Raw genomic sequence first — 105,899 nt, 5'->3', positions numbered from 1 at the left:
TAAGAATTTTCCAATGCTTTATGGAGCCCCTGATTCCTACAATTGTAGGAGTGTTAGCCATGTTTCACCGAGTTCCCAGATAATCAATCAATAAATAAGTCTACTGATTACTAAGTGCCTAATATCCCAGGCCAATATTATAAATGGTTTACACAGATTATACTCTTTAATCCTCATAACCCTATCATGTAAATAGGTTTTACCTATGCAGTAGTCTGACTTCAAAACCTGCACTCTTAACCACCTTGCTATACTATAAGGTTCAGGTTTCATAGTCTAGTTTTCACATCAACACTGTGTAGTTTTGTTAAAAATATACTCTCATTTTATTTGTTGTTTATTGGTATCTTTTAAGGACTTAGTACAAGCACAGCATTAACAAATAGGAATAATGGGGCACCTGGGTGGCTCAGTTAAATGTCCAACTTCAGCTCAGGTTATGATCTCGTGGTTCGTGCATTCAAGCCCCACATCTGGCTGTCTGCTGTCAGTGCGGAGCCTGCTTCAGATCCTCCGTCCCCTTCTGTCTCTGCCCCTCACCCCATCTCAAAAATAAACGTTAAAAAAAAATAGGAATAAGACCTAGTCTTGACTATCCATAAAGTCAGTAGAAGAAGGACAAGTAAACACGAGGCACAACACCAGTATAACAAGTCCACAAGAAAGGGGAACCTCATAGGCTGGGAAAGTATCAGGGTCTCTTTTCTGATCCAGCAGGAGGCCTGTGGTCTATGCTTCAAGGACTCAAGTGAGGGAGGAGACTGATCAGGGCTGAATTGTATGGTGCCAATTTAGACAGGTAAGAGGTAAAATGGAGGTGAACGTAGACACTAGGTCATAAGGAGCATTACAGACCATGTTAAAGTGTTTTAATTTCATCGTGAAGGCTATCTTGGTCAAAGCAGCTTTGTTTGGGCATAACAAAATCCCACTTAAAGTAGCTCAAGAAGGGGCACCTGGGTGGCTCAGTCAGTTGAGCTTCTGACTTTGGCTCGGGTCACCATCTCATGCTCTGTGAGTTCAAGCCCCGCTTCGGGCTCTGTGCTGACAGCTCAGAGCCTGGAGCTGCTTCAGATTCTGTGTCTCCCTCTCTCTCTGCCCCTCCCCGACTCATGCTCTGTCCCTCTGTCTGTCAAAAATAAATAAATATCAAAAAAAAATTTTTAAGTAGCTCAAGAAAAAATAAAATAAGGGTGGGGGGTAGAAGATTTATCATATGGATGCAGGAAAATTACCTAGAATCCAAGAACAAGAACATAGCGGGGCTTCAAAGGGGCCTGGACCAAGAACAAAAAAGCCATCCAGAACATGGATATCTTACCTTTCCTACTCTCATCTCTGCCTATTGAACACTCCTGGCTTCCGTGTTCCAGCTATACATTGCCTCAGTTCCAGCAACCAGCCTAGGGCTAGCATGTCTCCATCTCAACTCCAGATGGGTGGAATTGTGTCAGGTGTCCACCTCTGCCCAGGCAAGTAAGGTCAGCCAACTAATACAAACATGTCTGCTGTGGCCCATTCTTGTGGAGCAGCATGCTTTAGAGCAAGAGTCGGGATGGGAAGATATCCCCAGAATGCTCTTCTATTAGTATTAACATGATTTTAAGAAGGGGCTATTTGTTTTCAAAATGAAAACTGGTGACATTATAGAGACTAGAATAGAGACAGGAAATCATAGAATGCTGCTTCAGTTATCCACTGAATTGGTACCAATGAGGCAGCTGCACCAATTCTTGGGAGCTCTTCTATTGTTCCATATGTTGGATATCAAAGTGAAAGAAGAAATGTGGAATCAGAGTTTCCACAATCAGACACTCAGGCTAACCCATTAATATTTTAACAGAGATCCTCTCTGGTGTACTTCCATTCGAATGTTAAGTATTGACTTCTGCAACCACATTCACAGATTATCAAGAGTATAAACTATTTCTTGCCCAAAATGTATCACTGAGTCAGAGCACTGTCAACCAGAAGGTCATGGATGGTAGTGAGGTTCTTTGCTTATTACATTAGCACACCATGTTCTACAAAACACGACTGGGCACAGATTGATGGAGCAACCCCTTATATTATGCCTTACGCTGGGCACTACTCCACTGTGATGGCTGCAAGGCATTACAGTTTGTATTATCCAAAGGTGCAAGTCACTTATTAAAACATTAATTGTGTCTCCATGAAGATAGCCCTGAAGTTCTGTCCTGAAGGCTCAGTACTAATAACAGTTGCCATTGATGGGGTGTCCACTAGGTGCCAGTCATTTTATATAACACTTTCATCCTCAAAACAATAATTATATAAAAATAGTACTAAATCGCTTATCAAATAAGAAAATTAAGACAAAAAGAGGTTAATGCATCAAAGATATAGTACATAACTGAGCTGGAATTCAAAAGAGATCTCTCGGATCTCCAAACCCACTTTCTTTTTTTTTTTTAATTAAATTTTAATTATACAAGTAATACATGGCTACATTTCCTCCAAATTTTTAAAGCATGATGGGTAAGAGTAACACCTTGGTGACCACCTTCTAGATTCCTGTGAGAGTATGGTGTATATTCTTCTGGCCTTTTTTCATACTGCACACACTATCTGCACATATTAACTACTTACAATCGTTCTTTGGTTTTAATTTTACATAAATGGCATCATGCTTTACGCATTATTCTTAAATTTGGCTTTTTCCCTCAACAAGTATCTCTGAGATTTGGCCTACTCTGCCACTCACTGCTATTCCCCTTCCTAGGCTCCCTGCTTCTCTAAAAACCTGGCAGAAAAGAGCTCGTGCCGAACACCTCAGCACCAGACACCCTTACTGGAATTTGTCTTTTTTCCAACATTTCATTACCAAACGTTTCCTTTTTTCTTTTTAATTTTATTTATTTGAGAGCTCTAGAGACAGTAGGCACACATGCGAGGGATGGGCAGAGGGAGAGGGAGACAAAGAGAATCCCAAGCAGGGTCCCCAGTGCCAGCGCAGAATCCAACATGGGGCTCAATCCCATGAACCGCAAGATCAGGACCGGAACCGAAATCAAGAGTCAGACGCTTAACCAACTGAGCCACCCAGGCACCCCTCATTACAAAAATTTCCTTAAAAATGCAGTTTAAAATATTATACATCTACAGATACTCACCACCTAGATTCTACTATCAACCCTTTACCCGCTTTATTATATATCCATCTATCCAGGAATGTTAGTGTTAGAAGAGCTCCCTGAAGCACCTCACTAAGTCATCCACTCTGCTTAGGTTGTCGAATGACCAATATTATGCCTAGTTGGGAGCAGTAGTAAAACATGTGTCATGTGTTAGCAGAGGTCGCTAACCTGGAAAGGATGTGTTTTAATGGAAAATGACCTATCATTCAGAATATCCAAGACCATTTGACTGAAGAAATCACTCAGAATGGTCTAGAATTGTACCTCGGGTTGTAAAGATCGTAAGATGGACTACATGTTAGACTGCCAAAGCAAACTGTCCTGAATCCCTGCTTTTCTAGAGGGAGGCACCAAAAGAGCTCCATCAGGAATCCGGATTGACTTCAAGGAAGCCATCAGGGTGTATAGCTTCCCCAAGTAAATCAATGTCTTTTCCTATTCAACTCAAACTTCTGGAGTAACAGCACTGAGGCAGCTGTTTGCAGCACCAAGATGGCAGTGACCGCCTTATAAAACAGTATGTCTATCTTTATTTCCTTTGACCTGGAGGAATTTGACCTGGTCAGGATCCTTATTGTGACTAAATCTGTAGTTGAACAGGCTGAAAAGACAGTACAGATCTCTAGGTACAAGGTTGCCAGGTTTTCTATCTCTCCTTGTCTGATTTTTTTTTTTAATGTAACGTGACGGGAAATGAATGAATAAAACAATGTTTTAAAAAGAGGATTCTCTCAAAGCTGGTGTTGACAACTTGCAGCAAAACTTAAGCATGTATCATTCTGTTTGCAGTTTTGTCTGTAGGGATTCTTCAGTTATGTTCATTCCAAGAACATGTTCCCACTCCAATGATTCGTGTTGTTGGACCCGTGATACGTAATAGCAGACAGGCCAATGTCTGCATTCCCCACACACATCTGGGGCAGAAATCTTCTGCAAAGAAAGCAAGAGGTGACATAGTATTAGGAGAAGAGAGCTTTCTGGCACAGGGAAAGAAAATGATGGAGGACGTGCCAGCGGGGACCAGGGGTAGATTTAGTGGGGCTGGGAGGGCAGAAGGGAGAACCCCAACACTGCTTGAAGGATATACTTTGAAATAATATGTTCCACGTGTATTAGCTGAGGACGTACCATGTGCCAGGCACTGCCAGGAAGTTCAGGTTTTCGGGGAAGGACTCCAAAGGAGGGGGAAGAGAAACTGGGGCTGAGCCAGCCTACACACTGTGTTCCCTTCATATAGAAATGACTGTGTATTTATAACACAATGCTCCTACCTCATTCAGCATCCTAAAAAGCAATTTTCTTTCTTTCTTCTTTAATCAGAACATTAAAAAGTAAGCTGGCATGATTTCCAGACAAAGAGGAACTTTTGTTAGGGAATTTTGCTCTTTTACTTTGCCGCAAAACAATATATTTTCTCTTCTGGGGAAGGAGCACACAGTCCATGGTTAAGAATGGTAGATGTTAGTCACAGCTCATTATCTTTATCTAGTCCTCTCTGCAAAAGAAAAATCATTACGGGGTGCTATCAGAGAGTCCTCATAAGGGGACGTGACAGAGAATAGGATGCAGAGTCCGAATTAGCAGTATCAGACAGATGCTCGTGTCCATAGCAAGGAGCCCAGGAACTGAAACCCCAGGATATGTATACACTGCAGCACCAGCTATGGGACAAACATTAACACAGTTTTTGTGACCTTTTCTTTCTTTTTTTTTTTTTTTACTGGAGTCCATCACTGCTAAATAATAAATCTTTTCTGATTCAGCACACACAAACCACTTTCCCCACTTCACCTTAATCAAACACCAGCAGAGCCTTAACTAGTATCTCTGGGGTAATCGGGTGATGCTTTCCCAATGATACTTCCTTAGGGCCACTAAGTGAAGAAGGAAATCATTATTTTTGTATGTTTGCTATAATGTCATCATGTGGTATTTCTACACTTATTACTAGCAAAGAATATAGATCACAAACATGAGGCGTGTTTGATTCCTCCCCCGCCACACCCAGTTGGTTCTCAAGTCCTAGTGGAATGTCATCCCCCGTATCTGCCACCGTCCTCATGACTACTGCCTTAATGCAACTCCACTTCCTCTCATACTTGGCCTCTTGCAACGGTCCCTTATTTTCCCTGCTTCCAGTCTTGGACCACTCCAGGCTCTTAAAAAAAAGTGGGGGCGGGATGCCTGCATGGCTCAGTCAGTATCCAAGTCTTGATTTCCACTCAGGTCATGACCTCACAGTTCATGAGTTCGAATACTTCAAAATACTGAGAGGAAATAATTTCTTTTTTTTTTTTTAATGTTTATTTATTTTTGAGAGAGAGAGACAGACAGAGAGTGAGTGGAGGAGGGGCAAAGAGGGAGGGAAACTCAGAAACTGAAGCAGGCTCTAGTCTCTGAGCTGTCAGCACAGAGCCCGATGTGGGGTTCGAACTCGTGGACCACGAGATCATGACCTGAGCCGAAATCAGACACTTAACCGACTGAACCACCCAGGCGCCCTGGAAATAATTTCTAACATAGAATTCTATACCTAGCCAAATAGCAATAAAATGTTAGGATAAAATAAAGACATTTTCTTTTTTTTTTCTTTAAAAAAATGTTTTTTGATGTTTATTTATTTTTGAGAGAGACAGAGAGACAGAGCATGAGTCGGGGAGAGGGAGGGGTGGAGAAAGGGAGACACAGAACCCCAAGCAGGCTGCAGGCTGTGAGCATAGAGCCCAATGCCCAGCACAAGGCTCAAACCCACAAACTGTGAGATCATGACCTGAGCCGAAGTCAAAAGCTCAACTGACTGAGCCAACCAGGCCCCCAAGACATTTTCTAATATAAAAGTCTCAAATAGGGGCGCCTGGGTGGCTCAGTTAGTTAAGCATTCAACTCTTAATTTTTGCTTAGGTCATGTTCACACGGTTCTGGGATCCAGCCCCATGTCCGGCTACATGCTGAGTATGAAGCCTGCTTAGGATTCTCTCTCTCTCTCCCTTGGCTCCTTTCCCCTGTTCGTGCTCTCTTTCTCTCTCTAAAAATAAAAAGTCTCAAATAATTTACCTTGTAAGTATCCCTTCTCAGGAAACTACTAGATGACATGCACTAATAGAGTGGGAATGTAAGCCAAGACTGAAGATTTAAACCAAATGGAAAGAGGTTACTATTCACATGCGAAGATAATTTCCATAATGATACAAAGGCAGATCCCCATATGAAAGCTGTCCATTAGGCCTAGAGGCTGACCAGCACAAACTAGAAAAAGTTAGAGAGCTCCAGAAAAGAATGTCTTTAAAAGCATGAATTTTGAGAGGGGTGTCCGGGTGGCTCAGTCAGTTAAGTGTCTGGCTCTTGATCTTGGCTCAGGTCACGATTGCACGGTTCATGAGTTCAAACCCCGTGTGGGGCTCTGTGCTGACAGTGTGGAGCCTGCCTGGATTTCTCTCTCCCTGACCGCCCCCCTCCTTTCAATAAATAAACTAAAAAAAAAAAAAAAAAATGGATTTTGAGAAAATTTCTGATGTTTCTGAACATTTTCAGAGATTTAGAAAAGCATAAAAGGTATTCGGGTTGAATTAATAAGTTCAATAAGAAAGATCAGATCACATATTAATTCCAGAGAAAATAGAAAAGTTATACAGACAAGGAAAATAATCATACCATGTCCAGCAAAAAAAAATAGATGGCATAATTCAGGAGATTTTAATAAAGAGACTAATAATTTTTGGGTACAGGCAGATTTGCCCAAACTTTAAAAAGACTAATAACAACATAGGAACTATTGCCAGTCCAGGCCTGAAGAGGCAAGAAGAACATGGCATTGCTTGGCCCAAAGAGGCCATTATATAGAGTGTTGCCTGACAAGAACTGAGGCCTTTTACAGAACAAAGCAATTAACTCATGGCAACCTCGTAGGGAGGAAAGCTGGGGAACAAATACTAGGACCTCATTTTGTCTTCCCTTCAATGTTCTGCTCGTGCCCTTTATTGATCAAACCCAACTGGGTAACCATGGTATAAGGGACACCTGTGATGGAGTCCATGCATATCAGCCTCCCAAGACACCGTGCAGAATGAAGGGGTGGAGAGGGAATCTGGATGGGCAAACGGAAGATACACAGTATAGTATTGATACATTAGGCCACTGTGGATTTTTAAATGGTTATGATAATGGAAACACCAGACAGTGATCCAAACAAAATCATGTTATAACTGTGTTAGGAAGATGGAAAGGATGCAGATAGGCGGTGGTGGGTGGAAATGTGTGTGTACTTTTCCACGGTGAAAATCAATAGATCGTGCCCAAAACTGGAAGGGAAAAAAAATGTATGTTACCTACGGAAAGAAATACAAAAAGATTTAATGCGACTGTCTAAAATAAAAGGAAATAAAACAATAAAGCAATTGGAGAAGGTCTCTCACTTTCTTCTCAGTCCTACCCTATTATCTCATGGTCCTTGGGCGGAAAATGGTACTTTTGACTCGTGAAACCTCTACCTCCAGAACAATTCAGAAATCCAAAATCTGTAAATCAGGTGTTCTCACAGTCTCAAGATATTTCTCTGTGGGTGACTTAAGTACAAAGGAGAGAGCACACCTTCACAGCGTGACATCTGGTGGTCACTGTCCTGGGCGAGCGGTCAAGCCTGGCACACGGGCATCCCTCTTTTTGAAAGTCCCATCCTGCCACTTTGTTTTCATGAAAGACCTAATTAGTATCTGCTTTTGCTAACTAAAAGAAATCCAAAGAGCTTGTTCCCTTTTACTAAGAAAGGCTAAAAGCACAAATGACATTCAGGCTTGCGTTGCAGCCAGCCCAGCCGTGGTAGAGGCAGCGCGCAGGGAGGAGCAAGAGGGGCCGCGCCCAGCTCCTTCCTGGGGCGGATACTCAGCATCTCAGCATCAAGCCGCCTCAGCTTTGAACTCTGTCTGTGAGCATCCGTGTTTATCTCCATTTGTTTTGTGCATCTGTCAGCAAGCTGTGTCCTAAGGTATCACAAAAGCCTAAGGGAGGTTATTTTTGGGGTCTGGGGATGTGCAAAACTTTTTCCACATAGTTAATGGTAATTGCTTCTTCACTTTCTGCCATTTCAGCTTACAAAAGTTTTCACACACATGGTGTTTGGATCGCGGGGGAACCTGTAGTTGCCAAGAGTAGTAGGGGACTGATGATATTCTCTGGTTCTTGCTGTGATGCAAGGGGAAAGACACAACAGCTACAATGTGGTGTTCTTGCCAAAAATGTCTGTCCTGACTCTAATGAACAGAAACGGTCAAAAAATATGGGATTTATGGAACTGGAACAAATCCAGTCCAGGCAACTGGCCTGATCTCTTCCGAGGAAGATTGGGGACAGGAGCTGTTGGGAGAGATTCAAGAAACCTAACACTCAAAAACGATGTGTGAACTTTGGATCTAGGTTAGGAAAAAACAAAAACAAAAAACAACAAACAAACAAAAAAACTCATTGATAAGACATTTTGTGGAACAATGGGTATCTTTGAGTATGGGCAATATTATTGAATTATTGAGTTTTCTCAGGTATAGCAATGACAGAATTATGTAGGAGATATTCTTGATCTTGGAAGATGCACACTGACGTATTTAGGAGTGAAGTGTCATACATCTGTCTCCCACTTTCAGATGGTCTGGCATTAAGGAAACATAGAAAAAGATGGAAGCAGTGTTGTAAGAAGGCAACAACAGCCCTTCAGGTGAGAACAATTCAAGTATGAATATCTAAATACTTTCAACTCCTCGTGCAGTTTCAAAAAAATTTTTTTTTTTTTTAATTTTTTTTTCAACGTTTTTTATTTATTTTTGGGACAGAGAGAGACAGAGCATGAACGGGGGAGGGGCAGAGAGAGAGGGAGACACAGAATCGGAAACAGGCTCCAGGCTCCGAGCCATCAGCCCAGAGCCTGACGCGGGGCTCGAACTCACGGACCGCGAGATCGTGACCTGGCTGAAGTCGGACGCTTAACCGACTGCGCCACCCAGGCGCCCCCAAAAAAAATTTTTTTTAAGTGTTTCTGAGGACGGATAAATGTGGGGATGGGTGTGCTGCTGGGTTTTTTTTTCATAGTAAGCCTTGTTGAGTGTTTGATTCTATAAACTACATACATGTTTAACTTTGATAAGAGTAAAAATGAATACAATTAAATGTCAAGGCTAATTGGAGAAATGTTACAATATTGAGAAACGTGTAGTAAGGAAATCGGTAGCCGTAGGAGATCAGCACTTTCAAAACTTGGCCATTGAATCTTAGGGCTGGAATTTACCTTGAAGAACCTCTCAGCCTGCCTCCTCCATTGCAGTGATTAATAAAATGAAGTTCAGGGGAGTTAAGTGACTTGCCTGAGGTCAAGTACCTATTATGTAGCAGCAGAGCCAGATTTAGAGCCCAGATCTCCTCACTTTCATTCCAAAATCTTTTCTTTATAATGCCACGGATTGTTCATTTGCTATTGTGTAACACTATTGCATAGTGTATACATGGCTGGCTCTTTTCTTAAGAAATATCATGACAACAGTGGGTGAAAGGGTAGGAGTAAAGGAAAAACACAAGCCAAGAAGACCACAGTTGGATATCGGCTGGGAAGGGAAATTGAGACTGACATTGCAGAGTGGTTACTCTCAGGCAATAAAGAATTCATTCTCCTGAATTAGAGGGTTTCATCTGCTCACACTGTAATTGGCTATTAGAGCTTAGTAATTGATACTAAGAAGCTTGCAAGCCTTTGGCTCCCAACACTTGGCCCAGCTGTCAAAAGTCAGCACAGTCAAGATGGACAAAAAAGCTTTGTTGCTGTTCCTGGTGATCGCAGAGATTTTTAGACAAAGAAAAATTGTTTCTTAGAATTTGAGGTACGTGGCTTGTTTTAAAAAATATCTGTCCAATTTCCTTGAGAAGTTTTAAGACCACAAACAATAAGAAGGGTGGGTTTGGTGATGTATATTATTTATTATTTATTTTCTCCTATATTTTATTATAAAATTTTTTCAATACACATAAAAGGTGAAAAAAATTACTTGAGTTGCCATTCATATACACACCACCTAAATTCTACCATTAATATTTTATTTTTCTCACTCTATCAAATATCTAGCCATCTACCCATCTCTCTTTCCATTTAACAATCCGCCTTCCTTTTGTATGCATTTCAAAGTCAGTTGCAGACATCAGGGTACTTTCCCCCAAATATTTCAGCATTCAGCATGCATGTCATTATTTCAGTATTTTAGTGCTTATTTTTTGTTTCTTTTTTTTTTAAGATTAATTATTTATTTTGAGAGAGAGGGAGAGAGCGCGCACGCAGGAGGGGCAGAAAGAGAGGGAGAGAGAGAATCCCAAGCAGGCTTCTCACTGTCAGCTCAGAGCCCCTTGTGGGTCTCAAACTGACCAACCACGAGATCATGACCTGAGCCAAAACCAAGAGTCGGATGCTTAACTGACTGAGCCACCTAGGTGCCTCCTTTTCTGTTTCTTTAAAGGTAAAATTTACATAAAATGAAACGCACAGATCTTAGGTGTTCAGTTCCATAAGTTCCAGCAAATATATGCATGTGTGCAAACTAAATCATTACCAAGACACAGAACTTAAACATTACACACAGAAAAGTTCCTCATACCCTCTTCCAATAAATATCTACCCCCAAACACTCAGAGACAACCACTATTCTAAACTTGTTCACCAAAAATTAATTTGGCCATTTCTAGCACTTCGTATCCATGGGAAAATGCAGTTACGCACTCTTCATGCAAGGTTTCTTTTATTCAATACAGTGTTTTAGAATTCATTCATGCTGTGTGTATCAGTAGTTTGTTTCTCTTTATTTCTGAATAGCAGTCCATTGTGCGAAGGACAGCGTGTGATTTATTCCCCAGCTGATGAACAGCTGAGCTGTTTCCAGTTTGGGGCTCTTATGAATAATGCTGCTCTGGACGTTCTTATATAAGTCTGTTGGGGGACATTTGTTTTTCATTTATCTTGGGTAAATACCTAGGATTGGAATTTGTGGATCATAGGATATGCATATATTTAGTTTCATGTAGAAACCATTAGCCTTTTAGCCTTTTTTCAAAGTGGTTGTACTGTCTTATGTTCCACCACCAAAGTAGGATAATTTGTCCCGGTTGTCTTTAATGTTAGCCATTCTGTTAGTATGTAGAATATTTTTTTTTTTTGATAAACGCATTTAATACAATCAAAGTCAGTCTATTTTTAGAAAAAATAGGTTACCAATGCTTAGAGAAGTTGACAAGACTTTGTCATCTTGTACTCATAGGAAACCAGGATACTTTAAAACACATACGTGCAGTCTTTATTTTTAGACCTTGTCTTATCTTATTTTATTTTTTGCCTTGTAGCTTTGTTGTTATTATTTACTGTGGTAAAATACACATAGAAAAATTTACCGTCTTAGCAGCTTTATTGTGTACAACACAGTGGTACTAAGCACGTTCATGATGTTGTGTGACCATAACCACTAGCTAGTAGAAGAACTTTCTCATCACCCCAAATGGAAACTCCACTTGTCACTTCCCATTCTGCTTCCTCCTAGCCCTTGGCAACCACAAGTCTGATTTTTGTTTCTATGTATTTTCTTTTCTTTTCTTTTCTTTTCTTTTGATGTTTATTTATTTGAGAGAGAGAGCATGAGATGGGAGGAGCATAGACAGAGGGAGATAGAGAATCCCACATCTCGATCTCACATGACCTGAGCCGTAATCAAAGAGTCAGACGCTTAACTGACTGAGCCAGCCAGGCGCCCCTATGGATTTTCTTATTCTGGGTATTTCATATAAGTAGAATAACATGTTAGTTGTTTTATATTACATGATATTAGGTATAATTATAGATTCCTTGGATGACAGAACACACAAACTGGAGAGACGTGTTTGTTATTGATAGCTCCAAATGAAAGAAGGAAGCCTCACAGGGCCATACAGGGAGATGCACGTTGGAACAAGGTAACAATAAGCTGGAAGTCCAACTTGTTGGAGGCAGTTTATGAGTGACAAGCAGGGTGGGATTAGAGAGGTTTTGTGAGCTTCCTGAGAACCAAGTATTTTGAATAATTCTGTGGGTCCAAGCAAGAAGAAGCCACCCCTGGGTGTTAGTTACCTAGGGGCCTCTAGCAGCTGGAAATATGTGTCAAAACCCAGGAGTGTCAGAGCCCAAAAAGGAAGTAGTTAGGGTGGAATGTTCTTAGCAAACTACCCACAAAGGGGCAGGGGAAATGAAAATTTTAACCATGACTTCAAAACTGGCTCAAGACAGCACTTGTGAAATGTTGTGTTACAGCAGCTTTTTGGATCAGACTTCTGTCACTTGGCATAGTGCTTAAGTTTCATTCATGCTACAGCATGTATCACTTCAGTCCTTGTCATGGCTGACTATTATTCCCTTGTCAGGATGTGCCACATTTTGTTTATTCATTCATCCATTTGATGGGCATTTGCATTGTTTCCACCTTTTGGCTGTTACTAATAGTGCTGCCATAAACATTCAGGCACAAGTTTTTATTCCCACACTTGTTTTCACTTCTTTAGAACATTTACCTAGGAGAGGAATTGCTGGCTGATATTTAGTGTCCTGAAGAATCACCAAACTGTTTTCCACAATGGCTGTCCCATCTTACAAATGTAAGATGCAATGGATGAAGGTTCCAATTTCTTTACATCTTCACAAACAGTTGTTATTTTCCATTTAAAAAAAAATTATGACCAGGGCACCTGGGTAGTTCAGTTGGTTAAGGTCCAACTTCGGCTAAGGTCATGATCTCATGGTTTGTGGGTTCGAGACTCGTGTCGGGCTCTGTTGACAGTTCAGAGCCTGGAGCCTGCTTTGGATTCTGTGTCTCCCTCTCTCTGTGCCCCTCCCTGCTCATGCTCTGTCTCTCTCTTTCTCTCAAAAATAAACAAACATTAAACAAGAATTATGACCACCATTTCATTTGATTTGCATTTCCCTAATGACTTAATGACGTTGAGCAACTTTTAACCTATGGCCTTTTATAATATAACTTTATGGCGTTTTATGGCAACCTTAGGGCCATTTATAATATATCTCCTTTTGAGAGATGTCTATTCGTCAAGTCCTTTGCCTATTCTTTTTGTTTACTTTTTTTTTTTTTTTTTTTAAGAGAGAGAGAGTAGGGGAGGGGGAGAGGGAGAGAGAAAATCTTAAGCAGGTTTCATGCCTAGCACAAGCCCAACTAGGGGCTCAATCTCACAAGCCCGACTTGGGGCTCGACCGTGACCTGAGCCAAAATCAAGATTCAGACACTCAACCAACTGAGCCACCCAGGTGCCCCAAGTCCTTTGCCTGTTCTGAAATTGGGTTGTGTGTCTTTTTTTGCATGAAGTCTATTTTAATTCCAGAAAGAAGCCTTCTTTTTCCAAATAATTTCCTCTTATTTTCAATATTGTAATTTTAATTTAATAGATTAAGGTTTGTTTATTCCAACAGGTGACATTTTTAAAAACATGATTAAACAAAATGTGTGCATTGTTTACGTGAAAGGATCAACTTTCCACATGACTCTATTCCAGTTTTCAGAAAAGAATTGAATATCCTGATTAAGAGGCATTAGGTTAAACTGAAATTCAAGTCTCAAAATCCTATTATTGGAAAAGGTGGCAAAAACCCTGTTCTGTAACCAGAGACATTAAATAGAATGGAAAAATGATGAATCTCACTAACCCTCCAAAATAATATTTTAATTGTGGGCAAAAGTTCGTCAAGCTATAGTAAGAAAAACTAAATTTTAATACTATTAAAAATAAGAAGAGGTCTTGGCCTTTGTAGTTCTAGGCAGTTTTTTTGGCCTACATTAGGCAAACTGTATCATGACCAGGAAAATCATAGCCAACATGACCAATTGAGGGATTTCACCTTTCATGTGTATATCGGAATATATATATACATATGAAGAAAGGTATATATACCAAAATGTAAACACACAAGAGTCATGGGACAAACAAAAACTAATTCTTATTAAGTATTATTTGATTTTGGGGGGTTTATTTTTTAAGTTTATTTATTTGTGAGAGAGAGAAAGACTGTATGCGAGCGGAGGAGGGGCAGAGAGAGGGAGAGAGAGGATCCCAAGCAGGCTCTGCGTTGTCATTGCAGAGCCCAAATGTGGGGCGCCATCTCAAGAACTGTGAGATCTTGACCTGAGCTGAAATCAAGAGTCAGACGGCTAGCCAACAGCGACCCAAGCACCCCTTAATAAGTACTATTTGAATTCAACCCAGTTAGTAACTATAATTTCTCTAAATGGAAAAACAGGCCAACGCGTCCCACTAAACTTTTTTTTCAAGTGCTAAATAAGTGGACAGAAAACACATGAACAAAGATAAAATTTATTTAGTCTAACAAAGAGAGTGTGACCAGGCTTTACACTAAAATCTCTTTTTTTAAAAAGGGTCCTTGGCTTTAGGGAAAATTTATCGGGAGAACTGCCTTACAGATAAGAAACAGGACCAGAATAAACACACTCCTCTCATACTGAAGATTTTGATCTCAGGAATCAGAGTGAACCCTTGTTTCATTTAACATTTTGGTACTCAATCTGGGTGAGGAAGTTCACAGTGACATACTTAAGTTGTTTGATGAACAAACTGTCGTGTTATAAAAATGTCAATCACAGGAGCAGCTCGTGGTAGGAAGTCAATGCCAGGAGCTCACTGGCAAGGTCTGAAAATGGGAATGGTTTCCAAAAGGGCTTAGCTAAATTCCGAGATTGTTGCTTCCTTCTTTGGTCTATTCGACAAGCATTTATTTCACCTCTGCTATACAGTTGGTGGTGGTACTACAAAGATGAAAGAAACTGAGTCCCTGCCCTCAGGAGGGTCTCTATCCAGGGAAAGGAGTGTGGGATCCAAGGTATTTAACAAAAATTCCCTACCCCTGGACAAGCAGAGCAAGACTAACTCCATTTTGTGCTACACCCACCATCTCATGTATAACCCCCACATGATCTACTTATTGCTTTAAGACACTCGCCCACCCTAGTCAAGCCGCTGAGCACACCCTTACTGGAAACCGGCTCATATACGAATGCGGAACCCCTAACCGCCAAAGAATGTAAACCCCGCCTTTTGCCCGCCAAACTTGTGCGCCAATTCTGACCAGAGTGATAAGCTAGTTCAAACAGTTACTATAGGGTAAATTGTAATTCAATTGGCCACTGTGTGTGTGGACTGACATGACTATGCAACTTTCTGTGTGTGTTACAATCTCATTGGCCACTGGCCCCTATAAAAGTGCTACGCCTCTTAACCTAGGGGTCCAAGTCCCTGCTCCGCTTTGTCGGGTATACTTGGGCCCAAGCTCGAGCTTGCAAATAAACCCTTGTGCGTTTGCATCGGTATTGGCTCCTTGGTGGTCTCTTGGTCTTTGGGTTTTTCTCCACGGTAGCTGAATACATGGAAGTGTGGCAAGCTGACTTTGAGCTCTAGGAATCACTGCTGCTTGACTGCTTGACCCTATGCCACCCACCAGCAAGTGCTGGGTCTGATTCACAATACTCGCATTTGGTGGGAGCTCCAACCAGGTAAATTAACATAGAAACTCATCTGAGCGCTGCCTGGGTGGCTCAGTTGGTTGATTGTCCAATTCCTGGCTTTGGCTCAGGTCATGGTCTCATTGGCTCATGAGTTTGAGCCCTGTAATGGGTTCTGTTCTGGCAGTGTGGAGCCTGGTTGGGATTCTGTCTGTCTGTCTCTCTCTACCCCTCCCCTTCTTCCTCTCAATCTCTCTTTTAGGCCCTGGCCGAGGCAAACTTGAAAGTGCTTTATAAGAGTGCTTTCATAACCCACAACATAAAGAATTTCCATTGCAGAGAACCTCTCCATGTATTATCTCACAATTTAAGAGAGAACAGCTCCCCAGAAGAAACTGTACCACTGGAAATGTGGAGGAACATATGTAGCTACTGGGAGTATTTGTGCTCCAAGACGAATAGATAAGACAGCAGTCTGAAACAGACTTTCAGGAAGTATGTTTAAAATATACAAACAAATGGGAAGAAGGGAAAATTGCCCTGACCATAGAAAGGCAACTAATAAATGTAGAAAGAATGAGGGAATGAAAAAAAAATTGGCAACCACCTTAGTAATTTTTTAAAAACTGTTTTTTCTTTTTTTTTTGAGAGAGAGCACAAATTGGGGAGGGGAAAATAGATGAGGGGGAGAGAAGATCCGAAGCAGGTTCTGCACTGACAGGCTGACAGCAGTGAGCCTGATGTGGGGCTTGAACCCACAAACCGTGAGATCATGACCCACGTGCCAAAGTTGGATGCTCAGTCGACTGAGCAACCCAAGGGCCTCCACCTTAATAATTGCTTAGGGCAAGAGTCACCAACGGATGCTAAAATTACTGGGCAAAAATTTGAAAAGTGATAGGATATTTATATAATCTCGAAGTATCTCCTTATAACACATTTATTTTTTTTTTTAATGTTGATTTATTTTTGAGAGAGAGCATGAATAGGGGAAGGGCAGAGAGAGAGGGAGATAAAGGGTCCAAAGCAGGTCCCCACACTGACAGCAGCGAGGCCAATGTGGGGCTCAAACCCAAGAACCACGAGATCATGACCTGAGCAGAAGTCAGATGCTCAACTGACTGCGTCACCCTGGCGCCCCAAGACATTTCTTAATTACAAAAAAAAAAAAAAGGTTATAGTAACTGCGCAATGAAGTAAGCTGGCTGAATGTACTTTACTTAACATAGTGTCCAACAGATATCACATTGAACCAACAGTAACACATATCTCCTAATACCATGTATTGAGAAACAGGCCTGGGATTAGGGTGAGGCAAGCTAGGCACTTAGGGCTGATTCTGTACTTGAGAATGAACATCTCCGTAAATTCTGCATATTAAGTACCTACCCTCTGGCTTACTCTAGTCCCACCCCTGCTGAGAATAGCCCAACATCACATGGGTGCTACTCTGACCCAGGTACCTAACCTGAACCTAATCATGAGGAAACATCAGATGAACTCAAAATGAAAGACATTCTACAAAATAACTGGCCGATACTCTTCAAAAATGTCAATGTCACAAAAGACAAAGAAAGATTGAGCAATGGTCCCAAATAGAAGGAGACTTAAAAAAAAAAAAAAAAAAACAAGACAACTGATTACAACACATGATCTGGGATTTTCTTTTTCTGTATGTGGCATTATTGTGGCAGTTGGTGAAATCTGAATAAGCTCTCTAGATTAGCTAATAGTATTGTGTATGATGATTATGTAAGAGAATATATTTGTTTTTAGAAAACTCTGACTCAGGTACTTAGGAGTAAATGGGCGTTGTGCCTACAACTTACTTTCAAATGCTTCAAAAAAAAGGGCACATGGTTAAATAGAAAAAGATGAAATGTGGCAAAATATTAACATTTGGTAAATCTGGGTAGAAGGGATATGGGAGTTCTTTGTGATACCCTGCAACTTTTTTGTACATCTAAAATTGTGTCAGAATAAGTTTTTTCAAATCAAATATCTGATGAGAGCTCCCTAAGAAGACAATAGAGAGAATGGGAAGAGGCAATGTGCACAAAGCAAACCATTTTCCAGAACTGAAGACCTATGTCCTCCAACTGACAGGTCACAACAGGATGTTCCCAGTAGAATAAATCAAAAACTAAAATCGACAACACAAGGAACAACAAGCAGTGGTGAGGATGTGGAGAAAAGGGACCTTCCTGCACTGTCGGTAGGAATGCAAACTGGTGCAGCCACGGTGGAAAACAGTATGGAGTTTCCTCAAAAAGTTAAAAACACAACTATCCTACCATCCAGCAATCAAACTACTACGTTTTTACCCAAAGAACACAAAAACACTAATTCAAAGGGATACATGAACCCTATCTATTTATAGCAGCATTATTTACAATAGCCAAGATATGGAAGCAGTGCCCATCAATTGATGAATGGGTAAAGAAGATGTGGTAAATACACAGTGGAATATTATTCAGCCATAAAAAAGAATGAGGTCTTGCCATTTGCAACAACATGGATGGAGCTAGAGAGTATTCTGCTAAGTGAAATAAGTTAGTCAGAGAAAGACAAATACGATATAATTTCACTTACCTGTGGAATTTAAGAAACAAAACAAATGAGCACAGCAGAAAAAAAGAGAAAGAATAAATAAAAAATAAGTCCACCTCTAGGAAGATCAGAACATTAAATCTGAATAGAAAACTTTAAAGATACCAGAGAGAAAAGACAGAGTACACACAAAAGACAAAGAATCAGACCAGCAGCAAACTTACTTGAGATGATAATGCTAGAAGCCAATGCAACAGTATTTTCAAAGTGCAGAAAGAAAATAACCATTCAGCAGTGCCTGGATGGCTCAGTCCGTTAAGTGTCTGACTCTTGGTTTCAGCTCAGGCATGACCGCATGGTTTGTGAGTTCAAGCCCCACATTGAGCTCCATGCTGACAGTGTGGAGCCTGCTTGGGATTCTCTCTCTCCCTCTCTCTCTCTCTGCTCCTCCCCTGCTCTCTCTCTCTCTCAAAAATAAATAAATAAACTTAAAAGATATTTAAAATTTTTTAAAAAAGAGAATAACTGTCCAACTAACTTGAATTCTTTACCAAGCTGAACTGTCTTTTGAAAGCAAGGAAATACTATTTTCAGATATTCAGAAATAAAGGAAGTTTATTACTCAAAAATCCTCACTGAAAGAACTACTTCTTCAAATATAAGCTAAGAAAAAGAAATCGACCTAGAAAGATAGAAATTGAATGAGGTATGAAAAGCAATGCTGAGCAAATAGACCGATAAGCACATTGTTAAATCTATCTATACAACAGATTTAAAAGAGAGAGAGACAGGGACAGAGACAGATGTGCACACTCATCAAAGCAACATTCTGCTTTCTTGTTTCAGCTCTTATACTGTAAACAGATGTTCTTTGTAATATTTAGTGCCACTCTTTTCACATCTGTGCTTTTTATTGGTGATTTTGAGGTTAGAAGGGCTCCTAAGTGTGTAGTGAAATGCTGCGTAGTGTCCCTAAGCATAAGAAGGTTGTGATGTGCCCTACAGAGAGAATACATGTGTTAGATAAGCTTCATTCAGGCATAAATTATAGTACTTTGGTTGTGAGTTCAATGTTAATAAATCAACAATATATAATTAATAAATAAGATATCTTTAAAGAGAAACACACATAAAACAAGGTTATGTATTGAGTCATTGATGGAGGTGCCCATCCTGTATTGTTTCCAGGAGAAATAGTTCACTGTTTGCTAACTCAGTTTTGGTGATGTCTTTACAGAACATAACTGCTGTAAATAATGAGACTTGACTGTACTTTTTTTCAGTTAAAGTCTAGTTTATTATTATTGGTTCCTTATTTCTTTCTTTCCATTGTGTTCCGAATTAGATTTTATTCTAAGTTTCATCTGTTTTACAATACTAAAGCATGATATACTTCCAATTCCTCCCTCCCTCCCTTCCTCCCTTCTTTCTTTGTTTCTTTGTTTCTTTCTTTTGAGTGTGACTGATACATGATATTGCACTAGTTTCAGGTGTACAGTTTAATGAATCAGCAACTCCATATGTTACGCTAAGCTCACCACAAGTATAAATACCATCTGTCTTCATACAACGTTATTACAATATCAAGGACTATATTCATTATGTTGTATGTTGTATATTCATTATGTTTATTCCCATGACTTATTCATCCCATACACTGGAAGCCTGTATCTCCCATTTCTCTTCACCATTTTGCCCCCTCCACCGCAATTGCCTCCCCTCAGGCAAACACCAGTGTGTTCTCTGTAGTTATAGGTCTGATTCCGTTTTTTGTTTGCTTATTTGTTTTGTTACTTAGATTCCACATAAAAGTGAAATCATATGGTATTTGTCTTTCTCTGTCTGATTTATCTCACTTAGCCTAGGTGGTAGTAACTACATTGCAAAGCAGGGTTTTTCTTTCTTTGACAACATAAAATGTAAACATGCCTACTAAATTGTCCTCATTGCTAACAATAATATCAAATAGTTTGGATTTACTCAAGTCATACAAATGAACCCAGAATTGTAACTTACTATGCTTAGCTTTACACAAGTATGTTATTTGGTGAAAACCTCTAGGTCAACACATCTTGCCCATGCGTCATAGGATGGGCTCATTTAAAGTCAGTCTGGAAACTGTAACTTCTTGTAATGGGCTGAATCTAAAATGACTGAGATCAATCTGCTAAAGTCAAGAATTCTGAGCTATGTTTGCAGATGATATATCACCTTATGCTCATGGTAAATGATTCAGAGTGCTGTGTGCAAAGGGAGTTTTCACAGGTGATGGAAATATTTTCTATCTCAGTGGTGGTGGTGGTTACACAGATGTATACATCAAAATTCATGGAACTGTATATCTCAATAAACCTGGCTTTAAAAAATGAGAATCTTATGGTGTTAGGGAAGAAAATAGTGACAACAGTAGCTGAGCAATATGTGAAAAGAAATTTCCTTTTTTTATTTTGGCTTCTTAGCCAAAAAGCAGAGATAGAAATCTTTATTATTGAAAGCTTAGCAGTAATTTCCCACATTTTCTTATGCAGGACCACTCTTTACTTTGGATTTTTAATTGCCTTATACAGAACTTCTAAATTTTTCCTCAAAAAACAAAGTTTTATTTGTATCTATGAATTAAACAAAAATTTTTTAGCCATTATCTAATGTGGTTTTTATCTTAACTCACAGAACTCATTCATTGGAGATTTGATAATGTCCATAGTTGAATAAAAGGCTTCTGACCATGAGCGAAACAGGATGATTGAAATCAGAAGGGGAGGTAGAATACTCCTCTTAAGCAATGCCCTCTCTTTAGAACTTTCCAGACACTGGATGATCATAAACATAAAAGGCATGTTCCCAAACCTGTGCATTATAAAGCTCTTTCCCTTCCCACAACATACACAGATAAGTGAGTGAATGAAAAGATTTTCTGTCACTTAATACACTTCAGGTGGGGAGAATTTTAGAGAAGGAGGAATGAGCCTTCTCATGTTTCTGACACAGGATGCCTCTTAAGAGTGTGGAGATGGGCAGATACCTGGGCAGGTATGGCAGGTGTGACTGTGGTTTCCTTTATATTAGATGGTAACCCTTTCTGAGACTGTCAGCAGCTCAGCCGTGAAAAGAGGCCACTATTTCTGCAGGGTCCCCTCAAGGTTTGGACAGAAAATGTACCTATTCACTTCTCTCTCTCTGAAGGCTGGAAGAAGGCTTCCACACATCGTGGCAATGATGCTGTGGGGTTTGTACAGACATACCTATCAGGTGGAGGAGTAGTTCTCATTGCTGACCTCTGGAACAGTTGATGTTTCAGGTGCACTGAAGAATCACAGTACAGGGGGAGAATCCTGGGTTCATCATGGACTAACCATGCAAGTTCACACTGACCCTTACTGGGTTCTGGAGAGAATTAAGTGAGATAACACGCAGGACTGAACACACATGTATAAGTGCAGTAATCGGCACAGCAGTTACTCATGTGACTTCTCTTTCTGACAGATATAAAATTCACATTTTCCTTTATGCTTTGTTTGCTAGGATGCATGTGACTATGGACTTTTGTTTATTTATTTAGGTTCTGAAGTAACTTCCTCTAGTCTGGGGTTTCTTTTTTTGTTTTTTTTTTTTTTTAGTATAGTTATTCTTCCTTTCAATTTCCACTTCTCCCCTTGATTTTGGTGGGGCCCAAAGTCCTCTTTTATTTTCAGATCCTGATGGGCATCAGGCCTGAGAATTTGAAGTTCTTGGTTCTCATTCCTTCCAGTTTGACTGCTTCAGGGTGTGAGTGGGCTCAACAGCAAGGCAGGCAAGCACCTTGGTGGAACAATGGTGAGGTATGGGCAGGGTGGATTAATTTGGCCCCAAGAAGGGAAGCCAGTGCTTACCACCATGATGTCTCAGATTTGTGTACAGAGGACAGACTCGATCTCCGCTGTCAATATGCAAGGAGTTCAGAACAGTGAGTCGGAGTGGGTGCGTGGCAGTATTCTGCACCACCAACTGGGGTCCAGAAGAGTGAGTGCAGACACTGAGAAGCAGGGAATTTCTGAGGACTCACAAGCGTTGGAAGATTATGGTTTTGTGGGATCTGAAGCTTGTAAAATTTGGGGGCCTGCTTGAAGAGAAAAAAATACCAAAATAATTCACTTTTGCAAATGCTAAATACAGCATGGAACTCTGAAAAGTTAGCTAAGTTTCTTGTCAGGACCTTGGCAGGGGCCCCTTCAAGTAGGGGGCATGAAGCGTCAGCTTCATGCACTTCATGGTACATCTACCTCTGTCTCGTAGTGGTGTTCAGGCTAGGACTCCAGACACAGGAGTGAATACAGATCGGGAAACTGAGGCAGGAGTCCAATCCAAATCAGACTGGGTGCATAAAATAAAGGTTAAGAAAAAGGAGCTGACTTGTTATTTATGTGGGTATCCAGGGCTCAGTTCCAAATACAGGACTTAGGGCAGCCGGCACAACTCCACACCTTCCTTACACATTAGAAAGTCTGCATTGGCGGCCATATGATAACATGCCCAGATTCATGCAGGACTATGAAGGGCTCACTTCTCTGTCTTGTGGCCAAGTCACACGGATGAGTCAGACAGGGACTTGAACATACTAATTTATTTGTTTATTCATTCAGTCATTGAGCAGTTACTTTGTGTGTCTTGGAGGAAAAAAGAAGACTAAGCCCCCATCTCTGTCCTCAAGATGTCTAGAAAGCAGTGGTTGACATCTACACATGAGGTAGCCAGTGTCCCAAAGAAAATCACCGGTGGACCCCCAGAGCCTCTGAGTAGTGAGGAGGACTGTCCCGATTTTAGCATTTCAAATCCTATGTTTTAAGAAGTTCCCCAGTCCAGGGCACACTGGGACAGTTGGTCAGCCTAGCAGGTGACTGTGACTAGTTTCCTTGGAGGCAGGAAGGCATTGAGGTTTCTGGGTTCAGCCTTGAAGCACCATTCACTTCCCTTTAGGGTGTGGTGGTCCTTGTGTACTTTCTGATCTAGTCTTGAGGAAGTGAATCCAAGTTCTTGGGAGTGTACGAGACGATACAATGAGTGGTAATCCTGGTCTCTGGTGTAAGAGGAGAACGTGTAAGGAGTGACAGTGGTGGGAAAGAGCCAGGGAGAGCAGGGCCACTTCTGAGGCCAAGCCCAGAATGTGAGGACCCAGATAAAGACCAGGGCCGCCAGGTGGTGGAGCTCAGAGTAGCAGTGGCCTCTGAGTCAAGAACAGTGGACTGGCCCACTATCAAAGGGACCTTCAGAGTTTGTGAACCTTGTGCCCTATAGCCCACAGGCTCCTTGCCCTGAGAGCAGAGCAGGGTAAGAGATGCCAGCAGAGAACAATGAACATGGAAGAAACACAGTGTCCCTTTGCTACTCAGCCCTCTCCTAGGCAATTGTCCAGGTTTGGGAAATCAGAGGCCCGGGGGTATAGCTCAGGGGTAGAGCATTTGACTGCAGGTTTGGGAAATCAGCTCTGGATTTTTAACCTGAGAACTTCATGTTTAGTTTATCCCATACCCAACACCTGAAATTACATGCCAAATTTTGTGTATATAAGCATATTCTCAGAAGATAGCATCCATCAGGGTCTCAAAGGTGTTCAAGAGTGGAAACAGATTAAGAAACACTAGACTAACTGGTTGCTGAAGTCCTCGTTTTCACATTCTCTGATCCTTTGATAATAGGATAACTGATTTGAATTTATAAAAGGCGAAAGATTTATGCAATCTGAAGAGGAACCAGAATATATAATTCTGTAGTCTGTAGAATTCAGACTCAAGATTGTAACATCAACTCTTACCTAAATCTCTAGCCTTTCAGCCTGCCCTACAGATTTCTGGAACTTTGCACCCATAAAAACATGTGAGGCAATTTCTTAAAATCTCAATCTCCTTCTTTTCCTCTCTCTCTAATCTTCTGGGTCTGTTTCTCTGGGAAACTCTGATCAGTACACAACCCATTAGTCATTCATTTCAAGTTACAATACTAAGGATTAACACATATATGACTCGACAAAATTCTTAATTTCATCACTGGTGAAAGCAATCCTGAGGCCATTTGGAATAAATGAGTACTACTGGAAAGAAACAAGGTACAGAGACAAAAGACTATACTCTCATAGGTGTATGTTGTAAGCTTCAAGTAATATGGCCAAAGAGCCCAGTTTGGTAAAATTGGCTGAAAGCAAGTTGGTTAATGTGACAGTTTGGTCAAAAGGACAATTTGGTTCAAAATGAAGATCCTTTACTTTTTAATTGTACCGTTAAACATTTTCAAAAAAGCATGTATCCATATTACTTTCATAATTTTACAAAAAGAAGATAATGAATATTTTCAGGCACTGGTTTTTTGGTGCTGGTGGTAGCGGAGAGGCTGCTGAAGCAGGCATTAACACCTTCCTGCTCCCTACAGATCAGGACTGCACCTTTGGAGCTGGACCACCTTCTGCGAAGGCTGGTGAAAGGAAGCTACAGGAATCTCAAAATTTCCCTAGGCCTTTCTGCGACTTTCTGTCTTGTCTGAAAGACTGCTCGGGGGGGGGGGGGGGGGGGGGTAAATGTGGCCACCCTACGCTTTGTCCCTTCTTCCTTACCAGAGGGCTGGAGAAGGTCTTACTCCTCGTGTGTTATTTCATTTACAAGTATTTATCGATGTGTATTACACGCACAAACTTTACCAGGTTTTCTTGGGAGAGTGGTCTGCGGGAGGAGCTAGGCTCTGCTCATCAATATATACTTCAGAATGAATTTTTAACTTCTTTTCAGGTCACTTTATTTTTAAAAACTGTCATAAATTGTAACTTTGGTGAAAAGAAACGCGACGACCACCTCCCAAAACCCGCTCACCTCCGCGCAACCCTCAGGGCCTTCCCAGCACCCGCGCCGAAAGGATCTCTGCGCGGCAGTGATGTCACGGCGTCGGGGCGGGGCTGCGGTAGGGGCGGGACGCTTCCCGGATCTCGCGGAGGGGCGGGCCGGGGGCGGTGGCCCGGCTGCGCGCGCTCGGCCCCCGAGGTGCGGGCCTTTATAAATGCGCCCGCTCGGTAGGCGGTTGTTGCGGAGAGGTTTGCGGGGTCGGGATGGTCGGGGTGCGTGCGGTTTCAGAGCAGAGGCGCCCGGAGCAGAGCGCGCCAGGCCTGCCTCACGCAGGCTTCGTGCTGGGGCTGGACGTGGGCAGCTCGGTCATCCGCTGCCACGTCTATGACCACGCGGCGCTGATCCGCGGCTCCAGCGCGCAGAAGGTGACGGGGGAGCGGGCGTCGGGGCCATTGGTTACGGTCGCGCAGAGCATGCGGGATCGAGTAGCGGGAGGCGAGCGGGTGGGGCCGCCTCATCAAGCTGCATGCAGCCACCTGCAGCACCGGCGGGCCCTTGGCCCTGAGCCGCGGACCGGGAGCAGGCAGATACCCGAATTTCCTCCCCGGACAGGGCTAACACTTGTGCGCCCTTCCTGTTCTGGCTGAGGGCTGGAGGGGCCGGGTTTGTGACCAGGTCGTTCGCTTGCTTCTATCACCTGCGGATTCGCCTTTCCAGCCTTTCCTGCGTGGGACTGCAGAGACTCGTAGGGCAGGGCCGGGCAGGGCACTCCGCGCGTATTCAACCAAAAGGTGCTTTGTGACTTGCTAGGTTTTTCCCAGTTCCTTAGGAGACCTCCAGTCCCGTCTTTATTTACATTTACATTTTTCAGATCTTAACAGAATTTATTGTCCATTCTTCATTTGTCTTCATTAACTGCTGTCAGAGTGCTGGTTGCTCACCTGAGGTACTGATTTTCATGGATATGGGAGGTATTGGATAAGTTTTGAAGGCTGCTGTCATTACTTTTATCTTTTCCATCTTTGGATTTTGCTTTGTTTTGTTTTGTTTGTTTTAATATTTGAGAGAGAGAGAGAGAGAGAGAGAGAGATTGCACACACTAGGGAGGGACAGAGAGAGAGGAAGACACAGAATCCAGAGCAGGCGCCAGGCTCTGAGCCGTGAGCACCGAGCCCCACGCGGGGCTCGAACTCAGGAGCAGTGAGATCATGACCTGAGCCGAAGTCGGTCGCTTAACCGACTGAGCCACCCAGGGGCCCTATCTTTTCCATCTTTGAACATTGAGAAAAATAGCTTTTTCTGATTTGAGAAACCTCCCAACTCCTTGTTGTTATTAGTAAAGCGACCAACAGATTGGTGTTCTTCTGTTCTTATTTTAATGAAGTGTTAATTTCTACAAGTGCACCAAAAATAATGTTGATTGGATATGGTGTTTTTACCCTTCTTTCCAATATCAACATCTTTTTTGATTGCCGCGTTAGGAGCCATTAGTTACCTAAACCATTCTCATCAGCCCTTGGACTCTTGTTTTTGCTCAGTTCCCTCTCTTCTTCCCAACCCCTTAGCAGTGTTTTTCAACCATAGCACTTGCCAGGAGTATGTCTAGCCAAGTTACTGCTTTGAGAAAACGGGGGAATTTCATTCTGGTTTCAGGACCAGGACAGAGAGCTGGGAGCCCAGCCACTTGCTGGGCCCTTCTCTGGCTACCTGTGCAGAAACCTACACACACAACCCTCCTCCAACCTGAAAGAACACTGTCCTTCAGTGACTACATGCGTCTTATCTTTTTATGAGTCTTTATCACAACACAATGATACTTTTCACACAGTCTCCCTCATAATTCTAGACACATAGTACTTTTGTTTTAGGCAGTCGTGGGGTTTTTGTTGTTGTTTGTATGTGTGTTTGTTTAAGGAATTGAAGTATTTGGAACCAAAGGGAGACACAGATTGTCAGAAAATACAAAGTTTTGGTTGCTATTTTATTATGGGCAAATGATTAACTTTTGAGAAATGAGGTAGGAATCTCAAAGTTGAATCAAGATTGCTCTGAATAGCAGGAGCAAAGAATGTTTTGCTCACACTCTCTACTGTGATGTGTCTGGAAAGACATGTGAATTAATGAACATACAAAAAGTCCCTGCCCTAACGGATGAAGCACTTAGATTGAGGAGTTTTTAGCAATGCCTCTCCAAGTGTAGTAGGAGTTTATAGCACTGCTTCTCAAAGTGTAGTAGTCCCTGGGCATCTGGGGGTAGAGATAAAGAAACTAAGATTTAGAAACTTGTGTAGCAGTTTGGTAGAGTAATTTTATGTCTGTTGACCTTAATACTGAAACACTTGGGATTTTCTTTTGTATGTAATTTTTTCCGAGAAAATTGTTTTATTTTAATTTTTTTATTTATTTTTAAGAGAAAGAATGCAAGCGGGAGGTGGGGGGGGGCTGGGCAAAGAGAAGGGGATGCAGGATCCAAAGCGGGCTCTGTGCTGACAGCAGAGCCCAATGCCAGGCTCAAAGTCACAAACCGTGAGATCATGACCTGAGCTGAAGTCAGACACTTAACCGATTGAGCCACCCAGGAGCCCCTAGAAAATTGTTTTAATTGCGTCTTTTTGTTTTTTTTTAATGTTTATTTATTTTTGAGAGAGACGTTGCAAGCAGGGGAGGGGCAGAGGGAGAGGGAGACACAGAATCGGAAGCAGGCTCCAGGCTCTGAGCTGCCAGCACAGAGTCCGATGCGGGGCTTGAACTCAGAGTGTGAGATCATGACTTGAGGTGAAGTTGGAGGCTCAACTGACTGAGCCACGCAGGTGCCCCTAGAAAATTTTTTAATTGTGTCTTATTGTTGGTCCAGGGGCACCTGGGTGGCTCAGTCGGTTAGGCATCCCACTTTGGCTCAGGTCATGATCTTACCCTTCGTGCATTCAAGCCCCATCTCACACTCTGTGCTTACAGCGATGAGCCTAGAGCCTGATTGGGATTGTGTGTCTCCCTCTCTCTTTGCCCCTCCCCCTCTCGTGCTCTGTCTCTCAGAAATAAAAAAAATTAAAAAAAATTGTTGGTCCATGGGTCACCTGGATGGCTCAGTCACTTGAGTGTCAGACTCTTGATTTTGGGTCAGGTCATGATCTTGCAGTTTATGGGATTGGCCAGGGTCAGGCTCCAGGCTGTCAGCTTGGGATTCTCCCTTTCCCTCTCTCTTTGTCCCTCCCCCATGCATGCTTTCCCTCTCTCTCTCAAAATAAATAGTAAACATTAAAAAAAATTGTTGGTCCATAACAAATTAGAAAAGAACAATCAGCAATTGGTCGGTCACTTACTTCAGATAGCTGGAGTTCTTTGAGAAGAAGGATCTTTTTGGCCTACATTGCTACTTAGCACCTGGTTTATTACCTCATGGGTACAGAATAAATCACTGTATTGCATTTAATTAAAGTATTAAGAATTCAGTTTGCTTCATGAAACTTTGGTTTGGACACAGAACTTTTGTATATTTTCTCAGATGAAAATCACCTCTGCTAATATGATGGTAAGACTGCATAGTAGAAACCCAAAACCTCTTAGTATAGGATTCGATTGATGCTGCTGCATAAATAGCTTCAAAGAGAAAGAGAGAAAGAAAAAGTGAAGAGATCACCCTTTAGAGACAAGAACAAAATAGGCTGTGTTAGTTTTTTACATAAAATTGAAATCCCAAACATGAACCCTTATGTTAGGAGGCTAATACCAGGCCTCTCAGAAGACCAGTTTTATTTCTTGTGGCATTCATTTTTTAGCAGCAGAGATACGTTTTTAGGCTTTTAAAATAATTTGTACTTTTTATTTATCTTTATTTATGTATTTATTTATTTTAGAGAAAAGTACAAGCTGGGGAGAGGCAGGCATAGGGGGAGGCAGTGGGGAGAGAGAAAGAGAGAATCTTAAGCAGGCTCCCCACTGAGCACAGAGCCTGATTCAGCGCTCTATCTCACGACCCTGGGATCATGACCTGAGCTGAAATCAAGAGTTGGACACTCAACTGACTGAGCCACCCAAGCGCCCCTAATTTGTATTTTAAAAGCAAATCTTTCTATAGATTCTTGAATATTGGTGTTACAAACTAAATCCACGTGTCAATATTTGATGTTTCTAATTTTAAAAATGGAGAAATTTTATCATGTTCCCCATTGGAACATCATGCTATTGTGAGAAACCATGGAAAACAATAACATCTTGGTGGGAAGAACAGGATAGAAAGGCCACTTCAAAGAAAACAGTATGGCCTCTACTACCGTGTACCCTTCTGGACAGTCTTGAAAACTTCTGGTTGCTGTCTTTTGTTTTGTTTGTAATCCACAAAACAGATCTTGTTAGCTTTGGTTATACTTTTGTCTAATCGGTGTGGTCTTCCTTCAGTACAAGAGATTTCTCTGTTGTGACATGTTTGGGGATAGTGAGATGTCTGGGCTGGTGGAGTGGGGGGAGTGACTGTGGAGTGCCACCATCAAGTCTGAAGGTTTGTAGACTTGAGGCAGTGATGTCCACTTTGAGTTTTTTTGGATGAGGAAGTGTTTGTTGCAGCTGAGCCATTTGTCTATGGTCATGAAAGCCTTGCCTAGAAAAAAGCAAATATTAGATAGAAAGGGAGTAGATTTTGTTAAATATGTCTCAGAACTCAGTGGATTCTTTTTTCATATCAGACCTTGTCACCCTCATGCTCCCCACATAGTCACTGTCTCCTCAGCATTCCTTTTTTTTTTCTTTATTTTGGCCTTTTCTTACATGTTCGATCTTTGGTTGGCTATTTGTTCATATTTTCAGTACCACTCAGTAGTCTTACCCCACTCAGCTATATCTGGTATTTGCAGGGAAATAACTCTTCAGGATCAGCCCCTCTGGAGAGTAAACCTTTTACCATCTGCTTGGTTAGGTAGGGGCAGTGATGGGGCTGGAGGAGGGGATTGGGGATCCTTATAAAGACTTTGAACCGATCTTGTGTGTTCAGCCTCATTTGGCATCCTAACCTTTGGAGGTACCTCTAATTTACCATGGAATCTCTGCCGGGGTTGAATAAAGATGCGGTGCAATCTGAGTAGGGAGTGAAGTATCATCTTTCTGCTCTCTTTAGCCATGTGCCACCCACACACTCACTGTTATCATTAACAACATTTGATAAAACCTAGGTCTGAGCCTGTTTGCTCTCTTCTCATTGTCCTTCTGCATTAACCTTTTGTCTTTTAATTGTAGAGAGAGAGGGCATGCAGGCAGGGGAGAGAGACAGAGATAGAGAGAGAGAGAGAAAATGAGAGAGAGAGAGAGAGAGAGAGAGAGAAAGAGACAAAATCTTAAGCAGGCTCCATGCTCAGCACGGACCCTGACTCAGGGATTGATCCCACAACCCAGGGATCATGACCTGAGTCGAAATGAAGAGTTGGACGCTGAACCAACTGAGCCACCCAGGCACCCCCTGAATATATAGATTTTAAATCTTTCACTGAACTTAGGAAATTTTCAGCACTGTTACTTCCCTGGAGTAATTTTTTTTTTTTTTTTTTTTTTCACTGAACTCTTTCTTTTCTTCTCTGGGGAGTCTGATGACATAAATACTAGACCTTTTGCTCTTGTCTCATAGATCCCTGAGGCTTTATTTGATTTTTTCCCCAATATTTTTCCTTTCTTATATTTATGTCAGATAATTTCTATTGATCTATCTTGGTTTACTGCCATTCTTCTATTATCTTTATTTTACTATTGAGGCCATCCAGGATTTTTGTTTGTTTGTTTTTTGTTTTTTGTTTTTTAGAGAGAGCATGAGTGGCTGAGGGGCAGAGGGACAGAGAGAGAGAGAGAGAGAGAGAGAATCTTAAGCAGGCTTCGTGCTCAGTGCCGAGCCCAATGCGGTGCTCAATCCCAAGACCCTGGGATCATGACCTGAGCTGAAATTAAGAATTGGATGCTCAACTGAGTGAGCCACCCAGGCGCCCCTATTTTAATTATTATATTTTTCTTTTTTAAAATTGATTTTACCAGCTTTATTGAGGTATGATTGACAAGTAGAAGTTGTATATATATGTAAGGTGTACAACATGATGTTTTGGTATACATATACATTGTGAAATGATTACCACAATTAAGCTAATTAACATACCCAGTAACTCACATAATCACTATTTGTGCATGTGTGTGTGTGTTGAGAACACTTCACAACAGTTCTCTTAGCAATTTCAAGTGCACAATACATTATTATTAACCATAGTTACCATGCTGTATGTTAGGGCTCTAGAACTTATTCATCTTATATCTGAAAGTTTGTACCCTTTGACCAGCATCTTTCCTTTTCCCCCATTTTCCTAATTATTGTATTTTTCAGTTCTAATATTTTTTTTGTCTTAACATTTCTTGGCTGAGACTTTTTATCTTGGCATTTGTTTCAAAATAATTTGCCCTTCTTTCTTGGAACATTTTTATAATCGCTGCTTTGAAGTCTTGATCTGATATTTGTCATCTTGGCGTTAGTATCTATTACCTTTTCCCATGTGAGGGTAGATTTTTCTGGTTCTTCACATACCTTATAATTTTCAGATTGTATCAAGGAATTTTGAATATTGTGTTATAAGAGTCTGGGTCTTGTGTAAATCTTATGATGAATGTTGATATTTTTCTTTTACCAGGCAATGAATGCAGTTTGGTTCAGGCTACCCTTCTGTGGACTTTGGTTTCACTGTTGGTTATTTCCAAAATCTTGGTGGTACTATTTGCATCTGTCCTGTGCATTTGCCACCCAGTAGTCAGTCTGGCACCTGGGTAGTGGTCTCTCCCTTAGTTCTATTCTTAACATCTTTGCTATGCTGTTTAGGATTACATTCACACATGTGCAGCTTTGAGGTGAGCCTCGAGATTCATTCACAACTTTCTGGAGCAGCTTTCCCAAGCCCCTCCCTCTCTGAGATTTTCCTGGTACTTTTTGGTTCCCTGAGCCTCCCCTTGTGGCTACTCTTGCCAGAACGCTAGAGCTTTCATTACCCTACTCTGCTGGCACTTCCTATGCCCACAGCTGGGGCTACGCATCAGGAAGCACAGAGAGAGAAAAAAAGCCATGAGGGTCTTGGGCCACAGCTCCTCTGATTGGAGAGAAAGTTTTACCTCCTTCAGTATTTTAGGTGCTTGTGATTACTGATGCAACCACTACTACAAGATAGCTTAGGTACAAACGTATGTGGGCAAAGTGGGGGAAAAAAGAAATATGGAGGACTTCTCCCATTCTCTCTGTTAGCCAAAACATGAGAGCTTCTCTTGGAGTTTCCACTGCGCCCTGGTACTCACTTCTGATTTTGTGGACTGCCTTGAGTCCAGGCCAGGGAAGATCAGGAAATAAAACGGGAAACTTACCACCAGTTCAGTTGTGGAGTCCACAAATAGCTGCTCCATGCATTCAGTGGGAGAGACGGGGTGGAGTGTGCTTCCTTCATCATAGTCTGAACCAGAACCTGGTACTTGATTTGTTGATTTTTATATTTAAAAAGATATTTCTCTTGTTATAAAAATGGAACATCTCCATTCTGGAAAACTTGGAAAATAAAGATAAATTTGGAAAGTAAGGACAAAGAAAACTAAAATTTTCTATAAGTCATGAACAAAAGAAAACTTTTTATTTCCTATTTTGCATTTTAACAATAAAAATGAATTAGATAATAAAATCATGTTGTTAATCATTTTAACCAGTAATTTTAAGACCCAGATATTATTGACGTGCTCTAATGTTGTTTTTATTAAATTTCCTTTTTCTAAATAGGTACAAAGTCTTTATCCTCAAACTGGCTGGGTTGAAATTGATCCTGATGTTCTCTGGCTTCAGTTTCTTGCTGTAATAAAAGAGTCTGTTAAAGGTAATTAGATTTAGAAAAATAAAAATAATAAAGTATATTTTGTGTTAGTAAGAGTTTTCCTCAGTCTTTAGAATTTTGTGGGTTGCCTAAGCTATAATTATACAAATAGTATTTTACTGGGGTCACAATTTCCCAGTATTTTTCAGCTGACATTTGTGGTTTACCATTAACCACTTTGTCAAGGAAAGGTAATGGCAACTCTCTCCTCTGGCTTAAGTCTTTTTTCAACTGTAGTATAAAGGTTCACCTTCCTTCTTCATTCCTAGTTGTAGTTAGTGCTCATTTGATTTCGTGCTGTGTACAAAATACCAGAGGTTATTTATTAACAAAGTTATAACACACAGTTCCTGCTGTTAGAAATTTACACTTGAGATACCTTTATTGTTAGACAAGGGTTTTTTTTGTTTTTTAATTTTTTTTAAATGTTTACTTATTTTTGAGACAGAGAAAGACAGAGCATGAGCCGGAGAGGGGCAGAGAGAGAGAGGGAGACACAGAATCCAAAGCAGGCTCCAGGCTCTGAGCTGTTAGCACAGAGCCCAATGCCGGGCTTGAACTCACAAACTGTGAGATCATGACCTGAGCTGAAGTCAGACACTTAACCATCTGAGCCACCCACCTGCCCCTGTTTTTGTTTTTCTGTGTGGCCTCTTGATGCAAAGTGCTGTCCTGGCCATAGCGACAGTCTGAAATCTTAGCTCTTTAAGAACATTTTCAATGCAACTTTCTTTAAGAACATGGCAAAAGATGACTTATAAATGTGAATTCCAAAAGATCTTTTACTTCACTTTTGTGATTCAATTGCTTCTCCTTCTTACCTTTTTTGGTTTGAAATATGTCAAACTTATTTTAAAAAGTTCCAGTAGTACATGGAATACCTGTATACCTTTTTCCCAGATTCAAACATGTTTAGTAGTGTTTACCATCCTTTGCAAACTCTTTTATTTGACCCATTTGAACATTGGCTGTGACATAATAACCTGTTCTCCCTAAATACTTGAACATTATCTCCAAAGAAAGGGGAATTCTCGGGATGCCTGGGTGGCTCAGTCGGTTGAGCGTCTGACTTCAGCTCAGGTCATGATCTCATAGCTCATGAGTTCCAGCCCCGCGTCAGGCTCTGTGCAGACAGCTCAGAGCCTGGAGCCTGCTTTGGATTCTGTGTCTCCCTCTCTCTCTGCTCCTCCACTGCTTGTGTTCTGTCTCTCTCTCTCTTTCTCAAAACAATAAACAAATGTTAAAAAATATTTTTTAAAAAAGAAAGGGGAATTCTCTTATATAACTACAGTGCACTTATCTTAGAGGAAATTTAACATTAATACAGTAATATTTTCTAATGCTTCATCTTCAATAGTCCTCTCTTATCTCAGTCATTAATAGCTTTTTTCCCATCCAGAATCCGGCCAAAGATGAGGCATTGCATGTAGCAGTCAGTCTATCTAGTCTCTTTTAATCTAGAGCGTGTTCTTTATGACACTGACAATTTTCAAAAGTACAGACCAGTTTATTAGACAGTCCTACATTATGGGCTTGTCCTGATTTATTCCTCATGATTAGCCTCAGGTTAAATATTTTTGAGAGAAGTACTGTATGTGAGGTGATATGTCTTCCTCGGTACTCAAATTGAAGTTGTCCCTATTTTTCCTAGTGGAATAAATTGCTCTTTTAAAACAATATCATGAAAAATACTCAAGTAGCTGTATTTTAAGAAATATGAACCAAAAAAACCCATGTTTTATTTGCATTTAGCATTTGTTTGTATGGAAAATAAGATCTGAGCTTCAGTAATTATAATACTTTCCCTGGGGATTTTCCTTTACTGTCATCAACCAGCTTCTATTATGGTGTGTTGATCTTGAAAATAAGTTGTTTTACCGGCAAATAGGGGTTGATTCAGGAATAGCAGAATTGCAATTTGGGACAAGCAAGCTATGGCAAAAACCATAGGCTAGTCCAACAAACAAAAAAGAGGAATGTTATTTTGTTAAAAAGGAGAAAGAAGTTGGGAAGGTTTGTTTTGAACTGTGGTCCATTGGGAGACAAGCAAGAGTTTAGGGTGATGATGGTTTCTCATTGGCTTGGGTAGTAGATTTGTTATGGAAGATGCAGTGTACGTCTTTTCCTATCAGGACCTGTGATTGTCAATTCTTTTCTGCTGAGGATTCTTTTCGTGGGGTCTGTAACTGATAGGTCTTCCTGTAATTGACCCAGTGGTATGGCTGTGACTGCATTTTAGAGAGGTTTCCCTGTATTAATTTTCATAGGTTGATCATTGCTTGAATTAAGATCCATTCTTTTAGTATTACAAGAAGAAAATACAATCCAAGTAACCTTGAGTATTGTTTGTTTTTTTTCCTAACATTTAAAGCAAAAGCCCATTTTGCTATTATTCAAATATGACCTTTTTCCCTTTAAGTAAAAAATTACTACAAAATCATCTTAGTAATGCTTTCTTTATTAGCTCCAGTTATGTTACTAAATGCTAAACCCAGATGTTTTTTTTTCTTAAAGATTATATTGAATGATCTATTTCCCATACTATAATATTATAAAGAAAACTTCACTGGCTTTTACCCCCATGTGTTTTACCTATCTTTATTTTTAGCTGCAGAAATAGAGATGAATCAAATTGTTGGTCTTGGCATTTCAACACAGAGAGCAACTTTTATTACATGGAACAAGTAAGTACGTTGTTTGATAAACATTCTGTTGCTGGGTTCATACCATAGTGAGTGTGCTGCTGTAAGACCTTTTTGAGGAGTTTTAAATTTATGAATTAAGAGTTTTGCTTGGTTAAGAGGGATGAAAGTGGGCCTGCTTTCTGGCGTTTTAAGGTACACTCCCTGCATGTTGTTTGGGCTTGACTTCTATTAAATAATAACAATAAAAATATTATTACTGTCATTACAATTCTCCATTCCTTTCTTTTGAGGTGAGTTAGTTTTTCAAATAAGCATGGATTGAAATCTTAAAAATTAGCTTATATCTAAAAAGATTCAGGAGATTCTAACAAATTTCATAAACACAATTCTATAATTATGGTTTATATTTTCAGTCTGTTCCAAATTTGATGTTTAAGTACCTACAACATATGAGGTATGTATAAACGTAATTATAATATCATAATGGCTACCATATAGTGAATACCTATGATATTTCAGGTTCTATTATCCTAACAAACATACTTATTAATTAGGTATTATGTAATATGTCTTTTTACAGAGAAAGAAACTGAGGCTTAGCGAAATAAGTAAGTGGTTCAAGGCCACTCAGTTAATAAATAGAGCCAAGATTCCAAATTATCTTTTTTGACCCCAAAACATATGCCCTTCCCACTACCTCTATATTACCTTCAACATGAGTTTCTTTAAAAACATTAACAACGGACACCTGGGTGGCTCAGTCGGTTGAGTGTCCGACTCTTGATTTCAGCTCGGGTTATGATCCCAGGGTTGTGGGATCGAGCCCCATGTCTCAACTCCGTGCTGAGCGTGGGACCTGTTTGAAGTTCTCTCTCTCTCTCTCTCTCTCTCTCTCTCTCCCTCCCTCCCTCCCTTTGCCCCCTCTCCCACTCTCTCTGTCTCTCAAATAAAGAAAATTATAAAAAAAATAAAAATGATACCAGCAAAACTCTATAAAATGTTTCTTTGTTATAAAGCCCTAGACACCAAAGGGCATCTTGAGGGGCAGTGGGGAAGAAAAGTGGTAGATATAGGGGTAAGAATAAGTATAAGAAACATAATCAGGGTGAATTCACAAGGACTTGGCCTCTAATTCAGTACTGGGCAAGAGGAAGAAGTTTAAATTTACCAGTGATGTTTGGGAAGATAATGATTGAAATTATAGACAACATAAAAGGAGGAACCAGTTAGGTGGTGATGATGGTGGGTTGAAGGGAATGATAGATGATACTATCATCTTTAGATGATAAAGTGTTTGGTTTGGGACATGGGGATATGGAGATCCCCTAAAGGTGGTTAGAACATTTGTCTGGTTTATACTGAGGCATGGCTCATTTCCTCCAGATAGGTGCTCTTTCTTTGAGGGTATAATGCTTCTCAGATGGATGCCTGCGTCTACAGTCCCTCTGTGCCTTCCCCTAGCTCCCCACCCAGTGCATTGGGCACAGCAAGTCTTAAATAGGTAATACATGTGTCAGATAAAAGAGTAAAGGATTTAAAGTCATCTGTGTAGGTCAGGGTTTCTAAACAGTGGCACCGTTGACATTTTGGGCCAGATGATTCTTTGTTGTTGGGGCTATCCTGGGCATCGTAGGGTGTTTAGCAGCATCCCTGGCCTCTACTTTCCAGGTACCAATAGCACCCTCCCCCCCTGGTTTTGGCAGCCAAAAACATCACCATCCATTGGCCAGTGTCCCCTGGGCGGTAGAATCACTCCCAGTTGAGAACTGTTGACATAGATAAAGTCCAGAAGAGTAGGTGTGTTCTCTGGTAGAGATTATATGGATAAAAGAAAAGAAGACTGAGGATTTAGACAGTGAGTATCCACCCTGTCCCCCAACTAATTGGGAGTCAGAAAGCAAAAAGCTAGCATGACAGGACAAACACATATCTGGGAAGTGGGTGGTATGGAAGTTGAGGCAGGAGAGTGTTCCTAGGGAAACAACTGATTGGAAGTGTCATGTTTTGTTGGATTTGGAGATTAGATCATTGGCCACATTGATTGTTTTCATCAGAACCTAGATTCCAGGTCATTCATGACAGGAAGGTCAAAATACTAGGATGCAAAGTTTTTGTGTGGCAGTAGGACCATACCTCACTTTTAGGAGAAATAGAAGGGTCAGATTCCAAGACCATCCAAGACCATTCACTTCCCTTATTGGTGTTGTTGTCATTTTGGCAGGATAGGCTTTCTTCCTCAGACAATTAATTTTGAGTTTTCTTCTTGGCTGTCCTTTTTTGAGATGTTCATATTCTTTCATCATGAGTTTTGGAAACTTTGCTTGTAGGAAATACTAGATATTCAACACACACACACACACACACACACACACACGCACACGCACACACACAAAGCTTTGTGCTTCTTTTACCGTAAAATAATAGAGTCTTAAAATAGTGCTCCCTGGGCACCATGTGCCATGTAGCACATAATGCTGGCAGATCTACAAGCTCCCCAACAAAGAGCTGAGATACAGCACAGGAGTGAGTGGGCACAGCTCTGAGCTCATTTTCTAGAGAGAGATTGACAGGACCCTGGCACAATCTACTGTGCATTCCAGACCTGGCCAGCACCTCCTCCCAACTCACTGTTTCTTTCCCCTACGGTCACCGTCCATTTCTATCATCACGGCCATAGAAACATTGTTTTCCTGTTGTTGCTGTCAGTAAGCCTAAAACATTTAACTTTCTTTTTTTTTGTTTCCTCCTTTCCCCTCCTTGAGATGCTTGGTGTTTATTAACTTTTTACAGGCCTTGACTTTTCTTCATATTCTTCAGATTAAAGTATTTTTCAATGTATTTAGTCAGTGGTGTGTTTAGCCTGTATCTGACAATAGCTATAGTACATCTCCTCTATTTTGGTTGTTTGAAATTCGTTTGTTCTACAAAATCGGATCTGTTTTGTTCCTTCAATCCCTGTGTCTCTCAGGGAGGCTTCTGCCAGCTAACCTCAGATCAGGGTGTGTGCCAATTAGTAACACAAACTATGAGTCATGCAGGCAAACTGAGATTCACTCAGTAACTGTTTGAGGACTTACAGGGAGTAAGGCAGTGTGCTGGCTACAAAGCTGAATATGAAAATGAATAAGAAGACCAGCCCTCAAGAAATTGACAGTCTCATAATACAAGTATGTAAATGACTGTGTTCCCACAGCACCAAATATATCTTTTATTGTAGTACTTGATACTTGTGTTAATGGTTCTTTCCAATTACTTATGACAGAAATACATTAGGAACCATGGAATGGTACACTGTGTTAGAGAGGTTTAAGGCAACTCATTTACATATTGCTTGTCGTGTTTTTCCTCCATTTGTTTTTTTATTGTTGACATAGGTAAAACAAACCCACATAACTGCTAAGTGAATATTGGAATATGTGTTACTTCTTAAGATCAGTATTCTAGATTGTCTTCTACCATGCTATGAATTAATGATGCCTCGTTCTTCTTGTGGTCTTATCCCTTTGTTCTTCAGCTGTGCTAACATTTAACACACCATGCTTCATCCTGAGAACCTTCGAATGTGTAACACATTTTGTCAGCAATGTTCACTCTCCTCGTTTGTTCCTCCTCATCCTTCAGAGCTCAGTTCTGTTGTCATTTCTCAAAGAAGACTTTCCTGACCTTTACACTAGGCAAGGTCTCCTGTTAAGGATACTCATGGCCTTCTGTATTTCTCCTCCATAGGACTTCGTCCTGTAGTAAGTAAGTGAGTAATTGAGTATTTGGTTTCCCTGGTAGAAAATATATTCATGTTTGTTTGCTTGTTTGCTTGTTTATTTTGACAGAGAGAGAGAGAGAGAGAGAGAGAGAGAGAGAAATGGGAGTGGAGGAGGGGCAGAGAGAGAGGGAGACAGAATCAAAAGCAGGCTCCGGTCTGTCAATGTAAAGCCTGACTCAGGGCTCGAGCTCATGAAACATGAGATTATAACCTGAGCCGAAGTCAGATGCTTAACTGACTGAGCCACCCAGGCACCCCGTGAATAGATGCTTTCTAAGTAAAAAGAGCAAATCAAGGGCATAAACAGGAGGCACAAGAGTATGGAGTGTCTGAAGAATCAAAGGTACTTTGGAATTCAGAGGGTGAAATAGGGAAGGCACCATACCCAAGGGTTCTGACTTCTTCCTGACTCTGATCTTCTCTCTGACTACCCTCTTCCTAGTCTGTGCTCCAGTCACACTAGCCTGCTCTCTGTTTCTTGAACATTCCCACTGGTTCCTACTTTTATTAGGAGCAGCTTTGCACTTGTTGCTCCCTCTATCTGGAACACTCTTACCTGAGATCTTACCTCTTTCTCATCATTCCGACCTCACCACGGAGATCATTCTCCCAGGAGACCTTCCCTGACCATTTTGTTTGCCCATCAATTTACCATTTTATTTTCTTGATATCACTTATCATTATCCAAAATTCTTACTTATTTGAATATTTATTTATTACATATCTCCCATAGGTGTAAGAAGTTCCATGAGTGTTGGGATTTAAAAAAAATTTTTTTTTAATGTTTATTTATCTTAGAGAGAGACAGAGCACAAGCAGGGGAGGGGAGAGAGAGAGGGAGACACAGAATCCAAAGCAGGCTCCAGGCTCCAGGCTCCGAGCTGTCAGCACAGAGCCTGACGCGGGGCTTGAACTTACGAGCTATGAGATCATGACCTGAGCCGAAGTCGGACGCTCAACTGACAGAGCCACCCGGGTGCCCCCAGTGTTGGGATTTTTGTCTGCCCTATTCTCACTAGGTCCTTCACACTTAGAACAGTACCTTCACATAGTAGGCCTTCAAATGTTTGAGTGATTGAGTTGTACCTGGAGAGGAAGGCAAGGTCCCAGACCAGGAAAGGCCATTTGTTGTGGTAAAGGGTTTATCTCTTATAAGTAGTGGGAAATTATCAAAAGCTGTTAAGCAGAAGGGTAATATGACCAAATTTACATTTTAGAAAGAATATTCTTTAAGATTTTTTTCATGTTTATTTATTTATTTTTGAGAGAGACAGAGCACGAGCAGGGGAGGGGCAAACAGAGAGAGAGAGAGCATCCCAAGCAAGCTCCTCACTGTCAGCACAGAGCCCGATGTGAGGCTCAAACCCATAAACCATGAGGTCATGACCTGAGCTGAAACCAAGTCAGATGCTTAACCGACTGAGCCACCCAGGTGCCCCTGGAAAGAATATTCTTGAATCAGGGTAGACTGTGGATTTGAGAGGAATGAGAGGAAGACGGGGAAGTGTCTTTGAAGACAATTGCTTATTCAAGTCTCTGCTCTTATACCTAAAAACACTCCCCACCCCCAGTTGCTCTATTCTTTTACCATGCATTCTTTCATGGCATCATCCTTATATGAAATGATAGTTTTAATTACTCATTTGTTTCTCCCCTCCATTAAAATATAAACTCCAGGGATATAACAGAATCCCTGTGGACTTAGGATGATCTCCCCACTTCCCCCTAGTTTTTGGCTGAAGCAGCTAAAGGATACCATTAACCCAAGTGTGGCACACTAGAGAAAGAGGGACAGCAGGTTTGGGGTGGATGTGTTGCATTTGAGGTGCCATGGAGCAATTCTAGGAGATAAGTAGAAGGTAGCTATTTGTGAGGGGATGGAAATTATGTGAGAAGCTGGCCCTAGAGTTGTAGATGGGTGAGTAGTCCTGTACTGACAGCATTCATGAGTGTGGGTCAGATTTCTTTACAGACAACAGTTAGTTAAAAAGAGAAGGGGACCAAGCATATAACCCTCAGCAGATACCGCATTTAACTGGCAGTCAAAGGAAGAAAATATTTACAGAGGAAACCAGAGAACATATACTTAGAGAGGTAGGAGGAGAAACAGCACAGTGATATCATGGAAGCTTAAGAAAGTGACAGTTATTTTTTAAAATTTAAATGTTTGTTTATTTTTGAGAGAGAGCGAGTGCTACAGCAGGGGAGGGGCAGAGAGAGGGGGAGACAGGATCTGAAGTGCGTTCTGTGCTGACAGCAGAGAGCCCAAAGTGGGGTTCAGATTTGAACCATGAGATCATGACCTGAGCCAAAGTTGGACGCTTAAGCGACTGAGCCACCCTGGTACTCCAGGAAAGTGAGTTTTAGGTAGGATGAAGTGATGGTCCGGTATCAGTATTGCAGAATGGTCAAGTCAAATAGAAATGAGCCTGTAAATCTGGAAATAAGGAAGACAGTGGTTACCACAGTGAATATACTTTTCATGAATGATGAGAAATCTGAATTGTACTTGTATCACATTTGGTTGAGGTAATGAGAGGTTATGAGGAAACATTGAAGGCTTTGTTAGGCTGTATTCCGTACATACGGATCGGTACCAGTTCACAAGGTTCTGGCATTTAAAGCAGACACAGGAGGGTCACCTGGGTTACTTAGTTGGTTAAACCTCTGACTCCAGATTTCAGCTCAGGTCATGATCTCACGGTTTTCTGGGTTTGAGCCCTGCATCTGACTCTGAGCTGGCAGTGCAGAGCCTGCTTGGGATTCTCTCTTTCCCCCTCCCCCACTTGTGCGCGCTCTCTCTCTCTCTCTCTCTCTCTCTCTCTCTCTCTCTCTTTCTCTCTCAAAATAAATAAACTAAAAAAGAACTTAAAAAATTTTTAAAAAGAAAGAAAGCAGACACAGAAGAAGGCTGGAATGATCCCAGGTTAGGTATTGGGAAGATAGATGGTTAAGTTGAAAGGTAAGGGGTAAAAAGAACCTCATGAAGACTAATGGAGTAGGAACCTGTGAGGATTGGTCAAAGCAACCATTGAGCTGGAAAGAGAGGTTGTAGTAAACTGCTTCAAAACTCTAGAACCTAATTAGGCCTTCTAACAACTAGGGGAGTGCTGGATGAAAGTAGCGGCAACTACTCTCAGGTAAGAGGGTGTGTGCAAACTGACCACTGTCTTTTACTCCTCAGTGCTTCTGTGGGTATGGGAAAAGCAGCTCGCATTACTGGAGTGAGTGGCTGCTACTAGGACAAGCAGTAGGGACACTGTCCTACGAAAATTTGGATGTTTATGCTTTGGTTTATGCTTTGGTGGTGCCCCACGGGACTGGCACAGCTGCTTACCTAGGTTCCAGCCCTCTCAGCTGCAGTGGCTTTCTTAACCAGTGTCTGTTGGGAGATTTAATGGTTTTTTTCTGGAGCCAGACATTTAAGAAAATCTTTGTCAGCTCACTGACACAGAGAGAACAGAAGTCACAGAAACTTCAGTGACTACACACAACAAGGAATACACACTTTGCAATAATAGTTTGGAAAAGTCACACACTGACAACTCCAACCCTCAAGGAAGAAAAATCAGCAATCCCTGAGGAGGGGGTAAACCAGATTTCTAGAATTATCACATTTATTTTCAAAGGAATACGTTTTACGCATCTCACTGACTGAAGGAATTAGTCACACCCTAAGGAATGTTTGATGAATTAATCTGTTAAAGACTAAAGTTAAACATTAAGATATAAAATTACACATAATAAATAGTATAATTTAAAACTGTACAATTCAGGACTCATGACATTTCCTTATAACCACTTTCAACTCCATAATGACTCTGTCTTTCCTGTAAATAGCACCTCTCAGTACTCAGTCTTACAAGTTATTAAAGCAAGGCGCGTTTTTATATATTAAACTAACAAAATAACAGTCTGGGTGAGATTATGGCAGAAGTGTTTCACTCATACATTGCTCTCATATTTTTTAATATATTTATTTTCATATAAAATTAATGTCTCCAAATAGTTATCAAGTACAACCAATGCTCCAGACGCTCCCTGAAGCACCATCTGGTACAGGCACCCTAGCTGAGTAGGCATTGGAAGTGGTATTATAATCAATATGCAGTATTGACTATAACATCAACTGTTGCAGGTTTGGCCACATATGAGGAGTTGGAAAGTCTTCTTACCCTTGGACTCTCACACTTAGGAGTGAGGGAGATTTGGGGGAAATAACCCAACAGAAGCAACAACAGCTCATCAAAATTTGACCTCGGGAAATAGGGTCACTGCGAATGTAATTAGTTAAATTAGGATGAGACCATAATGCAGTAGGGTGGATTTCTAGTTCAGTGTGACTAGTGTCCTCATACAAAGACAGCCACATGAAGACAGACACATGGAGAATTTCATGTGAAGGAGAAGGGTTGGAGTGATGCAGCAATGAGCCAAGAAATGCCAGAGATTGCTACAGACTGCCAGCACAAGGCAAGGAAGGACTCCATTATAGATTTCAGAGGGAGTGTGGCCCTGGCAGCATTATGATTCTGGACGTCTAGCCTCCAAACTGAGACAATAAATTGCTTTTGTCTTAAGCTGTTATGGCAGCCTAAGGAATCAAGTACAATGGTCAACTGATTTTTGACGACACCAACCAGGCAATGTGGAAAAACGTGTCTTCAACAAAGTTGAGAAAACTGGGTTTTCATTTGCAAAAGTATGAATGTGGACCCTTACCACATACTATATATAAAAATTAACTCACAAAATGGATCAAAGACTCAATTTAAAGGATAAAACTTTGTAGTTTTAAAGAAAACATAGAGGAAGATTTTCATGACCATGAATCTAGCATCGACTTCTTAAATGGCACCAAAAGCACAGTTAATAAAACAAAAAAATAGATAAATTGGACTTCATCAATATCAAAAACTTTTATGCATCAGAGAACACTATTAAAATATTTTCATATTTTTGACAACTAATTTTTCTTTAATTTTCTTAACTGTTGGAAGTCTCTGAAGTATAAAAATTGCCCCAAATTTAATCATAAATAATAAAAAATAAAGCCATGTTGAAATTATTTTGACATAATGTACAATTTGCATTTTAAAAATATGTCTTTGGGGCACCTGGGTTAAGCATCTGACTTTTTTTTTTTAACTTTATTTTTTATTTTTTAAAATTTAATCCAAATTAGTTAGTATATAGTGAAGCAATGATTTCAGTACATTCCTTAATGCCCCTTACCCATTTAGCCCATCCCCCCTCCCACAACCCCTCCAGCAACCCTCAGTTTGTTCTCCATATTTATGAGTCTTTTGTTTTGCCCCCCTCCTTTATATTATTTTTGTTTCCCTTCCTTATGTTCATCTGTTTTGTCTCTTAAAGTCCTCATATGAGTGAAGTCATATGATTTTTGTCTTTCTCTGACTAATTTCACTTAGCATAATACCCTCCAGTTCCATCCACGTAGTTGTAAATGGCAAGATTTCATTCTTTTTGATTGCCGAGTAATACTCCGTTATGTGTGTGTGTGTGTGTGTGTGTGTGTATACACACACACACCACATTTTCTTTATCCATTCATCCACCGACGGACATTTGGGCTCTTTCCGTACTTTGGCTATTGTTGATAGTGCTGCTATAAACATGGGGGTGCATGTGTCCCTTTGAAACAGCACACCTGTATCCCTTGGATAAATGCCTAATAGTGCAATTGCTCGGTCGTAGGGTAGTTCTATTTTCAGTTTTTTGAGAAACCTCCATACTGTTTTCCAGAGTGGCTGCACCAGCTTGCATTCCCACCAACAATGCAAAAGAGATCCTCTTTCTCTGCATCCTCACCAACATCTGTTGTTGCCTGAGTTGTTAATGTTAGCCATTCTGACAGGTGTGAGGTGGTATCTCATTGTGGTTTTGATATGTATTTCCCTGATGATGAGTGATGTTGAGCATTTTTTCATGTGTCAGTTGGCCATCTGGATATTTTCTTTGGAGAAGTGTCTATTCATGTCTTTTGCCCCTTTCTTCACTGGATTATTTGTGTTTTGGGTGTTGAGTTTGATAAATTCTGTATAAATTTTGGATACTAACCCTTTATCTGATATGTCACTTGTAAATATCTTCTCCCATTCTGTCAGTTGCCTTTTAGTTTTTCTGATTGTTTCCTTTGCTGTGCAGAAGCTTTTTATTTTGATGAGGTCCCAGTAGTTCATTTTTGGTTTTGTTTCCCTTGCCTCTGGAGACGTGTTGAGTAAGAAGTTGCTGTGGCCAAGATCAAAGAGGTTTTTGCCTGCTTTCTCCTCAAGGATTTTGATGGCTTCCTGTCTTACATTGAGGTCTTTCATCCACTTTGAGTTTATTTTTGTGTATGGTGTAAGAAAGCGGTCCAGGTTCATTCTTCGGCATGTCACTGTCCAGTTTTCGCACCACTTGCTGAAGAGACTGTCTTTATTCCATTGGATATTCTTTCCTGCTTTGTCAAAGATTAGTTGGCCATACATTTGTGGGTCCATTTCTGGGTTCTCTATTCTATTCCATTGATCTGAGTGTCTGTTCTTGTGCCAGTACCATACTGTCTTGATGATTACAGCTTTGTAGTATAGCTTGAAGTCTGGGATTGTGAAGCATCTGACTCTTTTTTTTTTTTTTCAATATATGAAATTTATTGTCAAATTGGTTTCCATACAACACCCAGTGCTCATCCCAAAAGGTGCCCTCCTCAATACCCATCACCCACCCTCCCCTCCCTCCCACCCCCCATCAACCCTCAGTTTGTTCTCAATTTTTAAGAGTCTCTTATGCTTTGGCTCTCTCCCACTCTAACCTCTTTTTTTTTTTTTCCTTCCGCTCCTCCATGGGTTTCTGTTAAGTTTCTCAGGATCCACATAAGAGTGAAACCATATGGTATCTGTCTTTCTCTGTATGGCTTATTTCACTTAGCACCACACTCTCCAGTTCCATCCACGTTGCTACAAAGGGCCATATTTCGTTCTTTCTCATTGCCACGTAGTACTCCATTGTGTATATAAACCACAATTTCTTTATCCATTCATCAGTTGATGGACATTTAGGCTCTTTCCATATTTTGGCTATTGTTGAGAGTGCTGCTATAAACATTGGGGTACAAGTGCCCCTAGGCATCAGTACTCCTGTATCCCTTGGGTAAATTCCTAGCAGTGCTATTGCTGGGTCATAGGGTAGGTCTATTTTTAATTTTTTGAGGAACCTCCACACTGCTTTCCAGAGTGGCTGCACCAATTTGCATTCCCACCAACAGTGCAAGAGGGTTCCCGTTTCTCCATGCATCTGACTCTTGATCTCAGCTCAGGTCTTGATCTCAGGGTTGCGAGGCTGAGATAAAAAAATACATATGTATGTCTAGGAAAATTTAGTCATTGATATCTTAAATGTGCAGTTAGATTCCTGGAAACTGACTACAGCCTGTAATGTGGAAGGTGTGTGTCTTGGTGTGCATCTTGGTGTGTTTGCTTTGTAATTTCATCTAAGATAGAGGACTACAGTAGGAAAATCATGTCTCTGATTTGTGCTAATGATAATGGTGGCTGTTTGGATCACTGGAGGAAAAAGAAGTAACATGTTCATGAATGTAGGTGAATGCTATGATTCTCATTAGTAGAAGTGAAAAATGAGGGGCGCCTGGGTGGCTCAGTCAGTTGGGTGGCCGACTTAGGCTCAGGTCATGATCTCGTGGTCGGAGAGTTTGAGCCCCGCGTCGGGCTCTGTGCTGACAGCTCAGAGCCTGGAGCCTGTTTCAGATTCTGTGTCTCCCTCTCTCTGACCCTCCCCCGTTCATTCTCTGTCTCAAAAATAAACGTTAAAAAAAAAAAAGTGAAAAATGAAAGGGAAGGACACTATTAAGAGTGAAAAGAAAACTCACAAAATGGTAGAAAATATTTTTTTGCAAATCATGTACTTGATAAAGAATTAATATTTAGAATATATAAAGAACTATTACAACTCAACACCAAAAAAAACCCCAAATAAAGCAATTCATAAATGGACAAAGGACTTGAATAATATACAGATAGTCAATAAGCACATGAAAAGATGTACAATATCATTAGTCCTTGGGGAAACACGTATCAACTACAATGAGATACCACTTCACACCCATCAGGATGGCTATAATTAAAAAAATGGAAAACAACAAGTGTTGGTGAGGGTGTGGAAAACTGGAACTCTTGTATACTGGTGGCAGGGATGTAAATGGTGCAGCACTGTGGGAAAAAGTTTGGCAGTTCTTCAAAAACTAGACTTACCAGATGACCCAGCAATTCTGTTCGTAGGTATATGCCCAAAGGAATTGAAACAGGGACTCAAACAGGTACTTGCATAGCAGTGTTTATAGCAGCATTATTCACAAAGGCAAGGGGGTAGAAACAACCCAAATGTTGGGAAATAAGGGTGATGGTAATATATAACATTGTGAAATGTACTTGATGCCACTGAACCGCACATTTAAACATGCTTAAAGTGGCAAATTTATGTTATATATATCTTACCACAATTTTTAAAAAGAGAGAGAATCACGGGGTAGAGAGTATGCTAGATCATGGGATGCAGGAAAGGACGGAAGCCTGAGAGGTTGGTAGGAAGACACGTGTTTGAGGGATTAATGGTTACAGTGAGTTTGAAGGGAAGGTATTTTTTTTCTTAAGTTTGTTTATTTACTTTGAGAGAGACAGAAACAGTGGGAGTGGGGGAGGGAGAGAGAGAATCCCAAGCAGGCTCCGCACTGTCAGTGCAGAGCTGGGCGTGAACCCATGAAGCTGTGAGATCATGACCTGAGCTGAAACCAAGAGTTGGACGTTTAACTGACTGAGCCACCTGGCGCCCCTGAAGGGAAGGTATTTACAGAGTAAGATTGAGAGAACTGAAATAATAGCAAGATGTGTTGACTAATATATTGGAATGTTAAAATTTCGGGTGTAGAATGTTTCCAGGTAATAAAGTTGAGGATGTGTCCATGGGTGTGGACTGCTTAAGAAGTGCGGGAAATGACAGTCTAGGGAATTGAATGTGGTCAAACTCACACAGAGGGGCACCTGGAATAGGGTAGACAGCAAGCCTGAGTTGTATGTCAAAGATTAGTAGATGTCAGTGGTTGAATTTGCAGGAGCCAAAAAGGAAAATGACTTATTTCTATGATATTTCTTAGTTCTGTACTTTTATTGTAGTGTTGACCCAGAGTTTGTTGAACTTCTTCTAATTGGACAAATTTTGATAAGCTTAGTAGGTTGCAGAGGATAAGCCAGTCCCAAAGGTGAGAGGTATAGAAATAGGGTCAGGCAATATTTCAGCTCTTCTGTGTAGCCACAGATGTTTTTATCTGATTGTGTGTTTCAAGTAAAATGAAGGGAGGAAGCATTGGCTTCTTGCTTTTTAAAGTGTATAAGCACGTCTTTAAAGGCCTTCTTATTAGATGTGTTTTGTTTTAGACCTGTGCACGTTGTACTGCTTCAAAAAGAATATCTTTTTTCATAGAATTTGATCTAGAATTTCATTTTATTTATCACATTATAATTGTTACAAAATGTGTTCAGTTCATAAAATGAAAAAATCATTCGGCAAGCCCCATCTAATTATACTTTGATATTCCAGTGTTGCCTCTAATTTTGTTTTCTCTTGTGCCAGATCTTTTATTTACTATAGTCTCTGATTCATATTGAGTCTCAAAATACTGTTTTTATCATTCTTAGGAAAACAGGAAATCATTTTCACAACTTCATTAGTTGGCAAGATCTAAGAGCTATTGAGCTGGTAAAATCTTGGAATAATTCATTCCTAATGAAGGTAATCTTTTTCTTATCTTCTGTGGTTTAGATATTACTGTCTTCCCTGTAAATGTCCCTTACCTGTATAATCTCCTACCTGTGCTGTTTTAGAATGTTGAGAAGAGAATACACATATGCACACTCCTCACATCAGGGAAACTTCATAATTGTCACCCAAAAGCATATGTGGTAGACTAAAGTACTTAACAACTACACTTCAGGAAGCCCTGAGAAGGTTTAGGATGGACCTCAGCGTCTCATATGAGTGAGAATTCATGTTACCATTCTTGGAGAAGTGGACAAAATGCAGACCATGTCCAGAAAAAATAGAGAAATGTCCAAATTTCATAATCTTTTGTTAAAAGTGGAGAATGAATATCAAGACGCATAACTGGCTGACAGCCACAAGCTCTTCATCTGATGCCTACCACATCATGGTAGCAAATGACAATGGTTATGACTATGACAGTGACAATAGTGGTGGTGGCAGCATAAGTGTGGGGTTACTGAGTCAGAGTTTTCCAAATGTGGCCAGACCTGCAATATGTGATGTTATAATTAATATTGCATGATGCAATTTTAAATATTCTAATGCCACACAGCTAAATGCCTTTTCAACTCAGGTGCCTCTACAGAATGGTGCTTCAGAGAGTATCTGGAGCATTGATTTGACTCAATAACTATTTGGAGACACTAATTTTATATGGAAACAAACATGAATATATTATAGAATATGACAGCAATGCATGAGTGAAAGAAACACTTTTGCCATAATGTCACCCACATTGGTTTTTCTTTTGTTAGTTTAATATATGAGGATGCAAGGGCGCCTGGGTGGCTCAGTCGGTTGAGTGTCCGACTTCAGCTCAGGTCACGATCTCGCGGTCTGCGAGTTCGAGCCCCGCGTCGGGCTCTGTGCTGACAGCTCAGAGCCTGGAGCCTGTTTCAGATTCTGTGTCTCCCTCTCTCTCTGACCCTCCCCCGTTCATGCTCTGTCTCTCTCTGGCTCAAAAATAAATAAACGTTAAAAAAAAAAAATTTAATATATGAGGATGTACCTTGCTTTAATAACTTGTAAGGCTGAGTACTGAGAGATGCTGTGTACAGGAAAGAGTGATTAAGGAGTTGAAAATGATTATAAGAAAATGTCATGAACTTTGAATGGTATAATTTAAAATTATACAATTTATAGGGATGCCTGGGTGGCTCAGTCAGTTAAGCATCCGACTCTTGATTTCAGCTCAGGTCATGATCTCACAGTTTGTGAGTTCGAGCCCCACATGGGGCTCCATGCTGATAGTGCAGAGCCTGCTTGGGATTCTCTTTCTCCTTCTCTCTCTGCCCCTCCCTCACTCACTCTCTGTCTCTCTCAAAAATAAACAAACATTAAAAAATAATAATAAAAACAAAACTGACTTCATACACAAAACTCTGCATTTAAAGCACTTCATCTACTTGATATTGAACATGCACATGATGTAAGCTTGGTTTCTCTTAGGAAAAAATGTGCACGGATTCTTACAGTTTAGCACACATGATTCCAGGGCCTGTCCTGCCAGTGGAGGAACCCCACCCTGCACCCATCCTATCCCAGATCCTTATGGTTTATCGATTGAGGCTCCTGGAAATGTTTAGGGTGTATGTGCCAGAAATGGCACCAAAGTTGTCAGTTTAGCCAAGGCTAGCTCCGAGCAACTTGATGAAGTAATTAAAGTGTGTTGGCAATCTCCTGGCACCATTGTTTTCCTCCAGTCTTTCCAGCAGCCATGCTTCCTCTCACTGTTGTTCTGATTCTTGCTTAATGATTGCTAAGGCTTCTCTTTGCTTTTAGCACTAAATCTTAACTCCCTACCATGGATCAGCTCTGTCTACAACTCTGACCATTTCCCAGACCCCTTCCTCCCTGAAGCTGCTAAGGATCTGGCTCCAGCTTTGCCAGCCTGCTTTTGTTCTTGTAGCACCCAAGCAGCCTCTCACCTTAAGACCTTCAGACCTGCAAGGGGCTCTCCTGCCATCATGACTGGATTCTTCTCATCCTTCTGGGCCCAGCTCACCTGCCACCTCCTCTGTGTGAGGCCTTTCCTGCCATCTTATTTATATAGAGTAGCATGACCCCCTTCCCCGACTCCAGTCTGTTTCAAACCGCCCTTTCTTTCTTTCACAGCACTTATCATATTTCACAGATTTTGAGACGTATAATTTTTTCAACTGAAATTTTAATTGAGATAATTATAGATTCACATGCAGTTGTAAAAAATAATACAGGGATCCCTTATAGGCTTTGCAGGTTCTCTCAATGGTAACAGTTTACAAAACTGGAGTATAGCATCACAACCAGGATACTGACATTGATACAATCTGTAGATCATATTCAGATCTCCCTATTTTACTTGTATTCTTTTCTGTTTGTATGTGGGCGTGTTCTGACTTCTGTACAGTTCTTTTATATGTTCGTATGACCACCACTACAGTCGGGACGCTGAACTGTACCATCATTACAAAGGTCCCTCATGTTGCTCTTTTATTATTTAAAAAAAAAATTTTTTTTTTTTAATTTTTTTTTTTCAACATTTTTTATTTATTTTTGGGACAGAGAGAGACAGAGCATGAACGGGGAGGGGCAGAGAGAGAGGGAGGCACAGAATCAGAAACAGGCTCCAGGCTCCGAGCCATCAGCCCAGAGCCTGACGCAGGGCTCGAACTCACGGACCGCGAGATCGTGACCTGGCTGAAGTCGGACGCTTAACCGACTGCGCCACCCAGGCGCCCCTTAATGTTTATTTTTTGAGAGACAGAGCATGAGCATGAGTATGAGCAGGGGAGGGGCAGAGAGAGAGGGAGTCACAGAATCTGAAGCAGGCACCAGGCTCTGAGCTGTCAGCACAGAGCCAGACATGGGGCTTGAACTCACAGACCGTGAGATCATGACCTGAGGTGAAGTCGGACACTTAACCGATTGAGCCACCCAGGGGCCCCTTATGTTGCCCTTTTATAACCACAGCCATCTCTGTCCTGTGCACCTCTCCAGCCTCTTCCCATCCATCACTCCTCACAACCAGTAATCTGTCCTCCATTAAAAATATTTTCTGACTTCAAAAATATTATATACCTAGGGGCGCCTGGGTGGCGCAGTCGGTTAAGCGTCCGACTTCAGCCAGGTCACGATCTCGCGGTCCGTGAGTTCGAGCCCCGCGTCAGGCTCTGGGCTGATGGCTCGGAGCCTGGAGCCCGTTTCAGATTCTGTGTCTCCCTCTCTCTCTGCCCCTCCCCCGTTCATGCTCTGTCTCTCTCTGTCCCAAAAATAAATAAAAAACGTTGAAAAAAAAAATTAAAAAAAAAAAAAAATATATATATTATATACCTAGAATGATGCAGTATAAAACCTTTGGGATTTGCTTTTTTCACTTAGTGTAATTCCCTGGAGAATCCAAGTTGTACCTGAATCAGTAGATTGTTTCTTTTTATTGCTGTGTTGTATTCAGGGGTACAGATGCACTACCTGTTTTTTAAGGACATCTGTGAAATCCCAGTTTTTGGCTATTACAAATAGGGCTGTTTTGAACATTTGTGGTTTTTTTAAATTTTATTTATTTTTTTATTTTTTTAAATGTTTATTTATTTTTGAGACAGAGAGAGAGCATGAATGGGGGAGGGTCAGAGAGAGAGGGAGATCCAGAATCTGAAGCAGGCTCCAGGCTCTGAGCTGTCAGCACAGAGCCCGACACGGGGCTCGAACCCACAAATCATGAGATCATGACCTGAGCCGAAGTCGGACGCTTAACCGAGTGAGCCAGCCAGGCACCCCTGTTTTGAACATTTGTGTACAGACATTTATGTGAATGTAAGTGTTCATTTCTCTAGGATAATACCCCAAAGGTACAATTAATTGCTAGGTCAAATGGTAATTGCATGTTTTGTTTTATATGAAACTGTCAGAAAACTTTTTCCAGGGTGGCTGCATCATTTACCTTCCCCCAACAATGTGTGAATTATAAGACATACTTTTTTTTTCTAATTTAAAAGGGGTGATTTTAAGCAGGATATATTTTTGTAAGATTTTATTTTTAATTAATCTCCACACCCAACATGGGGCTTGAACTCACAACGCCTAGGCCAGGAGTCACACATTCCACCAACTGAGCCAGCCAGGCGCCCCAAGCAGGATGTATTCTTAACCATCAATTTTTAAAATCATTTTAACCATCAATTATATCTTAGCATTTCATTGTAATTTAGCTAACAGGATTCTTTGTTGTTTTTTTGGTGGTACCCTTCAATATTGGTTTATTTTACGGTGTCTTCTTAGATTATCTCATTTATTGATTTGATTACTTGTCTTTCTCTTCCCATTAGAAAGTAAATTTCAAGAAGGCAGGGACTCTGCCTATATTGTTCACTCTAGTTTCTCAAGGACTAGCACAGTTCCTTGGTACATAGAAGGTACTCAATAAATATTTGTTAAATGTAAGAACAAAATGCTAATTGTTCATATGTTGTATAAAAGTACAGGTGTTAGGGGTGCCTGGGTGACTCAGTTAAGTGTCTGGCTCTAGATTTCAGCTCAGGTCATGATCTCACAGTTCATGGGGTTGAGCCCCACTTTGGGCTCTGTGCCCACAGCACGGAGCCTGCTTGGGATTGTCTCTCTCCCTCTCTCTCTGCCCCTCCCCCACTTGCGTGTGCTCTCTCTTTCTCAAAATAAATAAATAAACTTAAAAAAAAAAAGTACAGGTGTTAGAACTCTTAATACTTTTTGTGTGCTCCCCCACCCTGGGTATCTGCATTTTAATAGAAGATACCTTTTAATAGAAGGATATGAAATCTAATTTTTTAAATAGAGGAAAGTATAGTGTTCTTAGGGAAGAAAAACCTCTTTCAGTTTGAGGCATTCGTTAACATATAACACATCAGAGAGAGGATTATGGGTCATCCCTTTAAATACTTTAATGACGTCTTGTCTTTTTTTAAATTAAAAAAATTTTTTTTTTAGTGTTTGTTTATTTTAGAGAGAGAGAGAAAGAGAGACAGAGCATGAGTAGGGGAGGAGCAGAGAGAGAGGGAGACACAGAATCTGAAGCAGGCTCCAGGCTCCGAGCTGCCAGCACAGAGCCCGATGCTGGGCTTGAACTCACCAACCATGAGGTCATGACCTGAACCGAGGTCGGACACTCAACCCACTGAGCCACCCAGGCGTCCCAAGGACATCTTATCTTTTTTTTTTTTTTAAACATTTATTTTTTTTTTTAATTTTTTTTTTTTCAACGTTTTTTATTTATTTTTGGGACAGAGAGAGACAGAGCATGAACGGGGGAGGGGCAGAGAGAGAGGGAGACACAGAATCTGAAACAGGCTCCAGGCTCTGAGCTGTCAGCACAGAGTCCAATGCGGGGTTTGAACCCACGGACCATGAGATCGTGACCTGAGCTGAAGTCGGACGCTTAACCGACTGAGCCACCCAGGCGCCCCAAGGACATCTTATCTTTTAATAAACAGTGCAAAATATGTAGAAACACAGGAAGTTTGGGCACTGAATGAGATGAAAGGGAAGTTAAAAGGGCTATAACTTTCAGTTATAAGATGAATAAGGTCTGAGAATCTAATGTATTACATGACTATAATTAATAACACTGTATTATATAATTAAAATTTGCTAAGAGTAGAACTTTTCAGCAAAACGAAAAGGAAAAAAAAAGGACAAGGGATGCCTGGATGGGTCAGTAGGTTGAATGCTGCCTGACTTTTGATTTTGGCTCAAGTCATGATCTCATGGGTTCATGAGTTTGAGCTCCACATCAGGCTCTGTGCTGACAGTGAGGAGCCTGCTTGGGATTCTCTCTCTCTCCCTCCCTCTCTCTCTCTGCCCCTCCCCCACTCTCTCTTTCCTTCTCTTTCAAAATAAATAAACTTAAAAAACAAAGGACAAAACTAAAATGTAGAGAGAATTGAGTCTATACATTTTCTTGATTGTTACACTTATTATTTTAGTAAATAAACCCAAACCTTTATATTTATTTTTTAGGGGAGGGGTGAGTAATAACAGAGGGAAAAATGCAAGAAGGCAGTAAATTCTCTATAAGTGAATATTCTTTAAAACATCAGTTTCAGAAGTTGAATTGTCCATCGGCATTCTTGTAGTAGGTGGCAGGATAGAGTTTTTGTTTTTGATTTTTTTTTTTTACTATGTCTTACAAACCTTAAAACTCAAAGCAAGTTTTCTGTGAGAGGCTTTTTCTTTTTAACTAAAGATTTTGCTTACTAAGAAGCAAATTTAAAACTATATATATATTTCATGTTTGATTTTGTTAAGTATAGGTAGTGTTCAGTGAAATCATATATCCCAATTTTAGGTACTTAGTGTGTAGGGAAATTTCCCTTATGGGTTAATAGTAACCTCATTCAAAATATATTTCATATAGGAATATAGCCTATCCCTTGACTCTCCCCCTTTTCTTTTCTTTTTCTTTTATATTTTTTAAGTTTTTTTGTGTGTGTGTGTGTGTTTTTTTTTTTTTTTTTGTAATCTTTGTACCCAGTGTGGTGCTCAAAGCCATGACCCGAGATCAAGAATCTTATGCTTTGCTCACTGAGCCAGCCAGGCATCCCTTTCCCTTTTTTTTTTTTTTTTTTTTTTAAGACTTTATCTTGAGGGGTGCCTGGGTGGCTCAGTCGGTTAAGTGTCCAACTTAGGCTCAGGTCATGATCTCACAGTTTGTGGATTCAAGCTCTGCGTCCAGCTCTGTGCTGACAGCTCGGAGTCTGTTTCAGATTCTGTGTCTCCCTCTTTCTTTGCCCCTCCCTGTTCACGCTCTGTCTCTGTCTCAAGAATAAATAAACATTAAAAATAATAATAATAATAATAAAATAAAAGACTTGAGCTTTTTGTGTTTATTAAAGAAGGACATAGTAGATGTGTTATATCTCGTATGTTAGAATACAAATGTCCACTTGGGGTAACATTGCTTTACTTCATGTTCTTAGGTGCTGAGAACACTAGACGTAGTTGAATGATTTGTTATTGGGTTTGTTTTCATATGTGTAGAATTAATATAGAAATATCAAACACCATTAAGTGCATTTTCCTAAAATATCTTTTTTTTTAAACAGCTAATACAGAGCTCCTGCCGAGTGCTACACTTTTTCACTAGAAGTAAACGATTTTTTGCAGTCAGTATGTTCAGTTTCACAAACCAGCATGTTTCTTTGAGATTGGCCTGGATTTTACAGAACCTGGTTGAGGTAAGGAAAGATTGTGTGTGCCTGTGTTTGTGTGTGTGTATGGACTACAGGAAAGACAAAATTAAAGGAATAAAGATAATAATTTGATTATTTCAGGGAAAATTAGGTGTCTACTACATATTGGGATAGAATACAAGGAATCTTTACTTGGTTTTTTTTTAAACCTTTTTATTGTGAGTCATAACACATAATAGAAAACGGAACAAAACAAAACTATACCACCCAGTGATACACTGTGAAGCAAACACCTGTGTAGCACTATTTAAATCAAGAAACAGAACATTATGAAACTGTGTATCAGATTTTCTTTCCACTTTTACTTTTTTACTTATATGTTTCTTTCTTAACACTATCTTTTTGTTTTACCTGAATTTTTTTTGAATTTTGTATAAATGGAATCCGTGTTTATTTTTTTGTGTCTGACTCCTTTTGTTTAATATTATATTTATGAAATATACCCATATTGGGTGTAAATTAATTTTCTTACATTTTCATTGCTATTTGGTGTTCAATATATGATTATATCTCTATCTGTTTATCCCTTCTGTTCATGTCCTTTTGAGTTATTTCTAGTTTGGGGCAATTATGACTAATACTGTCTTTGAAGTACATATAAATGCATTTCTGTTACATCTATACATGGGAATGGAATTTTTAGGGCATGAATGGATATGTGTATCTTCACCTTTAGTGGATAGTGTTAAAAAGTTTCCCACAGTTTTTGACAATTCACATACCCACTATCAGTCAATGAGAGGACTTCTTATTTCATTTACCATCATAATTGATACTATCAGGTTTTTTTTATTATTTTAGCCATTCTGGTACTTAAATAGTGCTTTCTCATTGTGATTTTAGACTGATAAAAAAGAAGATCCAACTGCATGCTGTCTATAGGAGAAACACTTTAGATTCAAAAATACAAATCATTAAAAAGTAAAAGGATGGAAAAGATCTCTCATGCAAACAGCATCCATAAACTAAGTGGCTATGCTAATATCCAGCAAAATAGACTTTAAAAAAAAATTTTTTTTTATTATGTTTCTTTATTTTTGAGAGGCAGAGAGAGACAGAGTGCGAGCAGGGGAAGGGCAGAGAGAGAGGGGGACACAGAATCCAAAGCAGGCTCCAGGCTCTGAGCTGTCAGCAGAGAACCCGACGTGGGGCTCAAACTCACAAACCAGGAGATCATGACCTGAGCCGAAGTCGGATGCTCAACCAACTGAGCCACCCAGGCACCCCAAAATAGACTTTAAAACAAAAAATGTTATTAGAGATAAAGAAGGACATTTTGTAATGATAAGTCAATCCATCAGAAATATATAACAATTATAAACATATATGTATGTAGTAACAGTGCCTCAAACAAATGAAGCAAAAATTGACAGAATTGAAGAGGAAAATAGACAATTCAACAGTAATAGTTGGAGACTTCAACACTCCACTTTTAATAATGGATAAAACAACTAGACAGAAGCTCAACAAAGAAATAGAAAACTTGGACAACAGTATAAGCTAACTAGACCTTTCATAGAGATCTCCAGTAACAACAGAATATACATTCTTAAGTGTACATGGAATGTTCTCCAGGATAGATTACATGCTACACCATAATACAAGCCTTAATAAATTTAAAAGGACTGAAATTATACAAAATATTTCTCTGATAATGAATGAAATTAAACATAACAGATATGGGGCTCCTGGCTGGCCTAGTAGGTAGAGCATGTGACTCTTGATCTCAGGGTTGTGCGTTAAAGCCCCACGTTGGGTGTAGGTTACTTAAAAATAAAATCCTTATGGGGCGCCTGGGTGGCTCTGTTGGTTAAGTGTCTGACTCTTGGTTTTGGCTCAGGGCTTGATCTCACAGTTGGTGAGTTCAAGCCCCACATTGGGCTGTCCTCTGTCAGCGTGAAGCCTGCTTGGGAATCTCTGCCCCTCCCCTGCTTGTGCTTGCTCTCTTTCTCTCTTTCTCAAAATAAATAAATAAACGCTAAAATAAAATAAAATCCTTAAAAACATAATTAAACATAATTAGCAGAAAAATGTGGAGAGTTCAAAAATATATGGAAATCAGTGTATTTTACAAAAATTTTAACTTTTTTTTTTTTTTTTTTTAATTTTTTGAGAGATAGAGAGTGTGGGCAGGGGAGGGGCAGAGAGAGAGGGAGATGCAGAATCCCAAGCAGGCTCCAGGCTCTGAGCTGTCAGTCCAGAGTCCAATACAGGTCTCAAAACCATGAACGCATGATCATGACCTGAGCCAAAGTCAGACGCTCAACTGACTGAGCCACCCAGGTGCCCCCAAACTAGTTAAATAACTAGTAGGTAAAAGAAGAAATCCTAAGAGACATTAGAAAATACTTTGAGATGAATGAAAATGAAAACATACCAAATTATGTGTTGCACCAAGATCAGTGTTTAAATAGAAATTAATAGCAAGACTATTATGTATAGGGACTATATATATTTTTTATTTTTTTAATTTTTAAAGTTTTAAATTTATTTTGAGAGTGGCGGGGGGAGGGAGAGAGAGAGAATCTCAAGCAGGCTCCACACTTTCAGCACAGAGCCTGATGCAGGGCTCAATCTCAGAAACTGTGAGATCATGACCTAAGCTGAAATCAAAAGTTGGACACTCAGCAGACTGAGCCACCCAGGTTCCCCATGTATAGAGACTATATTAACAAAGCATCTAACATTGTACCTTAAGACACTGGCAAAAGATGGCAAACTGAACCCACAGGAGCAGAAGGGAAGAAATATAAAGACAGTGGTTTTTCCATGTCTTTTTGTGGCTTGGTAGTGCATTTCCTTTTGTCACTGATTAGTGTTTCATGGACTAGATTGTTACAATTTGTTTATCCATTCACTTGTTGAAGGACACTTCTGGTTCTAATTTTTGGCACTTGTGAATAAAGTTGCTATAAACATTTTTGTGCAGGTTTTGTATGAACATAAATTTCAACCTATTTGGGTAAATACCTAGGTGTGCAATTGCTGGATCCAATGGTAAGACTATGTTTAGCTTTGTAAGAAAATGCCAATTTGTGTTCCAAAGTGACTGTACTGTTTTGCACCCCTACCAACAGTGAAAGAGAGGGCCACATCCTTGTTGACATTTGATACCAGTTTTGGATTTTAGCCATTCTAATAGGTGTGAAGTAGCATCTCACTGGTTTAATTTGCAGTTCTTTAACATAACAAGATGTTATAGAAATATGCCTTTTCCTTTTAAACATTGACAAGGACTTCTAGGATATATTGACTAGAAGGGATGGTCACATACATTCTTTTCTCATTCATTCCTGATCTTGGAACAAAAGCTTTAAACATTTCACCATTTAGTAAGAATTTGTAGTAAGTCTTTTTTTCTTTTTTCTTTTTAAATACTTACTTATTTTGGGAGAGAGAGTGTGCACGCGGGAGGGGCAAAGAGAGAAGAAGAGAGAATCCTAAGCAGGCTCTGTGCTGTCCGTGCAGAGCCCAACACACTGCTTAAGCCCACAAACTGTGAGATCATGACCTGAGCTGAAATCAAGAGTCAGATGCTTAACCAACCAAGCCACCTAGATGCCCATGTACTAGGTTTTCTCATGCCTGGATAGCTCAGTCAGTTGAGTGTCTGACTTCAGCTCAGGTCATGATCTCACAGTTCATGAGTTCAGGCCCCACATCAGGCTTGCTGCTGTTGGTGCAGAGCCTGCTTCAGATCCCATGTCCCCTTCTCTGTCCCTCTTCCATTCTCGTGCATTCTCTCTCTCTCAAAAAATAAACATAAAAAAAAAAAAAAAGATAACCTTTCTCAAACTAAGGAAATTCTCTCTCATTCCTAGTTTGCTAAGACTCTTTTCAAAAATTTTTTTAATGTTTATTTATTTTTGAGAGAGGGAGACAGAGACAGAGCACAAGCAGGGAAGGGGCAGAGAGAGAGGGAGACACAGAATCTGAAGTAGGCTCCAGGCTCCGAGCTGTCAGCACACAGCTTGATGCAGGGCTCTAACTTATGAGCTGTGAGATCATGATCTAAGCCGAAGTGAGATGCTTAACCGACTGAGCCATCCAGGCCCCCCTTCTAAGACTCTTTATTATTAGTGGATGTTAAATTTATTAAATACATTTTCTGCATCTATTGTCTAAGAGTGGCAACCTACTTGAGGTTTGTAGGGTGTCTTGAGTTTATCCTTGGTATCTTCTGTTGCTTTTAAAAATTTTACAGCCATTATTTTCAAAAGGCATTTCTAGTCCATTCTCTCTATCTCCTTTCCTTCTAGAAAATTTGATTATATACATGTTGGACCTTCTCATTAAATCCCCTTTGTCTCTCACTCTTTCATATTTTCCATTCTTTTGTCTCTTTGTACTGCATTCTGGATATTTTCTTCTAACCTCTCTCTCATATCTATTCTCTCTTACGTTGCTTCTAATGTGCTGTTAAAACCCATCCATTAAGTTCTTAATTTTTTAGTTCTAGAACTTTTTTCTTTACATAATTAGCATGGTATTTTAAAGTCCATGACTATTCTAGTATGTGTAGCCCCATGGACTCTGTCTTTCTCTCTCTTTTATTTTCATGTTCTCTTGTTTCCTCAGAGGCCTGATTATTTCATTTCTTTTAAATTTAAAATACTTTATGGATGTATGATTAACATACAAAAAGCTGAACATATTTAATATATACAACTTGATGAGTTTGGTGAGCCTAGTTACTTATTTGTATGCATGTGTATGTGTATCATCTAGACATAGTATTTGGAAAATTGTGTGTAGAAATTATGAGAGCCTTAACATAGCATTTTCTTGCTCTGGATAAGATTTATGTTTCTTTCATTTTTCTAGACACCAGGATTACCTCAATCCAGTTTAGTGACTGAGACGATTTAAAACTGAGTTTCAGGGGCGCCTGGGTGGCTCAGTCGGTTGAGCGCCGACTTCGGCTCAGGTCACGATCTCGCGGTCCGTGAGTTCGAGCCCCGCATCGGGCCCCTGTGCTGACAGCTCAGAGCCCGGAGCCTGTTTCAGATTCTGTGTCTCCCTCTCTCTGACCCTCCCCCATTCATGCTCTGTCTCTCTCTGTCTCAAAAATGAATAAAAACGTTAAAAAAAATTTTTTTTAAAAAATAAAATAAAATAAAACTGAGTTTCAGTTCCTGTGAGAACCTGTCTTTCTGGTTTACTCTTATTCATAGAGTAGAGGCATTTGGAGTCTTCTCCCAAAGCATGGAGAGTTGACCTTGGTCCTCCTACCTTGGGAAGCCCTAATATCAACTCTGTCTTCATAGCCTCATATCGACCTACTACCTATCAGAGGACTGGGCTCTCAAACATTTTTTGAATGAACAGATGAATTTATTACTTGCCAGGCATTGTTGCTACTCACTGAAATACAGATTAACCTTTGTCTAATCTGGAACAAATTTTTAGAATCACAATTTCTAAATTTAAAGAGAGTTTGAAATAAAGTAATATTACTTTAAGCACTCCGTACTTAAGTTTTACAAAACTTGAATCTTCAAAATACTTGTTACAAACAATCTACAAGTGACTTCTTTTTTTGGAATTTATGTCATTTTCATTTTATTGATCCTTTCTACTCTTAACATATAATCCATCCTTAAGTGTATTCATTTGTCATTCTTTTTATCTCATTTATTTAGGATGCATTTTTTAAACATCTGTTATATGCCAGGAACCCTCCTAGGTGTTGCGCTTATAAATATGAATGCAATTTAGTTCCTGCTCTTAAGTAGCTTAGGCTCTAGTAGGGAAGTAATGATGTTGTGAGATAATGGCCATACGGAATATAGCCATTGGATGACAAGTTTGGCAAAGCCAGGAAATGCTAGTCTTGATGGACAAATAAGAAAGAGGTGGTAAAGTGTGATGTAGGGTACTGTTTCTACTATGTTAATAATATCTTGAAAAGAAATAATATCTTGGGGGCACCTGGCTGGCTCATTTGGAAGAGCATGAGATGCTTAATCTCAGGGTCGTGAGTTCAAGCCCCATGTTGGGCATAGAGCCTCTTTAAAAAATAGTAATAATGATATTTCAATAAGCATTTCATTTTCTCTATTAGCTATTTTAAAGAGCTTTTGATAATTTTGTTTCCTGTGGCATGCTTTACACTAAGGGTTAGCAGATTTTTTCTGTAACATGCCAGTTAGTGATAATTTAAACTTTGAAGGCCATGAGGTTTCTGTCATAACTACTCTGCTATTGTAGTGTGAAAACAGCCATAGATGATACATAAACAGGTGAGCATGGCTGTGTTCCAGTAAAATTTTATCTGTGGACACTGAAATTTGAATGTCATGTACTTTCCCTATGTCACAAAGTTTTTTCTAAAAAAAAACAATTATAATATTTAAAAACCATTCTTAACTTGCTGTACAGAGTTAGGCAATGGCTTGGATTTGAACTGTGGTCATAGTATACCATCCCCTGTTTTAGACCTCTTATAGTTAAACCTATTCTTATGTTTAAAAAAATGTATATATATATACGTATATATATGTATATATATATATACGTATATATATATTTACTTTTGTGATGAACAAAGTTTATTTGTTTATTCATCACAAAAATACATGCTTCATGTGAAATTAAAGCCTTTTATACCTTATAGTAATTGCTTAGAACTGTTTGGTGTGTATTTTAAAAATAGTTTCTTTATGTATATATTCATTCCTTTTTTTAAAAAAATTTTTTTTTCTTTTCTTTTCTTTTTTTTTATAGAGAGAGCATGAGCAGGGGAGAGGGGCAGAGGGAGAGAGAGAGAGAATCCCAATGCAGGGCTTGATCTCACAAACCATGAGATCAGAATCTGAGCTGAAACCAAGAGTCACATGCTCAACTGACTGAGCCACCCAGGCACCCCTGTATATATTCATTCTTATAAAAAAAAAAAAAGGGATTATATTGTATTTATTCTTTGGCCTTTAATTGTGTACTTAATAATGTAACCGTTTTTTTTTTTAATTTTTTTTTAATGTTTATTTATTTTTGGCAGAGAGAGAGAGAGACAGAGCATGAGCGGGGGAGGGGCAGAGAGAGAGGGAGACACAGAATCTGAAACAGGCTTCAGGCTCTGAGCTGTCAGCACAGAGCCCGTCGTGGGGCTTGAACTCACGGACAGCGAGATCATGACCTGAGCCGAAGTCGGACGCTTAACTGACCGAGCCACCCAGACGCCCCAATAATTTAACCGTTTTGAGTCAGTTTTGTGCCATTGTGTTTTCAAGGTGCAAAAGGCAGTTGAAGAAGATAATTGCTGCTTTGGGACTATTGATACCTGGTTGTTACACAAGCTCACAAAAGGTAAAGATGATCTGATAGATCTGTCTCCAGTGACTGAAATTTTTTTTTTTACTTATTTACTTTTTTTTTAATAATTTATTGGCAAGTTAGCTAACATACAGTGTATACACTGTAGTTTTGGCTTCGAGAGTAGATTCCCATGATTTGAAATTTTTTTAATGTTTGTTTATTGTGGGTGAGCAAGCTGGGGAGGGGCAGAGAGGGAGAAGGAGAGAGAGAATCCCAAGCAAGCTCCGAACTGTCAATGCAGAGCCTGATGTGAGGCTCAAACTCAGAAACCATGAGATCATGACCTGAGCTGAAATCAAGAGTCAGATGCTTTACCAACTGAGCCACCCAAGGATTCCACCCCTCCCCCACAACAAGTAACTGAAATTTGACTGCTAGAAATGACAGAAATGATTCACCTAAAAAAAATAGAGGTTCCTTTTTTTCCTTCCTGTATCCCAAATACATTGCTTTTTGGTACCCCAGTAACTCCATGCAGTAGTAAAGTTACCTTAATTTTGAATTTGTAAGAGGATGATTTTTATTTTTTATTTTTTTAATGTTTTATTTATTTTTGAGAGAGAGAGAGAGAGCACAAGCAGGGGAGATGCAGAGAGAGAGGGGGACAGAGGATCAGAAGCAGGTTCCGTGCTGACAGCATCCAGCCTGATGTGGGGCTCAAACTCATAAACCACGAGATCATGACCTGAGCCAAAGTCGGACGCTCAAATGAGTGAGCCACCCGGGCACCCCAAGGAGGGTGATATTTAAATTGTGATGAACCCTCAAATAGAAGGTGGAGGAACAGTCTTAATTTCAAAAGTGGTAACATGAGTTCAATACCAGATGTGCCACTTTGCAGCTGGGTCACTCTAGGCAATCACGTTGCATCTTTGAACCCCTTTCCTCATCCTGAAGCTGGGGATCATGATGTGACAGTGTATTTGAAAGTACTTTTGTAAACTCTAAAAGTTCAAAAAGATTAAGTGGGAAATTCCTTTGGAGACCTTGTCCTGGAAATAGACATTTTGGAATGATTTTGAGGCCAAAGGTCTAATTTATAAACTAGGGATAGTTGTTGATTGACACCATCAGATAATATATTATTTCAATGTAAATTTAGGTTCTGAATTTGCCACGGATTTTTCAAATGCCAGTGCAACTGGGCTATTTGACCCTTTTAAGGTAAGGGTTTTTTCCCTTCCTTTTCAATCACTAATTGTTGTATCATTTAGCTTGGATTCTGATGATATATTTTTATACTCAGATGTGTTGGAGTGGGCTCCTGACCTCCCTGCTTTCAATACCACTGTCTCTCCTGCCTCCTGTGAGGGATACGAGGTATTAATGGACATCGGATACAGAAACCAGCAAAATTTTGCTTTAGTAGGGAAAGCATTTTATTATTTGTTTGAGATGCTTGTGTGTCCATTATATAATTTTTTGGCCTATGTGAAAATCAATTTGCCAAATTTTAGAATTAATATTTTTAGAGCTATAACTGACTTTTTAATTAATTTTATTTGAAGCCACCATTTCGGATCAGTGGATGAAGAGATATTTGGTGTGCCTATACCAGTAGTGGCCTTGGTAAGTAGAAAACTTGGGGGTTTCTCCATGTAGAGTATAAACTAATATATATGAATAGTTGGGATTAGATTTAAGAGACATAGAAGGTCCTTGCAGAATAAAATTAAAGTGTTTTTTTTTTTTTTTTCTTTTTAAGTTAAAGTGCCCTGGATATAATCAGAAGTATTTTTTTGTATTCTGGAAAGGGGATCACTGGGCCTTATGTGAAAGCACTTTATAATCTTTCCTTACTTCTATATGTATATAGAAGTATATGTATTGCTTTTTATAAAGCTGTTAATTTTTTTTTAAATGTTGTATTCTGAGTAACGTGTGGTTTATATTGGATACTCTGAGACAAAAAACAGGGATAGGGCCAGTGCTTAGTTGTATTTGATACAGTGTAACCAAACAGTGACAAGACAATTTAAAGAAGAATGTTGTATTTAGGTTGTATGAAACCCTTAGCCAGCATGTACCAGTAAAGAAACTGTGGGAGAGAGAAAAATTAGCTGTTACAGGTTTTTGAGGATTTTCTTGATTGTACTCTTTCTGTCTGGATGAAAGAGCTAGAACTTAGAGAATCTCAAGGATTTACCAGCTGGTTGGGGGGGGGGGGTGTTGAAACTCTGACCTTGACTTTGATTTCCTATAATAGCTTAAGTAGGAAGTACAGACCATCTTTCCCTAGATGTATGGTTGCTATAGTAGATGGAGGAATCGGGTAAGGGGAGGGGAATTTAATTCCTAAGTTACAAATTCCTGGTCACTTAGAGAGGATTAGACTTATTCAACCTAATGGTAGACACAGGTTCAGATTAAGGTATGGCTGGAAGAATTGAAGGTTAGTGACAAAGTATTCTTCAGATGGAGTTTTGGTCCTTATAATATTGCTGTATGTTGTTAAAAAGATGGGTGCCTGACTGGCTTAGTGAGTGGAGCATGAGATTCTGGATCTCTGGGCTGGAAGTTTGAGCCCCACATTGGGTGTAGAGATTCCTTAAAAATAAAATCTTAGGGCACCTAAGTGGCTCAGTTGGTTAAGCCAACTGATCATGACCTGAGGGTCATGATCTCCTGGTCCTGAGATAAAGCCCCACATCAGGCTCTGCCTGGGCCTATATCCTGCTTTAAATTCTCTCTCCCTCCCTGACACTCTCTCTCTCTCTTAAGTAAGTAAGTAAGTAAGTAAGTAAGTAAATAAATAAATAAATAAATAAATAAAATTAAAGTAAAATCTTTAAAAAAAAAAAAGAAAGAAAGAAAGATGGGGCACCTGGGTGACTCAGTTGGTTAAGCGTCCGACTTCGGCTCAGGTCATGATCTCACAGTTTGTGAGTTCAAGCCCCGTGTCAGGCTCTGTGCTCACAGCTCAGAGCCTGGAAACTGCTTCCAATTCTGTGTCTCCCTCTCTCTCTCTGCCCCATCCCCACTCATGCTCTGTCTCTCTCTCCCTTAAAAATAAATAAAATTAAAAAAAAAAAAAAAGAAAGAAAAAAAGAAAGAAAGGAAAGAAAACCAAAGGCTCCAAATGGTGGCCCAATTAGTAAACCAAGACTTAATAATATATGGCCTAATAGTTTCAAACCCCAGAAATGTAACCCTTAGCCAGTCAACATGGGAATTTTCCATCAGCACTAGGAAATTTACTGATAGGCAAATTTCCCATAGTATGGCAATTTTGCCTAAAACAATGGATTTTTTTTTTTTTTTTGCTAATAATTTCCTTTTTTACACTCCCTCTCTACCTTTAAAAATCTTTCTTTTTCTGGGGCACCTGGGTGGCTCAGTTGGCTAAGTGTCCAACTATAGCTCAGGTCATGATCTCGTGGTTTTTTTAGTTTGAGCCCCGCGTTGGGCTCTGTGCTGACAGCTTGGAGCCTGGAACCTGCTTCAGATTCTGTCTCCATCTTTCTCTACCCCTCCCCTGCTCACGTTCTGTCTCTCTCTTTCTCAAAAGTAAATAAACACTAAAAAAAAAAAAAATCTTTCTTTTGCTGTAGCTTTTTGGAGCCCACCCCCCACCCCCACCCCACCCCCTGCTTGCTAGATGGGATGCTGCCTGATTCATGAATTGACTAATAAAGCCAATTAGAACTTAAAATTTACTCGGTTTAAGTTTTTATTATTAAACAGATTGGGTGGCAGGCAGCAACAAGATCCAAAGTGAATTTCCAGCAGCATTCAGGGACAAAGAGAAGCAGGCATGGTATCCCGCACACCCTTTGAATTCACTGTCTTTCTCGCTATTTCTGAGGGCTGTGGGTAAGTTCCCTCTTGGTTCTGAGCTCTGCTCTTTGTGCATTCAAGCTCCCTCAGTCTAATTGGCTTTCCTTTACAGGGTGGGTTAGCTTGAGCTGCCAGAAGGTTATGCCCAGGGCTGGCAGTTTTGCCTGGAGCCCAACTGAGCTGACAAAAGGGTCTGCCCAGAGCCAAATCCCTAGCCTTTCAGACCACAATTTCCTTGGAATTGCTGGAAAACCCCAGCAAGGTTCCCACCCAGCAAGAATTGGTGGTGGTGAGCACAGGGCCTTCTTTTGGCCAGGACACAGTAACATCTCTTGGTTGTTGCTGATACATTAAGGTGCACATGTTTGTCTTGTTTTGTGTAGATAAAAGCTATTGCTGTCAGAGATCTCAAGATGCCAAAAAACTGCAAAAACTGGTCGGTGCAGGTTGAGCATTTAAAGGGTGTTAGAGCGCTCACCACCTCAAGAAAATAGAAGAAGTTGATCACAGAGTAGGTTAGATTGACACAAGTTCACCCATCAACCTCAAGAAAACTTCTATACAGTAAGGTACTGTATAGAACTGTAAAATATGCATGATCCCCAACCCAACAGCCCCAACCTGAAGTCCCTTTTAAGGATTAGTTCAGCTCCGGAAACCCAAAGGCTTGCTAACGGGATCTTTAAATTCTATAGTCAAGCATGCCACCTTCTGGCACACCTGGCTTACTTTATGTCTAAGAACTATAGTCCTGGCAGTTGCAGGTGTCTTGCAACAATGGCACAATCTTCCTAAGCTTGTTTTGTGTCTTGAGGAACTTGGTTGGGTAACCATCAGGTTGGGGTTCCAAAATAAGGCCAGACGGAAATATGAGTTACACCCCATTTGCAGCTACATATGGCTGGACAGAAATATGGGTTAACTTCATTTGCACCTAGAATCCTACCAAACTGCTGCCAGCCTTCGAGGGAATTACAACCTAGAAATACAATTGCTGTTATGGGAACATTCCAATTAGATAATATCATTTAAGAAATGCACTTGGCGTGCTCCTGGGTGGCTCAGTCGATTAAGTGTCCAGCTTCAGCTCAGGTCATGATCTCACAGTCCCTGAATTCAAGCCCTGCTTCGGACTCTGTGCTGATAGCTCAGAGCCTGGAGCCTACTTCGAATTCTGTGTCTCCCTCTCTCTCTGCCCCTCCCCTACTCATGCTCTCTCTCTCCCTCCCTCTCTCTCTCTCTCTCTTTCTCAAAAGTAAATAAACAGTGAAAAGAAAAAAAAAAAAAAGAAATGCACTTGGAAGCAAGGATTCCCAAATTAAACAGAATGAGATACCTGTTTTAATTGGCAAGCAGAAGCCTCCAAAAGGTTTCAAAATTCCCAAGTTGTTTCATTAAAAGATTCATTGCAAAAGGCTAATGAAAAATTAAAGATAGAAGAAGTACCCCAAACAAAAGACTGATGTAACTCCTACTGCTCCGCTCTTTCCTCCTTGGAATACTCATTCCACTCATCCTCAGTCTGAATTGTTTTTCCACTCTGAAAAGACTGCACAATGATAAACAAAACTCTACCACATTAATGGCCTTATAGACACCCCTGTATTTACCTTCAAAGGAGGACACCCAAATAGGCCTCTCTTAGAGTTGTTGAAACTGAGGGATTTTCTGATAACAGTGCTACATTACTCCATGAAACAGTCAAGAGGAAACCCTGGTAGATATCAGAGCCTGCAGAGGGGTTCCTAGAAAAACTAGCAGGAGCCAGCAAAGGGTGAAAGTTCATTTTTAATTTTTTTTAAATGTTTTTATTTATTTTTGAGACAGAGAGAGACAGAGCATGAGCAGGGGAGGGGCAGAGAGAGAGGGAGACACAGAATCCAAAGCAGGCTCCAGGCTCTGAGCCTGCCGCACAGAGCCCAACAAGGGGCTCGAACTCATAGACTGCGAGATCATGACCTGAGCTGAAGTCTGACACTTAACCAGCTGAGCCACCCAGGCACCCCTATGAAAGTTCTTTTTTAAAGTGTATTTATTTATTTTGTGAGAGAGAATGTACAAGCGTGAGCGTAGCACATGGGGAGGGGCAGAGAGAGAGGGAGGGAGAGTCCCAAGCAGGTTCTACACTGTCAGCAGTGTTCTTTATTTTGACTGTCATTGAGAGTGACTTTAGATCTAGGGAAGGTAGTATCCTTTGCACCTCTTTCGGGACCCTTTTTACACCCATGGGGGTTTATTCAATACCACCAGAAATGTTGAAAATTCAAAGTATGTCCCTAGAAGAAAATGAAGCAAACCGAGAATAATATAGTTGGATAAGTGGATCAACCTATGTCATTTAAGTTACAACCCAATTTTTAGAGGAATTGAAAGCAACTGTCCTTATCTTACAATCTTTACAAAACTAAAAATGTAGCTCTAGAGGCAATCCAAAGTTTACCTATTTCTTCACCAGTCCCAAAATTGCCCCAATTTTAAAAAATGTTTTATTTTTATTTTTGAGAGAGAGAGAGAGAGAGAGAGAGAGAGAGCAAGTGGGGGAGGGGGAGAGAGAGAGGGAGACACTGACTCCGAAGCTGGCTCCAGGCCCTGAGCTGTCAGCACAGAGCCCAACGTGGGGCTTAAACTCACAAACTGTGAGATCATGACCTGAGCTGAAGTCAGACACTCAACCGACTTAACCACCCAGGCGCCCCAAAAATTTAGGTAAACTTTTAAATAGTTTCCTAAATCTTTTTGGTAACCCAACATCTTAAGGTTTTGCTGAGTTAGGTTAAGTAATGAGTTAAGTTAAATTCATTAAATATCTAGATTATTTGTAAATAACATGAAATACTAAAACATTAATTATTGAACATAGTTTTATCTACTTGTGGCTTCTTATTACAGAAAAACTAAAATATAATTGGATGTTTCAGTGATGTGGAAATGCTGGGGTTCAAAGCCAAGCCCAAGAAAGAATTCTTGAGACGTATTCAGTGCAAAAAGGTGGTTTTATTAAAGCATGGGGACAGGACCTATAGGAAAGAGCTGTACTGGTGTAGTGACGGGTGACTGATTATATACATTCTTGGGAGGGGTTTAGGGATAGCATAAGTCTCTAAGGAACTTTGGAAACAAGGTTTCCAGGACCTTTAAGGGCTAGCTGTTGTTAGGAAAAGGTCATTTAAAAGTACTGTCTAATAAAACCTTAGTCATGAGACCCTTTAGATGTATATCAGTGAGCCATATGCTTGGAGGATGATTGCTAACCTATATCCTGGGGCGTAGAGATAAAGGAGGTTTCTAAAAGAATTTTTATATGTTAAAGGAGACTTACAGGATCCTGGAGGTCAGGATAATGTTAAGCTAAAATTGCCTTTTGCCCTTAGCAAAGTGTTATCATTGAGGCCGCTGAGTACCTAGGGGAAGGTTACTTCCTGTCTCAAGGACTTGTCAATGGGCTCGAAGTTGTAAGGAAATTATTTTTTTTTTCTTTTGTCTTTGTTCCCCACATCATTAGTGCTACATTGGAAAATTTAAAAGGCATATGCTTCTAAAAATTATAAAATGCATTTATAAATTTGCCAATCTAAAGAATGCTGGTATAACAGACAGTTCCCAATTGTTTAACACTACTAGAAATAATAAGGGAAACATCTCCATATGCAAGGGAAGTAAAATATATGTTTTTGATTAAAAAAAAAAAGGTGTAAGGAATTGAGATGTATTTTTTTTTTTTTTTTTAGGAAAAAATAGTTGTAGAAAGTTTGTGAAAAAGGAATCTCTGGAAAGGAATTGTATATGTGGTCAGGACTCAGACTGGAATGAATTGATTTTAATATCAAAACTAAACTGATACAAAGTTAGAGTTTGGTTTTCTGTTTTAAAAAGACAAAGTTTGCACTTAAAAAAAATTTTTTTTTAATATTTATTCATTTTTGAGAGACAGAGAATGAGCAGGAGAGGGGCAGAGGGAGAGGGAGACACAGAATCTAAGCAGGCTCCAGGCTCCAAGCTGTCAGCACAGAGCCTGATGCTGGGCTCGAGCCCACGAACCGTGAGATCATGACCTGAGCCAAAGTCAGCTACTTAACTGACTAAGCCACCCAGGCGCCCCTGTTTGTTTGGACTTTGGATTGGCTTAAGTCTTTTTGGCCTGGAACATTCCAAAGAATTTGCTAAACTATTTAAGTTTATTTGATATGTTAAATGACATGGGAAGCATTGTCAAATACGAGAATCAAGGAAGGCCTCTCTGAGTGACTTCTGAGCAGAGATCCAAAAGAAGTGATGAGCAATCACATAGATACATATGGGAGGAGCGTACCAGGCAATGAGAATGGTGGATGCCAAAGAGGGAGTAAATGTTTTAGAAAGATCAGGGGATGGTTGGGGTCAGAGCACCCAGAGTTTCATGACCGTGAGGAATGCGTTAGAAGATAAAATTAAAGAAAGTTATACATAGCATAGTGGATAATGCAGGACTTTCTATTCTCTGGTAAGCATTGGAAATGCTATTCTAAATGATTGGTAAACCACTAGAGCCTTAAGTGACTCTGTGTGAGGGGGAGGGCATGAATGAATTTACATTTCAAAATGATCATTAGATGCAGTGTAATAGTGGGCAAGAAAAGATTCATTAAGAGGCTGTGGCACTGAAGATGGTGGAGAAGTAGGGGGACTGGGATTTTCCTTGTCCCTCAAACACAGCTGTATTGATCACTTGGAACATCCAGGAAATCTATCCACTGAGTGACAGAAGGATCCCTACAGGTAGAGGGAGACAGCTTGGCAAGTGTGAGGTACATGGAAGTGAACTGGGGAGAGAAAAATGGTGGTGTTGCTGAGGGGAGGGAACCATTTCTGTGGAGAGGGACAAGGGAGGGTAAGAGAGAGAGGTTGAGAGTTGACACAAGAGGGAAAACCTCTCTGGACCATGGACTGGGGAGTGAGAAATACTAAGGGTCCCAGATGTGTTTTGCAAACAATGTTTGGAGCTCAAATTCTGAGGTTTTGGAAGTGTACAACTTTCTCTGGACCAGAGCTGTGGCTCATGCTTCTGGAGAGGAGGGAGCTGGCCATGGAGTGCATAGGGTGGTATAGGGATCTCCAGGGTTCACTGGGAGAGAACATTCCCTTCCTGGAAGGCTTTTGGAGAAGGGTTTATTGCTTCCCCAAGGACAAAAGACCCTGTAGGTGCCAGCCAAAATTTCATTAGCTGTACTCCAGAGGAAGGGAAAGGATCCACGTGGTCCTTTAAGACTTAGGGTTTCGAATCCCAGCTGCATGCCGAAGAAAAAATGTAGGAGAGTTGTGGAGCTGGAGTGGGGTGAGCTGACTGCCCTCACTATTCTTTGGGGACTGCCTGAACAGCGGGGGGTATGAGATCCCCCACACAGCAAAGGAAACAATCTTTTGCACAGCAAAGGAAACAGTCAACAAAACTAAAAGGCATTGGATGGAATGGGAGAATATATTTGCAAGTGACATATCAAATAAAGGTTAGTATCCAAAATCTATAAAGAATTTATCAAACTCAATACCCAAAAAAACAAATAATCCAGTGAAGAAATGGGCAGAAGACATGAATAGGCACTTTTCCAAAGAAGACATCCAGGTGGCTAACAGACACATGAAAAGATGCTCAACATTACTCATCATAGGCAATTGCAAATCAAAACCATACTTGTCAGAATGGCTAACATTAATAGCTCAGGCAACAACAGATGTTGGAGAGATCTGGAGAGAGAGGAACCCCTTTGCACTGCTGGTGGGAATGCAAACAGGTGCAGCCACGCTGGAGTATGGACGTTCCTCAAAAAATTAAAAATAGAACTACCCTATGACCCAGCAATTGTACTTCTAGGTATTTATCCAAAGGATAAAACAAAAATGCTGATTTGAAGGTGCACATGTACCCCAATGTTTATAGCAGCACTATCAACAATAGCCATAATATGGAAAGAGCCCAAAAGAGCCACAATGTGGTATGTATATACAATGGAATATTACTCACCAATCAAAAAGAATGAGATCTTGCCATTTGCAACATTGTGGATAGAACTGGAGAGTGTTAACGCTAAGCAGAATAAATCAGTCAAAGACAAGTATATGATTTCACTCCTATGTGGAATTTAAGAAACAAAATGGATAAACATAGGTGAGGGGAGGGAAAAATAAGATAAAAACAGAGAAGCAAACCTTAAGAGATTTTTAAATACAGAGAACAAACAGGGTTGCTAGAGAGGTGTGGGGTGGGGGATGGGCTAAATGGGTGATGGGCATTGAGGAGGGCGCTTGTTGGGTAGAGCACTGGATGTTATATGTAAGTGATGAATCACTAAATTCTACTCCTGAAATCATTATTACACTGGATATTAACTAACTTGAATTTAAGTAAATATATTTTTAAAAAAGAAGTAATACTAAGCCTTCTTTATGTTGTAAGATTTTGGTGCATGTGCATAAAGTCCATTCTGCTTCTGAAAAAAAAAAGTCCTCTCATTGCCAGATTTTTGCCATGCTAATGTCCTATAACATGGCAACAGCCTGGTGCTGAGTCAGAGAAATTAAGGTGGGTAAACATTGCCAATTAAATGAGTAGTTGGGGCTATCAGAAAACCAAGATGGCTGCTTAGTTCTTCCCAGCTCCCTGGCAAACACTATTTTTCAATTTGTGTATTCCTTCATGCACCATAGGGCATTTAAGATGACCCAAATTATGAATAGACATTGGGAGGGAGACTTCTATAATATTGCAAAAACAATTTACCAGGAATTTCTGATTTGTCAGGTCCTCCTGGAAAAACTGATTTTGTTCCCAGAGCCTCAGACCTCCCCGCTCTGGCCCCTTTTAACACCTGCAACTGGACTTCATTCAACTGCCATTTACTATGGGTTATCAATATATTCTTGTTATTGTTTGTATGTTTTATGGATGGGTTGAAGCCTTTCCCTGCTGCAAAGCTGTGATGCCCTCACAGTAGCAAAGAAACTGTTAGAAAACGTTTTCCCATTTGGGGCACACCTTCCACAATCTGCAGCAATTGAGGCACCCATTTCACAGGGCACATCCTATGAGCCTTAACGAAAACCTTGCAAAACTTACTGAAATTTTGTCAGTATACAAGCATCTGCTGATCCTTTGTTGTCTCATGCTATTAAGACCAACTACTGGGGCGCCTGGGTGGCGCAGTCGGTTAAGCGTCCGACTTCAGCCAGGTCACGATCTCGCGGTCCGTGAGTTCGAGCCCCGCGTCGGGCTCTGGGCTGATGGCTCGGAGCCTGTAGCCTGTTTCCGATTCTGTGTCTCCCTCTCTCTCTGCCCCTCCCCCGTTCATGCTATGTCTCTCTCTGTCCCAAAAATAAATAAAAAACGTTGGAAAAAAAAAAAAAAAAAAAAGACCAACTACTGTAAACCTCTAATATCTTATGCTCAAGCCTATCATCAACAAGTTAAAGAAACCTTCTCAGATTCCAATTCAAATGATCCTATTGGTCACAATGTAGAGCCTGGAGATTTAGGTATTCTGGAAACATTATCAGAGGAAGGTAGCTCTCAGGCCCCATTTGAAGAGGAATCTTACCAAGGGCTCCTGATCACTGATACTGCTGCAAAACCAGAAGGGATGGAGCCTTGAGTACATATCTCTCAGCTTGTGAAGGCTCCACCTGCAACCAGGCCCTGTACAGACACTGGAAACCTCCAAATCGAATTGATGAGGAAGAGAAATTGCTTACATCAAGGCATCCTGCTTCTGCCCAAGACTATGGATCAAGACTTTAAACTTTATACATGAAACCCTTTCTCCTTCTCCTTCCTTTTACTGTAACATTGACCTGGAAAGAAAATGCCCTCATCTGTTTCTCCCCAGGCCATTGTTAAGGGGGTAAACCTTTGGAATTTAGAACAACCTTTTATTTCAGGCCATGAGAAAGTCTAACTGACCCCCTAACTTTTCACAAGCAAAATAAGACATTTCTTTGGACAACTCCCCAGAAGTTTCATTGTTGAGCTAGAAAGGATCTGCTGGGAGGCTTTTATGATGCAGGATTCATTCCTCTTGGTAGGTCCCTACGTCCCTTATTAGGGATAAGTGTAAATAAACCTATGATCAGGAACTTCTCAATTCTTGAAATTATTGCAAAATCTGCTGCTAAAGCAACTGCTGTCCAACAAAGATCCTTAGACTCTTTGGCCAAAGTTGTTCTTAATAGTAGGATAGCCCCTGAATATCTTTTAGCTGAACAAGGAGGTACCTCTGCTGTGGCCAACACCACCTGCTATATCTGGATTAACCCTTCTGGGGAAATTGAAATTTAATTACATAAGATCACTGAGCAAGCTGCTTGGTTTAAAAGAATAACTTCTTCAGCAGGGTCTTTGATTTTAATTGTTTTGAGTCTTGGGGACTATGGCTCTGAAGTGCTCTCGAAACACTGGGAATTATCCTGCTTGTAGTTATTGTAATAATCCCCCTGGTATATTGTATTCTCTCAAAAGCTTTAAATGCATGTTAACTGCTAACCACCAAGCAAATGATCTCCCCAAGACTGGAATGTCAGAAAAGGAATGAAAAGGACAATTGACTTAGAAATTGTGAACCTGAAGTTGTAACCTGTGAATGTCACAGAGATTAAGCAAAAAAACCATCATGACCTGTGGGTGCCACACAAAGGACCAGTAACAACTGATCAGCTTTGGAGCTGATGGCAGAGAATGGCGCTAATGCTTTAAATTTTGATCACATCTCTCAGTTAAGCTGAGAGTCTGATCAAAGGGGAGGAAACTGTTAAAAAGAAAACCACAGGCGTCAAATGGTGGTCCCAAGCCAGTTAACCAAGACTTAACAGCTAATCTATCTGTAGTTTCAACCCCCCAGAAATATAACCCTTAACCAGTCAACATGGGAATTTCCTTGTCAGCACTAGGAAGTTTAACGATAGACTCCTCTGTTCCCCTTAGGAAGGTGACCTTGCCTAAAACAATGGATTCTTTGCCAATAGTTTCCTTTTTACTCCGTTTTTTCTCTGCTTCTAAAAACTATCCTTTTCGTTAGCCCTTTGGAGCTCACCTCTGCTAGATAGGGTGCTGCCCAATTCATGCATCAATTAATAAAGCCAATTAGATCTTTAAAATTTACCCCATTGAATTTTTGCTACTTAACAATGTATATGTACATTTAATTATTTTCACAAGATGTTATATTTTTTCTTCTAACAAAAATGTATGGTTGGGAATGTGTGGTTTCGACCTACATGTATTTAGATTAAGCATACACCTATCACTCATTAAAAGAGAAATTTGTGAGGTCAGTTATTTGGCTAATGAATGAAACTGCTTTTAAGTTAAAAAATCTTCGTTGTTTTTTCTGCGCAATTTTTATTCTGACCTTTATTTCTAAGATTATTCCTGTGACACTTAAAAATCATAAAGTAGATTGCCCACTAAAAATTCCCGAGGCACATTCCCTAGAGAGACTTCTATCTTATTGTTGCTCTTTGTTCTTTCCAGGGATTTTTTTTTTAAGAAAAGGAAAAAAGAAAACAAAATTTTGAAGTATGAGAATATAGTATAGGAGACAGTGGGATACAGTGAAATAGGCCACTGCTAAGGACCAGCCATCTTACATTTGAACATTTTTGGTAGGTCGCCGATCAGCAATCAGCCATGTTTGGAGAATGCTGCTTCCAGACTGGAGACGTGAAACTTACCATGGGAACTGGGACATTTTTGGATATTAATACTGGAAATAGCGTGCAACATACTGTTGGAGGTAGTTAGAATTTATCTTTTTTATTGACAAATATCACTTATTTTCATATTTAACTTTTCTGATACTGTTTTCCCAGTTTATATTAAGGACACTCTGTAATATATTTTTTGTTATTATTCTTAGTTAATTTCTATTTCCCTTCTTAAAAGCATAAAAAATGAGAAAGATGTTATTATAGAAAAACTCAGGATTAGGGTATTTTGGTCAGTTTTCCAAATATTTGCCTAATTTGTTATATGTGTTTAAAACATCTTTCTAGGCCTCTAAATTTTCTTTTTATGTGTTAGCAATTCTTTTTGTGGAAAAAAAAATTTTTTTTTGTGGTAATTCTCAACTAGTGTTCCATGCGTATGTAATGGCAATTGCCAAGAAATTGATCTCCTCGATGGAAGACATCCTAGGATGTATAAACCAAGAAATTTAGATTGTGGAAGAACACCCTAAGAGGCCTGTGATCTCTTAATCTGGGCTATGGTCTCCTACTGTGGTTACTAAGAGGTAGATTTTAAAATGTTTTTCTTAGGGTGCCTGGGTGGCTCAGTCGGTTAAGCTTCCAGCTTTGGCCCAGGTCATGATCTCACGGTCTGTGAGTTAGAGCCTCGCGTTGGGTTCTGTGCTGAAAGCTCAGAGCCTGGAGCCTGCTTCAGATTCTGTGACTCCCTCTCTCTCTGCCCCTCCCCCACTCGTGCTCGCGCTTTCTCTCTCTCAAAAGTAAACATTAAAAAAAATAAAGAAGGGGCGCCTGGGTGGCGCAGTCGGTTAAGCGTCCGACTTCAGCCAGGTCACGATCTCGCGGTCCGTGAGTTCGAGCCCCGCGTCGGGCTCTGGGCCGATGGCTCAGAGCGTGGAGCCTGCTTCCGATTCTGTGTCTCCCTCTCTCTCTGCCCCTCCCCCGTTCATGCTCTGTCTCTCTCTGTCCCAAAAATAAATAAAAAACGTTGAAAAAAAAAAAATTAAAAAAAAAAAAATAATAAATAAAAAATAAAATAAAAAAATAAAGAAGCTTGGTTTCTCTTAAAAAAATATATATATATATATATATGTATATATATATATATTTTTTTTTTTTTTCTTACCTTCCATCCCCCCTCAAGCTCTTCCTTTTCCCGTAACTAGGGAAATGGAAGCTAGAAAATCTGATCATTGATTGCAACAGGTTGTTTCTACTTAGGAACCTCCACAAATAAATGAGATAGTGTAGTTGGTTCTATTCCTCTGTTTCTAGAGACATAGACATGCCTATGGATAATAAAAGCTAATGTTTAGTGTTCATTTTACATATCAGGCACTGCACTAAGTTCTTTTTATGCATTAACTCAGTTTATTCTCACAGTAGCTCTCTGAGGTAGACCATTTTACAATTGAGGAAACTAAGGCTAAGAGGTTAGAAATTTGTGAGACCACTGACTTCAGAGCCACTTTGCTATTTTTAAAAATTTTTTTAAATGTTTATTTATTTTTGAGACAGGGAGAGACAGCATGAACGGGGGACGGTCAGAGAGAGAGGGAGACACAGAATCTGAAACAGGTCTCAGGCTCTGAGCTGTCAGCACAGAGCCCGATGCAGGGCTCGAACTCACGGACCGCGAGATCGTGACCTGAGCCGAAGTCGGATACTTAACCAACTGAGCCACCCAGGCACCCTGCCACTTTGCTATTTTTTTTTAATTTTTTTTTTTTAACGTTTATTTATTTTTGAGACAGAGAGAGACAGAGCATGAACGGGGGAGGGTCACAGAGAGAGGGAGACACAGAATCTGAAACAGGCTCCAGGCTCTGAGCTGTCTGCACAGAGCCCGACGCGGGGCTCGAACTCACGGACCGCGAGATCATGACCTGAGCCGAAGTCGGACGCTTAACCGACCAAGCCACCCAGGCGCCCCCACTTTGCTATTTTTTAAGAAAATCAAATTGTTCTACTGTAGTCATCTCTGGATGAATTATCTATTTATATTTGACTTATACTGTTTCTTTGTTTCTAAGGCTTTTATCCACTAATTGGGTGGAAGATTGGGCAAGAAGTTGTATGCTTAGCTGAAAGCAATGCAGGAGACACTGGTACAGTCATAAAATGGGCTCAACAATTAGGTAAGTCATCTTATAAACAGATTTCATAGGCCACACTTAAAGAATTCAAGAATGCCATAGGACTACAGATCAGTAGGGAATGAATGGATTGTTCAAATGAGACATAAAAGGAACTAGAAAATATAGGGAATTATTTTATTATACTGGGATAGTAAAAGGCTAGGCATTAAGGCCAGATACCATAAAGAAAAAGAATAATAAATTTATATAAATTATTAGAATGTGTAAGGAGAAGGATGCCATAAGCAAAGTTAAAAAACAACTTGGTAAGAACAATTTGTAGCATACGTCAGAAAAATTAATAAAGATGACGAAAAAAAGTGGGGGTACCTGGCTGGCTCAGTCATTTAAGTGTCTGGCTCCTAATTAGGGCCCAAGTGATGATCTCATGGTCATGAGATGGAGCTCTGTGTCAGGCAGTGTGGACCCTGCTTTGGATTCTCTCTCTCTGCTCCTCCCCAAGCTTGCATGCTCTGTCTCTCTGTCTCTCTCCCTCTCTCTCTCCCTCTCTCTCTCAAAGTAAATAAATAAACTTAAAAAAAAATGACAAAAATGGACAAAGGACAGAAGTACAGATATCACAAATCAAATAACTATTAAAAAATGCTATTCAGAGTCACATGGCTGCTCTGTCAGAAGAGCTTGTGACTGTTGATCTCAGGGTCTTGAGTTCAAGCCCCACACAGGGTGTAGAGATTACTAAAAAACGAAACAAAACCAAAAAAAATGCAATTCAATTCAATAATCAAAGAAATACATATCTAAAAACTGATGTCACCTGTAATTGGCAGAGATTAAGTAGTTTGATGATGATCAGCATTGGTGGGAATATAGAGAAAAAACTCTTCTTGTTTTCCTTTGTGATGAATGTTTTTTTAATGTTTATTTTATTTTATTTTATTTTTTTTGAGAGAGAGAGTGCAAGCTGGGAAGGGGCAGAAAGACAGATGGAGACAGAGAATCTGAAGCAGGCTCCAGGCCCTGGGCTGTCAGCACAGAGCCTGATGCAGGGCCCGAACCCATGAACCACAAGATCATGACCTGAGCCAAAGTTGGAGGCCCAACCAACTGAGCCACCCAGGCATCCCTCCTTTGTGACGAATATTAACTGGTATGGCCTTTCTGGAGGACAAGCAGGCAATATATGTCAATTTATAGAGTGCAGACCCTTTGGCCTCATTCTTTTCTTTGTTTCCTAAGAAAACAATGGGACAGATATGCAAAGACATGTACATGCATAGGTGTTTAGTGCAGCAGTTGGAAATAAGTTCCTGTCTAATAATAAAGCATTACAGTATATCCATACAGTGGGACATTGTACAGTCACATGTAACGGTGTAGTTGTATATCTTATTGATGCAGAACGCTGTCTATGACACATTAAGGAGGGGATGAAGCAGTTGCAGAACAGTCTATGTAAATATTTTTTGCTTTTATTTTACAGTTCTATTGAGATATAATCCACAAACCAAATAATTCACCTATTTGAGGTGTAAAATTCAGTGTTCTTTAGTATGTCTCAGGACAGTGCAACCATCACCACCATCTAATTTTAGAACATTTTTATTCCCCCTAAAAGAAACCTCTGTATGCACTGGCATTGACTTCCTGTTCTATCCACCTCCCCTCAGCTACCATGGATCTACTTTCTGTCTCTATGGATTTGCCTATTCTGGACATTTAATGTGGATAGAATCAAACAATATGTGGCATCTTGTAACTGCCATCTTTTACTCATCATAACATTGCAAAGTTCACCCATGTCATGGCATGTATCAGTACTTATTTCTTTTTATTGCTGAATATTCCATTATATGGAAGTACCAGAATTTATTTATTCATTCATCAGATGATGGACATTTAGGTTGTTTCCACTTTTTAGCTGTTGTGATTGATGAACAGCCTGTGTATTACATAGCCATGTTTCTCTGCTATGCCCCAGTAACACAGGTCAGGGGACATTTTTTCCCTAGCAGTATCACTTTTAATTGCTACACGTCACATCTGCTTGCTCTGGGCGATCCCCTAAGACTTCCCCATGCTCATTTAAAATTACCGAGGACTCTTATTTACTAGAAATAAGGAAACCGATTCCTCTCTGGTTATCTTCCCAAGAGAGATAACATATCCTTCATTAGAGAGAATGAGATAAGCATTTTCTCACATGTGAACTAATTTTAGGGAGTGAACAGATACATGTTACTGGTGGTGAATAGGATCTTAGTTCATGATCCTGTCTCTCTCTCTCCTCCTGGGGAAGAGAAGTGTGGCTTCCTGCTGAAGCTGAAGTGAAACCCAGCAAGAATTGAAGCCTTGAGTTCTCAAGTAGACAACGCAGGCCCAGGGTCTGTAGAGGGCACTACCTGAGTGTTATTGGTGAAAATACTAGACGCTGCTAAAGACACTCTAGATGTTTTCTATGGATCCAGCCTGCTGAGCCAGGAGAAAATCCCCTTATCATGTGGAGAAGAAAGGTGGCCTGGCGAATCCCTGGGTGAGCCTACCAAATGACATCAGTACTGTTTGGTCTGCACTGCCCCTCTTCCAATCTGAGTGGGGAGGCCTAATACTTTCTCATATCTCCAGAAACCAGAGAGCCAAGGTTCACTCCCCTACCTCTCATTGCCTGATAACCCCATAAGCCTGACCTGAAAGAGAGCACAGTGTAGGAGCATATAGCGCCCTGAATGGGAGTGACCAAGCTCAACAGGTAGCTCCTATGCAGGCAGAGAGGATGGGAGAAACAGAAGATTAAAATAACACCAACAAAAGTCAAACTTAAAGGGATGAAAGAAAATATTACAAAGAAATGTCTGGAAAACATAAAGAGTTTTGAGGAACAAAACCAAGATATGTAAAATGTAAAAAGAAATACTAACAAAACAAAAAATAGTGCTGAAAATCCAAATAGGAATCAGGGAAAATTTAAAAACAAAGAAGAGGAAACAAATAGAAGATAAAACTAAGAGGTAAGAGATACAGAGGAAAGATAAGAGAAAAAAATATGTGAATACTAGTCTTTTGTGGCATATGAAAATGTAATTATGGAAATGGAGTTACAAAAATGTAAAAATTGAAGCAACAAATTGGAAATAAATTTCCATGAGCAGAAGAAAGACCTTACTACACAGACGGAAATAGCTTACCAAGTTGAAAAAAAAAAAGATAAACTAAGACAGTCCTATGTGTATGAATTATCTGATTCCCAAGAATAAAGAAAAGCTTCAAGATAGGAAGAGCCATTTATTTCTAAAGAAAAAAACTAGACTGGCATGGAAGTAGTTGTAAAATTTAGAAAGTGGAACATGTACATATTAGGAAAAAGATCAAGGAGTCAATAATCTGGTGCCAGGCTAAGATAGCATTCATATTAAGTACAAAAAGGACATTTTCTGGCCATGCAGCATATACTTTCTGAGGAAATTACCCAAGGAGGTACTCTAGCCAAAAGAAAATAGAGCAAAGATCTCAACATGGGCAAAGCAAAGTATATAATAAATAAGGTGTTTTTCAAAAAAATAACGTTTTTTATTCCCCAGTAGCAGGCCAGATTTTGTTCTTTATTATTTGAATTGGTCTTATACCAAACTGATAAAAGACATCTTACTGTAATATAAAATCTTTATTTTTGTACATTAGGAACATAATGTACAAAAATCTCTTTAAGAGATTGAAATTAACACTAAAAAGAGCCTCTAATTAAACTAGACTTAAATATTTTATGTGTTGTTCTATAGAAACTTTTCTGTTAAAAGTTTCAAAATGTATTCTGTTTTTGTTTGTTTATTTGTTTTTCCCTTCTTCCCATAAATGAGTTTAATTCCATGGTGTATAACTTCTGGGGTAAAGTGTTGGTCAAGAATAGACCACAAAGTGTGCATTTTTTCTGTTCTTCATTTTTTCTTTCTGTTCATTTATATTTTCATTTCAAGTTCAAGGAAATCTCTTTCTAAACACATATGCGTGGGTGCGCACACACATGCGCACACACACACACACACAAATCCTTTTCTCAGTTCCATACTTTGAAAAGCAATAGAGTGGAACATCTCATCCTATTATGTAATATGGTTAGAAATGAATAGCAAAAACAATATATAAATGGTACTTAGCCACATGGAAATTTGAAATGTCTTTTCTTGAGTAGCATAGGGCCAAGGAAAACATTTGAAACATAATTTGATAGTGTCCAAAAAATATAGAAAATAACTATAATTCTGTAAGAACAGTACTTAGATGAAAATGATGAATCCTTATTAATAAGAAAAAGGAGACAAGCATAATAAACTTCCCAGCCAAATAGTATAAAGATATACAAATTATAAAACTGAGAAATGATAAATAGTAAAAATTAATAAACTAAATCTCTTTTTAAAATATCCAAGACTTGGTACCTTATATATGTTTCACTGGGAATATATACAGTGAGGCATATAGTGAGAGAGAGATAAAAATGAGAACTCTTTTAACTGTTCATTTTGAAATAATTTCAAACTTAAAGTTGTAAAAATAGCAGAAAAACTTTTGTATACCCTTTGCCCCATATTTGCTTTTTTTTTAATTTTATTTTTTAAAGTAATCTCTACACCCAACACGAGGCTTGAATGAATGTACAACCCTGAGATTAAGAGTTACACTTTCCACCAACCAGGCACCCCCCAGATTTGCTGGTTTTTAATGTTTTACCGTGATTGCTTTATCGGTCTACCTACCATCCATCCATCTATCCCATATGCTGTGGGATAGATAGATATCTTTTAAAAAAAATTGTTTTAATGTTTATTTATTTTTGAGAGAGAGAGACAGAGAGTGGAGGGGTGGAGGCAGAGAGAGAAGGAGACACAGAGTCTGAAGGAGGCTCCAGTCTCTTAGCTGTCAGCACAGAGCCTGATGCGGGGCTTGAACTCACAGACCGCAAGATCATGATCTGAGCTGAAGTCAGATACTTAACCAACTGAGCCACCCAGGTGCCCTTAGATAAATATTTTTATAATTTCCTGAGCTCTTTAAGAATCTACTGTATGCATCATGCTCCTTTCCCTGTAGTACTTCATGGTGCATTTCCTAAGAACAAGAATATTCTCTTACTTATCTAAAGTATGGTTATAAACTTGAGAAAAATTAACATTGGCTATACTGTAATACTTAAAAAATTTTTTTTAATTTAATTTTTTTTTATTTTATAGAGGGAACAAGCAGGGGAGAGGGGCAGAGGAGGAGAGAGAGAGAAGAATCTTATGTAGGCTTCATGCTGAGCCGGGTTGGATCCCACGACTATAGGATCATGACCTGAGCTGAAATCAAGAGTCAGACGCTCAACCAACCGAGCCACCCAGGCACCCCTTATGAAATTTATAATCCCTATTCCAGTTTTGTCAAATGTCCCAACAATGTCTTTCATGGCATTTTTTTCCCATTACAAGATCGAATCCAAAATTGCTTAATTTCTTTTAATCTGGAACTGTTTCCTCAGCTTTGTTTGTTTTTCATGCCATTGACATTTTTTAAAAATATAGGCCAGTTATTTTCTACAATATCCTTTAATTTGGGTTCTTGTGACTAGATCCATCTTATGTAGTTTTGGCTGATATCATACATAAATGATAACTGTATCCTTCTTAGAATATATACCTGGAGATGCAGGGTGTCCTTTAGTCTTGTTTTGGTTCTACTAAATTTTGTTTATGTGGGGCACCTGGGTGGCTCACTCGGTTAAGTGTCTGACTCTTGATTTTGGCTCAGGTCATGATCTTGTGGTTTATGAGTTTGAGCCCTGCGTTAGGCTCTGTGCTATTAGCACAGAGCCTGTTCAGGATTCTGTCTCTTCCTCTCTCTCTGCCCCTCCCCGCTCATTCATTCTTTCTTTCTCTCTCTCTCTCTCTCTCTCTCAATAAATAAACTTAAAAAAATTTTGTTCACATGCATAAGATGTTTCCCAATTTCTCCATTGTATAATTACTGTTTTTACTTTTGTAATAAATAATATGTGGGGAGATACTTTGAAACTAGCTAGATACTCCATTTCTCATCAAATTTCCCCCATCCTCTAAATTTAGCATTCATTGATAATTCTTGCCTGGATCGGTTTTTATTCCAATGGTTGCAAAATGGTGTTTGCTAACTCTATTATCCCTTCCGTGTTTAGTAGTTAGCCTTCTATTGTGCAGTGAAGAGCTTCCACTTCACCCCTTTTATTTACTTATTATCACTATAAACTCATGGTTTCTTATTCAACAGGTTACAAATCTTATAGTTCTTTTTATTTTCATGTTCAGTTTGTCCTGGATTTAACCAGTGAAAATCTTCTCAAATTATCCTCTATGTCTTTAAATGTCCATATCTTCTTTTTTTTTTTTTTTTTTTTTAACACTTTATTAGTTTCTGGCACAAGATGTTTTAAGCTCATCTTAGGTTTCTCCTACTCCCTAAGTGGAATTAGCCACTTTCCCAATAAGCCCTAATTCCTATGAGTGGAAAATGGTATTGAAAAATAATGATTGGCAGTGTGCCTGGCTGGCTCAGTTGGTAGAATGAGTGACTCTTGATTTCAGGGTCATGAATTCAAGCCCCACGTTGAGCATGGAGCCTACTTAAAATAATAATAATAAAATTTAAAAATAAATAAAGGGGCGCCTGGGTGGCTCAGTCAGTTAAGTAATTCTTTTTTTTTCTATTTTTTATAATTTTATTATTATTCTTTTTCAACTTAAATCCAAGTTAGTTAACATATAGTGTAATAATGATTTCAGGAATAGAATTTAGTGATCGATCATTTACATATAACTCCAGTATTCATCCCAACAAGTCCCCTCCTTAATGCCCATCACCCATTTAGCCCATCACCCCACCCAGCTCCAGCAACCCTCAGTTTGTTCTGTGTATTTAAGAGTCTCTTATGGTTTGCCTGCCTCTCTCTTTTTATCTTATTTTTCCTTTCCTTCCCCTATGTTTATCTGTTTTGTATCTTAAATTCCACATGAGTGAAATCATGATGTTTTGTCTTTCTCTTACTGACTTCACTTAGCATAATATACTCTAGTTCCATCCACATTGTTACAAATGGTAAGATTTCATTTTTTTGATTGCCAAGTAATATTCCATTATTTATATATATACCACATTTTCTTTGTGCATTCATCAGTCAGTAGACATTTGGGCTCTATCTATACTTTGGCTATTGTTGATAGTACTGCTATAAACATTGGGGGTGTATGTGCCCCTTCTTTTTCAGGGTTGTTTTGGCTATTCGGGGCCTTTTCTGGTTCCATACAAATTTTAGGATGTGTGTTCTAGCTGTGTGAAGAATGCTGGTGTTATTTTGATAGGGATTGCACTGAATATGTAGATTGCTTTGGGTAGTATCGACAAGTGTCTGATTCTTGATCTCAGGGTTGTGACTTCAAGCCCTGTGTTGGGCTCCATGCTGGGTGTCAAGCCTACTTGAATGAATGAATGAATGAATGAATGTAACAGCAGTGATTGGCAGCAGATTTCAACAGGGCTAGAAGTGTGTGTGTGTGTGCGCGCGCGCGTGTTTGTTAACAATTTTTTTTTTTTTTTTTTAATTTTTTTTATTTATTTTTGGGACAGAGAGAGACAGAGCATGAACGGGGGAGGGGCAGAGAAAGAGGGAGACACAGAATCGGAAACAGGCTCCAGGCTCCGAGCCATCAGCCCAGAGCCCGACGCGGGGCTCGAACTCACGGACCGCGAGATCGTGACCTGGCTGAAGTCGGACGCTTAACCGACTGCGCCACCCAGGCGCCCCTGTTAACAATTTTTGAAATATCACACCTCCAATTCTAGTCTAGCCCCTAAGGGTCTTTGCTTGTCTTTTTATGTTCTATATTTTTATCTCTTCTACATCGAGAATTCTGGCTCCCAACAACATTGATATACATTCATTTACTCTCCCTTGAAATATACACAAAAGATCTTCAGAATTACTAGACTGTCCCACTACAACAAACAATATTTACTCAAGATCCTTTGCAAGTTTTTTTCCCTTTATTTTAAGGGTATATGAGCATATGGTCAAAGAACACTATTCAAAAGTTACTTCGATTAGTTCTTACTCTTCTTCCTTCAGCGATTTTATTAATTTGGAATAGAGTTGAGTTTGTTTCTGTTACCAGTTTTAGTTCCCTCCCCCCTGCATCCTTTTTGAAAACATTATCAATATATATATTTTTAGATTTTTTACTGTTTATTTATTTTGAGAGAGAGATTGAGCATGAGTGAGGTAGGGACTGAGAGATAGGAGGACACAAAGATCCAAAACAGGCTCCAGGCTCCAAGCTGTCAGCACAGAGCCCAACGCAGGGCTTGAATTCAGGAACCATGAGATCATAACTTGAGCCAAAGTTGGACGCTCAACCAACTGAGCCACCCAGGTGCCCCACATTATCAATATATTTTTGATATGGAATTTTAACTTGATTCCCTTGGTCAAACTCATGAAAAAAGATATACTGAGAGAAGTTGACTCCCTCACCTGTCCCTTCACCTGTCTCCCTACATCTTGTTTTTGGTTTATCCTTTATATTTCTTTTTGCAAAAACATTTGGGATACATGCTTTGTATTTTCCCTAATTTCTTACATAAAAGGTAAACTATATATGCTCTTTTGTACTTTGCCATTTTTACTTAATAATATATTCTGAGAATTACTTCTCATCAGTTCACAGAGATCTTCTTTATTCTTTTCACAGCTGCACAGTATGTGTATGTACATAGTTTAGCCAGCCAATATCCTGTATTTGGGCACTTAAGTAATTTCCAATACTTTGCAAATACAAATAGGGTGCAGTGAATAACCTTGTACATATGGATTTTCTTTTTGTTGGAGGTATGTTTTTACAATAAATTCCCAGAACAGAGATTGCTAAGTCAAAGGATAAATACATTGTAATTTTGTTAGATATTGCCAAATTCCTCTTTGTAGGAACTGTGCCATTTTGCATTTCCACCAGAAATTTTTTTTTAACTTTTTTTTACTGTTTGTTTATTTTTGAGAGAGAGAGTGCAGGGGAGGGGCAGAAAGAGAGGGAGACAGAGGATCAGAAGCAGGCTCTGTGCTGACAGCAGAGAGCCTAATGTGGGACTCCCAACTTACAAACCTGAGCCTGAGATCATGACCTGAGCCAAAGTTGGACACTTAACTGACTGAGCCACCCAGGTGCCCCTCCGCCAGAAATGTTTGATACTGTTTCCCCATAGCCTCTTTCCTCATTGAATCTTTTACATCAGTGAATGATCTGGTTGGATGAATTACAGAAGTTGGGAACTGAAATAGAAGTCTTACGCATTGTGAAGCTTTTGAACTTTTGCACAGTATCCTCTAAATGGCTCTCATATAAATGGAATCATATAAATGGATATTGGAATCCACAATATTTTATAAAGGGAATCCTATAACCAGTTGAGAAGCTTTCTTTTGGTTAACCTAATGCCTTTGAAATTCATCCATGTTTTGTATGTATCAACAGTTCATTTTATTTAATTACTCAGCAATAATCTATGTTATGGATATACCACAGTTTGTTCATCCATTATCCTACTGGAGGACCTGTGGGCTGTTGTTTCCAGTTTTGGGTGATTATAAATAAAACTACTATAAATATTCATCTACAAGTATTTATGTGAACATCTGTTTAATTTTTTAAAAATATAAACATTAAAAAAAAAAATTTTATAAAAAAAAATATTTCTAGGATAAATATCTAAGAATGGGATTGCTGGCTTGTATAAACATGATGTTATATGTGTTATATAAACATACACACAAATAAGTATGAGTTTATCTTTGTAAAACACAAAAACAAAAACCTGCCAAACTGTTTTTGAGAGTGGCCATACCATCTTGCGTTCTCACCAGCAGCGTGTGTGTGTGTGTGTGTGTGTGTGTGTGTGTGTGTGTGTGTGGCTCCAGTGCTTGGTATTGTCATTTTTGTCTGTTTGTTTTTTAATTTTTACAATTCTAATAGGTGTGTAATGTTATCTGTCACTTACTGTCTGTTCCATAGAGACTCCTGAGTCCTGCACCTCAGACCAGAAAGGGGTACTTCTATGGAAGCACTTCATATGTGCACCCAGTGTATAGACCCAAGTGTTAGGTTTTAGGCTGTCCCTGATATCAGAGAAAGTGAAAACAGGAAACTCACCACTGGTGTGGCATTACTTCAAGTTCCCTGCCGGCCTTATTCTTTTGAGTCCTCAGATAGCTTTTCCATGCATTCCATCAGGATTCTTAGTTGTATTCAGTGGGAGAGACGGAGTGAAATCTGCTTACTCCCAAAGATTTTACATTGTAAGCTCATTTGAGAAGAGTTTAAGTGGAAGATTACTTAGAGAAATTCTTCAAGCAAGTATATTCATTGGAACAGCCAATGAAGAATGTAAATTAACTGTATTTCTTTTTTTTCCTGTTTCTTTGCCTGTCGCCAAAAAACTTTTCCTCAAACCAGCCATCCAGCCATTATTCCAAATTTTGATTGAAAAATTTAGACATTTAGGCATGATTTGTTTAAAGTATACATTTAAAAACCAATGTTATTTTTTAATAATTAGTTTTTGAAGTACTAGAGATATTTTGATGTGTTGTATGAACCTGTTGACCAAATGAATATGATTTATGGATCTGATAATTCATTTTGAATACAATTTATAGATATTATTGAACTAGCCTTATTAACTTGAGTTTTAACATAGGTGTTTCTTAAACTTTTCTCTTTACTCAGTTCTTCATTGTAAGAATAACAAAACATGCAATAAAATTAAAACAATTTTCTTGAGGCTGTACAAAGCCTTCAATATTTACTATGACTGATTCTTGAGCTTTTTCATCTGATCTGTGCTATCTGTCCTACATGCTTATTCAGGAGTCAGTTCACAAACAAGGATATCCAACTGATGAATGAAAAGGATTTCAACTTTGTTAATAAAGAAACACAAAATCAAACCATCATGCAATCCACCAAAATAGCTAAAATGAAAAGCATAGACAGTATCAATTATTGGCAAAAATATGGCATAACTGCAAGTTTCATACTGTTGGCAGGAGCCTTAATTTGGTATAACCACTTTGGAAAATGGTTTGGCACTATCTTCTAAAGTTAGTCCTAAATTTGTAGACCCTAGGACTAGCATTACCATCCCTTGGTATATAACAAACAGAAACATACACATATGTTCACCCAAAAGAATGTCTGAGTGCTCAAAGTGGCCTATGTATATTAGCCCAAAACTAGAAACTAACCAAATGCATATCAGCTGTAGAATAGTTTAATAAATTGTGTATTGTCACACAGTGGAATATTATACAAGGGTAAGAATGAAGTGCAACCACTTTTAACAATATGAATGAATTTCACACGCTTTATGTTAAACAAAAGAAGTTTGTATCTTGATCTGGATGTTGTTTACCTAGGTGTATTCACACTAAAAATTCATCTTGCTGTATACTTGGGATTTGTGCAGTTTTCTACATGTATGTTATACACTTCAGTAAAAATAGTATATTAAATTAATTAGATCTTGATTTTTTTTGTTTTTTAAAGATTGGCTTTTCATATATCTACCTATTACCGGCCCCTTATTGAACCCATTAGGTGGAGTAGTTTTTCAGTTGTTTCTCTTGGTTACTATAGGTAGATGATTTTTTCCTCAGAAAGCTAGGATTGGTGTTATCTTCAGGAGAATAATTTATTTTAATGCCAAAAAAGCAGAGAATTGATTTTTAAACAGTCCAAATATCTTTAAAGGAAAAAGTAAGTCCTGCTGCATACAGAGCCCATTTAAGAAGACCTTCCAGGGGCGCCTGGGTGGCGCAGTCGATTAAGCGTCTGACTTCAACCAGGTCACGATCTCGCGGTCCGTGAGTTCGAGCCCCGCATCAGGCTCTGGGCTGATGGCTCGGAGCCTGGAGCCTGTTTCCGATTCTGTGTCTCCCTCTCTCTCTGCCCCTCCCCCGTTCATGCTCTGTCTCTCTCTGTCCCAAAAATAAATAAAAAACGTTGAAAAAAAAAATTAAAAAAAAAAAGAAGAACTTCCATGGGCTCATAAACTATGCAGTGTGAGAGCCCAGATAATACTAGAGCAGATTGGCCTTGGTGTTGATGCTTTCAAGTGAGTGACCTTTCATACTGTATTCATAATAAATGTGGATGCAGGTAAATACTAGTCATATAACATAATTCTATTTGTTCCTCTCCAACCCCTCCATTTCGTTTTAGCATTTTTGTTGTTGTTATTTTTATTTTTGCAGACCTTTTCACAGATGTTGCTGAGACTGAAAAAATGGCCAAAAGTTTGGAAGATTCTGAAGGAGTCTGTTTTGTTCCATCTTTTAGTGGATTGCAGGTATTTTTTTTTCTTAGTCAATGGCAATTAACAGACATTTCTCTCCTCATACCTACATTTAAAATTATTTATCTGCCACTCCCTTACTTGAAAGTTTGGGCACTGAGCAGTATGAAAGTGAAGGTACATTCCGGGGCTGAGAAGCTGTGATCTAGCATTAATTCCATGAGAAAGCGGAGCAAATTCAACTTAGAACTCCATCCTTATGGAAATGAAAAGTTGGTAGGTTTGGTATAGAACTTTTACATAAGACTTAGCATTATTTTGTCATAACCAAAATTAACCATTTCCCAGTGGGGAAAATGTATCAGTATATTGACATTTTTTACTTAGAAGAAGTTGAGAATTAGAAAAATAATGTTAAGATCTCTCTCTCTCTCTCTCTCTGTCTCTCTCTCTCTCTCTCTCTCTCTCACACACACACACACACACACACACGTATGGGTATATTGAGTACTTATAAATTTCATTAACTTTTTTAAAAATCAAATTTTCTTTTGGTTGTGGTGGAGTATTGGTTACTTTGCCTAATCAGAAAGTGAACCCAGTAAGAGAAATGACTTTGTAATATTTGACTTTGTAATTATTTGAAAGATCTATGGATATTGCCTTTGATTTTAGCATATTATTACAAAGGCTTTTTAAAAAACTTTTAAGGTATATTATTATGAACAAAATTCCTTTTTTTGGGAAGCTTATCCTATCCTTTTAATCATTCTTTAAATATTATTTCCTTTCAAAAAACAAAAATTTCTCTTCTAGTCCATGCTATATTCAGGCAATTAGTTGAAGTCCAAAATTTGAAAGTTTGGATAATATAATGTAGAGACTGGTGGAAAAGGATTAAATCAGAGTGTTTCAAATCTCTAAAAATACAATATTTCCAAAGTAGACATTTAAATGGACATTATTTTTTTTAATTTTTTTAATGTTTATTATTTTTGAGAGAGAGAGAGAGGGGCAGAGAGAGAGGGAGACACAGAATCTGAATCAGGCTCCATACTCTGAGCTGTCAGCACAGAGCCCGACACGGGGCTTGAACTCACAAACCACGAGATCATGACCTGAGCCAAAGTTGGACGTTCAACCCACTAAACCACCCAGGTGCCCCTGGGCATTATTTTAGTATCTGTAATAATTTCCTTCTATGTACTTTACCCTGAAGGACTAAAAGTTTATAAATGACATAATAGAGATTGCACTAGGTCCTCTTTAGGGTAATGTGAGGAAACTAAATAGCATCCATCATAGGACAGGGGGCGAAGAGTATTTGTTGGATTGACGTTTCAGGAGGAAGCTTTAGATGAATAGTTGTCATCAGCCAAGGTAGTTAGGCTACTATATATTCTTCCCTTTTGAAATATTTGCTGGGGACTTTAGTAGTGACTTTATCTTGGCAGCTGTCTTTAACTTCTGCATCAATCCATATGTCTGTAAAAATAATATGAAATATATGATAAGTATTACTAAAACCCAAAAGATCGGAGGAAACTCTCACAGATGCGGTTTTCAATTTCACGTTAATAAAATATGTCCCTTCCCTGCCATGATTGCAACCTGGCAATCTGGTGGGTTTGAGAAGGGTGGAGGAGGACTACAAACTCAAGTATTTCCTAATGTAACACGAAACTCTTAAGTAGAAACCGAAAGTTAATTCAGACAATAGTGTGTTGATTCTAAGCTGTTTGGAAAATAGGAGGGAGATTGCTGATAAACTGCCTATGTCAACAACTAAAGAAAATGAGGGATTGGCGAATGGAAAGGAAGGGTCAAGTATCTGTGATACTGCCTTTAATTTTAGAATATTAGAACTGCCTTTAGTTTTAGAGCTCACAGTTCGTGAGTTCGAGCCCCACATTGGGCTCTGTGCTGACAGTTTAGAGCCTGGAGCCTGCTTCCAATTCTATGTCTCCCTCTCTGTCTGCTCCTCTCCCGCTCATGCTGTCTCTCTCTCCTTCAAAAATAAATATAAACATTAAATAAAAAATTAAAAAAAAAAAAGAAGTACAGTGTTCTTCTGGTCCCTGTGGTATGGAAGCTTGGCAGTCCTCTGGATAGCTACAACTGAAGCAATTTGCCCAGCAAAGAGGCAGGTTTGTTACAGCAACCACAAAATAAGTAGAAAGAACTTCTCAGAATTGGTTATGGTTTGGGAGAATTAATTTACAATAGAAGGGAGAATTCAGAAGGCACAGAAAAGGGATATGAAGAAAGTCAGTAGTGGGAAGGGGTTTGATAAGCAAGAATAGTAATATAAAATTTGTAGTGAACTATGTGTCAGGCACAGTTCTAAATGTCATGCATTGTCTCATTTAATCCTTAGTAACTCAGCAAGGCAGAAGATACTCTTATCATCCCATTCTGAAGATGAGGAAAGTAAGATTTAGAGCTGTTAAATCACTTGCCTAGTCTCACAAAGCTAGTGAGCAACAGAGCTGGTTTTGGGGCTCAGCTGTTCTGACTCCAGAGTCCAGGTTCTTAACTCTTCTGTTGTACTGGTTCGTGGTATAACATAAAATATGAGAACGGGAAGACACAGTAGATGCCTTTAGGTTCAAGGTTGACAAGTGGCAAGAGGCATGTTGACATTAACCATCTTACAAGTACCCAGCAGTTTAGGCTAAGATACCCATGGTGACAAGGGCCTGCTGAGGCTGGTAGTCTATGCCTTGGGCAGGGGTCTGCTAGGTTAGCTCAGGGCTCCAAGCAAAACTTTACAGAATCTCCCTGTTCCTAGTTGGTTGATGGTCTGGGAGGCTTACTCAAGGGATTGACAGTGACGGATTGAAGGTGTGGCTGGAGGCTGTCTGCCCTGTTGAGATGTGACCAGACCTAAAGGACTTCCCAGTGTTTTTCCTACCATATCATCCCAAAGACAGATTCACTTGGACTAACTAATGCAGGGACATTATAACCTATAAGAAATGTTTAGGTGTCTATGGACTTTATTACCCCCTCAAATTGACCTACTACTAATTATAAATTATGTCTATAGCTGTTTTTACAAAAGTCATTTCGGGCTGGTCATACCAGGATTTTATGTGGTGTATTAATTAGAAGGAGTAATTTTTATGCAGAAAAAAAACCCATAGCACACTACTAGGCACTAGTACAGTATTCTACCACCTGATATAGACCAGTGTTACTGTATAAGTAAGCTTTTACTGAGTGGATCACCAAAACATGTTAATAAATTTGAAAAATTATCAGGATAAAATCACAATAGGAGGAAAATCATAGCTACAGTACAGATAAGATGTAATATGGAATTTCTTCAGTTAAATAATGAGGAAAAGTATTGTTTGTTCATTGACTGAACAAATGTGTGTTGATTCCCTGTGGGGGCCAGATGCATTGCAAGGACCTGGAGACACATAGGAAGTACATTAAATGAGTTTCCACGGGGAAGATAGAGTTTCAACAAACATCCACACAAACGTATGTGGTTATATATACATGATATGAAGCAAAGTTCATCAGTCTCTGTAAAAGCAATGATGGTGGCTTGGCCTTGTCTCTGGGATCGATGTTTTCCCAGAGGAATCTGAGCCAAGCTTTGGAAGAGGAGAAGGATTAACTAGGAGAAGGGGTAGTAAAAAGTTTTCCAGGTAATGAGATGATATTTCAAGGCCCTGAAGGTAGAAGGTGCTTTTCCTGGGGACCATCATTTTCTGACAGCACTAGAAAGTCCCTCTGTCATGACCTGTTATCAGATGTTGGAACTGTTCTTCTGTATCTTTCCTAGTGAGACCATAAGCTCTGGCAAGGGTCTTTGTTCTTCATCTTTGTGTCCTAGAATTGTCTTGGATTTCTGGGGATGCAATGAATACAAAATTCATCTGATAGATACATAATTCCACCTCAGGACTTCGGCTCTTTTATTTTTTTTAATGTTTATTTATTTTTTGAGAGAGAAAGAGCACAATTTGGGGAGAGACAGAGAGACAAGTAGACAGAGGATCTGAAGCAGGCTCTGCCCCGTCAGCCCAGAGCCCAGTATAGGCCTCGAACCCATGAACCATGAGATCATGACCTGAGCCGAAGTCGGACGCTTAACTGACTGAGCCACCCGGATGCTACAAGACTTTGGCTCTTTTAAAGACAGATGTTAGGCTGGGTCATTTCTCATATTAGGCAATATGACTATTAAGCTAAGAAATAGAAGAGTTTAGCTTGAATGTCTGACAAAATATTAGGTGTAAGTTATGACACTGAAAAACATACATTCTGCATTATGGTTTTTTACTAAGATTAACTTATACCCTCAAAAAGCTACTTTACAAAAACAATTTCAGTGTAAAAACTTCACACGTGGAGGAAAGGAGAAATACTAGGATTGCTTTTCATTTCCTCTTGTAACGCTAGATATTTAATAAGTTGTTACTCTGCTTTAGTCCCTTATCTTTGTATGAGCTCCAACAGAAGGTATAGCTAAGTCCAATATCTATAAATCAACCTTGTTTAAGTCCTGTTAGAGAGTTATCCTAATAGTTAACATGTTTAGGGACTGTCATTTATTTTAAGACTTCTTAACTCTAAATAAGCATTGTTTTTTTCTAACATGGGTATGTTTTTATTGCGTATGTCTTTAAGTCCATAGATTTAATTTAGAACAATAATAAAAATTGTTACTATCTCTTCTTTAGGCTCCATTAGATGACCCCTATGCATGTGCCTCTTTTATGGGTTTGAAGCCTTCCACCAGTAAATACCATCTTGTACGAGCAATATTGGAATCAATAGCTTTCAGGTACCAAAACCGGCCTTAAACTAATCTCTCCCCATACAGTATTGCCATTTGCTTTTATTAATTTCTCCTAAACTGGATTATGAAATTTCTTAATTTTTAAAATGTTTTTATTTATTTATTGAGAGAGAGTGCAAGCGGGGAAGGGGCAGAGAGAGAGGGGGACAGAAGATCTGAAGCTGGCTCTGTGCTGACAGCAGAGAGCCGGATGTGGGGCTTGAACTCACGAACCCGTGAGATCATGACCTGAGCTAAAGTCAGACGCTCAACTGACTGAGCCACCCAGGCGCCCCTGAAATTTCTTAATTTTGAATGAGCATTTATACCTTTAAATTCATACTGTTTATAACATAATTATTGCTAATTTCCTTAACATCTTTTTTTTAATATTTAATAGTATCAATACCACTTAGATCTGATATCTGAAAATAGAATGATTTTTAAAAATACAGTTGACCCTTGAACAACATGGGTTTGAACTGTGCGGTCTACTTATATGTGAATTTTTTTCAAAAAATACAATATGGTACTGTAAATGTACTTCCTTTATGATTTTAGTAATAACATTTTCATTTCTCTAGCTTTCTTTATTGTAAGAAGACAGTATGCAATACATATAACATACAAACTCTGTGTTAACTGACTTTTCAGTAAGGCTTCCCACCAGTAGTAGGCTATTAGTAGTTAAGTTTGTGGGGGGAGTCAAAACTTACACACAGATTTTTGATTTTGTGGTGAATTGGCACCCCTAATCCCCACGTTATCCAAGGGTCAACTGTATCTAATTTCTTACGTATAAAAGATTTAAAGTTTGGACTTTCAAAGGTTTTTGTATACTTATTCATAAAGGAGAATTCTAAATATAATGCTCAAAGATTAAATCACCAAAATTATTTTTTTGTATATTTCCCTGTGATCTTTTCATTATGGCACATTTGTAGTTTATTAAAATTAAGAATGTGGCTGTCATGAATATGAAACACTTGGAACATTTAAAATAAAAATTTCTGATTACAAAATGATAATTTCTTATTTAATGAATTCTATTAGGTATTATGCATGGTATGTCATCTTTATAGCTTTCTATTAAATGAATGGTTGCTTTAAATTTTTATTTGTAGGAATGATAATAGATTAAATTTAATTCTAAATGAAAAATATGGTCCCTTTTATCAAGGTGAAAAGCCCAAGGCCCCATCTAATATCAACTTCAGTTAACATAATGTATTTGTTTTCTTTTGCATATTTTATAAATATCATATATATAAAACCAGTTTTTTCTCAATTTGAAAAGAATAGGGAATTATCATGATATGAATTTCTTCTAAACAGTTATCTTGATTTTTTGACTAGAAACAAACAGTTATATGAGTTGATGCAGAAAGAGATCAATATCCCTGTGAAAAAAGTCCGGTACGTAAACTTTGTTTCCAATAGATTTAATTAGAAATCAAAGTGAGTGGTAACTGCTATTAGTACTTTCATCATTATGACTATTCAGGATTAAAAATATACATATGCCTACCTTCTTTGCAACAAAATTCTTGGTCATAGGAATTTGGAGAGCAAAGGGAAGCTAATTTTGGATTTATAGAGAATATAGCACAATATAGAAATTAAGATGATCTTAACACCCACATGTATATTATAAAGATCTGTTTTTATTTTTTTTAAGATTTTATTTTTAAGTAATCTCTACTAGACCTAATGTGGGGCTTGAACTCAAAACCCCAAGATCAGGAGTTGCAAGCTTCACCAACTGAGCCAGCTAGCCACCCCTATCATAAGCATCTTTAAAATCTCTTTTTCGGGTGTGTAGCCATCTTTTTGGCATGGAAACATCACATTTTCTTTGCTGGGATGTCCAAATGAATTTTTATGTTGGCTTAATTTACTTGGCCTATTTTAAACTAGTCCCAGGACGAACAGGACAGGTGAGAAAATTGATGTTAGGAATAAGGAAAAATGTTTGAAGATTACCTAGCAAGGCCCTTTATTTATCCTCAGGTCAGTGCCAAGTGATATAATTTTGGAATTAAAAAGTTGAGCTTAAAAAAATATCAAGGATCTAAAAAATTTTATGTGGCCCTTTTAAAAAGGGTGAATAATGTTTTTATGCATTTGTTGGAATAATTTATCTCAAATATCTTGCTCCCCACAGGGCAGATGGAGGAGTTTGTAAGAATGATTTTGTCATGCAGATGACTTCAGACCTGATTAATGAAAAAATAGAGAGACCTGTCAACACAGACATGTCGTGCCTTGGTGCAGCTTCTCTAGCTGGCCTTGCTGTTGGTATGTGTGGATTTTATAAAAGCGAGAGCTGTCTTGCAGGCTGTTTCTTGCCAATAACATTTCTCTTCCCAAATGACAGAATTATAGAGGGTCTGGAAAACCTTGGTGTCCAGTAAGCTCCATACACAGATACACATTACTCACAAAATATGACCTCCTCTGTGGATGGTCTGGTTGTACTTCTTCCATCCTCATTTCACTTCTTCACTCAGAATTATGAGGCAGGGAAAATTAATTCTCAGCCGCTCTGTCTTCTGCAAAGGGAAGGTCTTTGGGTAGACTTTCTGAGTAGATAGGCTTTTCTTTGGCATTAGGAACCACTCCATTCTTTCCTTTATTGAAAATTGGTTGAGTACCTGCTGCATGACAGTCACCGCTGGGAATAAAGAGGTTTAAAAACATAGTCCCCGCTATGGGAGTCTCTAGGTACAGTCAGACAAGTCAACAAATTATTATACTTGTGTGTTAAACCTGGCGAACAGCCGTGGCATTAAGCAAGTGGTATAGGCTCTCCAAGGAGGCTCAGTTTTGAAGGAATTAGCAGACAGCCAGGTGAGGAGGTGAGGAGCCATAAGAGCTAAGTGGTCTAATAAAGAAAGCACCTTGTGCCAATATCCCAGCCCTTTACGGTAAGTGCTATTAGAGGAACAGCAAGATGGAAGGCTGGAGAGGAAGAGAGGTCCAGTTGGGGTGGACTCCTCATAAGGAAGAGTTTGAACTTTATCATGAAGGCACTGGAGAGCCACTGAAGAATTTTGAGCAGGGGAGGGACATGGGCAGATGTGTATTTGAACAGATCACTTTGGCAATTAGTGAGAGGATTAGTTGGGAGGGGTGAAGAATGGACTTCAATTAGAGGGCTCCCTAGGAAGCAACATTGCTGCCTTAGGGCACTGGGAATATTTAATGTGTTCCTCTGTGGAAGGGAAGAGTGTTCATACAAAACAGGATATCTTACAGTTAAAAATTTTAGGCTAATATTTAGCATGTTAAAGTTATAAATCCCCAAAGCATGAAATCTTGTAAGTTCAACTTAAACCTTATTCTACTAAAAATCTGTTAATTTTGAATAAAATTACACCAGTCACTTTCATTTGTTCATTGATTAATGTGTGGTAAATTTAAATTGAAGAAAATAACTTTCTCTTAAATAATCATTCCCATTTAAAAATTTATTAAATTCCTTTGTATATTTCAACTAATATAAATTTAATACAGTTGATTTTCTTGTTAATAATTGCATGTGCCTAACTGAGCAAACTTACAAGTGTAACTAAAAACGTCTTCTCAAGAACTTAAACAGCTTTTGCAAAATGAAGAAATTAAGCTTATATTTACAGTAAATCAAATGCTCATAAATATTCTAATATTATTTATAAGGTAAATCACATTCTTCTGTACCTTTTCATTTTGTAAGACTAAATATGTCAGATTCTCTTGAACATTTTAAATATACTTTAACAAACACATACGAATTTGTCTTAAACATAATATAGTGGCTTGAGCTTTATCTGTTTCACTTTTGTCTATATTGAATTTCAAACCTTTCCAGTTCACAGTGACTTCACTGACTACAGAGAGCAGTTTTACTGTGTCAGAGAAGTGGAGATTTCTGGTTGGACTGCTTCTCTTTCAGAAATCTGAGACTTGAAGGCTATGCACATCTTCTGTATATTCAAAGTTCATCTAGAAACTGAGTCTATTTGATACATATTTTAAAAAATTACTTCAAAAAATATGTACGTCCTTAGTAAATAATTCTGGAAATAAGGATTTTAAGAACATGCTTATTAATTTCCTGACTAGACTTATCTAACTGTACTATACTAATAAAAACCATTTTTGAGTCTTTTAATAACTTATATAAATTAGTTAATATCTTTAAGTATAGGTAAGTCTAAAATGCTGACTTTGTAAATTAGAAAGAATGTGACCTGACAAAATTTTAGAGCAAAGAATTTTGTGCCGGGTTTATTGGTAACAGACAATGTATTTCATGAAGATTTGTCAACTATGTTAGTACTTCAAAGTAGGTAAGATATACCTAATTAACAAGACACCTCAATCGTAACTATGGTCATAGTTATAAATGTGTTTTCTTGCTGCTTTTTATTATAAATCACACGATCCTCTTTGTGAAGAACAATATATGCCAAAGCAATATTATCATGATGAAATACAGTAGTTTGAAAAAGACACTACTTATTATATTCAATCCCAACTTTGGATTTACGAGTATCCCAGGGAGTTGCCTCGTACCTCAGGATATATGACAAAAATCTTAATTTATCTTTAGTTTTTTAATTATGTAAAAAGAAAGTATACTCTTTCTTACTTGATTTTTGTGGAGGGTTTTTTGTTTTTGTTTTTGTTTGTTTTCAGGGTTTTTTTTGTTTTTTGTTTTTTTCCTTCTAGCAAGTTATGAAAGTAAATGATGACAGGGTCAGGTTGCTCTAGACATGCTTTGGCAACATGCCACACAGAAATAAAGCTGATAGTTAGAAACAAAAGATTGTGAAATCCTGGTGTATTGATTCCTAGGGATAGTCAATCTAACAAAATTCAAAAGCAGCAAAATATTTTGGATTGTGTTTTAAAACAATAGTTGTTAAAAAAATAAACAACAGTTGTTTATCTGTGTACCAGTTCACATAGGTTTGTGGATAAACTTTATGGGCTCCTTATTTGCCTTAAAATTTGAGAGTAATTTTTTTCTCCCTATAGGGTTTTGGACTGACAAGGAAGAACTAAAGAAACTGAGGCAAAGTGAAGTGGTTTTCAAGCCACAGAAGAAATGGCAAGAATATGAAATGAGTATGGAAAACTGGGTCAAAGCAGTGAAACGCTCCATGAATTGGTATAACAAGATGCAGCACTAAGTGGAACGGTTGGTTAATGTGACATGCAGATGAGACACAGCTCAGGGATAATAACCAATACGACGATGACTGAGAAGATTTAAGATGAGCTTTGCAACCTGAGAGAAAAAAAAACCAGTGCTTTTTTGAAAACAAAACAAAAAATCCCTCATTTTTTAATATAAACCTTGGTAAATTGTAAGGCAACAGTACCTCAAAACTTTGTATCTTCTGTTTTATAGTAAATTCCAAAGGACATTAGACATTTCCAGCCATATTTTTACAGCTATGGGTCCTCCTCCTTTTTATACGGGGTCAGTGATCTATACACACATTTGCTATCTGAGTTACTAGTTCTGGGTCAAGCACCGTTCATGTTTTGTTCCAAAACTAAGTGACAAGTGTTCCTTTAATTCTTTAAAATTAAATGGGCTATATGAAGTTCACACAGCTAGAAAGAAAGAATGAGGAAATGCCGAAATTTTGAAACATTAATATTTTATATTTAAAACCATAATTGTTCAGTACTGTATCCAAATATGAGCTCAATATGCCCCACAGATAGGCTTACTTGTTAGTCAGTTCTTTCCTTTATTGGGCTTAAAGACACTGCCTTAATTTTTACTTGTTTAACCAAAATCTGAACATTCTGTATGTATTGGAAAAATAACTTTAGTTAATGAAACTAAAAAGGGTCTTGATTCATCAGGAACAAGAAGATATTTTCTTCCTCAAACAGCATTTCTTTCAAAAACTTCTGCCTGAAGTATAACATCCCGTTTTTGTTTTTGTTTTTCAAAATCCAGCTAGTGAATATAAATCTTGCTTTTCTTTTCCTGTTCTTTATCTTTGTTGTTGAGATGCTTGCATAAATGTCTTTTGCTTTTATTAAGTGCCTAATTGACAGTGCTTAATTTGAAGAAAGTGCCCTAATTCATTGGTGACATAAGAATTGCCTTCACTGCGGTATTTAACTTGTCCAGATATCTTTTATTTTTGTCCAATCTGCTCATCTCTCAGATAGCATCAGTGGGTAGCGGACAGAGGTAATCAGAGTATATCCATGCTAATGATTGCCCTATAACCACCTGGGCCAGAGCTCCACAGAAAGGAGCAGGGACAGTTCTACAATATCAAACTTTCTTGATAGAAACAAATGTAAAAGAATCAGAGTTGTGAGTAGCTTTAGGCCTGGTGTAAAATTGTCCTATGGAAGGAGACTACCTTCCAACCTGTTCTCATACTGTTTGGCCCTCTCTCTATTTGGGCTAGGTTCCATTTAGACTTGTGTAGCAATAATGAATTTATTTCTCTCTTAGGCTTTGTCACATGAAGTCCTACTGTTCTAGATCTAGTTGTTAAATACTAATGTAATTTAAAAAGTGACTGTTGCAGGGAATTTTGTGGTTGCTGTCACATGTATCTATTTCAGTGACAGATGTGATAGAGATCTAGGGGCCACATTGCATTTCACCAAATTCTATTTCAGTGAACTATGTCTTCTTAAAGTATTAACATTTTTGATGGAATCATTATAGCCAATGGTATCATTAACTCCATTAACTAAGATTTGGAAATATTTTTGTTAAGTGGAGGTGTTTTGTTCACTGTAACAAGTTAGATTCCATTATGTAGATAGTGTTCTTTTATTCTTTTTCATTTTTTATGTCCTTTTTACAAAGCTTAGTGAGCATTTATAGGCCTTTTAACCAAAATCAGATCATATGCAAGCATCTCTGCTGTTTTACTATTTCTTACAGATTCTGCTTCTCAGTGGGTATGGTTTCATAGGAAAGAATTGTCTTTCTGTATTAAGATATACTGAATTGTAATATTATTGATACTTAAAAATCTGTTAGCTCATTTCTTTTTCACATTCTTCTTTACATCATGAAACCACAAAATAAAGGTTAAATACCTTTTAGATAATGTGAGAGAGTAACTTAGAATATGTCTCATCAGAATTGAGCATCTCAAAAATCAGTGGCTAATTTTTCCTTCTGTTTGTCTAGGAGTTAATTTATTTTTACTACCTCGCATTGTTTTTTACTGACACAGTTTAGTAAATCTTTTGCCAGATTCGACCTAAATCAGGAACATGACCACATTTGCTTTTGTAGTTGTAGAAACAGTTGCTATTCAAAATCAGTTGAGCAAAATAATTATCCCTTCCATCTTCCAAGTTTGTTTTCATTTGTATGCTAATATTTGCAGTTAAAAAAAATTGTGCTAAGATTTCTCAGCATGTTTTATTTTCCTATTATGGATCAATCAGGTATTTTTAGGAGATCTGTAGCTATCTTATCAGAAGAGAATGTTTCTGTACAATCCTTCTTAAAGTGGTACTAATTGCTTTCATACTGAGACTTACTGATTTTTAATTTTTTTATATTCGACCATAATATGGCTTCTCAATCTCAACATTATTGACATTTGGGACAAGTAATTCTTTATTTTGGGATGTTGTACTATGCATTATAGGATATTTAGCAGTGTCCCTGATCTGTACCCACTAGCTACCAGTAGCATCCCCCTAGTTGCGGTGGTCAAAAACGTCTCCAAACACTGCCAGATGGACCTCAGGAGGCAATATCACTCCCAATTGAGAACCACTAATATAGACTATTAGAAGAAAATTGAAGACTCTGCAGATGTAGTATCTGTGACACTCCTTTTCTCTCTGCCTCATTTTATCTTAGGAAATGGTTATTAGCAAAAAGAGGTGGTCGTATCTTGAATAGTGTTTCTACTTTACTGGTTATTAAGGCAAAAAAAAAAATCTTATGCTGTAATTGTCTTCTGCTGTTTTTACCCATCCCCTGTGGTTTTGAAGAGTGGGTTGATGACTTCAGTGTAGGATTAATGTAGTCTGTAAAACATCTTGATGTGATCTGCCTTTTTGCTTCCTTTTCATCTCTGAACAAAAGAGATGATCACTCTTTTATCTGCCTCCTTGCAACACTTCTATCAAACTGGAAGCTTCCCAGAAGCAGAAACCATGTCTATTTCCACAACTTAACTCTGTGCCTTCCTATTGGTTGGGTGAATTTTTGCTTTATAAGTGCAACTTTTTTTGCGCATATATTTTATCCTGGATTTACATGCATTTGTTGATAGGAAGTAGCTCATATTTGTTGCACGTAAAATATGTTTTGTTGGATTAAGAAGGAACACATTGACCCATGAACAACATGGGTTTGAACTGTGCAGGTCCGCTTTATATGCAGATTTTCTCCATAAATATATGTACCATACTGTAAATGTATTTTCCTTATTATTTTCTTAATAATATTTCCTTTTCTCTAGCTTACTTTATTGTAAGAATATAGTGTATACTACATATAAGATACAAACTGTGTGTTAACCAACTGTTTATATTATCGGTAAGGATTCTGGTCAACAGTAGGCTAGTTAAGTTTTGGGGGGAGTCAAAAATTATACATTGACTGCACAGGGGGTCAGCACTCCTAACCCCCATGTTGTTCAAGGGTCAACTTAGGAGAGCTAGAATCCTCATACTGTTTATTTTTAAATTCTTCATGTTTATATATTTGCATATATATTTGTGTAGAGATACACATCTATAAATACACATAGTTATATCAACTTTCTAAGGTATGGTTAAAGCCTGTTCATTCACAGGTTTTGTGTATTTGATTGTATACAGCTCACCGATTGAATCTTAAGAATACCAAACCCTCTGGCATTAGAGGGAAGTAACTTCAGAAACAGCCTCTTCTGCAGAGGACTTCTACCGGGGACCAGGCTTTAATTAAAAGTAATCTAATCCAAGAGTTTGGCAAGAATTTTATAATTCTCTGAAAAGAGGACCCTGGAGTTCTTCGACTTGAAGTGATTCTAGAGTCATCCAGAGATAGCCTAGAAGGCTCCGAGCTACCCCCAAAGACTCCGAATCTCTTTGAGAAATCTAGATCATGTTTCTCAGTTAGAATTAAAACATACTCTAGACTTGCCTGGTCCCAGAATCATCTTGCATACCCAATACTGGGTCATCTGTTTCAAACCAGTCAAAATAGTAACCCCAGAGAAGTGAAATAGGTGATCCAGAATCACATGTTTTTAAGTTTTGGAGCCTCATAGCCATAAATATTTTGGTACCAGCATCAGTTCTAAGTTACTGGCTATATTGTCACCACATTCCCATGGGACCTTTGCCCTTAGGGGAATGCAGGAATGATCTTGGGAGTGGGAATGTTAGAGACAGGAACCTGAAGAGTCAGATTATTTCTGAAGTTCTCTGTATTCTATTTCTACTGCCTTTCCCCCCTTTATTATAAATTTCGTTTATTGAAATAAAGTGGCTGTATCTGTACAGATATCTATACTATTTAGAATATAAATGATGTAAGGCTTGAGTT

General features: G+C 39.2%; 1 protein-coding gene across 5 annotated transcripts; it reads left to right on the top strand.

Annotated features, from left to right (window-relative positions):
* Positions 1-25,136: 25,136 nt before the first annotated feature.
* GK5 (glycerol kinase 5) lies at positions 25,137-103,878 on the top strand. Of its 5 annotated transcripts, none has more exons than XM_058730094.1 (16): positions 25,137-25,215; positions 32,789-32,882; positions 35,488-35,563; positions 48,995-49,088; positions 56,174-56,305; positions 63,553-63,628; positions 64,740-64,801; positions 64,884-64,957; positions 65,146-65,206; positions 77,046-77,172; positions 79,156-79,260; positions 91,526-91,620; positions 96,267-96,370; positions 97,721-97,780; positions 98,529-98,662; positions 101,387-103,878. In XM_058730094.1, exons 3-16 carry the CDS (start codon positions 35,502-35,504, stop codon positions 101,539-101,541), a joined length of 1,341 nt encoding a protein of 446 aa, XP_058586077.1. In that variant the 5' UTR covers positions 25,137-25,215; positions 32,789-32,882; positions 35,488-35,501; the 3' UTR covers positions 101,542-103,878. The 5 variants fall into 5 exon arrangements, with proteins under 5 accessions (XP_058586077.1, XP_058586075.1, XP_058586074.1 ...); XM_058730092.1 differs by having other exon boundaries at positions 25,154-25,244; XM_058730090.1 differs by having other exon boundaries at positions 25,163-25,442.
* Positions 103,879-105,899: the final 2,021 nt, after the last annotated feature.

Source organism: Neofelis nebulosa, chromosome 5 (assembly GCF_028018385.1).
Source record: "Neofelis nebulosa isolate mNeoNeb1 chromosome 5, mNeoNeb1.pri, whole genome shotgun sequence".
Lineage (NCBI taxonomy): Eukaryota > Metazoa > Chordata > Mammalia > Carnivora > Felidae > Neofelis > Neofelis nebulosa.
Note: the sequence above shows the minus strand (reverse complement) of the source record. Positions and strands in the feature narration are given on the sequence as shown.

Excerpts from the sequence above, each read along its gene's own strand:
- GK5 (XM_058730090.1), top strand. The coding sequence starts at position 25,281 with ATGGTCGGGGTGCGTGCGGTTTCAGAGCAGAGGCGCCCGGAGCAGAGC. Across the intron at positions 56,306-63,552 it reads TTTTACAGAACCTGGTTGAG|GTGCAAAAGGCAGTTGAAGA; the intron begins GTAAGGAAAGAT and ends TGTGTTTTCAAG. Across the intron at positions 77,173-79,155 it reads CGTGCAACATACTGTTGGAG|GCTTTTATCCACTAATTGGG; the intron begins GTAGTTAGAATT and ends TTTGTTTCTAAG.